General features: G+C 37.9%; 2 protein-coding genes across 2 annotated transcripts; one reads left to right on the top strand and one right to left on the bottom strand.

The window, feature by feature from the left end:
- Nucleotides 1–33,104: 33,104 nt before the first annotated feature.
- Nucleotides 33,105–42,862, top strand: LOC139734182 (ganglioside-induced differentiation-associated protein 1-like). Its single transcript, XM_071644985.1, has 5 exons — nt 33,105–33,158; nt 34,119–34,314; nt 35,791–35,961; nt 37,292–37,495; nt 42,489–42,862. Exons 1-5 carry the CDS (start codon nt 33,105–33,107, stop codon nt 42,860–42,862), a joined length of 999 nt encoding a protein of 332 aa, XP_071501086.1.
- Nucleotides 42,863–47,269: 4,407 nt separating this feature from the next.
- Nucleotides 47,270–100,039, bottom strand: LOC139734149 (transient receptor potential cation channel subfamily A member 1-like). Its single transcript, XM_071644954.1, has 26 exons — nt 99,955–100,039; nt 95,809–95,984; nt 94,167–94,277; nt 92,763–92,871; nt 91,115–91,260; nt 90,256–90,392; nt 89,816–89,864; nt 84,023–84,223; nt 70,119–70,291; nt 66,843–67,007; nt 66,216–66,330; nt 65,322–65,488; nt 64,644–64,728; nt 63,922–63,981; nt 62,954–63,049; nt 62,178–62,248; nt 58,942–59,101; nt 58,130–58,234; nt 57,295–57,464; nt 56,712–56,841; nt 55,696–55,896; nt 54,782–54,961; nt 53,835–53,894; nt 53,136–53,263; nt 50,311–50,436; nt 47,270–47,471 (listed from the first exon to the last, which is right to left on the bottom strand). Exons 1-26 carry the CDS (start codon nt 99,980–99,982, stop codon nt 47,270–47,272), a joined length of 3,351 nt encoding a protein of 1,116 aa, XP_071501055.1. The 5' UTR covers nt 99,983–100,039.
- Between the last annotated feature and the right edge of the window lie 1,056 nt (nt 100,040–101,095).

The raw sequence follows: 101,095 nt of genomic DNA, 5'->3' as shown, positions 1-101,095 counted from the left end.
TAGCTTGATTTTTTTGTCTTCTCATGAAAACAGATGATCTGAAATTCTCGAAGGAAAATTTTCGTCAGTATAATGCCGTATGGAAACGGATGAAGAAAATAAAAACAAAAACAAAATACACCAGCTGAGATTTCTTTTCCGAAAGTTATTTTTGAGAGAGGTTTTGAACTAAATTGAATTTAAAAGTCTTCAATAAGAATCTGAAGATGATTTATGATTATACGGTCACATACAAAGACATATGAGGAACAAGTTTTAATGTGCCAAAATTGAAATATGACAATAGCAATGTTTCATTCAGAAATTACATGCATATAATACAAAATAAGCAATATGATTTTAAAAGGACTAACTGAATATGGGATACTTCAAATCTAACCATATGCAATAACAAAACAAAAACAACATTGAAGGCCTGCACAAAATGTAACAGCAAACAAAATCAGAAAATAAGCAGAATTCCCCAAGATCCATCACAATCAGACGTACTTGGGTAATCCCTTTTCGCCCCCATCGCCTCAGTAGCAACCCAACAAATAGACCAACATCAATGTCCATTGTTACCAAAGCAAACACTCAGCCATAAACATACCACAAATTATTGTAGTTAACTATATGCTCCCTGCGTAACATAAATTCGCTCCTCAACACGAAGTGAACAACAGGAAAATTCAAAGGGAAACCCCGTAGATATTGAACAAAAGGGAGAGGAGTTGGAGAATTGCACTTCGGTACTGGCAGCCTCCATTCAACTAACAACATTGTTTGGTTCTTCAGGTAATATGCCAACATAATTGATCAAGGTAAAATATTCTTCTTTCCACCCTATCTACATGATTTTGTATGTGTGTGTGTGTGTGTGTGTGTGTGTGTGTGTGTGTATGCGTAAATTGACAGACTGTGTGCCTCTTTATCGACAGTAACTTGATAAAATGACTCAAGTTCCCCAAGACAGCAACTATAAAGTTATCAATAAATCAAATACACTGCCAGGGTATCAAACATGCATCTCTAAAGTTTGTGCATGTTTTTATCCACAGGATTATGTAGGACATAAAATGGAAAACGGAGCAATACCAACTTGAGACGGAACGTTCCGCATATTTTTCTTTTATCTTAGGCAAAGTGGGGGATCAGCCGAAGGGGTTTTCAAATGTGGTTTTTTTTTTTTTGTTCTTTTTTAACGATTGCGAAACCTACATGTAGCCACATTGACAATTCAGAAAGGGGATTTCCCACGCAACGAAGTAGGACAATGGAGTGGGGCTGTGCCGTATACGGTATTATGCCAAATAAAAAACGGATGCAATAGGTTACATCGTATTCAACAAGGATCACAATCAGTTACAGTGTACAGATCACCACAAAAATACTCAAAAATCCACAAAATCTGAATGATGTTGTGGGGAAGGGGCCGAATTGATGGACACTTCTGATGTGCACACCTATAAGATACCTCCAAGCCTCGCCTTCCGCCAAATAAAACACTATGCCGTTTTGTTTTGTTTTGTTTTTTATTTACCTCCTTTTCCTTTTTTTTTTTTGGGGGGGGGGGGGAGGGGGTATACTGGATATTAGTGATTTTCCAACATCGGGTCACTTGTAAAGCTAGATATTTACATGGTGTAGGCTATCCTGTTCTTGAGCAGGTCCAGTTCTTGCCTACAAATCATTGCTGCCATCTATTTTCGTTTGATCTCTCGCTGTTAAAGTAAAAAAAAGTGCTTGTTTTAGGGAGAGCAAGGGGTGGGGGGGGGGGGGTATGGCTTCTGAAATAGAAATCGTTTCCGTGCAGGCAGGTTTTACAAATTTTTTATAATCATGATTAGAAACAAAAAAGCACGCCACCAAGCAGCAATTTTTACTCTCTGTCTGTCATAAGCATTGTTTTAATCTCTTTATTGTCTTATTAAAAAAAGCCCTGCAATCTCAGCAGATATATGCGTTCAGACTCGTATCCGGGCAATTACCCCCAGAGGGCAATTACCCCCTGGCTAAATACTGGTTAGTGGTAAGGTTAGAGTAAAGATTAGGGTTAGGGTTAGGTTTAGGGTTAAGAGTTTGCGTTAGGGTTAGGATTAGGTTCAGGATTAGGATTAGGACTAGGGCCAGGGGAAGTGTCCGGGGTAACTGCCCAGGGGGTAATTGCCCTAGGCCCGTTTAGACTACATGTTGATTTTACAACCCGGCAGAAAGAGTGGCTCCAAATAAATACTGCGGGGGGTCACACTTTTTGTTTCCAACAGTGGCATTTGCCTTGAATGAACGGACTTTCGGTAAGACCTATTTGCTTTCAAATGAGGACAAGGTCGCGAAAGTAAAAAAAAAAAGCAATTGAGTGTGGTTGTGCGCACAGAGTAGTGATACATGTACTAGTATTCTTTTTTAATGTCTCTGTATTTGTGTGCATGCTGGTGCATGTACAAGAGTATCTGTGCATGTGCAAAAAATGGGTCTTCTGTATGTGTGCACTCATGCATGTGCGTCGTTGCGTTTACCTTCCTCTCCTTATGGGAGGGACATAGAAAGAGAGAAAGAAAATCGAGGCACCATACTAATCTAAGAAGGCTTTATTTTCTGTGTTTTCTTTTTCTTTTTTTACTTTTTTTTTGACGAATGCGTATTTGCGTGAAAGACTGAACGAACGTGCAGTGTGTGTATCGAATAGTACGCAGTCGACACGCTCATTATTTCATGTCTAGCGAGTTTAGAATTGCGGAACTAAAGTCGTAAAAATAAATTTCTGACTAGAAATCTACAGGGAAGTGGCCCCACATATAGAGGTACATTGCAGAAACAGACCCACATGAAACAGTTTATCCTGGCTGAAACCATGGAGACTCCGTTTATGTGCATGCTTCTTCTGCCCTTCGTGTTTAGCACAGTTTCACCCGGTCGTATTGGTAAGTTTGTTTTCAATTTTATAGTGACGCCATCATTTTGATTTATGAGACGTCAACGGAATACTCAACAGAACATAACTTTTTATACGAGTGAATCTCACAGTTGGTGAAGTCAGATAGGAGCTCCCACTTCCCTGACATAATAAAGATCAAAGTGGTTCCACGGACAATTTGTCACTGAAAAACACTATATTTCACATTGTAAACTGTACATATTATATGCTGTATAATTATGCTTGTACATCAATCGTCTGTATTTCACATTTTCTCTTGGTGCTGATGAAGATTTGAAGCTTCCTAAAAAAAAAAAAGTTTGTTCTTCTGTGTAAAGTTAGTTCTGTGTTACCCGGCAGATGGTAACGTTTAATTTGATATCTGTCACAGAGGACACTAAAGACAAGATATTGAATACCATCATGTCTGTTATCTTGCTAATTGGACGTTATTTTCAAATCTATTTGTTTTTAGCATGAAAAAATATTGCGTGCACAATGTATTCTGTATTAACATTCCTCCATAATCAAAAGAAAATGCAGGGATGTAGATGTCACGTTGTGACTGAGAGTGTGAGTGTGGAATGTGTGAGACTTCAATCTTTGTTCAGTCAAGCCATGAGGTGGGAAATGGGGAAGTAAACAGCAATTAAAAATCGGGCAAGCCAGGTGGAGAGAAGTGGTTAGGGAGAAAGGACAGTGTAGAAGAAAGAGGGGGGCTCAGTGGAGCCAGGGTAGACTAGCTAAAGCAACGTTTACACTTTGGCGAGTTGGAGTCGCGAGTCGTGCGCGAGCTGTGCGAGCTCCAACTCGCGTTAACTCGCACAAACTCGCGCGAAATGTAATTTTTTTTTTCCTGGAATTTGCATGGGTGATATAAAACTCAACGCCGAGTTTACTACGCTCGCTGTACGAGTGAACCGAGCTCGAAACGAGACATACCGAGCTTAGTATGAGTTGCAGTGACCTTTATACGACTTAAAGAGAGCTTTAAACGAGTTGTCAAGATTTTATTACGAGTAATAGGAGTTTTATACGATCGAAGGGCGGGAAATGCACATTTTTGGCGCTCAAAGATGGATGCCAGAAGCATTTTCGCTCTGCTTGAAGAAGAAGAGACCCTGATCTTCTGCACGATTGATGCGACCCTGTTGTCAAGGAGGCGCCGCAGAAAGAGAGATGCTCAAGAGAGGACCAAAATGCTTCAAAGGAGGTTTTGGACAAGACCCTGGTTGTTGAGGAGGCCAAAGTACGGACATTATGAGACGCTGATGGCGGAGTTAGCTGGTGAAGACCTGGACGGTCTTGCGGGGGGAGATGACAAGGCGAAAGAAGACCATCGTAGATCTCTGACCTCATCTGCTCGCTGGAGGAGCTACAACATAATAAAAGGATACCAGTCCCTTCAATACTCATAAGGGTGCATCGTTTATATTTCACCATGTTACACAAAACGAGTAAGTTATTGAGCAGTTAACCAGGAATTATACGGTATCACGAAATTATCACGAGAGTACAAAAACAAAACAAAAAAATCACAGTTAACAAAAATGTTCTGCACACGTAATAAAACATATTTTGAGATCTTGAGATTTATGACAGTAATGTAACACTTCACTGTTCCTTTTCTTTAATACAGAACAATGTTCATTATCACAATGTTTAATCACCTATTAATGTATCCCAGAAAAACCCCAAGAACTGAATAATTTTAGTAATACTTTTGTGCGTTATTCTAATTCATGTTAGTGTATGGGACAATGCCTGATCAAATTTTTTGTTCACTGCAACACTTAGTGTTCAAAGCTTGTTTTGATATCGAGTGTTAAAATGTACTTGCGAACCTTTATTCTTTAACATCTGCCATATTAATTCAAACATAATTATGTAGGTGAATATATACAAAACTACAATATCAGCGAAATTGAGAACAGTTTGAAATTCACATGTTAAAAGTAAGTAATTCCTTAATAACATTGAGATTAAATATTTTCAATTACTCGGATACAACTGGTTGACGAAAATGTAAATTTAAAGAAATGCCTATCGTGAAAGCATGCATATAATTTTATTTTGACGGAGTTTACTCAAACAAATAAGGTTTCTGTATGGTCGAGATGAAATGTCCAAAATCGCAATTTACGTGTTTAATCTCTTGTTTGGATGTTAGAGGTAATACATGTATTTAACATTATGTTCAGTTAAAAAAAAATGAGCTGCATGTCAAAGTGCTTTCAGAATATATGTTTGGATGTAAAAGTTAACATTAAACATAATTATGCTTCACAGTAAGCATTCTGTCCTTCCAGAGTGAAAACCTAAAACTTCACCTCATGGACAACTATACTGGAATTATTATTCTAGCAGATGATAATTACAATTTTCATTAAGAAAATCTGGGCTGCATGTCCTTACATGTTTTCAGAATATATGTTGGGATGTAAAAGTTAACCTTTGAAAAAAAATTATGCTTCACAGGAATCATTTGGTGCTTCAAAAGTTGAAAACCTAAAACTTCACTCCACTGTTCTGGAATTATTATTGTAGCAGATAACAAAAAAAAAATATAAACATCTTGGTAGTGAATGTGTGTCGTTCGTTATTTTCATATTCTTGGTTATTTTAATCAATCTGAACATAATTAGACAGGCCATGCAGCTCAATTTAAGAATATTTTTAAAGATCGATCAACCACAATGTTGCAGTGGCCTTAATGTACGTGTTGAGTATCCTTTTCACCGGCTTTATATCATGGCGTTATCATGATAAACACATGAACGGTGTTTTACCCTCTAACAATATGGTGGATTAGTCATTTTCATTTTTCATTTTCCTCCCCAACCAGTTCGACAGGCGAGGCCTGATGCTCAGTAGTTTGAGCTTGGACCTGGTCTAGTTTGGTGTCTTGTTCCTTTACCTGTCTCTGCTCGTCATTGATCTCCTCTTCCGTCTCCATTCTCTCTTCCTGCACTTCTTCTACTTTTACCCTTGTTTGAATGACATATTCTTTCGGTGTTTAACTACCTGAATGGCCACAACTCTTGGATCTCTTGGGTCGGGGCATATTCCTCTCCTATTTTTGCTAGTTGTAATAATACAGTGACAATGGCCGTTTTAAAAGTACGTGTACATGCGTGGGTCGATTAAAATGTGCTCTCATTTTAAAATATATATGGAAAAATATAGAACACTGGATATTCATTATTCAGCTGGCATGTCCATGTGCACTTGCAACGCAATCTGACTAAACTCATACGAAACTCGCTGTAACTCGGGGTGCTCGATCTGAGATCGCGCTAATCTCGCGGGCACCTCTCCTTCACTCGTAATACGATCGCAGTGCTCGTATCTCGCTCTAGTAAACTCGGATGCACTCGCGTATACTCAAATATGGCGAGTTATTACGAGTTATTACGAGTTTATCTCGAGCTTCTTTCGAGTTATTGCGAGTACCGCGAGTATATAACGAGTCTAGCTGAGTTCAGCACGAGTTACAGCGAGTAAGCAAAAATTTTGAACATGTTCAAAAATTTTGGGACTGCTCGCGACTTCAAGGAGAGTTGTCCCGAGCTTGAACGAGCTCCGCCGAGCCATGCCGAGTTGTCGCGAGTTATCCCGAGTTACATGGTGAGCTTCACGCTAGTTATCGCGAGTGCCTCATTTTGGCAACTCGCCTTAACTCGCCATAGCTCGCCATGTCAACTCGCCAAAGTGTAAACGCTGCTTTAAGAAAGGGAGAGCAAGCAGGAAAGAATGCGTTTTCAAACGGGGGAAGAGAGGTGGGAAAGATACACTGTAGGTTTAAAGCAAGAAGGGAGAATTAATGGAAAGATAGAATTGGAACATGTACTGATTCCCACTGATCAGTTACTAGCCATCCCCTTTAAGCGTATTATTGACAGTGTATCTCATAGCAGAACTTGACTATTGTTAGTCATGAATAATCCAGATCTTAGAGCTGACAGTATAATTTTAATAAGATCGAGAGAAAGGATATACAGATATATGCGCACGTCTGTGTGCATTCAATGCGTTTCCTTTCTTCTTATTTTTCTATTATTTTTTTCTGCCATCTTCAATTATGGTGTTTGATTTTGTGACTTTATATCCGCATGATATACATGTGTATTGTATGAATCACTTTCTGGTTGAACGTAGCTTGATGTGGGTATCTCAATTACATAATTATGTTCCATGTGGTTTCATAATGAATAATCTAAGTCCATTAAAAATGCAAGGCTCCTTTGGAAAGCAGGATTTTGTTGTTGTCTTTTTTTTTACAATTGAAAAGAACACTATTGAAGCATACTATATCAGAAAAACAACAAATACATAGAAATAAATAAATAAAAAGGAAATTAGTTTTCATATCAATATTGGAATTTTCGTGATGCTATTATGCAAATCCATTGGCTACGCAAGAGGTGATGACAGCATCACCTTAGAATGCGATGCCATTTTGTTAGCTTGAATTTATTCAAGCCATGCATGTGTTTAACATGTTGGCTGAGCGTACTGTTATGCCCGTTGTTTTTGTAACTATTGTATTTCTATCATCTCACATTCACTCATGACAAAGAACATGAAGAATGGCATTGCAACTTTGATGATGGGGACGACTGTGATATGATTCAGAGCGACAATGACGACAGAGACTGGGCGATCTTGAAGGGTAAATTGTTGTATAAGTATGGACTTATCGGTTTTTTTAAACAAACTCTTTATATATAATAAATAAATAAATAAATATATATATATATATATATATATACATATTTAATATAAACAATTATATTTATATATAGTATATATACATGTTCTGCAAATAACCTTTGCTATATATAAATTAAAGTAAATTGCTGTCTTTTCTGTGGCTCCTCCATGTTGCACGGGCCTTCACAATTAACATACGTAGTATTGGTTGATGAGAAGATAACTATTTCATTCTAACAAAATGACTAGAAAAACCGTTTTTGAAAGATTTACCTGCACCAAAACAAACAACAAAATATTAGGGGGTGGGAGGGAGGAATCCCAAATGGCCTGGTATTATTTTACTGTCAAAAAGGCATAATTATGCTTATAATATAGGGAAACTTTATAAATGAACATAATTCTACATTTTTGTTGTAATTGTCAATACTGCAGTATGTCACGGTTATAGTGGTGCGCCCCTGGATCCACCACTGTAACCATGATATCACTGTAACCATGATGTTACATTAATGTTGACCCTTTGTTAGAACGGAAGAAATAAACAGGACAAACTTCCCTCTCCACTTGAATTTTATGAACCCCCCCCCCCCCATCAAGGGATGATTTCTGGATCCCCCTGTGTTCTTACGAGAAATCAAATCAAAGCAAATCGAGTCAAATCAATCCATCATAGTTTATTCGATGTCGTTAATTTCCCTTTCCATGATTTTATAGAAAGAACATACTACTCTCCACGCTTTGGTGGTGGCAATCGCGATCCTGGAACTTCTGCTGTTGTGACTGTTCCCTACAGTAGCCCGATACGGAGGGGACTGCTACATTTTAGATACTGGTCGAGCAGTTCGACTCCGGATCCATCAACCTTGCAGGTGGTCACTTGCGAGGAAGGAGATGCCGTCTTCACTCAGGGACATACAGGCAGGATGTGGCATATGGCCTCACTAATGTTTGAGTGCGACAGTCCATCAGAAGTTAATGTAGGTCAGAATTCTTGATGAGAAGATTTTATTTTTATTTTTTTTTACTGTTGATGTCTTGTTACTTTTGAAAGGAGAATGTACAGACCGCAAAAAAAAAATAAAAATAACACTAGTAGTATGTCATCATGAAAGCGACACTATGTGAGACACTACTAATTTGACAAAACACACATGCCCACACATACCCACACACCCACTTCACATCCCTCTCTGCATGGGTTAGTTATGCTGTTTAGAAAATTATACAAACTACAATTAAAGTCATGTAATTCTACGAATGAATTAATGAATAAATTCAGTTGATTAATGTATGTATTCATACCCTGGTGTGATGGACAAAAAAAAAACACATACAACAAACTACTAATTAAGTTGGACTAATCTTGAACTCTCTCATCCATCTAATATGAAATTACGGGGTCAAACAGACCTATGATTTCATTTTGTACATCTGTATTAACCTGTGTATGCCTCTGTAGTATGGAGTATGATAAACTATAACCTTCTGCGTACTGCTTCTGAGAAATCTCAGTAAATAAAGTCTTCAGGCTTAATCGTTCCCAGAAGACCAGGTTCCTTGACGTCAACTGATATACGGGAACCTGGAAAACCAAGCCTGTATACGTGATCTAAATTCATGTTTGTCTGTGTTACTCCCCCCCCCCCAAAAAAAAAAGGCCTTGAGTGAACGATAAGAATAAATAAAAGTTATAATCCCAATGTGTTTTCATTTTTGGAATCTAATATCGAAGGTATACTGTACTCACTGAATCTCCTGATTTCTTGTTTGTTTGTTTGTTTTTTAATTCAGTTTCGTTTTTATTATTTTCATTTAATCCGATCTGTATTGGTTAGATATCCTTCAAAGGCACAAGAGGGAAAGATAGTGCCAATATTCGATTGGACAACATCACTATATTTTCCGTCCCAGGTAAAATGCATAAAAATTATATTGCGAATACAGCGAATACAGGAAAATACAGTATTATATATATATATATATATATATATATAAATATATATATATATATATATATATATATATATATATATATATATATATTGTTATAGGTAAATGTGCATTGTACTATCATTTCTGGGCACTTTGTTGTTCCGCGGAGGAATATGTAAATAAAGAGTTCGACAAGATGACAGAGATCGACCAAACACCTTGTTTGAGAGTCTGGGTATTTTTGGTGGTTATGATGGTTCGTTAGGCCAAGTTAACTTCCGTTCGATCTCGGTCATCTTGTCGAGCTCTTTATTTACATATTCCTCCGCGGAACAACAAAGTGCCCAGAAATGATAGTACAATGCACATGTACCTATAACAATATATATATATATATATATAATACTACTTCCGGGTTTGGTCAGCTTACAGAGAAAAAGAAAGAACATGATTAAAGGGGACCTCATTTTAGAACTATTTTGAAGCACTAAAGATATATTTTTTCTTCATTTGCAAATATTACAACGGTGCTTTAAGCTATCGAAAACAAAAGGTAGTAAAGACAGGTACGGGCATTTGTGCTTTTCTTATTTTTGTTTTCGATCCTTAAGAGCCTATGCATAATACTAGCTATCGAGTATGTTACTAGGAAACGTTTCTTTAAAGTAAAGAGAAAAAACTCGAATAAACTCTTAATGTCCCATCCTTCTCTCCGCTACCTATTACTTGACACTGATTGGCACTTACCTTCAAAATGTATTCAATACACAATATTTATGTCTTCCCATCGACTGTAGTGGATATTATGTGGGCCTACTGGCAAATGTTATCATCTTGTGTGTATCGCATTTATATCAACATCTCAAGTAAGATTTAAAAAAAAAAAACAAGATGCATGTGTTCTTATGCTTCATTTATAATGAGATTTGTGGAAATATAGATGTATGATTCAAAAAGTGAGATGGGACATGAAATGTTTTTGTAATTGTTAATATTTTTGGTCGTTTTTCATTCCTAGATTGGATTTGCACATTTAAGGATGACTGTAAAATACAACAAGCTGACATAACGAACGGTAGATACTGGAAGCACATTCACTCTTGGGACCAAGGATCAGGTACAACTTATTGTATGATATTGTAATATACATTTCGTGGTTTTTTTTTATATTTGGGTTTATTAACCTATATTCTTCAAAAAATCTCAGACCTGAGAGTAAAAACAAATGATTCATATGTAGCCTATACAGCAGAGGTCATATGTGAGAAAATCTTTATTGACACACCTTCTTCTTCCAATATATAATGAAAATCAAGAGAAATGGAACACATGAATATCTGCCTATAAAACGTGATGATTGACCACTATCAGTGACTATTGTGAACTAACAGCAGGGGTTGTTCTAAAACTGTACTCAGTATTTGTGATATCTAATATTCTCTATGACTTCAGTACCTTAGATGAAAAATACATCTCTTTTAAACCACTAAGTCTACAAGGTTTGCAGTCAATAAAAAAATAAAGAATTAAATTACTCGCGTGACTCTTAATCATTGTTCTTCAGGCTTTGTCTACGCAATCTTTGGCTTAGAGTTCGATGCCGTATCACGCTTGGAAGACTATATTAATGATGACTTGTCGGAAGGTGGTGAATCGTCGGAAAGTGGTGAAATCACTGCAGACCTAGCATGCCCAATGATGTTATCGGTGTACCCTCAACGCCTAGACCTACTCTCAGTCAATTTCACCGTGCCCTTTCCAACTTCAGGGAAAGGATACCTTGTATTCGACTATTTGATATGGCCCAGCCTTAACAGCTATGGCACCGCCTTAAACGTGTCCATATTATGCAATGGACATAGAAATAAACAATACTCGTTTACGTGCGAGGGGTATTCAGAAGAATCAGCTCTGCTAAAGTATAATTGCAGAAGTCCAGGCACAGTACAGGTAAGACATAATATAATCAAAACATGCACACACAAAAACCCACTTATAAATGTTGAAACAAATTAAAAGAATAAATAAATATATATATATATATATATATATATATATATATATCTTTTATATATATAATATATAATATATATATATAAATATATATATATATAATTATATATATATATATATATATATATATATATATGTATATATGTATATATACATTTGCAAGTCGAGTTTTACCGCTCCGACATATTTGTAGCATTATTACATAGACTAAACATTTTTGCGAACGTTCATACTAGAATTATCATTATTCCCATGCTTAAATAAAAAGGTCAATTTGTTTTTTGTGCGCAACAGAAACGCGTTATTAGGCACCTACATGACGATATTTAAAATCCTACCAAAGTGCTCCGAAATTTATTTTTTGATTTGTTTGTTTATGTCACCAATCTCATTATGCGAAGGGTCCAATCTGACAAAAGAAGAAAGAAATAAACACGAGAAAACCAATTTTCGAAAAAAATCGTTTCTTTTTAGCTCTGGACAATGTACATGCTCAATATCCCGGGCCATCACTAGTAAAAAATCATTAATTGATAATACATCTCGAATACTTCCAACCTTATTATAACGGTCAAGTTTTATTATCATCCCTTTTTCATCTTTTCCCCACTTTTAAGTCACTTGGGGGTATTCTGCCAGTGTTATGCAAATTATTACCTGTTCTTGCAGATATTTTTGTTTTGTGTTACGGTATCACAGAATTGCATTTAGCACTGAAACATCGTTTCTCTTCATAAATGACAAGAATTAATGAGTTTCCTTGACGTCTAAAATCTACACAATGGTTCCATGAACATTCGTAGAGCTTTCTTTCAATGCTTCAAAGTACTGTTCATGATAATTTCTAGCTCTTATGAAAATAAACACTTTAAGAAGTCAAAACTGACCCTTTGCTACTCATGAATGATCAAGTAACTTTTCCCCCTTTGGGAGTTATGCACGTAACTTTAAACGAATGGTTTAGTATTGGTGGAAATAGGGATTGAGCTTTTGCGCTTTTTGAGAGATACTAAGAAACCACTTAGAATTGTTACAGAGCATTCAAAGAAGTTTATTTGATGAAAATCGGTTTTGAAATGGCTGAGATATTAAAAAAACAATGTAAAACAAAGTAACTTATATAAAAGATGGGTTTTACCTTTTATTAGTATTGCTTTGTTTTTGAATATATAAGCTACTTCAAAAGCGATTTCTATCAAATTAACGTATGGTGTCCTTTTGGAATTACATGCTTTTTCATATTTCATAAGAGGTTTTTCATTATCTAAAAAAACTTGAAGCCAGGTCTCGACAAAAGCTATGCCATCCCTTTAAAGGAGATGGCTAGTAACTGATCAGTGGGAATTAGTGGAAATGCTGGGGGATGATTGTTCCAATCCTTGTGGGATAAATTTAAGAGTACATTATATATATATTGTTGTGTGAAAATTGTTTGCTTCAGAATGGTCTCATATTCAAGTAATGTGCAGTTTAATGTTTCCAGGTTAGCATGCCTGTACAGTGACGGGAATGTATTGAGTTATACACTGTATATCAATTTGAATCAAGCACTCTGCTCCCGCAATATCTGACCTTGTATAACTAAATATCTATAACTGTTGATGTTTTGTTGGTATTGTGATGTCGGGTCACATACGCAGTATGTCTGTTTATGTCTTGTCAACACTTCAGCAATAATTTTTGTAGCTATGTCCACTTAAATGTCTTACTGTAATTATGAATAAATTGAATGAAATAGCGCGAAATGTTTTTTCCCCTTATCAAAATATTTCATTCTCACACCATTGGTTTACTCTGTCACCAGTTTAACAGTGAGTTTCATCTGATGTATGGTAAAAGAACACGCATTCCTTTCAAACTGAGTTACGATATGCGGTGTTTTGTAGTCAGTGCTAGTAATTCCATGTACATTATTAAGATGCGTCGATCATTGTTTTTTTCATTACTTTTCAAAAGATCGTTTTCACCGCGGTGAGTGCAAACCTTCATGACCTTGTAGCAATCGACAACATCGCAATATTTGAAGAGAATATCCAACCAAGTGAGTTCTTTTTATGTGTGTGTATGTGAAAACAAGGAAACTTTGTACAGTCTTTGCCTAAAAAATGCTTTTACTTTGGGATCTCATCTTCAGGTGTGACACAGTATATCAATTTACCTTTTGATGATCGCAAACGTAATTATTGACATAATTTTATCTGTGGTTAGCATTATCTAGGTATAAACATAAAGACGAAGAAATAGAGAAAGACAAACTTTTATAAAAGTTCAATTTACTCAATATTTTACCTGATTCCCTCTTGGTACATGTACCTCAGCCGTAAAGCTTTCAGCTTTCGAATATGTAGTATAAATGTATATACGACATATATCATAAACACTCGCATTTTCTTCATAATATATAAATATATTATTTATATATGTATATATATATAATTATATGTGACCGTGCACCTCAAAACGAACATAAAGTGGCACATACTGATTTTGCGTGAGGACTGAAAATAAGTCAAATGGGTCAACCTAGCCGAACTTGACTTTTTCATGTTTTCTGAAAGAGCGGGTCTTCTTTTACATTATGCTAAAATTTGGTATCATAAAACGGGCAGGAAAGTGTGTTTTTTAGCAGTTTATCTCGAACATTTTTGGTAGAATAGTGTGATTAGGTGTGTCTTTAGAATCCATTTTTCATTTCTGAAAAACCTTGTCCACACTCTTCACTTTCAACTCTAATAACTTTTGAAAGGATAGTGCTACTGCTTTGAGAGTTGGCATTAATTATGGACAGAATGTGTTAATGAGGCATGCTCAATTTCAGTTTAATTTGATAATTTCTTCATTGTTATTACTCTGGTGGTTTACTTCCTGTTTTTTGTCCCATTCATCGCACAGCTAGCACGGTTTGGTAAGGATTAAGCGCTTGAATAGACACTGTGCTTCAGAGCCTCTTTTCTCAGTTCACACTTTTCCTGAGTTTGTGCTTTCTTTCCAATATTTAGATAGGTAAGGAGAGTCCATTTGATTTGAGTTATATATCATTTTAAAGCTTAAAGTCTGCTCTTTCAGAACATGGTCTTAACTAAAAATTCATGTCTGGCGACTTTTTGTTTGTTTTGAGGTGCAGGGTCACATATACATTAGGTATGTGTTTATTTATATAAACGGTTATCAAATATATAAATACATTGGAATTTTATCTTAATACACAAAGAATGAGTAACAAAAACCAAACAAACAGTTACTACCAATTATATTTGGAGTTTGTGTTTTGTTTTTAATCTGCAGCAGCTTCAATCACCGACAATTCAGTTCGAACAACCTTCGCACCAACATCTTCTCAAGATGTAGGAGGTAGGTTTCGTGATTGCTAATTTACTCAGCACATCAAATAAAACTTCATTCCATTCGTGGTTAAAAATATATATATATAAATACAGGTATACTTATTAACCGTTGAGAGAAGTGATTCAATTCAAATGAACTCGTTTAACCTATCTAAATATTAAAACAGTTAGCACACATTTTTAGAAAAGTGTGAACTGATAAAAGAGGCCCTGAAGTATTAGTGTCTATACAAGCGCTTAATCTTTACCAAGCCGTGATAGCTGTGCAATAAATGGGACTAGAACAGGATGTAAAACCACTAGAGTAACAAAAATGAAAAGATTATCAGATTATCAAACAAAGATTATTCATGCTTGATAAACACTTTCTATACAGGATCAATGTCAACTTTCATAGTAACAGCATTATCCTGTCTAAAGTAAATAGAGTTGAAAGTGAAGAGTGTGTACATGGTTTGTGTGAAATGAGGGAGGAACTCTCAGACGCACCTGATAACACCATTTCATAACAAAAGCGTTGAAGGAAAATTGCTTAAAAACATTTTTTCCCGTTCGTTTTATGATCCCACACTAGCATGCTTTTTCTGAAAACAGGAAAAACTCAAAATTAACTTGTTTGACTCGTTTCATGTTTTTTCAATCCTCACGGACTTTTTGCTTTGTTTTGCGATGAAAAACATTTGTGACCGTGCACCACAAAACGAACAAAAAGTCGCATACAGTGATTTTGTGTGAGGTCTGAAAATAGGTGGAATGGGTCAATCTAACCAACCTTGAGTTTTTCATATTTTCTAAAAGAGCAAGTCTTTTTCTATATTATATTAAAGTTTGAGATCATGAAACAAACGGGAACTTGTGTTTTCAGCAGTTTTTCTCGAACACTTTTTGGTGGAATAGTGTGATTAGTTGTTTCTCATAGAACCCTCTTTCCATTTCTCAAAAACCCTGTCCACACACTTCACTTTTAACTATAATAAATTTGGAGAGAATAATGCTACTGCGTTGAAAGATAGTATTTATCATGTGCAGAATGTGCTAATGAAGCATGGTCAATTTCAGCTTAATCTGATGATCCCTTCATTGTTGTTGCTCCGGTGGTCCACTTCCTGTTTTTGTTCAATTCATCCCACAGATAGCGTAGCTTGGTAAACATTAAAGGACAAGTTCACCTTCATAAACATAAGGATTGAGAGAATGTAGCAATATTAGTAGAACACATCATTGAAAGTTTGAGGAAAATCAGACAATCCGTTCAAAAGTTATGAATTTTTGAAGTTTTTGTGCAGTAGTCGCTGGATGAGAAGACTACTGCAGTGTGTGAATAACTTAGATGTCACATGCGTACAACAATATAAGGAAAATATAAAGAGAATTTCACAAAATTCCATCTTTTGAAAAAAGTACACATTCCCCTGACTCGTTACCGATAAATGTTATGGGTAATATTATTCCCCCTGCCTTTAGAAAGAGGCAAGTCAATTGCTCTTTTATTATGCGAAAAAAGTGAAAATATGTTGAATTTTCTTTTGTATTTTCTTTATACTGTTGTACGCATATGACTCACAAGCTGTAGTAGTCTCCTCATCCAGCAGTTCCAACACAAAAATTTAAAAAATTAATAACTTTTGCATCGATTGTCCAATTTTCCTCAATTTTTCACTGATGTGTTCTACTAATATTGTTGCGTTTTCTCAATCCTTATGTTTATGAAGGTGAACTTGTCCTTTAAGCGCTTGAATACATCTTGTACTTCAGAGCCTGTTTTCTCAGTTCACACTTTCCAGAGTGTGTCCTTTCTTTCCAATATTTAGATAGGTTAGGAGTGTCCATTTGAATTGAGTTATACATCGTGTTAAAGCTTAGAGTCTGCTCTTTCAGAATCTACTCTTAACTAAAAATTCATGTCTGGCGACTTTTTTGTTTGTTTTGTGATGCAGGGTCACATAAAAAAAAGGATTTCGATAAAGCCCGAAATATAGGAGATATTACTATTTCCCCCTGTAAACCATCGATACAGACGGTTTATCTTAGAAACTATAGTATAATAATCATTGTGTATAATATTCTGTACATCTTGCGTATTGTGTACATTATGTATAGCAATATTTTATCTTGAAGCTCTAAAGTTTGTTGGTTTTGTTTCATCTACAATGGCAAATGATGTTTTTAACCAATTCCATACTTAACTCTTTATGTGCCACGTTCGCACGTCCGACTCAGTCGACGGCGTGCCAACTTCGCATTTTCTGCTCAACAAACAAAGCCGCCAAAACCGATCGATAAATCGTTAATCACTGCTAATCCCGCGGCACATTGAAAGCGTTTCTCGTGCTTTTGTTCCTCTCTTATACGGCTTGCATTCTATGTGGTGATTGACTATCAAGCGGTGTTCCCAACTAGATTTGCTCGTACATTCTAAGTTTCTGTCACGGTTTTAGGTGCAAAGTCATGCATTTAGAGTAATGTAGCAACTGGTCATTCAAAAGAAACATTGACAATAGATTCGTCATATAATTTATATCGAAACAAAGTTTGGCATTCCTCTTTAACTTTGCCTACTATTATGCCCAACTTAACAGAAATTTGTAGAAGTTATACAAATTTGAAAAACAGAATTCTTTCTCAAAGCATGACTACCTTCGTGTCTCAGAATAACGTGGCACACAGGGGGTTTCCACCACGGCACATAAAGAGTTAATATCATTTTAAAATGTCCATAGACTTAATACCGGTTTCTTTACGGAACAGGTTAAAACTTCATCAGTTCCTTATGATTATTACATTACCACCCATTCTCACAAACACCTCATGTTATCAAGAATATGGATTCATAGACCTGAAACAAGAGAAAGTCAAAACTTTCCAAGCGAAAACGAAACGCAGAATTATACTGCGTTTTCACACAAAAAAAGAGGAAAAATATAAAGAAAGAGTCGTTTTTTATATTTCTTTTCTTTTGTTTGACCCCCCCCCAAAAAAAAAAAAAATCCCACATTTCAAACTAATGAAAGATTAAATGTCATACCTAGAGCCCACCAGATACCAAGCCACTTCCTTCGCTGGGCATCTTGGTGATGGATCATCTTCTCCAAATTCAGCTAAAACAGCAACTCACCAGACAGAGTTCCCATCAACTACTGGGGTGTTTGGCAACGCTGGAGGTATGATGCGTTCCTGACATGGAATGTTTGTCGTCACTATAAGTTAAACATACTCTCACTTAATCTTTAATCCTTTCAAAACAGGGTACCGGGAAAGGAAATTAATGTCAATCTTTCAGGTCAAGCTTACAAAGAGGTATGTAATTTTTTTAGTTCAGTTGAAAAAAAGAAGAAGAAGAAATCCCGCTTTTCAGAACATCGGAGCAGTTCATTTGTATTGGTAATAGATAATAGAAAGGGAAAGTCTACCCTTAAAATCAGTTGTTGTTATTTTTAATACTAGGAGAGAAAGAGAGAAAAAAAGAGAAAAACAGGACATCGTTCATTTTAACAAATTCTGATCAAGAAAGGTCTGACTTATCTAAGTTGTCATTATTCAAAACAGATTGGCAATGCCGTAATTTGCTCTGTACTATAAAGAGAGAAGAAAAGCTCGTTATCCCGACATGTACACTTGTAATCCAACATGCCTTTTTAATTCAGTTACTATTTGTCTGTATATTTCCTGCTGACAATAGACCTATATATATTCCGTCAAATGCAAAAAAAAAACAAACAAAAACAAAACAAAACAAAGCAAAAAAAAAAAACACCCCCTGATTTTGGGGAACTCCATTCACACAGGACAAATGGAATATTACACCGTCAATGAAAAGTCATGACTTTGTTATTTTGCAGTCATTCATTTATTGCCATTTTTTTAAGACTGCAAGTTACCCGTACCCGGTTATTGTATTCATTAGATTTAGGGATGAGTTCCAGATTTAATACCAGCCATTTGCTGTTCTAACAAGACTTAGATGATGGTTACGCCACTAACTTTTGGGAAGGTAGTGTTCGTGACATAGAAGATTTTCTGATGGGGAGACAACAATGACTCCACTTTAGTGTATATGCAGAGGTATCACGTTCACACGAAAGCAGAAAACCCAAGTTTCAGTAGCTGATTAACCCTCAACGTCAGTGTCCCCAACTCTCACTTTCCATCTGTAGGTGCAGCAACCCTGTCGTCAGGTGCGATAGCTGCAGGCCCAAAACCACTATTTCGGCGCAATTGGTCAAAAATCGTGTCGCTTATGTTCCTACTCACCTAGGAGAGATAAAAAGCTCTTTCAAAATGCCCCTGTGATTTTATGTGATGCCAAGGGACATATAAACAAAAACTGAAATCATTTCGAAGGCGAAATTATACCACTAATCCATTGGTGGAGGGTTAAGTTCGGCCAACAGGCTTAAAAGTGCATGTCGCCAACGATGATTTTTAATGTTTTCTCAACTTTGTGGGAAAATATGAGCATAAAGAGGAAGCTTATTCACGGTTTCAGAAAAGTGGCTTTAGGTTCTATGAAAACCTAACACAACTTTTTAAACTAACCATTCTTTATCAACAAAATAACTGATGGAAATGTGTCGCCAGATCCGCTGAAACATACGTTACCATCTTTGTACTGCCAACTTGGTTATGCTATTACAGTGAGTACTACACAATTGTATTGTTTTTCTGACCAAAAGGGGTGTAAGTTTATGTTAAAAGATATTTCATCACTCAGCTTCAAAAGACATGCGACTGCTAATCTCGCAAATATAGATTTTAAAAAGGTAGATTTAAGAGAAGTAACATACGTTACCATCTTTGTAAAAAGTATGAAGGTGCATGGCTCTGAATGATTGTTCTAGAGTTGAGACTAATGGAGTAGATTGTCGTCATACCCATGTGTGGCAAAAGATTCATTATTATGTTGCTAACTTATACGATTTAATCCACAAGTGTAACATACGTGATGTAACTTACGTTACCACCAAATGACAGAAAGCTTAATTACACCAATAATTACCACCTAAATGTACATTTCTCGAATCTGTGCCGTCGATTTGAGGTCATGGGATAGCTCAGCAACTTCTTTCAATGGCATCTTGAGCATTGGCAGCGCGCAAAATACCTTTACATGATGTGTTGAAAAACTGAGTAAGTATTTGATTGTTGGAAATGTGTTGTTGTTTTTCATAGAATCATGCTTTACTTCTGTTTATTGTGTCTTTATTAAGTCAGTAGATTCCACCGTAAAAATCCAGTTATTGCTTTGCTGTACAGGTTTATTCTTTTGAAATAAATCACTCAATTTATTACGTAACGTATGTTTCAAATTTTGGTAACGTAAGTTTCAAGATGTTGTCATGTTGATAACAGACAATCCACAGAAAAGCCCATTTAATTTGAGACAATTTAATTGTTGCAGTTATGATGTTGATGAGTTTCTCCGCCAAAACATATCAAATTCATTTACAGCCGTATGTTCTTGTTTGTTAGGAGGATGCAGTAAAAGGGGACATAATCATAGTATCTTTGAAAAAAATCGTTTGGTGGGGTTGATGTTCAACTTGGCTTTAATGATGTCATATTCCAGGTATAAACAATGAATTTAACATTGTTTTAAGAAAATTCAATGAATAGCTAATAAACTTAGGGATTACGTAGATCTCTACTTCAAAACTATTGGATCAGGTCCCTGCATTAATATAGTAACGTAAGTTTCTAGTTTTGGTAACGTAAGTTTCATCATTTCATGTCATTGAAAAAGGATATTTTAAGGAATGTGCGTGGATAAAAATAACATTTAATTGTTCTAGAACTATAGTTGAAGGAATTCCATAGGGAAATAAGTCTTTTCAATTATATCTATCTTCGGTTATCATAAATCAATATGGTGACTAACTACTACCTGACTATTTTTAACGGAGAAAATTAACTCAAATTTGTGTCATTATATCGTTGATGATCTCAAAGTGAAGAAAAACACACTTTGAATGAAGAAAAGGTAACAAAAATACATGTGCATTAAAGAAATGTAATTTTAACTATTACTGAGTATACCATCATAGATTAGGCCTACATGATAATAATGCTAATAATAATTATAGTGATGTATGTTTCAGTAAGATATATGTTTAAGACATCAACATTTTTTGTTCTTCCTTCTCGTTGAAGTTAATGCAGTTGCAATGGGAAAGAGCAGTGCTGAGATTAAAACCCCATATATAGGGAACGTATAAGCTGCAATCAGATTGGCGAAAAATCATATCTCTATCAAGCAAAGATTCAAGAAAAAAAAACATATACCCGTCGCGTAGTTGACAAAAAAAAAAAGAAGCAAAGTCACGCATCTTTTTTTTTTTAATTTACCCTACCAGGGTAACTATAGGGGAGGGGTTCGAGGTCCCCCGCCCCTTTGCCAGCAGTAAAAATATAAACAAAAGGAAATAAAAAGAAAAAAATGAATCGCAGAATCCTCCTCCCAAGTTTGAAATAAACAAATAAAAAAAAACATGAAATTGGGCTCGTACTGGCAGCATAGAATTAAGCTGAAGCCTTTCTTTATATTTCTTCAATTTTCTTTTCTTTCTGTTTTTTTTTTCTTGCTTGTCAGTCGATGAAACCCGGTAAAAGAAATGAAACAAAAGAAAAAATAGCACGGGAGCTTTTATTTTTCTCCCTGTCAGGTGATTATAACTGGAAGTAGTCGACTTTTTCTAACTCTCACCCCATCCCCCACCCCATGAAAATCCTACTTACGGGCCTGCCTGTAATCATTATCAGTACCTTTGTTGTGCATGTATAGCAACTTGTCCTCTCACTTTTCTTTTGAAAGATTCAAAAACATTTTCCATGCAGGAGACAATTTCTAGATACGGCAAGAATTATTAATGCAAGACTTGTTATTCTTGTTATCGTTGTGGATTATACTGTCTTATGCATACAAAACAAGGACAATCGAGTACATCATTTCACTAATGACAATTTCATTCATCCTACCCAGTATTGTGCTAATGCAACTATGTAATTTGACGTTATTTCATCGACCTCATTTGCCATAGTCAACTTAGTAAAGTGGTCATTTATTTAATTAACAAAGAGCATTTCTTGGTCCCTTCTGTCCCTATCTCTTGTTTACCGAGTTCAGAAATTTCAAATACAAGCAATACGGCGTTATTGTTCATTATGAAGCACTTTAATAGAGTAACCATCTCGTTTCTGCCGTTTCTTGTTTCATACAAGTGTTACAAATTTTGTGAATACTATTGTATTGCAACTGCTATTTTCAAACTGTTCCTGCATAGAATAACTGTTGCGACAGCAAAGTTATGGAGTCTGTAAAGTTATGGATTCGAAACATATCTTTCAAGAGCATGAAGTGACAGCTGAAGATAACAAGTTACAAAACATCAATATGAAGATAACACGTTACAAGACGTCAAGCATACGAAAACTTCCATTATGATAAAATTGAAGTGAAACCTACGTTACCCACCACTCGTTTTATATTACACGTACATCATGACAATATTTTCGTCCGTGCAGGCACGTGAAAGCATGTTCCCAACTCTTATCATTTCAATGCCATAAATTCATAAGTATGAAGCCAAATGTCTTCAAAATATCAGCAGTAACGGATTAATGTTCTACTCCAGAGTTTATACGCGGACATGTTATAAAGTCTTGCAGTTTTACAACTATTTCAATTGTAATTTTTGAGAATTGTATCACCATGATATTGCGACATCTTGTTATAATATACGTTCACTTAGAGTTGACGAGAAATTAATGTAAGAATATATACCAAAACCAAAAAGAAAAAGTACCAACATCAGTTGCACATGTAGTAGTATTATCTTTGTAACTTACGTTACATTAACGTGAAACATACGTTACGTGGAATCTGACGAATATATTTTTGCGCACATAGATTCACATGTTTCATCAATGATACTCAAGAATTGGTTGGCAATTTGGGACTGATAAATGTTGAAAATATTTTCTGAAGAAAGTCTGACATCAAATTATCGAGAAAACAAATGAACATTACATGAAATAAGATTTAACACAATAGGACATGCTGTGTTCAGTATAGCATACAGGTCATTTGCCATCCTTCCCATCTGCAGGCAGCATTTACAAACATGGCAGCCGATGGTATACTTCACATCTGACGCATAATTATCTCAATCATAGACTGTAGTCACCAATTTTAAAGCATTTGAAATAGAATGACATGGGTAACGTATGTTACATGATGAAATCTACGCCCTATGAAAGAAATTATCACACCACAAAAATAAAGCAAGATTGTGTGTTCATATTTTTCAACTACAAACTTGAATATTTGTGTCATGGATTGGTATAAAAATGAAACCTATTCTAAAAACTTTAATTTTCGCGTTTTGCGATTGTCCAATTGTGCCGAAATAGTGGTTTTGGGCCTGCAGTGTGTATAATTCTACTACTGATGCTTTCTGCTGTTATTATAGCAGTCATATTGTACATCTGCCGACGAAAAAGGTATGCTATAGAGAATACGTAGACGCTATTATTATAGACCAAATCAAATAAATTTAACACACCACCTCCGCTAGCACCAGCGGTCTATAAGCTCAATCTTAGTGGCACTGTTTTGCTTTTGAAAAAGAAATTGCTTTCCATTGCCATTTCCTGTTTCAGTACAGAAAGGATAGAGCTGCTTATAAGCCCTTTGGCAAGTATGATGTATATGATATATTATATATATATATATAAACGTACATATATATCATTGAATCTATTAATTTCAAGCCAGACTTAAGTATTCTAAATTCTATATCTATGTATCGCTGACGAAATTCGTAACAGTAAAAACCAAGGTCTTCTCCTGTCAATGCCTATAACCTTTATAGACCAGCAATTTCTTAACGCGTACTCTCTATATCATTGCTTTTTACTCTCCTCTCTCTCTCTCCCTCTCTCTTTCTCTCTTTCTCTCTCTCTCTCTCCCATAATAATTAATCGCATACATAATGTGTGTATATTATGTCTCTTCGTTGCGTAGAACAAAAACTAAAGAATCTGAAGCTGCTCGCGATGACAATGAGGTCAACGTTTACATGCATACCAACAGCGCTTACTTGTCCAAGGAACTGATTCCCTCTCGGCCGGATATCCTATCAGGCGTCCTGCCAACTCAGAAGGTCCTCGCTGAAAACTCGTATGCTACTCTCGGTGAAATGGACAGGCAGAATGGAGTCTCCACGTTGGTCAGACCTGACAACACAGTTCCTTCGGCGGGCGGAAATGGCGCACTGGAAAATCATGCCTATGACAGCCTTGAGGGTCCATACCAGGGAATGGTATCTCAGGAAACAAGCAGAGAGAAAGCCGACACCCAGATGTATCAAGAACTCGATGACGGTAGGCCCATGTCTGAGAGTCATGAGTACTTCACCCTAGAGAATCATTCACAAGACCGCACGCTGATGTCTAATCCGCCTCTGGAGTTCACGAGTGTAGATGCAGTAAAAGGCGAGAGACCAGATAGCCACAATTACTATACCCTAGAGGGCCCGCCTGGGCAACATCCTCCCGACAAAGAGCTTCAGAGTAGGGATGGATACCAGACACTACAGATCAATGAACGGGACCATAGAAGCGGAGGTCAGCAAGTTCCTGAAGAATATGTCGAGATATTGCCATTGGGTGAAGGGGAATATACTGCTCTCACCCCCAACAAAATACTCAGCAAGACCAACGGTGTGTTTGAATTCCAGACACAAGGGCAAATCAATGACGTGGAATTGAGTTCTGAGCACGGGACCAGCACGGCAAATCCTGCCACGGGTAACTATCAGTCATTGTTGACGTCCGCTGCGAGCGATAAGGACTTTCCCCAAGGTGTTGACACGAATAGTGACAATGGCGGTTACACCAGTCTTCAAGATAACAGGAATGGCCAAGACAAGGAGGCTGACTCTGTTAAACACGCCGAGAAGGCAGCATCATCTCACCACAAGACCAAGTCAAATGGCAACGAATCAGACAATCACAACTACTACACACTCGAAGCTCCTCATGAGCTGCACTCCCCCGACAAAGAGATTCCTTGCCAAGGTGAATACCAGGCACTGGAGATCAACGAACGGGACCGCAGTAGCGGAGATTACCAAGTACCGGAAGAGTATGTCGGGATATTGCCATCGGGGGAAGGGGGATACACTTCGCTAACCCCCGACAAAACACTTGGCAAAACTGCTCCCTATGACCAGAAGAATGATTCTGTTGCAGCTGCCATTCGAGAGGCAACATCGCTCCATACTACAACTGACGAACAACAGAAAGATCCAGAATGTTCAGGCGTTTATCAACCTCTTCAACACGTGCAAAGTGAAATCCAAGGGACAGAACCTAACAGCTGCCACGACACTGCGAGTCAGAAGAACAACTCGGAAGGGACTGGCTACCAGAGTCTCCGTCGACAGCCCGACTCTTCAAGGACATCCTCCGGTCCCAACGAGCCAGAATATCACGATTACCAGGTCCCGAAAGACGTGGCTGAGGGTTCCGCAAATCCTCTACCCGATGGATTCGAAAGTGACGACGAATATAACGTTTTGGATTCCGGGAAGGAGTGCGGAACCTACCACATCTACCAAGCAGCAGACCCAAACAAATTCTAGACCAGAGCAGGATTGGCCGGTCACTTCGAGAGATGAAGACGTTTACTCTTCTAACATGTCTAAAGCTCAGTAGGTTTAAGCAAGGGTCGCCTGCTGGGTAGTCTTTTCGTCAAGGCCCTTTCCGCTGTATGGTACCTGGTGAACGAATTGGGGCGAACGAAATGAGCTCAGCTGAGTTGGACAGCGCGAGGGTATTTAAAATTTGATTCGCATCCTTATGTTAGCAATTTGAATTACCGACTTTGCTCCCCGAATTTGGAAGAAAAATCGACCAATCTACGTGTCTGTCTGCCCGATCCTGATTTGCATCCGGCGAATGCATGTCACTGACCACAATGGGTGGTCAGTGATGCATACAGGCCGGACAACGCCAACACGGAGGATGTGGGGAGCGCGCCACTACTTTCTTCAACCGGAGCCCGTTAATATGAACTTGAATATGACTATTCAGTAGGGTCCATGATGTGCCATGAATGATACTGCGTGAAGCAAATCTCAAAAGGCCCTCGCGCTGTCGCTTTCGGCTGGGCTTGCTTCGCTCGCCTGTTATAGCCATCATACAGGGCCTTGACAAAATCCTGCCTACTGTAGGCTTAATAGTCGGTGTTTATTTTTTTTCTCTGATGTAACGGAAATAAAGCAGAAATATGGTTTAAAAAATAATAGGGAAATCTGCTGAATGAGGAACATTATTATTATTGTCTTTCCCGGACAAAGACTATTGTCATGGGGTTTCACTTGAAAAAAAAAAAGAAGGAAAAATGGCTGGTATTGAGTGGGTGAGAAGAAAAACCACAATTCAGGTGAATTGTCTGAATGTACTTCAGCATTGTGTATAGCCATATTTGGAGATCGTTTCAATTTTCCCGTATGTAACTAGACCATTACAGGCGTGTGGAAGTAAAAGCCAGCCCTCTTTGTGAGAGGTCAGTTCTTTTCGTGATTTCGTACGAGGCACTGTTAATGCTGGTATCTTTATAGTGGTTCTTTACCTCTATTTAGGAATGAAACAGAAGAAAGAAGCAAGAAGCAAATGAGGATGATGGACACCATCATACGAAAGATTACAAACCACGTGAAAATTACACAAAATACATGTATTCAAGAGTTTGCATTCGTCGGTGCTTCACACCCACTCCTCTTGATTTGATTTGATTTGATTGATTTGATTTATTCACAAAATGCATATACATACATTATTCACAAATATGCACATAGTTTGTACATGAAACATATTACACATTTTGTCTGGATAAGCATGAAAAGCTTGACTGCGACGTCCAGTATGGATAACGTACACATATTATGTACATAAACATAATTTAAAAAAATGTGTTATGCGCGTTCAATTTGTTCATAGATAGGAAGATGAGAGAAAGAGAGAAAAAGAAAGAAAAGTGAGAGGAAAAGATAAGGAGAGGGATACTCTACATCATGGTAGTTAAAGGTATACAAGATTGACAATTCTGGTAACAACTAACATAGAAAGACTCGCTGCTATTATGTACGTAGTGTACGTATGACAAAATAAACCTGTGAACCTGGGGTAAGACAGCAGGCAAGAACCATGCAGATAGTATACAAATGATGCACAGGATAGAGTGCGTTAGTGTAGGCGTATAGTGCACTCGAGGGTATTTACAATTGTGAAACATGCACGAGGCGAAGCCAAGTGCATGTTGCACTACATTGTAAATACCCGAGAGTGAGCTACGCCTCCACTAACGCCACGAAATAATCCTGTGCATCATTTGTTTTATAAAATGGGTCGAAAATTCGAAAACTAACAGCATTTGTCAGCGTTTTTCACGTACCTTTGTGGGTCAAGACGTCCGAGGATGTTCGTCCCAAACATTTACGCACGTCGCACTCGGAAATCCCGCACATGTAAGTATTGCACGTATAAGCGTATACGTACGCCACATGATTGTTGTGCACAAGAAAGGCCGGCTAGCAGCCCGAACGAGAAGTTGTTTACAGGATTGACAGCGCGTATGGTAGCGCGCGACGCACTTGTAACAACTGATTAAGTGCGCACTGCTAGTGTAAATATTGTGACGTCAGTGACTTTACGCTTTTTTGCAAGGCCGTGCATGATAGTAAAAATTAATGCACGCACACGTGACTCATTTCAGCGCTTCCAATTGGCTACATTCTTGAACCCATTTTATAATATTGTTTAAACGTATTTGCAAAGAAGGGTATTCTTTACTAGTCTTCTAATAGTATGCTTTGATTGGCACCGTCGCACTTCACGAGAAAGAGAATTCCAGATGTCAGGACCGGCATGTCGTATGGATCGATGGGCAAGGGCAGTTTTTGGATTTTCTAGGTGCACGTTTGTCGAGGTTCTGGTTGAATAACTATGAATAGCTGAATTAAAACGAAACATGTTTAACAGGTTGGTGGGAAGTTCTTGCGAATGGAATCTATACATAAAGACAGCACTTTGGAGGTAATGAATGTCGTAAATGGAGAGTGTACGCAATTGGAAAAACAATGGGTTTGCATGAGACCTGTAATCCGAGTTCGTGCAAATACGAACAGCTTTTTTTCTGAAGGAGAAACAGTGAGTTGAGTTTAGTCTTCTGACAAGCCCAAACGATATTGCAGTAAGAAATATAAGGCAGGATAATGGAATTATAAATGATCATAAATTATAAATGGAATTATGTAATAATGGAGGTGAGTGTTTATGAAGCCACGTTTCAGTAATGGCAATAATTGAAAAAGAGTGTGATAAGGTGGTAAGTAACATATTCAACATTTCAAAATTTTTTGAAAGACTACGTATGTTCAGATGTAATATACTGAAATTACAATTATTTCTGAAACATTCAGAAAATTCATTACGTAAATAGTATTTACAGGTGTTTGCATGGTTAGCACCTTCGTTTAGATTGTCATCCATATCCATTTGTGTTCATACACAAGGTAGGCAAGTACCTATAAGCAGCGAGTCTATGGAGTACAAAAGGGTGAATTGTGTCATGATACATTGTTTCAGGTAAGTGATGTAGAGTAAATAAGATAGAAAAAAAACCGTACAAATTACTGGTAACTTAGAACCGACTACGAACTAAATAGAGTAGTCGGGTGTATGACAGAGGTTGGTTACAAGGCAAGATAAACATCGACTCTCCGTGGATTGATTAGAACAGAGACAAATGAATACCACTGGATTTCACAATAGTGGTATGCACAGTTATGTACTACATAATAGCACATAGCAGGCGAGAGGATTTGATGATAGTGATGCAAGAGGAGAATGAGGAGAGAGAGGGAGGGAGAGAGAGAGAAAGGAGCAAGGCATTTAAAGGCAGTTTCAAATAATTGACATAAATCGCAGAACTTTCATAATAATCGGTCATCGTTATATACTTGTACATACATTTCAATGCTCTTTAGTTTGATGACTGGAAGGTGTAGGGGACTCCAGTACGGCTTCGCCATTTACCTGCGAAGAAGCGGAGCTTAACGTTGTTCCTGTACAGATCCTGCACAGCTTTGGACCACTTCCTCTTCTCGATGAGGTCGTCCGGTGTCAGATCGTCCGTCATGTAGTACGGCTCGTCTGCTAACTTTTCACGCTGGTTCTTCATCAGGTGGGTCTTGTGACGGTACGACAGGGTCTTGAATAATATGTGCCTGGGATTACCTTGTGCCGACTTTCCGTCGCGATGAGCTCTTTCAACTTTTACGTCGCATGCGAATTTCTCCTTGAGAATGCCTTCCACGAGGGCGATGCAGTCTTCATCGCTGGATTCCGGTATTCCCACGATCCGCATGTTGTTGCGGCGAGAGAATCTCTCACTTTTGTTGATGGCCGAGTTGTGCTTGGCGACTTCATACCGGAGATCTTTCACTTCCTTCTCAAGCTCTCCTACTCGTTTCTCCAGGTGTGAATTTTTCTCCTCCATCTCTGTGACTCTCCTGCTTTCAAACTCAATCGCTGACCCGAGCTTTGATTCCACCAGCTGTATGCTTTCAATAAGAGATTCCACGGCTTTTCTGATCATTGACTCAAAGTTCTTTGTCGCTTCCTGAAAGTAGCGAGCAATCCCTTCATGTGTGACCTCAATCTCTTTGTACTCTGTGCTGGCTGGAATGTCAGGGATGGGTATTGGCGTTGGTGTTGGATCGGTCTTCGGGCGAACACCTCCCCCGGTAGGGCTGGCGGGTCGAGCTCCGTCTGTCCCGTTGGTTCTACCTGGTGTTGTTGTCTTGGGAGGCGACGAGGCTGTTTTGGGCCTCAAAGTACACTTAACGTCCTGCTTTACCTTTCTTGGTAAGCTATCTCTCTGATAGTTGTTCATAATGACGCCAAAGGTGCCCGAAGTATGTATCCAAAGGTATCCAAATGGTAATAATATTAAGTAAGCTTCGGAGAGTCGATGAGTTGCGTGTTACTCAGTAGCAGCCATGTATAGTATTGCTCTGTCTTCTCCCTATGCTATGTATAATCATTGAATATTGATTGAAATATCGTGCTAGGTTCCTTCTGCCGGGCAGGTTAGTCAGTGATACTACCCAATATTCGGATTTATTTGAATTAACATAATAATTGCATATACAATAGTCTGAGGAGAGTAATATTTCTGTCGTTGTAAGCTGTGGTTGTGTTCACTGATTACATCTACTTTATCAAAGTTGAAGTTGTATTTGCTTTTTTACGTGGTTCACGTACTTCACATTTAAGAAGTAATGCCACCTTCACTTTTACGGCACACTGGCTATGAATATTGGTATTATTTTGCATGATTATACAGTAAGATTGTTGGCATTATTACATATATATATATCTTTCTTGTAATTTATATCGTAACTAATGATCATCATAGTTTTTATTACATTTGTATATTGTGAAGCTGTATATAGAGCATGAGATGATAGCAATACAATAGCAATAATGAAATAACAGATTTTATTAACCCAGCGAAGTTTAACTTTAAATAAACTTCTAAGCTATTCTGTAATGTTGCATGTGGCTGTCTGGTATGATTTGGTTAACAGATAATACAGTAAAGATATCATATATATATATATATATATATATATATATTAAAAAAGTATGTGCGTGTATATATATATATATATATATATATATACATATGTGTGTATGTATATATATATATATATATATATATATATACCATATATATACCATAATATGAAATGCACTAGACACGATGGTGACACACAACGCGTCTTTCGCCTGTTCTTGTGGAGTTAATGCTGAAAGTGTTCTATAGTTCTGTACCTTTGTCATTATTCCTCCGTGAGACATGGACATGAAATGGACACCAATACACGTCGGGGGAACATACAAAATAACAACAAAAATATTGTTTACTTTACCGTAGAAAAATGATTCAATTACAACAACGGCAACAACAAAAAGGAACAGAAAATGCCATGTCAAAGCCAATTTCACGAAAATGTTTTGTGTGTTCGTGTGTGTGTCTTTTTTATTCTCCAGGCGCTTCGATAGATAAGGTGTGTGATTGTATTATTTTGTATATGTTTATGTTTGTATGGGTGTGTGAAACTTTATGATTTATCTAACATAAATCTGGTGAGTCAGGTTGTTCAAGTCTGTGTTTATTTGCACATCTACTTCCATGTCATCTAATTCTATAAATTTGATGAAATTTCTTCACCTCAGTTGTTTTATTAGACTCTGCAAACATGGCAAGGCTGGGAATTTGTGTTGTCTGATAAACACGTACAATACCGGTCAGCGAATGGTAACACGACATTCAGCAAGACAATTGCTGGTGTCTTATATTCTCCATATTTAATTCTCCAAAGACTCAGGGTTAGGGTTACGATTGAGACAGGTGTTAGGTTTAGTTTGATGTGGTGATTCAGGTTTGGGTTATGCTTGTGGGTAGAATATATGTTTGGCTTTAACGTGCAAATATTTCCTGGGAACAATTGTCCCGGGAGCAAAATGTCACGGAGTCTAGTGAATGATAAGTATTGAATAGAATATGCTCGTGGATAACGGTTAAGTTCAGTGGATATTCTATACGGCTGCGTGTGTTTATACTTACACAGAGACAGTGATACGGCTGTCAACAAATTGTTACGGGTTTCTCGAATATATTTGAAGAGACTGAGACATCCTTCCCACTCCATGAATCTCCACGCTACAGAATCTTTAACACTGAGAGAACAGAAATAATGACCTCAGTAACTTCCTTTAATATGTCATATCAAAATTACATTATTACGTTATTACTTCAATATATTAATGATAAGACAATAGTAACTACTGACCGTGTCAAATCACATCCTTGATTTTGATGCATGAGCATGTTATGCCTGCCATCGCTTCGTTGTTTATGAAGTCGCTGTTGGATTCTGAAATTCTGACCAGAGGTAGATAACTTTAAAAAAAGAAGAAAGTTATGAAGTCAGTATCTTGAAGCATTATGCGAATTCCTAGGCCTTCTGATCAGAGGAATAACCCACGTTTGTGTTCGTCATGATATTAACCTATTTGACTTTTATCTTTCTGATGTCTCCCTATCAATTTATATATATATATATATATATATCTATCTATCTATCCAACCATTTTTCTTTCTTTCTTTCTATTTCTCTCTCCCCTTTCATTATAGTATATTGTATTATGATTTTACAGAATATCCTTATGTTATTATATCATATTTTATTTTAGTATATTATATGATATACAATATATGCTGTGCGCATAAGTGTACATTCATTCATGGACATGCAGTAAACACGCTACAACTCATGTAAATAACCAATATATTAACAAAACTTGTAGTAATGTAGGAACCTTTTTCACATCGTCTAAATATCAATTGTCGTAGTTGTAAAAACAAAACCGAATAAAATGAAAAAAGTGCTTCACAGTTCTGGGCAGTCTGGATTGGGAGGGGGGATAAATGGGCTTACCTGCTCGATATCGAGTCAGCAGCAGTTCATGTAAATCTACGTGTCTCAGCATACATTGCGGGCTTTCTAAATTCTATCCAGCCGCTGAAAGAAGAGGCAAAGTCCAACCAATATCTCCGGTGTACATAGGGATTACCATTGATTATAATCAAAGAGGCATTTACTTCACAAGAAGTGCAATGCCCAATCAAAAAGGATTCCATTTTCTTTTCATCTTCTTCTTTTTATTTTCAGACACGACACATTTCGCAACGTGTAGGCCTATATCGCTTCAGTAAACCGTCAGAATAGAAGGGCACATGTGAAATCTCTGCTTGCACAATGCACTGCATGCTTTGGTATTATGGGATTCCATGTCGCGCTGACGCCCACACAACTAGGTACAAATTAAACTATACGGAAGACTTGTAAGTACGTTGTATTGGTATTGGACTCGCAATGTTTACAAAACGCGTTGAACGTACGGTCTACCGGTCACTTTACACAAGAACAACTGTTCACCGCATTTGAGAAACACAGTTGGGGTGTCGTGAAAGACACTCTGATAGTCATTACAGCGTATTGACCATTTTAGACCATCACAAAACATTGGAGTCATTGCAGTCTACTATAAATATCTGTGACACACCAGCCATGTCAACTATACCGGTATTATACCATGCGGAGAGCTCGTTCTACTCACAAAAGGTACGTTTCCATTACCATCATCTGAGTGATAATACAATTTGAGAAGCAGCAAGCACATTACAACTGGATGAAACGATCGTATGAGTCCATACAAAAATACGCTTGCTTTTGTTACCCTTACAAATCTTTATTTCGTGTGGACCATTTACGATTGTATCAAACAGTCCTGCATGAGTAATGTCATGTCAGCTCAATAAACAGTATAGAAGTGCCAATTCAATACCATCCAGTTTCCCTAGATTAGTTACCCCTTGGTTATATCGTAGAATGCCACAACAAATTCCTTCTAGGGTACTATCTCGTAGTGCCAGGAAATTAAACTACGTCATGAGAAGGAAAAGGATTTGATTTCCCAAGTCCAATGGCATTACCATCGCTTCCCGTGCGTTCCTCATTAAATAATGTTGTTTGCTTGTTTGTTTTTATTTTTGTAACTTAGGGAACGGAGGAAAACAAAGGCCAGTACCTCTGCAATTTCTCAAACTTTCATGTGCATGGATTTTTTTTTTTTTTTTAACAGAACACCTGCAAAATAGTAGGCCTACTTATCATCCCAACTATGTTGGATACCCATTAATTTTACATGAAGTATTCCCCAAGATAAAAATGTATGCCAAGGGCTTGACCGACAAAGCAACAAAACAACCGTTTCGTGCAAGATACACTGTTATAATATATATATATATATATATATATGTATATATATATACATATATATATCATTTTATCTGTCAAAGGCAGATTTTTATCAACTCTTTATCGTTTGTTCATTTGCGAGCCATCAATGCTTGCATTAGGTCAATAATATGCTGCCTCGTTTGCTCTCTATACCCAACAATGTACTAATCTCTTTGTTCGTGCCTGCGTTTTAATACTTGTGTGCGCGTTTGTATGTATGTATGTGTGTGTATCTGCCTGCCTGTCTGTATGTCTGTCTATTCTGGCCCATGGGGTATGCAGGCTCGACTGGCCTTGGCGGAGAAGGGTGTGGCGTACAAGAGTCGTCTGGTGAATTTGATCATGGGCGAGGTCCACGAACTGTGGTACTTGAGGACCGTCAACCCCCATGGAACCGTGCCCGCCATGGAGCACAAGGGAACTTTATACACAGACTCTGCCGACATCATCGACTACGTCGACACATTACCGTCGTCGAGTACGTAAGGATTTCTATTTGTTTTCACTGTTGAGGAATTATGCAGTAAATTACCAATGTGTAATGTTTAATATATAAGTTGTAATAAAACTACTCTCTCTCTCTCTCTCTCTCTGTATAATACGAATCATAAAAATGGCAGGATATCGCGTGTGCCTTTGAATGTCTTATCTTGGAGTTAAAATATGAGTCTGCGGCTGTGTATAATAATAAGGAATATAAAGAAATTAACGGTTTCAAGGCCATTGATTCCTTCATACATGCACTATAAACTTTCTGTTTTGATAAATAAGGCGAGTATTAGAGATCGGTGCTTGTTGTGCTCCGATTTTAGTTCCTTTACGGTTTTAGAAAATCCCCAATGTCACAGTAATCATGGATTGCGTCGCTATAAATATGAAACGAAATTGTCCTTCTGCCCTTCAAGACCTTCAGTGGAAATTACAAGGTGACTGTACTTGAACGTTATATACATGTATCAAAGAGTCTAAAGGTAAGGTCCTCATAAAACAGCAGAGAAAAACAATATGTTCAATGTTAACAAGACAACTAAATGTTTTTTATGAAAAAATTATACATATCTAAACACAAATATATTTTAACTGTTTTCATTGTTTTTAATTTGCGTGTTTATTTCAATTTGCTAAACATGGATATAGCTGCTTTTGCATTTAACCTTCGCTCAGCAGTGATAAACTTGTATCAGCACTCATCCCAAACAGCCTGTTGACTGTTTATACTGGGAGCAGTGATTTACAAAAAGTTCGTGATATCACATTGATACATATGTGTAGCTCATTTGTATTATAAAACATCCTAGCATATAAGAATTTCCCGATAAAGCCTAGAATATGAGGAGATATTAAAGGGACCGTATAGTTTTGGTTGAGACCTATAATTTCAGGTTTGTAACATTAATTTTGTTGGTGGGATAGTGAGAAACCTCTTATGAAATATGAAAGAGCATGTAATTCTATGAGGAATTCAACGTTTATTTGATGAAAATTGGTTTTGAAATGGCTGAGATATCCAAAAAAGAGCGATTCTAATAAAGTGTGGGACCCACACTTTATTTATACGATCGTTTTATTTTACTTTGTTTGTGGATGTTTCAGTCACTCCAAACCCGATTTTCAGCAAATAAACTTTGAATTCCTCTTTAAATGGTATGTTCTGTACTATATCATAAGTGTTTTCTTGGCATCTATAGCAAAAAGTTAAAAGCCCAATTCTCATTTGCACCAATACTGTTCCATCCCTTTAATAGTTTTCGGTTTTGTAAAAAAAAAAATACAACCATTGTTCACATTTTGTCTACTTGACAAAGCTTACCTTTGTTTATACTGATGTAACTGTTTACATTGGGTTTTTTCTTTCCCTAACTCCATTGTAGAACTATTTTGAAGCATTTAAGCTGGATTTTATTTTATAAGCAAATGGTGAATAATGTCTTTAAATTTTATGCATTTTTTAAAGGACCCAAGCTATGCCCTCCCGGGGATTCAGACGAAGCCGTTCGCGCACGCCACTTCCGACAACTCTTAGATCCGATCGAAATTGACATCATCTCCTACGGCGCCATATTCAATCGCCACCTGACCAAGAACAGTCGTGTTCCAAACTTTATGTCAGTGGACCAGATGAAAGGTTAGTGAGGCAGCGAGCTGGACCACAGGTCTGTTATAAGTAACACGTATTTCCCTTGCAAACAACCATTTGAGAGGTTTCGAAGTTCGATACCAAAGTCAAACCAAAAGTACAGTGTTTTTAGAATACCTGGTAGGGAGCAGATTCATGGGAGGCCCTATTCATTCCCTACCAACCGGGGTATGTAGGCCTATTACTCGAAGGACACAAATAGCACCGGTAAGCGAATGACCACGTGCATAATTCTTCGCCTGTGTGTGTACTAATACAAAGAGGATTGAATACCGGAATCTCGAATCTATCAAAGCCGGGTCAGCCTTCCTAATGCGCTAACGAAATCAGCCCAGTTATTTCGAAGATTCGATGATTCGAATATGAAAAATCAATAAAGTTCGTTGTTCCGAATGCTCGTTAATCCGAAAATTAAATAAAGATTCGTTAATCTGACAATATTCGAAAAGTTGGTTTAAGTTATGGAACCTTATGAATTATGAACCTTATTTCGTTCTGGGAATTACGAACTTTGGGAATAGCGAAACCCCCTTTCTCATTTTATAATTAACCAACCTTCCGAATAACAAACTTAATTGCATTTTTGGAGTCACCAACAGCTGCTTGAAAGGACAGCATAATATGCAACTCTAAAATGTCTCTCCCACTAAGAATAGTTCCGTAAAAAAAAAACAGCAACACCAAGCAAAACAGACCTTGAGGGACGTAAGGACAATCATATTTGTCTGACTTATAAGGCCATTTGAGAACAGGGCCGGAGCAACCGTGGAGAATACCCTACTCCACAGGGGCACTGCGGTAAGTGAGTAGTACTCATGACATTAGTTGAGGGTCCAGAGTTCAAATCCCGCCAAATGCCTTCATACGTCTGGACAAGATGTTTTACCTACCGTGTCCCTCTCGAGCCAGCTGTAAAAAAAAAAAAAAAAATGGTACCTAGGTCCCGTTTAATAAAGCTTGTTATCAGTGACAACTGTCACATTTCTATTACAAATTTGCTCTCAGCCGATCAGATGCAAGGGTTTCAGTATATAGCTTACAACAACTATGACAACTTGTCACTGAAAACAAGTTTTATGAAACGGGTCCCAGGAATAGTGGAAGGACCTTTAGAGTAGAGTCAATAACGAATACTAATGGACCTGACTACTACGACTTTGTTATTATTTTTAAGTAAAGCAGTGTCACTCCTTCGTTGAACTGCGCTGCAGGTGCGATAGGAAAGTTACGTGGATTCTTCGAATCGTCTGTAATTCCGGCTGTGTATAACAATTATACCAAATTGATGTGTCTCGTTGTCATGTTCATGATTCTGCAGCAAAAATGGCCAAGAGTGCACAGGATCTTGAAGAGATCAAGCAGAAACATCCCGATCTGGCCCTACCCCTGACAAATCGTCGCAACTTGGTTTCCTTCACTGACACAGCGAGTAACGAAGTGGCCTTCTTGAAAATTCTGGACGTGTGCGACAAGGCCCTGGCAGAGGTCGAGACAGCACTCGAAGACAGGAAAGCTGAGTTTGGTAAGTTTTTTTTTTTTTTTTTTTTTTTCATGCGGTATGGTTTTATGTTCCATGATGATACTCCGTTATTGGATAATGAAATGTACCTCTGAGAAATGTACATGAGTCTATTATATATAAATCTATTTATTTATGTATGTATGTATTTATCTATTATTTATCTATCTATCCATTTATTACCTCCGCCAAGGGAGGAGGTTATGTTTTCGTTTGTTGGTTTGTTCGTTCGTTCGTTCGTTTGTCCGTGTGCAAAATAACTCAAAGTAGTGGGGTGGCTTAGTGAAATTATCGTGACACGGCGGACAAAAGCATGATTTTTTCACCAAAGGTACTTCATGATGTACCTTCTCAAAAAATAGGGTGCTCCAAGAAAATTGATGCTGGGAAGGAGGTCAGAGGTCAAAGGTCAATGACCTTTATTTGTGAAATAGGTTTTTTGGATATTTCTCAGGTCAGGAATATCCAATCTGGATAAAACTTGGCAGGAAGAATATTGAGAACAAGTAAAATATTTTGATCGAATTTGGAGTGAATTTTCCAAAGGTCAAAGGTCAAAGGTCGATGAACTTTTCCTAAAAATCATGTTTTTGTTTATTTCTCCAGGTAGGAAGATTCAATTTTCACAAAATTTGATATGAACGTTGTATAGAAGGTACCAAGAGTATAAACCAGGGGTCAAATATAATTGTTGATTTGTGCGTTGCCATGGCAACCCAAAACTAGGGTTTTTAATTGAAGTTAGTTACAGGAGGCTATTTTCCAGTTTGGAAGAGATTCCATTTGAATAGGTACAACTGATCGACGGGATGTATAGAGGTTTGAAATACTTTTCATTAGTGTTGATGTTGCCATGGCAACTACATATATAGATTTTGGTTACACTTAAAGGAGACTTCAGAACTTATGAATTTGAAGAGATTTCCATCAGGGTTGGTATAATTGATCAACAAAAAAGTCGCCAAAGATTTGTCACCTTTATAGCATGTGGGTTGAGTGAATGCAGCAACAATAATAGAACACATCAGTGAGAGTTTGAGGAAAATTGGACAATCCGTTCTAAAGTTATGAATTTTTGAAGTTTCTGCTCATGCAGTCGAGGCTGGATGAGAAGACTACTATACCTTGTAATGTCACATGTGTACAACGATATAAAGAATGAATAAAAAAAATTCAACATAAATTATTTTCGCTTACAAAAGGATACTCGACTTCTCTTTCAGAAGGCAGGGGGAATAATATTACCCTTGACATACGTCAGTAGCAAGTCAAAGAAACTATGTGAACTTCATTCAAAAAGTAGGGTTTTGTGAAATTCTCATTTTATTTTCCTTAGAATGTGCGCATGTGACATCATACACTGTGGTAGTCTTTTCATCCAGCCGCGACTGTGCAGATACCTTAAAAAATCATAACTTTTGAACGGATTGTACGATTTTTTCCAAGCTTTCTGTGATGTGTCCTACTGATATTGTTGTATTCACTGAATCCATGTGTGCATGAAGGTTGACTTGTCCTTTAAGGACAGATTCTGAAAGAGCAGACTGTAAGCTTTAAAATGATGTATCACACAATTCAAAGGGATTCCCCTAACCTATCTAAATAATAATACCGGTACTGGAAAGAAAGCACACACTCTGGATAAGTATGAACTGAGAAAAGAGGCTGCATTGTCTATTTTTAATCTTTACCAAGCTGTCTCATGTCAATATGTTCGTCTTTTCTCCCCCCCCCCCTCCAATTTTCATTTGAGTTTGTCATTATTAATTTTTGACGATAAGAACGATGCCACAAGGCATTGTTTCTTAAAAATGCTTCAACTGCTCCTTCAGGTCCAAAATCTACATCAATATATATAATTTTCCCGATCTCCTCAACATTTTCCAAAAATAAAGCATACACCTTTTATGCATTGAGTCCTCCTTTTTGTGGATAATTAAAGGCAAAAACCCAAAATTAGTGCTTGAAAATTATTCTTAAGTGTGAGTTACGGATAGAAAGAACCTCTGTAAAAATGAATCTGTATAATCAATGTTAAGTATTGTTAATAACACAAAATGTGAACAATATTTCTATGATAACATGTTTCCAGACTAAACCGTCCGCATTTATGCTTTAATGAGAAAAATACTGATATCTCTTTATATGTTTGCTTTGATTGCAAAAACTGTATATGGTAGGATGTCTTGTGATACAACAGGGGGGGGGGGGGGGGCATTTCATGAAGCAGTTTGGTCAGATATTTTTCTGACAAACTGTTACAAACTACAGAAATCCTTGCATCTGATTGGCAGAGAGCAAATTTGTCCGACAACTTGTCGGACAAAATGCTTCATGAAATGCCCCCAGACCTACACATATTATGCATAAAATGTGATATCCTGAACATTTTTTTCAAGTCACTCTCCCAAAAGTGTATATATAGGACCTTTAAGTTTTTCTTGTGTTTGTTCCTGGCAGATTACTAGTACAGAAATGCTCCAATCCATGATGACCTAACGGAAATTAAGGAAATTAAAATGAATATACTGAAAACCAAAACTACAGATACTAATAACTTACTTCATTCTTCTCTCCCCACCCCACCCTACCCCTTCTTTTTGGTTTCTTGATATACTAGTAGATCTAGCTGACTTTGATAATTGTCATTATGTAACATCATCTTCAATTGACAAGGCGATAAAACTTAACAATAATTTCATTATGCTGCTGGACTAATGGGGTTAGTTGAACTATATTGTTTTTAATATACTATACTTTTTCCTCCTATCAATCACATGTATTTTGGGTGGAATGTATTTTGACATAAAGCATCATAGAATCAACCGCCTTTGGGGTCGGGAATTTTGTCATATTATATTGTGATTTAGATTCTGCTCTATGCCAATTTTGTTTTATTTCTATCAACTTTTTAAACTCTCCCATAGACTTTGTTCACTAGCCAACTACATCCCACCCTCTTTGGATAATGTGAACCAATCTAACATTGCTTTTACTTTTTAATAACATATTTTAATAACTTTTTAATATACATAGCTATCAGACCAAAAATATTCAAACCGCTTTAAGTCTTTATGAGTGAAATTACAAATATCAATATATTTTTAAAAATATTCAAATTGTCTAAATTCAACTTCATCTATGAAAACAAACTTTTAACCTTTTTAAACATTTGAATAACCCCCATAAAGAAATAAGAAACATATAGAGAGGGGAAGTGCGGACAATAAAAATTGCTAACGGGAATCAGGTAATCCCTGCGCTAAACCTATGGAATTCACACAATCTTGGAGGAAACGGGTTAAATTTGTTAGGAAATATGTAGGGCAATACCCAAAACCTTAAGTTCTCAATGGAATATGCAGCTCTTCTACTGGTAAACTAGTAGTTCTGGGAGAAAAAATGAGCTGTGACATAGTCCTACACCTGGCTAAGTCATTGCCCAAGATTTAAAGTATCTGAGCCAGAGTCACATGTCACTCTTTGCCATTTCTCAACAGGAGGTAGACAGTACTAAAAAAAATCCTTTACCAGAAATTATATCAAATTATTTAATGAAAAGGTGCTTAAGAAAACTGGACTATTCCAACACACCTCCCTCAGGTCTGCAACACAGACTAACCACCTGTTACCATAGGAAAACCAGTAAAAATGGTGTATTACTGTAAACATGCACATAATATGTCGTATTATGGGTCTGAATTTTAAGACTAGCAACCATGTACATTACATTGCATTGTACAGAAACCTGGCGAATGCCCTGTGTATAGTCTTTGAATTCAGACATTATTGTTATGTACAAATTAAGGGCATTTTCTCATTTTTTCTGTTAGCGGATTTCTTGGAGCACCCCCTAATTTTGATCCTCATATATATACAAATGTCTGAGGAAAATATGACACTTTTGTCCGGCGTGTCACGATTGTCAGTATATTTGTCACTAAGCCACCCCACTAAAGTAGTTAACGGATCGGGATGAAACTTGCAGGAAAGGTTGAGAATGACACAAGTAACAAACGATTAACTTTTGGTGGTGATCTGAGACTTTTTGGGGAACTTATGAAGGATTTTTGATATTTTGGCAGGTAGGGTCAATGAACTTGGGAGTTCAGGCTGCGCGTATTTGAAGTTTGCATGCGCGCACTAAAGTGCGTGCTTTAGTTTCTGCTAGGGCGAGGCGCGCCGTGCAGCTGAGGGTTTATGACGTAACAAAGGCTTCTATATTGGGAAATCGGCGACTTTCAGCACAGCATAGGTGGAAAATTAGAACAAGATCAGTGGTGAAAATGATTTGCATGCTTGGCGGAGGTCTGCGCTACCAGAGTGCTTCTCTAGTTTAGTCATTTATTCATTTACGTTCATAAAATTCACATGTTCTGAAATTTGTGGATTTGGAACAAAGATTTTCGCATGTCACTGTGAAACGAGTAGGTAGCCTGCCTGTTCTAATATTTCTTTCTGTGACTTCCCTGGGATGACTTCTCATCTCTACAAATTCTCATTCTGTTACCTCCATCACTCCAAAGAATTTGCATGCATGAAATGAAACATTTCACAGCCAGTAATCGAGTAATATGTGCATCAGCCACCTGGAAAGCTGCACAGGCAGGAAAGCCTGCCAGCCTGTCTTTTACTCATAGGTCAAAGTACGGTCAAGCATGCACACACACACACACACACACACACACACACACACACAAACCCTCAATTGTCACTGCCTAAGTTTTCCATTTCCCACACGAATTCCAATATGTTTAGGACTTTGCTGCATGGAACTGCTAAAAAAAAATAGTACACTCTGATTATGATGTCTTCTTTCAAGAATTCGAATCTGATGAAATCACCACCTTTAACCACCTTTTGAAAAGAAGTGTTATTTCTATCTCCTGTTTAGGTTGCAAAGGAGTTTGTTTTGTTTTGTTTTGTTTTAGATATTGACCAGCAGTTACATAATTATGTACTATGATTTTTTTTTCGTTTGTTTATGCATTTTCAGACAATGAAGAGTACTGGCTCTGTGGACGGAATTTCACAGCTGCTGACATTCAGTTGGCGTGTATCTTGCATCGTCTGGTATTCGTTGGTCTGGCGGAGCGCGTGTTCATCTCGAAGCGCCCTCACATGTCTGCATACTACCAGCGTGTCCTCTGCAGGACAACGTTCAGGCGGGAATGTGTCTACGCGAACAGTCTCTTTTGGAGTATGGCCATGCCAATGGCTCGCGGAATGTTGAAAAAGGCACGCCCGTTTATATTCACATTATCTCTCTTCGCCGCGGTCGGAGCGTATGCGTATCACTTCCACCGTGCCACCCTTCGCGAATACGCTATTGCGTTTCTCGACAAGTTCACGTACATACCAACTTCATAAGACAATCATGCCTAAAACACCACCTCTCCATGTGCCAATCTCCTTTTTTTAAACATTCCTGATAAACTTTAATTGGAATATTATCAATATTCTTGTGATATATGTTGATTTTCGTTGTTTTAATTAGTTATATTTGTTTTTGTATTTTATCACATCAATGAAGCCAAAAACAACAACAACAAAACAAAACACACACACACACACACACACACACACATACACTATGGATTGCATGTTTAGTGGCTAACATTTTTTTTTTCCACTGACGTACGAGTGTTAAAAAAAGGCAGGTAGACTTGTATAGAAACCCCGGCCCCAACACGGCTATGAACGGATGCATCTCTTGAAGTTTTTTTTTTTCTTCCCCGCAAATAAACAAGGCGGTCACACACACACATACACACATATATTATACGCACGCATACACATACGCACATACATACATAATCATAGGCATCTAAAAATGTGCTTCGTTGCTCTGGGCATGGCCACCGACAGTGACAAAGATTGACAATAACCTTGATAACTATCCGATGTATAAATCCAAACTACATGTTTCCATGTCAGTCTTGATACTCTGTTTCTCATCTGCTACAACTGTTGATAGAACTTTTGCAGCTACTCTTAAATTGTAATGAAGGAATGTGTTAATCTATTCTTCCAAAACCAACAATCGCTGGCGCCAATTGCAGAAGTAACAGAAAAATGACCTTGTCCTGTTTTGTGTGGCAATTGTTAAAAAAAAAAGAAATGTTTTCCCAATCAGATTATGTAGCAGTTTTTCTTAATGTAGCAACTCTCGCATGTGAATGGAAACTCTTGTCAAATCTAAGTGGAAATTCGAACACGTGAATACGTCAATAAATCTTATCATAAATTGTTATAATCTAGCTGTACTGAATGTCATTGTGTCCTTCTTGTTGCCATGTCATATAATATTTATACCTTTTATGCATAGATAATATATTTGAAGAGTTTGTTCGCAAAGACCGATAAGTCCATTTTTGAAGATTTTGAAGTACGGTCTCTGTCATAAAGTACAAAATAACACATTTTAAATGATATATTGGTCACTTCATATAAAGGTACATTTTTGAAGTTATGGTCAAACGAAGCAAAAACATTTTTATTATTCTATTCATTTTCCTTGACCTTCAATCGTAAATGTCTCCATTTGGCAAATATGGACTTATCGGTTTTTGCAAACAAACTCTTCATTTACTCACTTATGATTTAGCTCACTTTCATAGTAAAGGTATAAACCTGTACATACAGAGAAGGGTCTTGGCGTCCAACCGCAAGTCTCCTGGACGTGGGACCATGCACTCTATGAAAAGCGCTGCTATATCATAATAAACAATTTATTTCCCTGTAACAGACTTTCCGAGATAAGTCGGATGCAACAGCTCACTGTTTGAGATTATTCTTCTGCTTCGATGGTAATGCAACAGTTGATGTGAAAAAAAAAAAAGAAATCAGCCAGACCATGCTCTTAGTTCTGGGGTTCAGGGACCTATTTGACCGCTTAAACAATGACTTTTACATGCACTTGTACAAAAATACACACTTCAACACGTGATATTCATAGAAGAGACAATCACACACACACACACACACACACACACACACACACACACACACACACACACACACACACACACATACACATCCATGCACAAGTATACAATCAACTCGCACGCACAAGTTGATATTTTGGCTATTATTCGAGGAAAATTCTACCCTGAACGGATATGAATACTTGCATACTATAGTGTCATTGTGTCTCTTTCATTGTGCAAAATCGAAATTCACGTTCAGGTGTAAATCAAGCTAGGCGAAGATCTTGAGCAATGATAACGATATTAATATATTTATTTCATTCTCTACATTTTCCAACAATTCAACACATATACACGAGGGTCATGATATAAGTACATTTTGTGCATTTACATGTGCTACATCCTGCCTAGAAATGTCCTAAAAATAATTAATAACAACAAGTGATTGTAGGATGTAGAGTAGTTCTTATGTACTCTTATGTACCATTCAGCAGCAGAAAAAAAAATAATGTCCGCGTGAATTTATTATATCAGACATATTCAACATTAACCCCTAGCCTAAATGTGCACCGGGCGGGTCCTTAACAAGCCAAACGTAACTGGGAACCTCGTTCTGAGCGAACTTACACCATTCCAACGAAGACAGTTTTCATGGATGTGGAGCAATGATAGCCGAAAAGAAAACAACCCCCAAAATCCCCAAACATTCACTTTCCGATTTCTGCGAACTATGCTACAGTTATCTAACAATATAATGTAATGACTTTAACGTCAGCATATCAGCATTCCATAACTGAAATGATTGTCTACATTCCATAATGACCACTGACAATCAAATTTGTTCAGGCGAAGCGATGGTCCAAAATTTCGAATCTCTCCTCAACCTAATCAGCGCAACATATACAGTTGATTGAGATATTATGATATCACAGGATCATAATTATACTCCTAGTGCATCTTTACTGACAATACCACTACTCCTTTGTTACCGTGCCACAACAGACCGAGTGATCTACAAAATGATGTCTCGAAAGAAACTCTTGAAGGAGTGCTGCCCCGTCACAATATATCTGTTTCCATAATTATGATATAAACCTTTCGATCATAACAATTCTTTGCTTCCTTTCATATTGAATTATTGCGTTGTTTCAGCGTTCAGTTCAGTTCGCTCTCATCGTTCCATAACATTCCATGTTCGTCAGAAAAGGCACTTGCAAAGTTGCAAGTGATATCCATTGTGCAATTTTGTCTAGAATAACGGGAATATCCCGTCATAAATAATTGCTTCAAGATAGACCTTTACCAAACTTCATCAATGTTTTCATATACGTTCAGCACGGCGTACAATTCAACAAAACTATACCATAGGGTTATCGTGTTGATATTTTGATTTCCGAGTGTCCGACCGCAGCATTTGGGCTATCAAAGATATTTTGGTTAATAACCAGAATCCTTAAAGCTGAATTCCGGAAATATTGCACAGTGCATCTCGTGCAACACTGTGAAAGAATAAAGCGTTCAGCAAGTATCAGTCAGCCCTCCGTGAATTCCCTGCTTTTATGTTTGTTTCTTTTTCCTCTGCAAAACTCCAGTCACATTGGTGTGTTTGCATGTGCAAAAGTGACCTGATATCGCAAACAATTATTGTGGCCTATGAAATAAAAAAGAAAGAAAGAAAGAAATGTTCCATAAGGCATTATTCCATTGAAGAAATGACCAATGCAAAATCGGATGATTCACATATCTGTTTGCATAACATGACAACTACACTCCTACCCAGAGCGTTATAAGTATAAGCTGTATGAATGAAGATGTTATACTTGCTCTGCGATAGTTTGTATTAACTATAAAGTACCAGATTCCTTACATGCTGTTGACATTGCACAAACACATGTAGCCGATGGGTGTTTGGATCAGTATTTCGATTTTGAACTCTTACAGCGTATGCGAACACCATTGATCTGTCAGCCCTTTTCGGTAGTCTGTCTTCCAGATCATCTGCCTGCACTGTAATGCTTCAAAGAATATTAAAGCCCTATAATAAAGACATAAGTGACAGCATGAACTGGCTGGTCCTGCATTTGACAAAGACGGCGACTTCATCGCTGCAGAGGGTGCATTTTGTGAAGGGGAACCACGGTTGACAAAGCGTCTGGAAACCAGACTACCCTTTCGGGATGAATGGAAGATGATTGCTCATTACCATGCTAGCTACGTCATAATAATCTGTTTTTATTTTCATTATGGTGTTCTCTTTTCGGTTGATCAAACTTATACCACTATGATGTGAATCTTTATCATCGATATGATACAAGGTACAACGGTACAGTGTAGACAGAGGATTCGGTTTCAACTGCTGCCCTACCAGCTCATAGTCTCTGAGAGTATGAATATGACAGTTGGCCTGGCCGTCACAAGTCTGTCGTCCATAGAAATTTCTGTTAACCAGATTTCAGGGTAAAACATCTCGCTTGGGTAATCTAGGAGACGTTATAAGGGGCTGGGAGATGGAAAATGGTTAAGATTCAAGACAACATGGAATGTTCTCCTAACCTTCTCACACTTTCTTTACCAATCGTCATGATCGTTGACGAACAATTATTGTCGACTCATAATACGCGAATGTAAAAAAAAAATAAGTGAGTGCGCTGTGATTACTATTAATTCCAGATAATTTCACAAATTTTTGATTTTGTTTCTATCATTTCTAACTTTCTGGCTAACCATTCTTGGTGCAAAACAGATTACGAAAAATTATCTATCTTACATGCACAGCGAGAGATTGAGAGGGAGAGAAAGGACTTTTTTGAAGTTAAGTTTTAGTGAGTCACTGGTCAGCTTCCCAGTGTCAGATCGTGGATTCGGACGAAGAGAGAAGTCGTGTCCTCGGCAGGCTCCATGTCGACGACGCCCGCGTTGTCGATGGCGATGACCGAGAAGCGACGGTGGGGGCGCTGTCCTGTCGACTCACGGCCACGCTGGCGACACTTGAACTCCGCGAGGTGACGTAGGACTGCGAGTCCGTGCAGTAATTAGGCGAGCCGAACCATCTGGTTTCACGTTGTGTTTGGCGGATCATTTTGCAGGGCATGGTTGCGTGTGTGTGTTGGGGGGGGGGGGGGGGAGGGGCAGGGGGCAGGGGGCGATTGTGACGTGAGGGGAGTTCAGCCATTTGGCGACGAATATCAATTTAAGAGCAATTCCAAGGCATGATAAAATCCATGCAGGGTTTAAGAAGGTATGGAAACAGGATAAGCGTGGGATTGGCCAGTTCATAGCGAGCAAGGTTCAATGAGACAAGTTGATCGATCACATGTCGAAAAGGGGAAATTTGTCAACAATGAAGAAATTGATAAGGGCGCGTGGTTTGAAAAAAAAAAGTAGAAATGGACCACAGATATTGGAGAGTAAAGCGTGTTTTCAGAGGGACAAGAAAAGAGAAGTATAGGATATAGGTGAATAGACAGAGGAACATGGCAGTTATGGAAATGACGTTAAACGATTCGAGCATTACAATATAAAGTGTTTCCGTGCGAGAGAACCAGAAAGATACCGTTGATATACGATATTACCGTTGTGATAGAAGGAGAAAAGATAGTTGAACATGATTCGTGTTATGAAGACATGATTAGTGCGATGGAGAGGAGTGCAAACAGTATTCGTGCAACGTAACGGAATAAGGTGGTAAGAATAGAAATGAGTATTAGTCAGCATGGGCATGACAAACCAAAGTATTGTGGTAGTTTCGAGAATTGCGAAGAGATGACGTTAGTTTACACTAAACGAAACGGAGGAATCAACATAATAAAATACGGAGCGAAAATCATAGGAAAATACTCAGAAAGACAATGATCTGTTGGCGATATTAAATAAGACGCATGAAATCAAAAGGGATTTTTTGAAGGTTTAGATATGGCCGTGAGAGAAGGGGACTCGGAGTGTTAATAATAGTTATGAGGACATAGAGACATTCGTTGTCATAATATCAGGAAGAAAGCAAACAGAAAAAGGAGAAAGAGTATATCAATTTACCCAAATTTATCATCATTTACATTATTCACCGTATGTTATCCTTTTCGTACGGTCATGTTCCATCTCTCTTTGCTCCAAGTGAACTTACTGATATTGTAAAATATGATATACATCAATTATCTCTTCAACAAGGTGCAAAATGCAAGTTCGACCATCTGAAATGCTACTAGGTATGTAGCTGCAGCACTCATTAATTAACCCACAGACGTATGTAGCATTCTTGCAAAACTTGTGCAGTGATTTTCTTCTTTAACTTAATCATGTAACCGTGACTATCAAGCACTGACAATGGGCTGTGAGATACTTTATATTACTGTTCAATATAAGATGCTTATGACAAATGGCACACAAATGCAGAATGGATCATTATTCTTATTTTCTTTAAAGTATCTTAGACTTAACAATCGACGATCTTAACACAATAATTATACTCAAACTCATATACAGTACAGTGTACCACATTATCATGCTATTAAATATGATGATAATTTTCTTATCAACTATACCGCATAGGCACACAGTGCAATAGTGATGTGGGATGTGTGTATAGTGTCATGGAGTGAAGTGAAAATATCACAGAAAAGCATGCTGCAACCACTGTTATATCAACTATAGAAAAAAACTAAACTAAATGAGTTGCAATAAGATATAACATCACATATTCATCATGTCCATATGTATTTTGCGACAGTTTCATCCATGATATGACATTATCTATTATACATGCGCTACTTGCAACACAGGATTTGCACAGAGCATTCAACTATTAGCATTTCACATGTCTTATTAAGTATAATGTTCTTTAAACCTGTAGTATACAATCGTGAAATCAGCCATGCATTTGGACAACGAGGAACACAGATGGGATGTCATGTTGACTGCTCGTATTAAAATGAAACCTTGCCTTGATCTTTATCAATGACACGCCCACCCCCAGCTCTGAATTAAAATGTGAACCAATTGTGCCTCGAGTTCGTTTTGAGTATTCATGCGAGGTGTACTTATTTTCTTCATTTGTTTACTTTATGTTGCTTTATATATTTTGTTCTACATGATGTCAGGCACCTAAAAAAAAGAGTTTCACCAATTGCTAGGCAAACGACAAACAAACATTCAAGAAAACCCGAATGAGAAAATTTACAGCGAACTATATAAAAAAAAACATAGTAATGAAAGAATTATGTGCTCGAGTATGCAAGGACGAGATATTGAACTCTTGGAACACCGCTCTAGATGAAAATGAATAATAAAAAGAAATAATAAGTAGGGACCCTTCACCACGGTACCCTGATAAAGCCGACGACGAATCTTAGGGGGAAAAAAAGGGAAGTAAGGTGATTTAGATGAAAAGGGGGACATTTTTCATGTTCTTGTTTAAGAGGCAAAGGCTTGAATAAAAAAACTAAACAAACGAGAGAAACGTCATCTCAGGATCTCAACATCTTTAGAGACTCTTTCCTTCCGTTTTTTTTTTTCGGATAGAAAGCATGTTTTCATGGCGCTTCTGATCACAACATCAAACCATCCCATAAATGTATGGTGGATCGGCTTTTTACAGTTTCTTTGGTAGATATAAATAAAGTAAGACAAAAGTGAAATATTCACTGAACAGCTGGGAGTCTGCGAGATGGTCAAAGGAGATCAATGAAATTTAGAAAGAAAAAAGTTAGGCTGGGTTTTCAGTGATGACGAGCCACATTATCATGATAATGATATGATACGGACAAACAAAGAAGGAAAAAAAAACTATGCAAGATGACAAAACAGAAACAAGAAACAAGAATGAAGTATTTATGATGAGGTGAGGGCAGTGCTTACTAGAACTCTGCTAGCCAGTCTAACTCAATCGACCCTGACCTGCCGTGCTCCCCGGGACCTTCCCCCTCGTCGCGGTCCTCCGCCTCGCTGCGTATCTCCATCTTCTGCACGATGAGGCGCAGGAGATCGTACTGGCGGTCGAGCTGCTCCTTGACCTCCTTCAGTCTGCGGGAGATTAAGGTCAACCTGAAAATGAACTCATGACGTCACTGGCGAACCGGACAGAGAGACAGATAGAGGCGGGGTATATATACACAGCTGCAAGGGCGTTAGAAAGAGATAAAAGAGGCTAGATCGCTACTTGTCCCAAGACTACTAGGACGATGGGACCTTCTCCGTATAGTGGGATTCAGAGAGCTACATTAAACGTGAGTGTCATATGATGCTTTTTCGTTTGCAATGTTTAGCATGGACTTTATGCTACTATGTCCTTTACTTTATATTATCACAATTGGTAATGTACTTGTAACTTGATATTAGCATAATAGACTATATTATGGTGTTTTTAACGTAAATTAATGCAAACTCTACACTACCATAATTTGGTACAGAGAAAAAAAAAAAATAAAAGATGAAAATATTCATCACTTTTTTTTTTTGTTCCGAAGGGGAGGGGGTCGCCAGAAAGAACATTACCACCTAATACTTTCTTAGCTTTTTGAAACATGATGTTCCGCTTAATTTCCGACTGAAGAAACTGATTTAACGAAGACTGTTTTCCAAGCCCTCAATCCACAACACGACATGCCAATCACTATTAAGCAATCCAAAGCTATATAGTGGATATAAGGTATCACCATCTATCTTCAGAACAGGCCAATCAGTGATCAAAGTGAATAGCAGTGAGAGAATTTGGTGGGCAGATGATGCGGTTCTTGCACTCTAAGAGAAATAGATTCAACTGTCCACATTTATGGGTGCAACTTTGTGCCTTTCTGGTCTGAAAGGTGCAAAATTGCACCCGTCAGAAGGTACGCAGTTGTACCCATAAAGGTGCTACAATTATGTTACACGTAAAGGTGCCAAGATGAACATGTTTTTCCTAGTGTAAACACTGTTACGGAAAATAAAAGTCTTCCCGTATCTTGTTTTGAGTCAACCACACCAGAGTGCACATTGGCATGCTTTTAAAATCATATAGCGGAAAGAAGAGCACTATCTCATTCTGTTTTTATTCAATTCTATCATCAGTAAACATTCTGTACAAACTAAGTCAAAAGCAATCAATTGCAGGTACCAAGGACGGGGGAAATGCAAAACAGCAAATAGAAAATAGTTCCTATGTCTAATAAAATCACAACGATAAACTCAAAGGTAAAGACAATGAGAGAGACAGAAATAAAAAAGAAAGAGAATGAGAGAGGGAGATAGAGAAGGAAAAAAGGAGGGAAAGAGGGAGATTGCATGAGATAAATAGATAGATAGGCAGTTAGAAAGATAAATAAAGATAGAAAGAAAGACAGAAATAGGGTGTGTGAATTTTGTTTTATTGATAGCACTGTACTTGCGAGGAAACAGACGGAGGCGTTTTGTAGTATCTTCGACAGGGTGTGGGATTCGCTAAAGAGGGTAAAGCCACTTCCGCCATATTCCATGCTGCTATAATCATTTCCTCCGCCAAGAGAGCTACAATTTGCTGGCGTTGGTTTGTTTGTTTGTATATCTGTTTCCAAAAATAACTCAAAGAATTATCAAACGGATCTACACGACACATTAAAGGGTGTGTACAGTTCTGGTCAAGGTGAAGATTTAGCTTTTAACGTTTTGTGAGATATTCAGAAACCACTCTATGAGATGTCAAAGAGCATGCAATTCTAAGGGGTATTACAAGTTTATTCGATGAAAATCGGTTTTGAAATGGCTGAGATATCAAAAAACAAGGTGAAACAAAGATATACTAATAAAGTTGGGGCATGTCGCCTTTTATTATTAGCACTTTTTTGGATATCTCAGCCATTTGAAAACCAATTTTCATCAAATAAACGCTGAATTCTTCTTAAAATTACATGCTCTTTCATATTTCATAAGATGCTTTTCATTATCTCACTTAGGAATGTTCAAAACATGAATCCCTACCTCAGCCAGTACTGTACAGTCCCTTGAAGCAACAGTTGATAGTGACACAGTGAACAAATGATTATGTTTTGGCAGTGATCTGGATCACCGTCTTGATACAGGATTTTGTGTTTTTGTTTTTGTTTTTGTTTCAGATTTTTAAAGGATTCTTTATCATCGGAAACTCTTCGGCCATTTTCAGCATGTTTGCTTGGCGGAGGTCTGCTCTCTCCAAGTGCGTTTCTAGTTGGTTTATCAATTTTATCTAATGACTTGTCAAAATGTTCTAGGTCGTGGAATACCTCACCCATCGGTAAGAGAGGATGCAGAATTTGTAATGAGTCTGGATCAAAGACGTCAGTGCAAGCCGTGAGTAAAGAAATGGAGGAAGAAATCGAGAAAGTGGATGAAACGACAAGCACTATGATTCTGAATGGGGGATGCCACTTTTTTGTTTTCGAAACAAGATAATTATCAGAATATTCTAATGATCGGCTTCTTTTGAGAATTGATCACACTACGCGTTTTTGTATATAAAATCATGAACGTGGAGAGTTCATTTTTTTGGTTGATTTATTTTTTCAAAATATTTTCCCGAATAATTTCAAATCTTACGTTTGTCCGAACCCGCCGTGAAGCATACTCGGCTTGTGTAACAGGCTTTTTTTGTTCTATACTTTTTCAAAAAAAAAAAAAAAATCCGTCTAACCCTTAAACATGAGGAGACGTCTGTCAGCAGTGGCTACAGTGATTTACATAGGTATACAGATAAACCACGAAAAACTCTCGAAAATTTACTTCAAGCTCACCTTCTCTTTTGACTTATCATCTCATTTTGTAAGATGACGAGTTGTGGGTCGTTCGCTGCGTCCCCGCCAATTTTAGAACCGTACGGGTTGCTCTCCATGCCCGCGGTCTCGCGTATTTTGTTCCATATCTGAATCAGCGAAATCGAAAAGAAAAGAAAGAACGCACCTAAAGTATGGTGAGTTGCATTCGTGTCAAGGGTCTCGTGTGCTCTTTCAGTACAGTTTTACATGTATTGCCATCGTAAGTCGATAATGAACGATAGTTCATTTTGAGGATTCGTATCTTTGACGGTATGAAATATACGTAATCTTTTCCTTGACGAGATCTTGTCCTGTCCCAGCTGAACCAGCATCTCATATTTCGACAAGAAATCTAAAACTGACTAAGGTCTTATGACTTCTTAGATGTTGCTTGAAAAACAAAACAAAAAAAGTCGAGAGATAAGAAAGCTTCGTGATTACATTCATTTCTCATCTGTATTTCCAACCTGCATTTTGATTAAAAGCACCATTACTGTCATTCGAAGAATCGAGACATTTTCTCTCTACACATTAATGACTTGACACGGGTGATAAATATAGTGGGATAAAATGAAAGAAAAGGACAAGGGAAATGATAAGTTCAAATGTAGCATGCATTATATACAAAAATATAACATCATAGTGATAATCGCTCGACGTAATCTCGCCTTTTCTCACCCTGTATATGAAGTACTGCGCCATCTTTATATAGAAGAAGTATTTTCCCTTGTCTTGGGCCTGTGGCATTGCGGTAGTTCAGCAACAAAATAAAAATCACAAACAAACAAAAGAGGAAGGGGTTAACGAAATAGAACGAAAATTGGGTGGTGGAAGAACTTACATAAACGAGCAAAAGCATGGAAATTAAACCGAATAAAATGATTGGAAGCTTGCAGTTGTCTGAGATTGTACGCTGCTTGCACGTTTACTTACCTTTGTCCGTCTAGCTGTCAAACTATCAAAACCGTCTTATCCACGTCACCATAACAACGCCATGAACATTGGTGTTAACGCTCTCATTCATGGAACAAAGCAAAACATGATTTTTCCCCTGACTTTTTGGTACAAAATGAAGTGACACTGTTTTCTGTTTCATCCATTTCTTCATAGAGTATGAAGTATTTTGCCGTGTGTGTGTATAGACGTTTACACTGTGCACTCATTACTCATTAAAAGTATTCTTAGTGTTTGTTACATTGTCTATTTATCTATTTCCTTGTCTCAGTTTTCCTTCCTGCGATAGATACTCCAAACATACTTGGCCCTGTGAGTGTAAGCGAGTACATCTTGCTTAGAGGTTAGCTTTTACTGTATGGTGTTTATCTATTGGTTGCTTGCTTTAATATTCGTTAGTCTCTGTGCTATTCCTTTCGGCACAACGCACAATTTCCTGTATGGGTGTGTACACATATGTATATTTGCCTACTGGTTATTCACCGAACTATATTCAGTGTGTGTTTTTTTTTTCTTGATTCCTTCTAAGTGCGTAATGTGCACTGAGTTTCAAGTACACTTTGTATTGGACTGTGTGTCAGTTGAAGTAGGCATACACATTTTGGTGTACTGCTTAATCATTAGAAATGTTTCAAGTGTGCTTTCTTTGTTTCTTCCTTCTTGCTACCTACACTGAGTATGAAGTATTTTGCTGTGTGGGTGTAGACGGTGTACTTGTCCCGCTCCCCTGCCTTGAGGATCCGCGAAGGCAGCTTCTGCTCCAGGTCCGTGTGTAGCTCCACCTGCATGGCCAGTCTCTTGAGATGAGCGTTGTGCTGCATAGAGGCGATATCACCGACGGCGAGACCAATCTGTAGGAGGAGGGGTGAGTCATTTTGAAGCGTTTTCAATTTCGCTTGTTTGTGTGTGTCTGTGTGTTGTTTTTTATCTCTGTATAATACACAGTATCTATTATCTGTTCATGCCTCTTTTTTGATTACTATTATTTCGTACCAATACAATCGAAAATTTACCGAAACTGTTCACATTTGGAGTATAATTTCGTTTTATTACCCTGTATTGGTTGTTTTCGGTAGGGGACTTTGTTAACGAGTCATAAAAAAACCTCCTTGCAGTAATATGTTATCTCATAATAGCGTGCCTAATTTTGTCACTTTGGGATTATAATCATTGATAATTGACAAATTTCTGGCTATCGACAAAAAAGCGCAGATTAATAACAACGCTAAGATGAAATATCAACATCAATAATATTATAACAGCTTTTTATGAGAGTTTAAAACTCGTCTCTATACGCTTGAAAAAAAAACATGAATAGTAAAGAATAAAGAAACTGATAAGAATGTTTCCAACGCAATTGTTGCCATGTTAACATTTGACCTATAGATAGAGCTAACCCGCAGTACTTTTTAGTCAAAGGTATTAGGAGTCTACACGAAATGTGCGTCTGATGCGCTTTACGCTATTCAGAACGACTGTGATGAAATATTGTTGGCACGTTGGCATCATATTGTACAGTTGCCGGCAGTCATGGGAATTGGGTTATTCACTAATGCGACTTTAGGGTCGGATGATGATGTCGTACCAAGAGATTCATGAGCAGAATCGGCATGAGGAGAACGAGCCCGATGAGGAAGAAGTAGGTGAGCTCGGGATAAGGCATGGTGTAGTCGAACTCGTCGTTGGCTGGGTCGACGAACGAGTTGATGAAGTCGAGCTCGCCCAGGAGCAGCGCAGTGGAAACGCGGAGGAGCGACATGGCCGGGGAGGTGTGAGCGTGATTTAACTGTCGTGAACAAAAAAGGGAAAAACAAATCTTTGCCATGAACCAAACTTCGTATGGATGATTTGCTTAACTGTATTTCTGATTATTTTCCTGAACATAGCCACAAATGAAGAATTTTATCGTAAAACGAACTAAGTCTATTCTTGTTAAGTTGAGATATTTGTGACTAAAGCTGTTAAAGACAAAGATAATAACAATAAAATACAGAAATTTGAAAATCATAACTTCTAGAATATTCCTTGTTATGTCACAAGTGAGTTATTACTGGAAAGGTTTAATTTTGCTCTATCAGATGATGGACTTACTTTGAAATGTTTAAAAATATCCCTTAGCTCATTTTACAATTAAACTCTTCAAATATATCAATGAAATTGAGTATGAATTGGCCCGACCTTGTGCTTAGACTTAACTATAAAGGAATAACCGTCTCAAATGAATGGTAACATTAGCGCATTAGTTCTTAGATATGCGTTTGTACCTTCAGTTTGTACTAAAACATTTGTCTTCCGTCTTAAGATCAAAAGATATGGTGAAAATATATATATGTCACAGAGTTATGGCTGATGCTTACTTTTGCATCCATGACCACGTATAGGATACTTTTACACAATCAAATCGCTATATTTTCCCTATGAGTAAAATACGTCTCAAAACGTAGAGTCGGTTAGACAGTACTTACTTCTCGCGGTACTAAGATGTGAAATATCAAACCGAACGCCACGATGAGGATAGAGAACACGAATAAGCATCAATATCCCAAACGAAAATACAGAGTTATGGTTTATGATTACTTATATATCCAAGACGGTACTTACTTCTCGCGGTAATAAGATGTGAAATGTGAGACCGAACGCCACGATGAGGATAGAGAACACGAGAAGGACTTGGACTAGCGTGCGCAGAATCTCTAGGAACATCACCACGTAGATACCAAATATATCAAATCTGAAAGAGCGCAAAGTGATTAATACAAGAGTATGTACATTGTGACAAAGAGGGGCACCATGGTCTACAGTTGAGTGAAATCTATACACGTGATGTGAAAAAAAGAATGACAGCGGTTTTGCTCAAATTTTAGCTGCAAGTTCGGAAGAGAAATACGCATTTTCTAAAAGATACGAAATACGTACCAATATTGAAATTAGCAGTGGTTTAGGAAAAAACCCCCACAAACATTCAATTCCTGTTATCACCAACTCCAAACAACGCCAAACGCCAAACAGTCAGTGGCAGTTCGAGTGATACATTGTAAGAAATCACATCGTCTTGAATATCCCAATTACGACTAGCATTGAGATGATTTTTTTTTTAAATGACTATACATAATTATTATGCTGGCATTTCGTCTGGGAAAGACATTTTCTGTCCAATGGCTTGCTGCTTGAAAGCTATAAGTACCTTTGTAGGTATAGCAGAAAGTTGAACCACGCGAGGAAAACAGCCACCGCCCCACATTGCCACTGAAAGTCCTCGTTCTGCCCCGCCAGATAAGGCGCCACGAAGGCCAGCGAGGTGGCGTAGAGGGTCCACTCCAAGAAATTCGTGAATTCGTAGAAGTATTTTCCTTTCTGGGATTTGACAACAAAGAAAAAAACAAGAGCAAAGGAAAAAGAAAACAGGTGGGTAGTTTTCCTTGTGAACAATTTCTGATTTGTCATAACACTGATGACGTCAGCATTCCCGCCATACTATGGTATTAAAGGATAAAACTCCAAGAGCGACTGCATTCAGCAAGACAGATTATTTGAATTCTTCGTGCATGTCGTGTTATCATAATATGCAATCGATCCATGTTTTCCGCCTCCTCAAACAGCAAATGCCCGAAAACGTTTTGTATGTCATTCTACAATATCGGCCAGTGATGACTATTTATGTTGCTATCAAAATAAAGCAATAAGTATCAGACATGCAATTTAAGCGTGTGGCTCTCTGCTAAGTAGTATGAAATATTAACAAGTTTATCATCCAGTATTACTAGAACTTAGCATGCACATATATTGCAATGAACACGGCTCATTAACATTTCCATCATTATTGCCAAAGACAAAACGCAGGTATTTATGGCTTCTAGATTGCTAAGTGAGAGGGTTTTTTTTTTTCTTTAAATGCATCCATCCACACCAAAACAGTCAAGCAATCTATTCTACCACGCCCAAGACAAAATGATGTCTAGTCTAGTTGAATGATTAAAAGAACTAGCCTTTGTTTGTGGCGGCATAGCTGGGAAACTTACACCTGTTATACTTGCCTGTTGCAAGAGTTGGACGATTTCTTTCAGAATGTTCATGGAGGCAAAGCCACATATCACCCACACAGACACTTTTGTTGACATCGTGAACTACGAGAAATACAAGGAAAGGAGAGCAGTTTCTGAATCGGTTATCATCTTCTTATCGTATTCATCAGAATTACTGGCGATACTTCAAGCCAACTCATTTAGACAAACAAAAAGACGCAGCTTTTTGGAAATGGGTAAATATTCAATTATGCTTTTTCTGACAAAAAGGCGTTTTCTTAGTGGTCACACAGTACCGAGAATCCACTCTCTCTATACTAATGATTCTCAGTCTTACTTAGCCTTTAAAGATGTTTGTTTTCTTGTTCCTTACGAAAGGATTTCCCAAATTTGCATTATTTAAGACCTCGGCACACCAAGCAAGGTAACTGCAACGGTCCGTTTTGTTTGTTTGTTTGTTTATTTATTTTTGGCTATCATGGCTATGGTGCGCCAAAAGTTACAATACACTTCCCCGCGAACAATTGAGTTAAAAAATTAATCTTCAGCTGGTGATTTTGTTGCTCTTGCTTTTGACATAGGAATAAGATGTTAGGTGATTGTTACCGAGGCCTTTATTTTTAGTAGGTAAAAAATAGAAAGCTTCGTAATTCTGTGACAATAAGACATTTCACAATTTTGAAACATTTTTCTATTTATATTAATTTGATTAATCCGTAGCCAGGAGTTCATCCCATTTGTATCAAAACAAGAGGGAGATGGTGTTGCCTAAGTTCCCATCCCGTAAGGGATCCAAGTGGTGCTCAGACCTCGGTCACAGGGAGATGGAGATCGACCACGGAGTCGGTGGCGTTCTCGGGCAGCATGCTGTCCGGCACGTCGGTCACACACACGAAGTAGGTGAGAAAGAAGACGAAGACGAGGTATATCGTGATGTTGGTCACGTGACAGGCTCGTCCGTAGGCATTCCTGTCAAAAAAGGCAAGACTTTGATTAATCATCTGCTCAATGTCTTGAAATGTCCGTAATACGTACATAATTATGTATATGTGACCCTGCACCACAAAACAAACAAAAAGTCGCCAGATATGAAATTTTAGTTAAGAGCATATTCTGAAAGAGCAGATTTTAAGCTTTAAAAATGATGTATAACTCAAGTCAAATGGACTCTCCTAACCTATGTAAATATTGGAAAGAAAGCACAAACTCAGGAAAAGTGTGAACTGAGAAAAGAGGCTCTGAAGTACAGTGTCTATTCAAGCGCTTTCTTTACCAAGCCGTGCTGGCTGTGCGATGAATGGGACAAAAAACAGGAAGTAAACCACCGGAGTAACAACAATGAAGGGATTATCAAATTAAACTAAAATTGAGCATACCTCATTAACACATTCTGTTCATAATTAATGCCAACTTTCAAAGCAGTAGCATTATCCTTTCAAAAGTTATTGGAGTTGAAAATTGAAGAGTGTGTACAAGGTTTTTCAGAAATGAAAAGGGGACTCTAAAGACACACCTAATCACACTATTCTACCAAAAACGTTCAAGATAAACTGCTAAAAAAGACACTTTCCTGCCTGTTTTGTGATCCCAAATTTTAGCATAATGCAAAAGAAGACCCGCTCTTTCAGATAATATGAAAAAGTCATGATCGGCCAGGTTGACCAATTTCACTTATTTTCAGTCCTCACGCAAAATCAGTGTGTGCGACTTTTTGTTCGTTTTGTGATGCACGGTCACATGTGTCATATCTACTGGACGTCCCAGTCAATACTTTAATAGCACAAGACGACCCCCACAAAATGTGTGTGACATATTCCATGTACGTATGTTTGTATAATGTATTTATATGCATTTTGTGAATAAATCAATCAAATCAAATACACACAAAACTAGAAATGTCGCTTTGGCGACTGGTATGCCTCCGCCATAATGCATGATTTTCCCAATAGGTCTAGATAGTACATGTGGACACTGTGTGATTACATTTTCACAAAATTGGCAAAATATTTGAATGACAAGTTTGTCACAAATGTGTTGAATGTTCACCTTCCTTGACGTAGGTTTAATTGGATGAATAGGAGAGCATTTATCTAGGGATTTAAGGACTTTAACTTGACTTTGACCCATTCATACATTTAGGCATTGAGTGATTTTCAAGGTACAGGTGTGGAGAAAAAGTGCAATTTCTGAATTGAATAGTAAATTGTTACCATTTTCATCTGGCCCTTGACCCTAAAATTCATAAGATAATTACTTTCAGGTAGAACATGCATAATATGTACTAAGTTTCAAGGTAACTTGAGCCACTTCCGAGATATGGAGGAAAAAGTTAGTTCAGCACTTTCACTTGATCTTTGACCTTTTGACCTTTGAGGCAAAAAGAGAAAAAAAAAAACTTTCCAGAGAATTTCTATTACAAGTGTAGGTTACACACGCATACACCAAGTGTAAAAAAATAACCCTGCTGGCATTGCATAAATATGAGGGTAATAGTAAAATTTTGAAGTCTTGCACTTGACCTTTGACCCCTGACCTTTGACCCCATGAACCCTACATTCTCTAGATAATCACTTCCAGTCAGTACATGTATATACTATGTTCCATGAAGATACCTTGAACAATTTTCCAAGGTACGGAGAAAAAAAAGAAGTTTTAATATTTTTACTTGACCTTTTGACCTTTGACCTTTGACCTCATGACCCGAACTTTCACCAGAGAATCTTAATTGGGTAATACATGTATACACTAAGTTTCAAGAAAATCTCTTCAGGCATTCCATAGATATGGTGGAAATAGTGAAATTTTATGTATTTGACCCTGACCTTTTGACCTTTGACCTTTGACCTCATGACCCAAACTTTCACCAGAGAATCTTAATTGGGTAAAACATGTATACACTAAGTTTCAAGAAAATATCTTCAGGCATTCAATAGATATGGTGGAAATAGTGAAATTTTATGTATTTGACCTTGACCTTTTGACCTTTGACCTTGAGCATGTGCACCTAAAAGTTGATAGGCACAACTTCACCCCCTAATACACATACATGCCAAGTAATAGGATACCTCAACAGGTTTCGATAGTTACCTTGTCCACAAAATTCATTACGGACGGACGGAAGGACGGACGGACGGAAGGACGGACGGACGGACGGACGGACGGACGGAAGGACGGACGGACGGACGGACGGACGGACGGACGGACAACCCGAAAACATAATGCCTCCGGCACCACTTCGTGGCGGAGGCATAAAAAAAGATTAACTTCTTTCTAACAAACTGATGATGCATACGTGTATCACAGGCACACAAAAGACAATAGGCCGATAAACTATTTCCAGGAAATTCACATTACCTCGGGAAAACAACTGAAAATAAAATCATGTGAAAGATATAGGCATAATGTGACATAATTATAAACAGAACTTCATTCAATATCACAGTTATTCTCCGTCATTGATACATGACTTTCATAATCACTTATACACGTTTGGACGTGCGCAAAATGTATAAAAGAAATTATTTGCAGTGATTTTTTTTTTTCACAATACAATAAATATACACATCCAATCATATTAGGTGCGGTCAGACTGGCAAAAGATCGAGAAGTTTAAGATCGCGATCTTTAAGATCTCGAAGTTTTGCCAGTGTGACCGCAAACTTCGCGCAAAACTTCCCGCGAAACTTCTCGATCTGTTTATGGGCGGCGTCTCCGAAGCGCGAGGCCATTGCCATGCACAGGTGTGCATTGTTACGTAATAATCACTAGCCATCGAACGGCGTACTCTTGCTTGCGCGCGTACGAATGGCCCAAACTTCGCGATCTTAAACTTCTCGATCTTTTGCCAGTCTGACCGCGCCTATTATCTCATTCTCTTACATCCTCTTGTGATGTGTAATAACGAAAGTTTCAAATGACAAACTAAAATGTAAAGATGAGAATGTGAATTTTTTAAAATGTTTGCTTTACAGGAATTTATTCATGATACGCGCAGAGCATTATCGAGAAGAGACATATTGTAAGTTTGTAACATCTCCGTCCTTACCATTTCATTGCAAGGTAGTTAACACACACTGGGTGGGATAGGAGATTGATCCTGTTGAACTTCACCATAGTCTGAGGGAGAGGCAGAATAAGTGGGTTTTAAAACAGAAACATGAAGCAAAATGTACACGTTTGCGACAGAAGATTAGCTGTAAATCATGAGCATGATTGATTCATATTGATAAAGTAAAGTAAGCCTACATGATAAGATTGATAATGTCAAAATTGAGCTGAGCAGCAGATCAGAATCTAAACCGCTAGAAAAGAAGAAGAGTGGATATCTTATTTACATTGAATACTATTTCTATTTCGTATGTACAATGATACACCTGGTGTACGTGCTCAATTTAAATCATTTGTATCATGATCCTTGTATGTGTGTATCAACTATTCCCACCTTAAGTTGGTTGGAGAGGCCAAAGGGCCATAGTGATTTAGATTGCTTTTTTCCAACCCGGCAACTTAAGGAAGCGTAGCAGGGAAAGCCTGGCATCTTGTATGCTTGTATTTCGCCTGTTTTGTATGTCTATCTTTTATCACCTGTTTTGTCTTGCAAATGCCGAATAAATAACGATAATTATGATAAGAATGACAAGCCAGTACATGCAATCATTAGTCAAACTGCACGTTTGAAACAATTTGAAACATACAATATACCGTCCAGTCACTCATTATATTTCTATGATGTTCCTTGTCCGAGTATTTACTACTATTTTCAAACTGTTAAACTTTATGGGAATGAGCTCAAATTTCTAAGGCTAAAGCTTTGATACTTACATTGAGAACTAAAAGAGGTACGAATCCCTCTTCGCTATTCAAAAACCTCGATTGTTTCTCCTTTGTACATCTCAGATACGTGAAATCGTAGTTTCTCTGGAGAAGGGTAGAGGAAACGACAAAAGCAGATGAGGATGAAGAGTATCACTGACAACGTCCCCCAACTGTAAGGCACACTTTCCGGGTCAGAAATGACAAGGAATGGGGTCAGATATGACCCATTCAGAGTCATGAATTGGGTCAGGGTGACCCCATTCGGAGTCTTCATGACCAAATTCCAAGTCATTTTTGACGCGGAACGGTGTGTGACCCCAACGGACCCAGTTCCGGGTCAGTTCTGACTCGGGATTTTTTAGAGTGCATTTCAGAGGTTTTTGACTGTGAGTTTCTGTGTGTTTGTCTGTGGAGTTCGTGCCTTAGAGAGTATTGATAAGAGCATAAACTGCGCAGCACTGAAACATCGGTCATCTTACAGCCAAACACTGTGTGGGAATTTCAAGGGTTTGTTGAGCAGAATACGAGAAGAAAATGAAAATAAAGAAATAAAACAAAGGGGAAGGGGGGAAGACCCCACCCCCCCCCCCCAAAAAAGAAAAACAAACAAAAACAAGAACAACAACAAAAAACAAACAAACAAAAAACAAAACACACAAACACAAACAAACAAACAAACAAACAAAACTAGATGTGTTCGTGAGAGAGTACATTATATGCAAATAGAAACAATTTGTGAACAAAGAAACCGGCCTCTTCACTGATTAAACATTGTTTTTGATAAATGACAGTAGATGAAACAGTGGCTATTGTTTACTAGCAACCACCTATTGATGCAACAAAGAATGGATCTGGTTCTAGCAAAACAGTCATCTCATCTGAATGAGGGCTTACAATGTGATGGCCTCAAACAAAATAATTTATGTCATATTTTTCGCAAAGGCGTTAAGTGGATTTGAGGACAGAGTACTCACCCTACTTCTTGGATCTTCTTCATCCGCCTTCTTCTCCGTCTGACATCTCTCTAAGACGGTCTAAACGGGGGCGGGTGGGGGGGGGGGGTGGCGGCGGCAAAATAACACAAATAAAGAGATTCTTCACACAACGTATATTTGAGAGAAGTTGATGAAGCTGCGACATGGTATTCTTGCTGCAAGCCCATCGGCTGATGCACATTTCATGTTTATTACTGGCAAAGCGTTTGTGCTGTTGAAGTTAGAGGAACGCTAATCATTACATACCAACATGACCAATTATTATAATACCAATTGTGCTCATGCTTTTTTTTTTCAAAGGTAGAAGTCAAATGCGATCACTATAATAGTTTCCTCTCTTCTGAATTAGGAAAACATAGGTCATGTATTAAATGCTCTTCGAGATGTTTTGGCTTCAATTGAAAAAGCTCATCAGCTGCTTAAAACATCAAGATTGTTTTCAATCGAAAGAAGAGATAATTATTAAATTTGTCTCACAAAGAACGAGGTGATATTCTAATAGCTACCATATATATTTTCCCCTTAACATGTTACCATACTTCTGTGAAAGGGGTCAGTTTTCCAAAGATTGTATCATATCATGATTCATGGCTTGTTGGTCACCGCCTGTCATGATAATAACTACAATTATTATCCTATAAAGTCATAGTTTGGGATTCACAGGAGATGTGGACTGTTGAGTGACATCGTGAAGCTCTTACATAGGCAACTTCCGGAAGCTGCTCGATGAGTCCTAGCATGTGGGGCGCCGTCCTGTCCCCGCAGTCATCCATGGCTTCATGCCACCTTGGATACAGAGAGGATGAAAAAAGCAACGACTGTCGGAAACAATGATAATCAGTAAAAGAAGAGTTTTATGTAAAGTCAAAATTATATAGATTTAACGATAAAACAAAAGCTTTCGAGTTGGTTGTTGGGCAGTGATATACAAGAGGTGCAATTATTTTTTATGTTTTTATTCTCTGCTGAATATAGTCACATCTGTTATTTGAACAAAATCAAACATTTCTCATCACGTCATCTTTATTATCTGCTGTACAAGGTTCACTACGAACCGCTATTATACACAAATACATTCAATCCAATGTTGTTTGACGTGGAAAGGATCAAAGACTAACAGTCTTGCATTAATATTTGTCTTTAATTTTTTTTTTCATTATTATTAATAATTTTGTGGCACTCTGTAAAAATTTGCTAAAATCGTAAACATTGAATCATCATCATGTAATGATACCAGTGACCCTGATTACCATTTTATAAGTAATCATACTACGGTCGTAATAAAATGCTTGTTTGTGTGCACATTCATTTGATGGTGATGATGATGATTATAACCTTCAAAGGCGCCGGGTTTTTACAAGCATTTCTTGGGATTTTACCTTTCGTTCATGACAATCGCCATGGCGACATCCTTGTTCCGACATTCGATGGCGACCTCCATGCAACTCTGGTCGTTGTTGTTACGTAAGAGATTGGCTTCGCTGTCGAGGAGGAATGTGACGACGGCCGCCTGGCCGGCGCGAGCGGCGAGATGCAAGGCAGTGTTCTGTTCGTAACAAGTGAAGTTGCAAGAGAGAAATATAACAATAAAGGATGAGTTTATTACAAAAAGTCGCCTATTTTGTACTGATAAAAAAAAAAACAAAATACTTTCATGTTTCTTTAATTATGATTTAGTCTTGGTTCAATGATTCTTTATAGGCAAATTAATGAAAAACCACCAAAATGCATCAATGTCACACATCCTTTTTCGTCGATAAGCTCAGTGAAATGCCATGATTTACGTTCCGTGACGTATGAATGTTTGCGTATGTATTATTGACGTCAGGTAAGTTCAGTTTAATTTTTGCATATTAATGCCATAAAACATTATATTTGTATGTTCCGATCTTTCTATAGATATCCAAATTGCAATATTTGAGGTTTCCTTATAAAAGGAATTGAAAACTTACATTGTGCAGTTGGAGAATAAACACTTTTAGTAAAGGACTGAGAAAACTTGCATGAGACCCCTCTTCACAAGTGGAGGTTCACAAAGGAATATGATGCCTTTCATCAACAGTTGTTGTCTTCCCCAAATCATAGAATTGGTTCCCCCGCTAGACGGTGGGTTGCTTTCTCTTTCTCTGTCACGCTGTCCCTATAACCTTTCTTTCCCTTTCCAACACACACCAATCACAAACACACACGCACGTTCTTCCTGTGCCTGTAACACCCCCCCCCCCCCTCCCCCTTCCCTGTCTTTCTTCTCTTTCTCTCTCATCCTGACTCACCCCCTCATCGTCGGTCTGGTTCATCAAGTGAGGATGTGTAGCCAGAAGACCCTTCATGGTGTTGATGTAGCCCTCTACGGCGGCTAGGTGTAGAGGCGTCCTACCTTCGTGGTCACTAGATGTAGGATTCAACGGTTTATAGGTAAATAGTAGAGGCACACATGCACAATAGGATAAAACGAGTCTCTTTGATTTTGTGTAACTGTATTTAGCAAATATCATGCTGTTTTCATACTTTGTTGGAAATGAAATAGATGAAAAGGTATGAAAACAATGAATCAGTATACATCACAGGCAATCATATTGAAGCAATAACGGTAAGCATAGTTTTGCCATTGGTAGTTGATGGGTTTTGTAGTTAATCATTCTCCAATATTCTTCAAAGTATCAGCTATAAAAGGCCTCATGAATCATTGTTTTCTGGGGTCTATTTGAAATGCTGAGAGCAATCGTTATTCCTGTAAAAAACTTGATAGATCTGTACAGGCACTTTGAGTGATATTTTGCCAGCAATTGGCACCTGCGATGATGATTGTATTGAATAGTTCAACAGAAAATGCGATATGACATCCCTTGTGCTTAAGTTATTATATTGTTCAGATTGTTGATCTAAAGTGTACAAATTACCGATGTAAGAGGGCTCCCTTGCTGAGAAGCAACTGCACCAGTTTGACGTGTCCGCTCCACGACGCAATGTGAAGGGCAGTCCGTCCCGCACCGTCGCTCTCGTTTAGTATGTGGGGACCGATTGCGCTGTCCAGGAGCCGTTTGCATGAATTCAGCCGCCCGTACCTTTTCGTTACAGGGACAGAGTTCAAATATAAAACGAGAATCAGCCGTCGCAGGCACTGGTTGTCCAAATGGACGTTTGCAAGAGAATAAAACCACGCAATGCAGTCACTGCATAATTATTGATGCACCCATGCACTGTAAGAACTGATTAATGCAAGTAACAATCATAATTCCCACATTGTAACATGAGTAGGATAGTATGTTAAGTTACTAAATGTTACGGCATATTTGATATAACCATAAGAATTATTAAGCATTAATAGATTCTAAGAATCTTAAATCATCTAACCCACGACCCCCCCCCCCCCCCCCCACCAAAAAAAAAAAAAAAAGGAAAACAAGAATGTTGGTCTGCATAGATGTGAAAGACTGATCTAAACAATGTCGTTGACTGGTAGTGATATACTAGCAAGGTATATCAATAAGCCTTTTTTTAGCCATTTACACGACTTGTATAAAAGCAACAACAGCAAGGCTTTGACACGCTGGTTGACTGCCTGAACATATTCATATCTGATACATAATCTATTCTGTGAGTTGACAGGTATACATGAATTAATTCATGAATCATGCGTAATCAGCGGTTAAAATTATTTTGAAGCACGTGTCAACGTTTGCCACCACCATGCACGGGCTGCATTCATTTTCATTATATGAAAATATCTCCCTATGATTATACAAAACTAGAAAACTTTGTCACATCAGCCGGTCAGCCAACACACTTTTCGGGTCAAGCATTGGTTTCTCATAGTATACAGGGAGCTGCCGCTATGGTTAGGTTTTGCCCTCACAAGCCATGCAGATTATGATGTATAGGTCTACGTCAGGTGGGTGGTTTCGACTAATCACTCAAGTCAAATTGTATGGCAGCAGGCTTACTGGCAATTTGGTTGGAAACGGTTGTGGAAGTTGCAAAATAGTTCATGCTAAAAAGCACTAGATACTTAAATCTTAACGCTTTGACTCGTCCTTCATTCAAGAGTAAAATTCCTTGGACACTTGTTAATTGCTTTATGGGGCATTAGATGTTGGGAGTGTTAGAAGATAGAACGTTATGTTGTTTACTACATAATCGTAAAAAGAATGAATCCATGAACCAGGATTAAAGAACACCATATGTACGTAATGTAGATTATTACACAGACTGAGAAAAATACATCGGACTGAGTTTACATTGATTGTCACTTGTGCTGCCATTGGGCTATAATTACATTAATACCTTGTATACTCTTGTATCATTGCATTGGGGGGCGGCTTGAATTTGGGAACGAGCAATCATCTCAAACATCTTGATCTCTCATCTATGGGAAGGGTGGGGGCCGGGACTCTACGACGAGTGGTAGGGAACTTCTCTGCTGGAATGGACGATAACATTCATTACTTGTTGTATATAACTCCCCCCTTTAATTACAGCCTCTTTCTCTTTCTCTGGTTTGCCGGCGTCGGATCTTACTCTGCCAAGAGAGGTCTACCTTGTTACGTCACGGCTCTACGTCAGCCACTGAAGTGCCGCCTTGGTGTCTCATGCGGGCTCGAAGACAGGTCCCATTATTATGACATAAATGTGTCGTGTGCAGGCATCAGCTGCAGCCCTAGTGAGTTGATTTGAAGTGTCTCTGAAGCGTTTGGTGTGCAGGCGAACGGGTGAGGGAAAGGGTAGAGGTTAATGCACTGCCGTCAGAGGTATACTACGCATGGTAAAGTCAGCTATTAATATTCGAAATATAAAAAAAAATACTCCAAGTCTTGTCCTTGGAGAAAGGTACTGCAGCCAATTGGTGCTCTTTTTTTGTCAAAGGCGGTATGCTATTCATTTGTTTCATTTATTTAATTCTTTTTCTGAAAAAATAAAGGGCTGTAAATTGAATTTAATTCAAAACAGTCCAACGCAAGCGTGTGCAAATACCCTTAGAAGACCAGCCGCGTTTCCACATTACCGCATGCATTTTGTCCATTATATCATTTTTTTTTTTGTTATGCAATTGCCACCAAATTGTGTTGTGCATGCAAACACCTCCTCCACTGGGTTCCACCTCATAGATTAGAGGGCGCTGTTATGGTAGGACGCCCGGCAATTTCTACCCTCAGTTGTCCTCTTTCTTCAGAGTTTGGTTTATTCATATCAACGTGGACACGAGATTATGATGTATCAAAAAATGAATGCAGTTCACCCAAGGGGTTTTGCCACGAAGGCACCATATGAATTTGTCAAATCTGTAAGGAAGTTGAAAAGAGGATATGCCTATTTGAGTCCCCGCTGTCTCTGCACCACCAGTTCTTAAGTTTTCGCTTTACTTTCGCAGACTGCCTACAACATTTTGTTCTCTTATTTGGAAACATTTGCAATATCATTTAAAGATACCGTTTAACAGTAGGCCCTATACAGGCTCAATGTCAACAATTGCCGAATTAATTAGCAGGCTATGTTGCAAAATGGTGTTCAAATGTAAGAACACTCAAACATTTTCACAAACTTTTTGAAAGTTATTTCATCACCACAACAAGATATTCGTGAATGTACGTACATCATGTTATTCAGTAGTAATGAATAATCCACGAACTGCTAATGGTACCAAAGTTTTCACTTCTTTGGGCCGTATTAACCGGTTCTAGTTACAGATTCATATGTGTTATTACAGGTGTCAATGTTCTTGTCCATGTTGTAGCGTCACATTTTAGTAATACCATGCCCGGTTTTTTCTTTTTATCTGTGTTTCCGTGGTGACCCGATCTACAGAAGTAATCTTCAAACGCTGTCGTTACTCTGTAAAAGTGCTACCGACGACGCAATAAATTTACAGTCAAAACCAATGCATGACTCATCATCGTCATCAAATAACGCTAAGACAGCTGTAAGACGAAGTAGCCTATCATCTTAAACAATGGGAGCAGCTGCGTCGCGCATGTGTAGAACACCATTTTTATACTAATGGCGTCGTCTTTACGTTCGCTCCGCAGATCTAAAGCTCGCTATATATACCTCTGGCGACGGTGCATTGAGTGAAAGAGCGAGCTAGTGAGAGATGGTAAGGGCCAGGGAAAGGTTGGGAAGCGGAGGTTGGGAGGGGGAGAAAGAGGAAAGGACAGTGTGTGCCTTACGTCATGCAATACCTGGCGGCAAAGTGGAGCGGCGACTGCTTCTCCTTATTTTTCAGGTTCACCGTGGCGCCGAGATCAATGAGTCCCTGCACGGACTTGATGTTGCCCTGCTGCGTGGCGTAGTGCATCGGGGTGCAACCCGAGCAGTCCCGCTGGTTCAGAAGCTCCAGCGCGCCGTCCTTCTGCTCCAAGACGAAAGCAGAGAATGATGTAGGAAGGAAGCATGTTAGACGAACACCAAAAGGAGAAGCAAAAGATTGATCATAATAACGATTGCTAAAAAAAAAAAAAAAAAATGATGGTCAAATTAAGGTAAAAGGGATGTATAAAAAGATACTCAGTATTACTCTACATGATTTAAAAAGCTTTAAAAAGATCATTAAAGCTGATAGTTGTTAGGCAACTACCGGTTGCCAAACAGGTTGCCAAACAATCAAGCGTTGTGCTTTAAATATTCTTGACAACCGTTCTGTATGCAAATTGAGATGTACCTCATGAAATCATATTACAGATGTATTGTATAATGATGGAAATGATGGTAATTGTAAAAATAGTCATATTACTGTCATTTTGCATAATTTCAATGAAATTGCAGAAAATTGATATACTTGAAAAATTGGCATACAGACAATAAACCAAATCAAATTAAATCATGATCGTTTTGACGAGGCATCATCGACGTGTAATAGTATCTAATAAATAAAAGGAAATGTTGATCATCGCCCCTCTCTGCTCAAGAGACACATCTTCAATGACCACAATGACATCAGATCACTGATCTCTATAGGAAATATCTAGAAGTCTCATTGGCCAATCGCTTTGAAGCCACCGTGCCGCCATCTTTATACTATGCACACCCATTCGCCATACGTCTGTGTACGGAGCGCACCACGTCACGTGATCTTGGTGACAATCTCTGCTGGAAAATGCGCGCATAATATCTGCATGGGTGTGTGTGTTTGCGGTACTTGACATGGCGGCGCGGCGTCTTCAATTGTTTGTAAGGGCAATGAGAATGATATCCAGCTACTTTGCCATAGAAATCAGTGGGTCAGATTAATAAACTTCGCCAATCTACATCGGGAATGACGTCGTGACAGTTTCCCTAGGTCTGTGTGACGTCATTTTAATTTCGGACTGACCTCGGTCGAGACCCCACCAAACAACCAAATCGCCTCACTCAATCAGTGTACAATCTATTGTACTGTGGTATGACGTAACCAAGCCGTGTACTCGCATTTAGCGTGTTGTCATGCACTTAAAAAGAAATGTTATCATATTCATTATATGGTATGCGTGGACGTTAGATTTATTGTAATACATAATCAAAGTAAGAAGATGATATTAATGTATCATTCTTATTGCATTGAGATCATGACCGAAATCACTGTTTATAGAAAATTTGACTCTTTGCTGGCAGATAAAACGTCAAAATATGCCCTTTTTATGAAAGTAACTTTGTAGGGCCTTCTATGATATTTGTATTAAAGGCTACTTAAGAGTGAGGGGTTGAGTTCTTTCAATACCATACATGATGCGTTACCTCATACCCAAGGTTGATTTCGTAAAAAAACAACAACAAACAAACAAGCTGGTTCATACTAATGTTCGGTAGCTTAACGCGTGCTACCAAAATAGAATTTAAAGAAATAAATACTTTGTTTAGATGTTTTGGTCCATTATCTCAGACCACTGTTATTTCGTACTGTTTCATTCTAGCATTATTTGACTGGTTAAAATGCAATGTTCGTGCGAGAGTAGATCACTGTTTGCGAGAAGCAAACGGTCGCTGAAATCGAGATTTGTTAAAGGATGATCCGCAAATGGCGGTATCATTTCGAAGGTCATCCGCACTACATTCCCCCTTATGTAGTCAGTCACATCTCGCTGCTCGGACATGTCTCTTTAATGGGGAGTCAGCGTGAGGATAATTTGCGTCATTAACCCCCTTAGGAGAGCCATGTTTACCGAATGAATGAATGGATGAGTGCAGGGGGCGCTATAAAAGGGTCTACTCCCTGCGCTATAATACGCTGCTTGCAGGGTCTATCATATCTCCAAAGAGGGATATAACAGGACCATGAGCCAGCATTATCACGTTACATCAGGGTTGTGCCTATACGTGCTTGAGAATTAAATTTTGCCGGTTTGTTGGTTTGTTGGTTGATTTGTTGGTTTCGTTGGTTGGTTTCGTTGGTTTGTTCGCTTAATGGTATGTTTGTTTGTTTGTTTGTTTGTTTTTTGCTCTGTTGTTCTTATTCATAACAACGCATTCATAATTTCGCTTTGTCTCATTTTTTTGGTCAATCTTTCCCCAGAAAATGGCACTGGGTACACCACGTGTACGCTAAACATCCACTGATATTTGGTAATCTTCTGATAGTTTTTAATCTCTGCGTGATAGTTGGTTTGACAACCATTAATCTTCGCAGCGTTTTCACTCCAGGATAGCTATTGTAATGTACAGTAATAATATATAACAAATTCGCCTTTGAATTCAGAGAAAGGAATATGTATGTAATGTTGAGCATTAATGATCAATGTATCAGCACTTACACGCTATAATCATTTCCTTTTTCATCACCTTCTTCCTTTCTTTTCGTTTTGTTCTTTTACTTCTTCTTCTTCATCATCATCTCTTCTTTTTCTTGTTTTCCTTACTCTTGATCTTCTACCGTACTGTTTATGTAAAGGCCCCGTCACACTACAGCGTATAAATCAGCGAATACCTAGCGGATGGGCAAAATTTGGCAAAGTCCAGATACGCTCAAATCCGCTCGAATTCGCAAGCAAAATGTGGTTTTCGAACGTTCGCCTAACGAATGATGAGCATATGCTAACAGTGTTACGAGCGGATAAAGTAACGAATGAAAGCGAATGCGTACAGTCCATCCAACGGATGCTGAGCGGACAAAGCGAATGAGCAGCGAATGCCCAATATATGAAGAACGATCACGTGACGGATCTCGGCTGACGCACACTTCACAAAATCATTTTGAGCAGTGACAGTGTCAAGTAAAGTTGTGACTGTGAAAATGGCCCCAAAAAGAAGGAAGCAGAAGTCACCACCAAGTACTCCTGATGTCACTACCCTCGACAGTCCTCAAGATTCCCCTATTAAAGTGCACTTTCTTCTGATGATCACGTTGACGCATGATGTTGGTAGTCCAACATCCTCCATTGCGTCTGGTGCCTCCAACTGGAGTCAAACTTTCACAATTCCAAATTTCCATGCAGAGATTCCCATTTACTACAGGTTGACTTTTAAAGCAGCGGTGTAGAATAATGTTCTCGATGCAAGCTCTGCAAGTGCGGTTATTATCTACCATTTATTACTTAATGCCAGAAGACGTATAATGAAATGTCATGTAGGGGGTTGTGGCATAGTGGATAAGACTCCCGAACCGAGGACCCGGGTTCGAATACCGCCCAGCGATGGGCAAGATTTTTTTTTATCCACGATATCCTACTCGACCCAGGTGTATAATGGGTACCTGGCAACGCTAGGGTAATAATAATAGCAGGGTCCTCTGGTAGAGCAGTGGCAACACTGAAGAGGCTACCCTGGGTAAATAAGACCTTTTTCTTCTTCTTCTTCTTCTTCTTCTTCTTCTTCTTCTTCTTTTATTTATTTATTTATTTATTCGTTTGTTTTGTTTCAGTAGGGTAGCTCTGTCAGTGGCTAAACACTGTTATTCTCAGAGGCCCTACACATACATACATACTACATACATTCTTCTTCTTCTTCTTCTTCTTCTTCTTCTTCTTCTTATTATTATTATTATTATTATTATTATTATTATTATTATTATTATTATTATCATTATCATTATTGTTCCGCGTGCTATGAATTGAATATCTATTTTTTCCTACTACGTTCAATTGACGAACGGCAGACGAATGAGAAACGAACGCAGAGCGATCAAAACTTTCGATCAGCGGATGCTAAGCGAACACAGAGCGGATTGTCATTCCGTTCGTCATCCGCTCAAGATTTTGGACATGTCCAAAATCAAAATTTGGCTCCGGCGGATCTCTGCGAATCTCTGCGAATCTCTGCGAACAACTAGCGGATACAGCGAATGTCAAGCGGGTCACGAACGATGAGCAACGGATGTGAGCGTATCTCCAAATTTTCGGATCCGCTGGGCATTCGTTGGCTCGATCCGCTCTAGTGTGACGGGGGCTTAAGAATGTTTTCTATTGCCTACGGATGCTTTATTTTGTGTAGAATGTGTTTGGTTTTATTCAAAGCATCACTACAAATTTTAGCTCGTGTGTTCAAAACCTCCAATACATCGGAATGACCCATGGTGTTTTTATACCTATCCATTGAGTCTATGCCACCGAGCCACTGTCTCATACCTACACAAGAATCAATGTGCTTCTAGGTATGGGCCTTCAGTAGGTCTATGTTCTAGGCTAGTAATGCAGCTGTTTACGCCCCTCAGTTCAGCACAAACATTAATCTTCCATTTCCGCATGCCAAACGTCAGACTCTCCCTGGCTCCCCACGAAATGTGAAATTCATACAATAACAGCGCCCCGGGCGGCGACAAGTTGACAGGCCGGGACAGCTTTCAAACAGAGGGCGATCATTACCGTGCCATTATCATAGATTGCACAAGCTTACACCCTACACAAACCACATCGGCAGACATTGGACATGTTTGAAATGACCTTGTCAAGTTGCAATGCTTCTGTACAATCGTAGTGCGTCAAACGCATACGCCATGGTTACGATAATTAGGTGATCCGAGTATCCTCTCGGATCACCTTCTGTATCTGTACTGATTCTTTGTTTTCCTTCTTCTTCTTCTTCTTTATTTCTGGACAAAATTTGTGTATCGGTTAGCTCAGAAAGTCCTCTTCCTATCAATGCCAAAATTATACCATATATGTATCATGTCCCAAAGACGACGGGTCAAGTAAAATCGTAGTGATCAGTCGACCGTGACGTCACTATGACGTCATTATATGAAAACACATTTTCAATCATATCTCATTAATGGAATGGAATATTTCAATGAAATTTACGTCACATATATTTCAAGTCAAGCGCATTCTACTCATATTCTCAAAATTCATATTTATCTCAAAACGCGCGCGTACGCGCGCGTTGAAATATTTGTATGCTCAAATCCAGCTCAAATTTTTTTTGCACACGTTTCAGACCATTTGGAGCATTTTTTGAAAAATTGAAAAAAATTGGACGGACGCGTACGCGCGCGCACATATACGCACGCACAGCTAATATGAAATAGAAATTTTCAATTTTTTCACACGGATCGGATGTCCGAAATTTCAAGGAATATTTCTACCAAGTTTCAAGTCGATCCGACTCAATATGACGTCATACGGGCCCGTCAAATTCAAAATTCCGCGCGTGCGTCAATGGGGATACACAGTGCAACTATGCCAAAAAACCGCCAATTTTAAATCGGATTTTACTCGTCAGGATGGACGGTGACCCCCCATTTTCTTTACATATTCTGAAAGGTGATGAGTTGTACATGTCATTTCATGGGCTGGCTATGCTGATAAAATGATTAAAAGATATCAAATTTCTTAATAAAGTAAAAAAAGTAAATTTTCAAAATGACGTCATCAAATTTCAAGTTTACTCGAGCGTATCTCACTAATCCTTTGCCAATTTTCACCCAAATTTCAATATATTGTAGCTTATGAAATGTTCTTTCATAAATGTAATTAAACAATTTTGATTTGATGACGACATCACCTCAAAAAAATGGATTGAAGGTAACCTTGTCAAATTTGACCAGTTTACGTGTAATCTCTATGGGAGTGCAATTTTTATGGAAATGAAAATTGACATGACTATTTTTATCGAGCACTAGCTCACTTATGCTTCGGTGAATTTCTCTAAGATTTTAATATGTTGTAGCTGAGATGTAGGGCTATCGTAAGTGTGCCCTTCGTTTTTTCATACGTTGTCGGGATCACGTAAAAAAAATTGGTTGAAATTAAAGTTTATCTTCGATGTATTGAAATATTTCTTTCTTTTTGCAACTTTCTTTGCAATAACTCAAGAAAAACAGCCCCTATCACCTTCATATTTTGCACATGTTTAGTTCATGTCACGAAAATTATTTCATAAAATCACAACTACTTGATCAGACGCCATCTTGGGTATGTAAATTAGGGTCAAAGGTCATAGATGTTTCATCCTGTATCTTGGTGAATACATGTCCTATCTTTCCCATATTTTGCACACGTAAAGACCATGTTACAGGAATCATTTCATAAAATAACCACTTTTTGCTCAGATGCCATCTTGTCTGTGCAAAGTGGGGTCAAAAGTCATATGTACTTCTTTTTCTATCTTTGCTATGACGTGTTATCTCTATGGGAGGGAATTTTTTAGATGTGAAAATTGACATGACTCTCTTTATCGAGCACTATCTTACTTATGCTTCGGTGAATTTCTCTCAGATTTTGATATGTTGTAGCTGAGACTTTGCAGTATCAGGACTCGAATCATTGATTAAAAAAAAAGATCGGATCACCTTAATTTGTCAGTGATGACAAATTACAATCTCTAGTTAGGTGATCCGAGTATTTCTTTGTTAGGTGATCCGAGTATCCTCTCGGATCACCTATTGTATCTGTACTGAATCTTTCTTCTTTATTTCTTTCTCCTCAAATGTTGTGCAGCGATTAACTCAAAAAGTCATTCACCTATCACTTTTAAACTTATACCATATATGTATCACGTCATAAGAACGACAGATCTAATGTATCATTGTGATCAGTCAACCATGACGTCACTATGACGTCATTATCTGAAATCACGTTCACATTCGTATCTCATTGATGAAATGGAATTTCTCAATGAAATTTACATATCATATAGTTCAAGTCAAGTTCTATCGATATATTTAATAAAATTTCATCGCGACCCTGGTAAACGAGCGCGTACGCGCGCGTTGAAATTTTAACGTGCTCCAATCGAGCTCAAAATTGTTTTGCATACGTTTCAGGTCATTTGGAGTATTTCAGAAAAAATCGACGGACGCGTACGCGCGCGCGCATATACGCGCGCAAAGCTCATATGCGACGAAAATATCCCGTTTTTTCACACGGATCGGATGTCTGAAGTGTCAAGGAATATTTCTACCAAGTTTCAAGTCAATCCGTCTCAATATGACATCATACGGGCTCGTCAAAGTTGAAATTCCGCGCGCGCGTTAATGGTGATATACAGTGCAACTATGCCCAAAAACCGCCATTTTTAAATCCGATTTTACTCGTCAGGATGGACGGTGACCCCCCATTTTCTTTACATATTTTGAAAGCTGATGAGTTGTACATGTCATTTAATGGGGTGGCAATGCTGGCAAAATGATTAAAAGATATCAAATTTCTTAATAAAGTAAAAAAAGTAAATTTTCAAAATGACGTCATCAAATTTCAAGTTTATTCAAGCGTATCTCATTAATACTTTGTCAATTTTCACCCAAATTTCAGTATGTTGTAGCTTATTTAATGTTCTTTCAAACATAAATTTACAAAAAATTAATTGGATGACAGCATCACCTCGTAAAAATGGATTGAATGTAATCTTGTAAAATTTGACCAGTTTACGTGTTATCTCTATGGGAGTGCAGTTTTTCTGGAAATGAAATTTGACACGACTATCTTTCTCGAGCACTAGCTCACTTACCCTTCAGTGAATTTCTCCCAGATTTTAATATCTTGTAGCTGAGACTTTACGCTATCGTAAGTGTGCCCTTCATTTCTTCATACGATGTCGGGATCACGTCAAAACGTTTGGTTGAAATTCAAGCTTACTTTCGATGTATTGAGATATTTCTTTCTTTCTGCAACTTTCTTTGCAATAACTCAAGAAAAACAGGCCCTATCACCCCCATCTTTGGCACACGTTTAGTTCATGTCACGTTAATTATTTCATAAAATAACAACTACTTCAGCAGACACCATCTTTGGTATGTAAATTAGGGTCAAAGGTCATAAATGTTTCATCCTGTATCTTGGTGAATACATGTCCTATCTTTCCCATATTTTGCACACGCAAAAACCATGTTACAAGGATCATTTCACAAAATAACCACTTTTTGCTCAGATGCCATCTTGTCTGTGCAAAGTGGGGGCAAAGGTCATATGTACATCTTTCTGTATCTTCGCTATGACGTGTTATATCTATGGGAGAGAATTTTTCTAGATGTGAAAATTGACGTGATTGTCTTTATCGAGCCCTAGCTCACTTAACCTTCGGTGAATTTCTCCCAGATTTTAATATGTTGTAGCTGAGATTTTAGGTTATCGTTATGTGCCCTGCAGTTTTTCATACAATGTCGGCATCATGTAAAAAACTTGGTGGAAATGAAAGCTTATCTTCGATGTATTTTCATATTTCTTTCTTTCTGCAACTTTCTTTGCAATAACTCAAGAAAAACAGGTCCTATCACCCCCATCTTTGGCACACGTTTAATTCATGTCACGTACATTATTTCATAAAATAACAACTACTTGATCGGACACCATCTTGGGTATGTAAATTAGGGTCAAAGGTCATAAATGTTTCATCCTGTATCTTGGTGAATACCTGTCCTATCTTTCCCATATTTTGCACACGCAAAGACCATATTACAAGGATCATTTCACAAAATAACCACTTTTTGCTCAGATGCCATCTTGTCTGTGCAAAGTGGGGGCAAAGGTCATATGTACATCTTTCTGTATCTTCGCTATGACGTGCTATCTCTATGGGAGAGAATTTTTCTAGATGTGAAAATTGACGTGATTGTCTTTATCGAGCCCTAGCTCACTTAACCTTCGGTGAATTTCTCCCAGATTTTGATATGTTGTAGCTGAGACTTTGGGCTATCGTCATGTGCCCTCCACTTTTTCATATGACGTCGGCATCACGTCAAAAAACTTGGTGGAAATGAAAGCTTATCTTCGATGTATTTTCATATTTCTTTCTTTCTGCAACTGTCTTTGCAATAACTCAAGAAAAAACAGGCCCTATCACCCCTATCTTTGGCACATGTTTAGTTCATGTCACGTACATTATTTCATAAAATAACGATTTGATCTGACAATATCTTGGGTATGCAAATTAGGGTCAGAGGTCATACATTTTTTATCTAGTATCTTGGTGAATACCTGTCCTATCTTTCCCATATTTTGCACACGTATAGACAATGTCGCAAGAATCATTTCACAAAATAACCACTTTTTCCTCAGATGCCATCTTGGGAGTGTAAAGGTGGGTCAAAGGTCATGTGTATTTGTTGCTGTATCTTCGTTATCTAGTGTATACAGAATTTGGTACCAAAGATGGCAGATATGACTTCCTTTTCTAAATGAGAATCCAAACATCACACGGCCAATGTCTCTAAACACAGATGAAACCTGTATGGTCATCAGGATTCGAATCATTGATTAAAAAAAAAATCGGATCACCTTAATTTGTCAGTAATGACAAATTACAATCTCTAGTTAGGTGATCCGAGTATCCTCTCGGATCACCTATTGTATCTGTACGGAATCTTTCTTCTTTATTTCTTTCTCCTCAAATGTTGTGCAGCGATTAACTCAAAAAGTCATTCACCTATCACTTTTAAACTTATACCATATATGTATCACGTTATAAGAACGACAGATCTAATGTATCATTGTGATCAGTCAACCATGACGTCACTATGACGTCATTATCTGAAATCACGTTCACATTCGTATCTCATTAATGAAATGGAATTTGTCAATGAAATTTACATATCATATAGTTCAAGTCAAGTTCTATCGATATATTTAATAAAATTTCATCGCGACCCTGGTAAACGAGCGCGTACGCGCGCGTTGAAATTTTAATATGCTCCAATCGAGCTCAAAATTGTTTTGCACACGTTTCAGGTCATTTGGAGTATTTCAGAAAAAATCGACGGACGCGTACGCGCGCGCGCATATACGCACGCAAAGCCCATATGCGATGAAAATATCCCGTTTTTTTACACGGATCGGATGTCTAAAATGTCAAGGAATATTTCTACCAAGTTTCAAGTCAATCCGACTCAATATGACATCATACGGGCTCGTCAAAGTTGAAATTCCGCGCGCGCGTCAATGGTGATATACAGTGCAACTATGCCAAAAAACTGCCAATTTTAAATCCGATTTTACTCGTCAGGATGGACGGTGACCCCCCATTTTCTTTACATATTTTGAAAGCTGATGAGTTGTACATGTCATTTAATGGGATGGCAATGATGGCAAAATGATTAAAAGATATCAAATTTCTTAATATAGTAAAAAAAGTAAATTTTCAAAATGACGTCATCAAATTTCAAGTTTATTCAAATGTATCTCATTAATCCTTTGTCAAATTTCACCTAAATTTCAGTATGTTGTAGCTTATTAAATGTTCTTTCAAACATAAAATTACACAAATTTAATTGGATGACAGCATCACCTCGTAAAAATGGATTGAAAGTAATCTTGTCAAATTTGACCAGTTTACGTGTTATCTCTATGGGAGTGCAGTTTTTCTGGAAATGAAATTTGACACGACTATATTTCTCGAGCAATAGCTCACTTACCCTTCGGTGAATTTCTCCCAGATTTTAATATGTTCTAGCTGAGGCTTTAGGCTACCGTAAGTGTGCCCTTCATTTTTTCATACGATGTCGGGATCACGTCAAAAATTATGGTTGAAATTCAAGCTTATTTTCGATGTATTGAGATATTTCTTTCTTTCTGCAACTTTCTTTGCAATAACTCAAGAGAAACAGCCTTTAGCACTTCCATATTTTGCACATGTTTAGTTCATGTCACGTAAATTATTTCATAAAATAACAACTACTTGAGCAGACACCATCTTCGGTATGTAAATTAGGGTCAAAGGTCATAAATGTTTCATCCTGTGTCTTGGTGAATACATGTCCTATCTTTCCCATATTTTGCACACGCAAAGACCATGTTCCATGAATCATTTCACAAAATAACCACTTTTTGCTCAGATGCCATCTTGTCTGTGCAAAGTGGGGGCAAAGGTCATATGTACATGTTTCTGTATCTTCGCTATGACGTGTTATCTCTATGGGAGAGAATTTTTCTAGATGTGAAAATTGACGTGATTGTCTTTATCGAGCCCTAGCTCACTTAACCTTCAGTGAATTTCTCCCAGATTTTAATATGTTGTAGCTGAGACTTTAGGTTATCGTTATGTGCCCTCCAGTTTTTCATACAACGTCGGCATCATGTAAAAAACTTGGTGGAAATGAAAGCTTATCTTCGATGTATTTTCATATTTCTTTCTTTCTGCAACTTTCTTTGCAATAACTCAAGAAAAACAGGCCCTATCACCCCCATCTTTGGCACACGTTTAGTTCATGTCACGTACGTTATTTCATAAAATAACAACTACTTGATCGGACACCATCTTGGGTATGTAAATTAGGGTCAAAGGTCATAAATGTTTCATCCTGTATCTTGGTGAATACCTGTCCTATCTTTCCCATATTTTGCACACGCAAAGACCATATTACAAGGATCATTTCACAAAATAACCACCTTTTGCTCAGATGCCATCTTGTCTGTGCAAAGTGGGGGCAAAGGTCATATGTACATGTTTCTGTATCTTCGCTATGACGTGTTATCTCTATGGGAGAGAATTTTTCTAGATGTGAAAATTGACGTGATTGTCTTTATCGAGCCCTAGCTCACTTAACCTTCAGTGAATTTCTCCCAGATTTTAATATGTTGTAGCTGAGACTTTGGGCTATCGTCATGTGCCCCCACTTTTTCATATGACGTCGGCATCACGTCAAAAAAACTTGGTGGAAATGAAAGCTTATCTTCGATGTATTTTCATATTTCTTTCTTTCTGCAACTTTCTTTGAATAACTCAAGAAAAAACAGGCCCTATCACCCCCATCTTTGGCACATGTGTAGTTCATGTCACGTACCTTATTTCATAAAATAACAACTATTTGATCTGACAACATCTTGGGTATGCAAATTAGGGTCAAAGGTCATACATTTTTTTATCTAGTATCTTGGTGAATACCTGTCCTATCTTTCCTATATTTTGCACACGTATGGACGATGTCGCAAGAATCATTTCAGAAAATAACCACTTTTTCCTTAGATGCCATCTTGGGAGTGTAAAGGTGGGTCAAAGGTCATGTGTATTTGTTGCAGTATCTTCGTTATCTAGTGTATACAGAATTTGGTACCAAAGATGGCAGATATGACTTCCTTTTCTAAATGAGAATCCAAACATCACACGGCCAATGTCTCTGAACACAGATGAAACCTGTCATGGTCATGCCTATTGCGATCAGGACTTGAATCATTGATTAAAAAAAAAATCGGATCACCTTAATTTGTCAGTGATGACAAATTACAATCTCTAGTTTTAGTTACTCCCGTGAGGTAGAAGAGAGAAGAGAGGATAGTCGCTTTGGTCCTCCACTGTTTCGCCTTCTCCTCCTCCTCCTCCTCCTCTTCCTCCTCCTCCTACTCCTCCTCCTCCTTCTCTTCCTCCACCTCTTTCTCATTTTGTTGTTTCTTCTAGTGATGCGTTTCTCCCCTTACCCCTGCCCATGCCTTTTACTCTAAATTGTACCTCATATTATTATGGCGTTTGTCGCTTGTGTAATTCTGACAAAAATCGTGCCACACGATCATTTTACATAAAGGTTTTACGTTTCTGTTGTGCGTTTGTGTTCTTTATGTACAAAACACTTTTTTTCCTCTTCCTTTTCCCATTTTTCTGTTTGTCTGCCTATCCCATTTTCTTTCTTACCGTTTGACTGTGGCTGTTAAAAAATAACTTTTTTGTTTAAATTTTCTTTGACACCATTACCAACGTTTAAGGTTCCTTTTACTACGGACAAGTAACTGATATAGCGACTCATTCGAGTAGGAACATGACTGTGTGTTCTGTCACCAAATCACACTGCAAATGTTTGGTGGGCCGCGAAAATTGCAAAATGAAGTTATAATGTAGCCGAAAATACAAATTTTCATATCTGTTCAAAGACTGAAAGTTCAAAAGTATAGTAGCTACAGCTGTCAGAGTTTCACATTCAATGTACGATACACTTGAATACGGTACGATCAAGGTAAAAATAATGATACCGAACAAGCTTCCATTGATCATGTGGACTTCACACAGAAGGTTCATGTATAAATTAGTCATATACTTGTACAGAGCCACAGATTTTCTTAAATAGAGTTTATAACTACACATGGTTTAATAATCAAGCAGAGACTATTTTCCAGCTTAATGCAGCTACTCTGAAGGTGCTATCACTCGCCAGATTTCGGATTACCGGGTTGTTGGGTTTTTACAGTGGATTTTAAAATTGAAACCTTTCGGTAGTCATGAAGAGCGGAATGCTGCCATGGTGTTTTGATTGAACTAATTGTTCCAAAATACGTAATTTCAGGTAACCCTTAATCACATGTAAACGGAATAGCCGATCTTCTCGAATCTGTCTTAATCTGGTGGCCGGCATTTCCTAATTTCACATAGCACGTTTTCGGAATTTGGTGGGATAAAATACATCCAATTATCATCATGGTATAGCGAAGCGCGTGGGAATTTGATTTTACGAATATCAAAAATGTTCCAGTTCCAGTTCAAGTTCAAATTTAGTTTGTTTTTCCACAATAGAAAAATATATAAATGTAAATCTCACTTCTTCCAGTGACAGAAACAGTTCATGTAAATTTGTACAGAGAAAACAATACTTGAAAAATAAAATACGGTAGTAATTCATTGCAATAGGTGCTGGGGTAACGAGAGTGAAATATTTATCAATGTGCACTGTGTGAAAAAAAAATGATCAGCCACTTGAAAAGGCCTTCGTAGTGACGGCTAACATCAATAATAATATGCCGTGTCTTTAAGGAACTGAACAAACCTTGAAAAATTCCCTCCCGAAGAAGTCGAGGTTGCCCCCGTGGAGCAGTGCCAGGTGCAAGACGTTACGTTTGTCGCAGTCCGTCTGCGTGAAGTCGGCATCACGCTTCAGTAGCGTGCGCACGGCCCTCCATGCCCCGCGCGCCGTAGCCAGCAGCAGGGGTGTTCGACACTGACGGTCCTTGGCGTCTATCTCGCTACCCTGTAAAGACAAGAAAACAATTATCTAAGCAAACTATAAACCAAAAAGAAATGTCGAGCAAACGAAGCATGTGACCTTCTTTATTATAAAGTCTGCCGCCCTATAGATATTACATTTCTCGATGTTACCATCGCTGTGTGTGTGTGTGTGTGTGTGGTGTTTGTGTGTGTGTGTTTATAGTTATTAGTGTGTTTACATGGCCGGCGGAATGTTTTCAAAAATGGGGGCCCACTTTCGGATTTCATGAGCTAATTAAAAAAAAAAAACGGTCTTCAGCTCATCTTGTGATGCCACTTCCGGGTCATTTCAGCTGACAAGCAAAAAAAAAAAAAAAAAAAAAAAAAAAATCTTCAGCGCAAAAACACTCACACTTCATGGTTTCCGGGGTAAAAAAGAGTGGGGGCCCAAAGTGGTGACACCCTGTGTATTCCTATGTATGGGGCAAAAAAAAAAGGGGGGGGGGAATGGCCCGAGCTCCTCCGGCCCTGTTTTAAGAGGTAGCTCACTGAGTGGAAGATATTTGTCAATGTTTGAGAACGTAGACATAGTAGAAAGGTTTTCGATTTCTTCAGGGTTTTTGAACAGTTGCAAAAATATTTTCATACAGTTTTCATCGTCGCAAATATAAATATCTTTTTCTGTCGCAAATATATTTTGAGCATGTTCACAATAAAATATACATTTCTTTTTTTCGGCAAGAAAAAAACAATATTGTTGGAAGAGTGAAAGCTGTTTCCGAAAAATTGATTGCAACTGTTAACAAACCCTGACCGAACTGTAGATTATCTTCTATACGGGGATCTTTTTATCACGTCTTCCTCCTTAGATACTACATTTCTTGATGTGACCATCGCTCTTTTTCCACATTCATTGGCATTAAGGGGTTGCAGGGGAGGCATGATGGATACGATGTTGACAGCTTGGACTGCTATAATGAGCTAAGTGAAGTGAAGGTGTGAATGACGGCTGCCATTCAAACATCACCTGGAATTTGTGCTCAGCATCAGGTGCCACAGTTGGCATGACCCATCAAAAGTGACATTCTCAATAGAAGAAGAATGGAGGAATATGAAGAGGAAGAGGAGGAGGAGGAGGAAAACGGCAAAGTAGAGATAGAAAGAGATAGAAATGAAAAATAAGGCAGAAGTAAAAGAAGTAGAAGCTTATTGGCGATGGAATATCTATTGCCATTTTGAAGGTCTCGAGATCAAAATGTAAGAAAACGATTGAAGACTTTACTGTTTAAATGAGTGAGTGAGATTGTGTTTGTGCTTGTGTGTGTGTGTGTGTGTGCGTGTGTGTATGTGCGTGTGTGTGTATGTATGTGTGTGTGTGTTTGTTTTTAAGTGTAACGAGCTTAGAAGGCACGCTTTTGTTTAGAGATGAGAAAGTCTGCATTTCGTGTGATCATGGTGATGGGCACATTTTCTTATGAATCGGATTGCGGGCGGTTACGCATTGCATGACATATCTACCTTCAACATCATCATCAAGAAACATGAAGATATTCTAAAATTAGGTGAGAAGGATTCATGAAGGTACCATATCAACGCCATAGCCAAATGACAGTACTGAAATGAACATCAACTTGACTTAACAATATTCATACAAGAACTATGTTCTTTTTAGTGAAATAAATCGCGAGTGACGATGGGATTTTTTCTTCCATTTTCTGAACGGTTTCACTACGATTCGGTCTAACAGTGAGGTACATTTTCATGTTCAGAAGTTTTGGATATCAGTTTTGGATATGTGTATGCGCAGTAACAAGTACGTCCTCCTCCCTGCCCCCCTTTTTTTATTGAAACTTTGTCACCTGACGAGGCTGATGGGAATTGTTAGAGTTCTAAAAAGAAGAACAATGCTACTTTGCACATAGTCATGTAGTCACAGATCATTCCTTTAACCATGTTTGTTTTTTCATCCTCTTACCATGTAAATCTCTCCTTGTTTGAGATGCAATCCTCCTCAACGCAATTGTATATATTTCCCAGCCGGGCATCCCGGCCTATGACGTTAGATCGAGTGGATACGAAGGAAATACTGTTTGGGAATTTGTCATGCGTGCCTTTCGCATTGATCTCAACTGTGTTCATATCAGCTAGGTATTTGTGCACCTGTAGGGGAAAATCTATGCAAACAGCGCCTCTCTCGTTCGTAAATGGAAGACCAGTGTCTACAAAAACCCTCGCCAAGAACTAGCAAGAGGAGGAAGATTCTCATTATTGTTAAAGAGTATGTTACAAGAGTGAATATGACTCTCTCGTAGATATATCCTGAGAGAGATAGAGACGGACAAAGAAAGGGGGGGGGGGATAAATCCTTGTATTTTTTTTTTGAGTTATTATTCATGCAATTGATTTCTTTGTAGGCATTATCCATCACGTCCGTTGCAATTGAAATTATTCCAATAAGATATGTATTTAAAAATTATACCGGGTTAATGTGATATTTTGTTGCGATATGTATCGCTATAAATGGTGAAATTGATAATGTATTAAAAGGAAGTCCAAGACTGAAAGTTACGATATGACTTTAGTATTTACTATTTTTTTCTAAGACTTTTTTTTTGTATTTGGCATTCAAGAACATTACAGTAACATTGTAAGACAAAGAAAAAGGCTTATACTGTCTTTACCAGGAAGCGTTCATTCTTATTCACATCCTTGTTGGCACGGCTGAGCATGTGCCATCACATACATTATCTGCGGTATTTTCCAAGAGCTGTCGAGTAAAGCCGTGCGTGATATACAGTCTATGATGTGTGTGTGTGTATACTTGTAGGTGACTATTTATTGCAACCGAGAAGTGCAGAATACAGAGGAGAATAGCCCTAACGAGATTTGCTGAGATGCTTAACATAAATGAAACATTCAATCTTGTTAGTGACAGTCTCGTTTCTTGGAGACACGCTAGGACAGCATGCTGCGTTTTGCAGGCGGAAGGGACATTCAAACGGATCTTGAAAAACGCAAGACATATTTCCTGTATAATTATGTTCCGACACTGAAGACGAGAGAGGTAATAGCCAATACCCTTCAAATTAGAAACAAACTGTGTTGACTATTTGTCACGTGTGAATTAAAAAGGAATCTCATGATTTTGCGAAGCCGAGCCAACGTGAGCAGAATCGAATTGAAAAGCTGTTTATAGAATGATAATTGCGTTGTATTGTTCATGCTGTTGTTGTTGTGCTATGAAATAAGACATGACTCAGAGAGAAGGTGAGAGAGCTTGATAAGACATGCAAGATGTGAGATCCCACAGGAAAACTTATTCTTGGGAGACATACTTACACCACATTTGTGTTTATTTTTCCAACCTGAATACCATGCGACAAAAACGCACAATATCTTTGTAGAATTTCAGTGCATCCATCCATTTGCAAAAGTTATAAAATCGTTTTGTTTTTTTGAGCTCTAACGATAAAGTTCAGAAGTCGACACTACTCATTACGAATGTGCGTACTTAAAGAGCCAAATGACAGATGAAAGTACTACAACTACTCTTGCGCTGGAAAGGTATCCATTATGTAACTGGAACTGGGTTAACGGCTAATTGATTGCTTTTGTCTCTTTTCGAACCACAGCTTTCGTTCGATGGGCTCTTCCGTCAGACATAGAAAAGGCAAAGTTGACGGGTTTCTTGTGTGTGTGTGTGTGTGTGTGTGTGTGTGTGTGGTCGTCGTCGTAGTTAAACACATTATGTCGTTGCTACAGATGCGTACGTCTGTAGAATTAGCTGCAAGCGTCTTTGTGAAATTATCATGTAAAAAAAGCATTCACGCACATACAGGCACTCCCTCACACAAACACACACATACTTAAACACACACACACACATACACACACACACACACACACACACACACACACACACGCACACACACACACACAAAGAAAAAAAAATCCCACAAATCCAATTTGCGAGAATGTCGAGTGTGGCAAGAAGTTATTAGATCAATTTGAGGTGCATGGCTAATCCGCTGTCGTCCAATTATGCAACCGGAGGAGAGTTTTAGTCGAGGAATGGGCGACATGTATACTATTCTAAAGGTGTTCTCTCTACATTAAGGAACATGGACACGTAAAGCAAATCCGCACGCAAGGGACATCACCGCAGCACCGCACTGTGCTAACCGCACTAAGTGCACTCGTCACGCACACCTCAATCAGTATGTTACACGTAGAAAAAGCATTAAGTGTGTAATGCAAATACCAAAAGAGAGACATGCATATTCCCGTTCAGTAATAATGGTAATCATGTTCATCTCCCTTCCCCCTTCTCCTCTCTCTCCTTCTCTCTGTTCTCCCCCCCCCCCCCTCTCTCTCTCTCTTTCCCCTCTTTCTGTTGAAAAACGCAGTGTAATGAAACTCTGAGAAAATGTATAACACAATATTTGAAATATTAGATGCTCTCGATATTTTTGAAAATTTCCATCGCAAAACGGGTTGTGATTCATATTAAACAATATTCAAAGTAAGTCCATCGTCAAATAGAGCATGATGAAACCGTTCTAGTGATACCTCACTTGTTACAAAGTAAGTAGGAGTGTTCTTGAAATTATAAACAAAAATTTTCCAGAAAAAACATCCCGCATTTTCTTATCATTATATTTGTCTTTAAACAGCTTTAATCGCAATTTTCTAAAATTGATAAGAACGGCGTTAACTCGCTTTACGATTGAAATATTCATTTTCATCTTGCACTGTTGAAGAGATGTTAGCATCACCCCTAAAAAAGCAATAATAACAGGCACAACAACCATGGCATTGAGGAGAGTATCACATTAAAAATGCTTGTGAAGATTAGGTGAGTTGAACAGTTGCTTGAGGACATTTTCTGCTCAAGCTTAGATGATTCGAACATCCACTTGCAGACGACAAATTGATAATGTGATAAAAGTGATGCTGTTTTTGGCTTCGCGGTCTTCTTGCTCTTTTATCAAATTGGTGTGCGTCTCTACACCCCTTTTGAATGTGATCATAATGCGCGAAACACGCCAAAATGCGACTGCCATGCGTGCGCTTGTGTAGGCGTGTGTGTGCGTATGTGTGTGAGTGTGAGTGTATGTGCGCGGGCGCACCCATGTGCATCTGTGTGTGATGAAATGAGCGAGGCCAGCAGCAGGGTACTAATTTGGATCTAGCTTTGATTTTCAAAGCATTTACGGAGGGTACAGAAAAATGCACTACACCCATTGAATCCGGTCTGCTATTACATCTACTATACTAATAGTGATAAAGAGGCATAGGACATTACATCATGGAATACGAAACTGCGAGAAGTTTTAAAGTTGTATGGAGGATAAAGGATTATTTGGTTCTTCTCCTTCCCCCTAATACTGACACAGTAGATTCTCTTGTTATATGGCCCTGTTTGCGTGTGTATGTGTACTCACGCAGACACTCATGGTGAACAGCGTGCGTGTTTTTGTGGCAAATACATCTCTTTCCGAATAGTGTATGATTAGGTTCCTTTAATAAGCTGTTTGACAAAGTGTATAGCACACTAAAATAGTTCAGTTAGTCCATTTGTCCTTTTGAACAAAGGAAATACGAAAAGGAAATCAAGAAAGGGTAACGAGCTTACCTCATTCAGTAGATATGATGCAACCTCGCTGTGGTCAAACATTGCAGCTCTGGAAATAATGAAACAAAAGTGATAATGCGTAAACACGGGCACTCAAAATGACAAACGCACACACACACACAAACACACACACACACACACACACACGCTCACTCCGACAATAAGTGATAATTGACAAGTTTGTTTTCACGTCCTTTGCAGGGACACGTGATATCTAAAGTAGATATAAACAAATTTCCATAAAGTGTTAAACAAAATTGCGTTAAATTGGAAATAACATCAGCAAAACTCGAAATTGTCTATGTTTAATTCCAATTCTGCTATCTTGTCATATTTCTCCTACATGTTTAATTGAACGTCTGCCTATATAGGGCTTTCATCAAATGGTAATACTAAGAATAATATAATCAATGAACGACGATTTCATCCATGAGGCTTACTTGTGCAACGGCGTCTGATTCTGGATGTCTTTTATCCTGAGTGACTTCCTGCTCTCGTCTTGAGAGGAAAACATGAGCTGTACCATGTCGAGAGCGCCTTGAGATGAGGCTAAATGGACCGGTGTCGATTTGTCAGCCTTATTGAAAGCAACAAAAATTTGGTCATTTTCTGGTGTTTATCCTTTTTTAGTAATCTGGGTGAATAAACATGTAGTTATCTCTTTTAATATCAGCAAAATTTGGAAGCCACATTCTTTCGGGATTTGTTAAAAATTTTGTAATCTTTTGATCAAAGAAATATGATTTTCTTCATGCACAGTCACTCTTTACAAATTACGATATCAGAATGGACGAGTATCCTCTTTTTTACCATGAAAGAATCAGAACTCGCCTGTGCTCTGTCAAAGTGTAATATTGTAAAGTTTGTTCCATACCTATTTTTTCAGGGGTTTTTTTGTGATCAATTGATGTGAAGATGAAGTTTTTCAGTCATTTATTTAATTTTCATTCGTAAAAAAAAAATGATCCTGTCAGCATCCTTCTTGCTTTAAATAAAAAAGTGAAATTTCTTCTTTGCGTTACAAGATTACCATAACAGGAATATTTTATTAGTATTATTATTATCATTATTATTACTATTATTATTATTATTATTATTATTATTATTATTATTATTATCATTATTATTATCATTTTCATCATTATTATTATCATCATTATTATCATTTTAGCACTGTATTCAGCCTTTGTGGGGATTTTGACATCATAGAATTTTTGCATTTTGATATTTAGACCTAATATTAAATGCAGGAGATGGCAAAGTTATAAGAATTTGGCCTCAAGGGTTTGTTGTGTGTACCTGCTGTTTGTCTATGCGCGCGCCGTATTGCAGACAGAGCTTGACGGCGGCGAAGTCCCCGCTGTTCACCGCCGAGTGGAGGGCGGAGTTCCCTTCTTTGTCGACCACAGTAAGAAGCTGCGATCTGTCCGTTCCATTTTTTCCACCTGCTGATATATGGAGTGCGGGAACCCATTAAAGGGAACAAACCACAGGTAACCTAGTCCTGATTAACGCGCTCCAGTTGGGACAAATGCATTATCATTCATTGAGCAATTATCATACGTTAGGCTTTTACCGGCCCTGATGGACAGAACATAATTATATGTGTCGAATAGACAATGAAGTAATGGATGTTTACTTGTTAATTTGCGCAAGTCATCTGCTGCTTCGTTAATTGTCATTACTCGCGAAAATCCATGACAGGGCCAGCGTGGTGGTACCAGGGTATTTTGACCGTAATTGCCATGTATAGCCATAGCAACAAAATTGTAATGAAGGCAAATTAACTTCAGCCAAATCCGTTCTGTTCAGTGGTTTGATTTTCCGTTTCATTAACGTCGATCACTAACGTTCGTTTGGTTTTAGTGGGAGTACTGGGTATCCAATAAGTTTTCAGGGTTAAATCCACTTAATGGACATGTAAAAGTGCAACCACCACTACCTCCGCAATTGTCATTCAAGCCTTGCAGCGTAGGTAAACAGAGCAAGATCAAACGAAGAACTAAAATGATAGAAGTTTCATTAAAATTAGTTTAAATCTATAGTAAAACTGTGATTTTTTTTGTTTGCTTTGATGAAAGAGGATAATCGGTAGCAAACCACAAGATGTAAATTTGATACAATAATGATGATGCCATAATAGCCTCATGAGTCCGTTGAAGTACACAACTCCTGAACGAAGTTCCTTGAAAGGGGTTAAACACATCCAAAAGAATAAGTTTTTTGCATCAAGTTATCTCATTGTAACCAAAAATTGCAACATGAAAGGGACAAAATCTATACAGCTGCTATAGCCATTCGACATAGGGCCTACAACTCAAATTTAAATTGCATTTTATTTGTAAAAGCTTCTGAAACAGCAGCGAGATGAAAGAGCTATTGTCCGTTATAATTCATAAAAAGCTTGCAATTGACGTTTGTATCCATTGAAGACATTGGGAATCTGAGATTTAAATGGATCTACAAACTTTGCTATTCTAAGGACTTTTTCATTGTCCCAAACTTGGTACAACTTATCACTGGAGTTCTCCTGTGGGGGGGGGGGGGGGGGGGGGGGGGGGGGGGAGGGGGAGCATCGCCCCTTGACCTCAGCATAAGAACTATTTCTGACACTCCACATCCTCCCCTCACCCCCCCCCCATCCTCCCCTCCACCTCCACACTCACTCATGGGCATGAGATTCCACACACTATACAGTATAATTATAAAAAAAACGATATGCAGTCTAAGTATGCAATGTGATGCACTGTTAATGGATTTGGACACATAGACAATAATGTACTAGCAAACAACTGACATATTTTGGGCGTCTAGCCACGTTTCCAATTGGTCTTCAAGGAATAGAATGCGTGCGAGCATTGCGTGAAGTGAAACACACTATAGGACTGGAATGTGAAACACACTGACAGATATAATCGATGATGAGGAATTGTTGCAATCGACTCACACTCTGCGAAAAGAAGATCCAGCACTTTGGCAGAGGCGTGCGTGGCTGCCGCGTGGATTGGATAGACGCCATTTTGATCCGGTCTCGATAAAGCCGGTTGGAATTCAAGCTGAAATGCGAAACACGAGCGTCAATCACTTAATGTCGCCAGATATGACAGTAGTACGTGTGTCTTGATAGTGACATGGTTCACTGAAGCCATTTCTTATTTGGCCCTGTTTTTGTTTAGGAGCTTAAACTTTCCGGTCACTTTATCTCATCATGCTTACCGAGTGAACTTAATTACGAATGTCTATCTGTTTTTGGTTGCGTTGCTACATTAAACACGTTACAAAACGGGGTGTGAAGAACGGGCATACTGTCAACCTGTTTCAATATAATGTGGCCCAATTTCAAGAGCGACAATCCTCGATCCTAATCCACTCTGAACTGCAATACAGCTAGTGCAGAATGTTAAGGCATCCACATGACTTACGTCATTATAAAACCCCCAAACATTTGTGGTAAAATAATCAAGAAAAAAAAGAAGAAAATCCTAAATTCCGCGGCAGTAACGATGTCACTGACGTACATTAAAGGAACGGTAGTGTTATTCTGCTCAAAGAATACATACTGTTTCAGTGGTTGAGGTAATGCAATCGACCTCATCATGTAATTTTGGTATCAAAGTTCAGATGTTTTGCGGATAGTGTTAGCTTCAAATTGCGACCTTCATGCACCAAGTTTTATAAAAGGACAGTACACCACTACGCAAATTTTATCAAACTGAAGCGCACTGACGTTGTGGAAAGAGAAAGGGGTTTAGATTGGGATTACTTATTGGTGAGAGTATTTTACTGAGGCAATACGTGGTGAAGTATGAGGAAGCAATAGACGCATAGCATCACAAACGTTGCCTCTTGACATGCTTGAATTCGTTTCTGTGGCACGATGCTGTCGTTTTTCATCATTATTTTTATCATAAGTTTAACAATTTGCTGCGACAGTATTTCATCACACTGAATGCAAACTTCTCTTTCATTCGAGTCTCATGGCCATAGTCAACTTTTACCTTTTCAGTAAATAAAAACAACTCTTTCTCACAGTCATTAATTTGTTACAGTGACCCATCAAATCGCCGCACAGCTGGAAAAATCTAAGTCAGTATTTCTTGTGTTAACCCCATTTGACGCTTTCTTGTGCGTCTGTACAGATTGATTAGATTTATTCTGTTCATCTATATTTTTCTTCAATGCAGGATACGCAGTAAAATTCAGAGTTGTCAATTTGGAGAGTATAATCGAGGATGATTTATTCAGAAAAATTACGCCAGGATACGATGGGTTAGGGGGGGGGGGGGGAAGAGAGAGAAAACAAAAGCAAAAAAAAAAAAAGAAACGAAAATGGCACTCTGCCACAACTGACCAACTTTCTAGCAGCATTCACGCTGTCCCTCACGGCACAGTAATGCAGCGGTGTCTGACCCAGCTCTCCCGGGCAGTTGATATCAACCTGGGGTCTGTGTTTGCACAGTGCCTGGAACGTTGTCAGGGAATTCAGAAAAAAAAAATCACAACAATAAAAATCCTCATTGCACTCATTCTACATTGGATACTCGGAAATCAAGTCTGTGAGGCTACTCTTTTCTTTTGAATCTGACAAAAAATCCTTTATTCATATTTTTATCCATATCTAAGGAGACAGTTATAATCCATCTCCATGAAAATGATACCATTTCTATCTTGTTGATTTATGTATGAAAGTGATGCTGTGTCACCTTATCAGATAATACACTATGTACGTCATAATATGACATACATCGTGTATAACCGATAATATATTATTATTTCATATTATGAAACGTGTAATTTATTCCTTTTTATTCCTTTGAAATATATACAAATTGACAAGGAGTAAAAAGATTAATCATCCTTTTGGATGTCATATTTTTCAATGATATCGACAGACTATATCATGTGATGCTATTGTACTTCTGATGACCCTGCAATCAATGAGAGTCAAATCTCCATTCTTCGGTCCATCATGACTCTTAACATTGACCAATAAATGACCAATGAAAATAGTCCATATTTCCTCCATGACAATAAGGATGGTTGACACGCATGTTGTCATCCCCCCCCCCATTCCCTTCCTTCAGATGATAATCATAATTAGTCACAACTTGTGGCTGTTTTTATAGCATTGTATTCACACGTTGTCTTGTTTGTTTGATTTTTTATGTTTGAATGAAAAGAAAAATACGATTTTTTTTAATTACCCTATAGGGAAAATTGAGAGAGCATCACTCTACATACAAAATTCAGAGAGCATGAATATGTGTGTCTATATCTATCTATCTATCTATATAATAATGTGTGTGTGTGTGTGTGTGTGTGTGTGTGTGTGTGTGTGACCGTGCATCACAAAACAAACAAAAAGTCGCACCCCTTGATTTTACGTGAGGACTCAAAAAAGGTGAAAAGGGTTCAACTAAGTCAATAATGAGTTTTTTTTTTAATATATTTTCAGAATGAACTACCCTTCTTCTACATTATTCTTCAGTTTGTGATCATAAACTGAATGGGAGAGTGCATTTTCAGCAGTATTTCTACAACTCTTTTTTTGTAGAGAAGTGAAATACATGTATGGCTACTTTGTGTTTGTTTTGTGATGCAGGGTCACATAGATTATATTTTTCTGCACAGTTATGATCAACATTAGATTAGAGAATATAATTCACATACTTAAATAAACCTGACTTGAAAAACACACAAAACGTTTGTTTTTGTATTAAACAAGTTTTATTGATACCAGCAATTAAGATATCATTGCTGTCAATGGCGTTATATCCTAAACCATTAGTCAAGACTTATGTTATCACGTTCACTTACACCATCTTTGTTCAACACGTGGGAGATCTGGGGAATGGTACAATGTACCTGCTGCTGAAATTTGAAGTAAAGAATACGGCTGTACTTTTTTTCACCTTTTGCTTCATTTTAGGAGGTAATGCACTTATCCCTATGTCAAGTTGCTTTTTCAAAATTGATGTGAATTTGCATCATACCTCTGTTGAGTCTGCAACGTCCAGATCACACGCGGTGTGCAAGGGGGACATGCACTGATGATTAAGACGATTCGGGGTGATGCCCTTCAGGATGAGAAAATCAATGGCGGCAGCCTGGCCTTTCTCGGCTGCCCAGTGGAGGGCGCTGTTTCCCTGGCCATCGATAGCTTCAAGGTCTAGAAATTCAAAACAACAACAACACCAACAACAACAACAAAATAAACATCAACACGTACAGACATTGAAAATGTTGATAGTTAATTGGTAATGAGTCATAGCGCGAAATGTATCTTGCCATTTAATCATTGTTGTGACAGAAAACAAGAGCATTAATCTTATAGTTCTTGCTGAATGGAACAAAACAATGGGACATAGCAACTATGGGACACACACATGATGAATACTTGGTGCATGAACTACCGACCCATGTTGTACCACGCTGAGGTACCTCGTGGAGATCTTATCATTTTTGTTATGTCAGGATTAAAATGAGGACAAGAAAATGCAAAGATTGTTCTATATCAGCTCACATGTGTTTTGATTTCGTGGGCTTGTCTGGAAGATCTTATTCCTCATTACGGACAGAGTGATGTGTATATATACAGCTACTGTATTGTTCACTTGTTGAACTCATCCTGTCAAATTATCTTTATATTTCTTTAAATGCATTCTTGTTGTATCAAATTTACATCTTATTTTGTATATTTGAATGTATTCAAATTCATGCAATTGCATTTACTGATTGGAGGTCCATAATTGGTCTTTTGTTTTTGGGGGAAAACAATCCAAATTGAATAATCAGATAACAATTATACAGTCCTGAAGTTACTGATTGTTTTATAGAAAATGACTTCCTTGCGACAGTCTCCTTTTTGAGGGCCTCCCTTAGTGCACACAAAAATGCAAACGATTGCTACTTATGTCTAGAACAAACGTGCAATGTATGTGGAGGCTGCTCTATACTGCTACCCGATCACTTGTTAAGGAGGAAAAAGACAAACATGACGGGAATGAGAATGACACTTATCACGTTACTCAATTGCTTTAGGAAGAGGGAATTTTTGGATGTGAAAACATTGGCCGCCGTATAATAATTATCCCTCTGCGGTACGCTGCATCGCTTAAGGCCAGTAAAGGGCGCGGAATAAGCACTGACGCAAATTCATCGATATAATATTTCAACCGAGTAAACATCCATCTGACAATCGCGTCAGAGCTCAGAACGAGATGCATGACTAAATAACATGTCATCGTGGAATCGCTCAAAAGTCTGGACCGGAATTAATCAAGAATAAATTCAAGAACACCGTATACTATTATGGTTGAACCAAATCAATTGCCCTGACATAGAGGCCGTGATATCGTACAAGAACATTTTTTATAATATGCAAGAAGAGATACGTACAACTTTGTATGTGTGTACGTATCATTAATTTATTCATATTTATACATAATTATATTAAATTTACATCGTTAATATGTGTACTGCAAATCACTTTGTTAAAGATGTAGAGGTAGGTGTTACTATGATTGTGTAAACATGATATGCCAGATTACAGGTAGGGGTTATTTATTATTGTCGGCATAAGTGAGCAGGGAGGTTTTTTGTAGGTTTCCTTTTGCATAATTGATTCTGAAAAATCATGATTTCAATTTGTTTTATTATTCGTTCTCAGCTGCTCATGACAATTTATTTACTTACACGGTTGTATGAAATCAGTTCGGCATTTTTCTATTCGTACTTATCATATTATTTTCGCTACAAAAATCATTAATAGTTTGGTTCAATTTGTTAACACATTCAAAGTGATTGTGTAAATTTCAATTTGCATTAAATGTGATCATTGATAGAATTGATGGAAAGAATAAGGAAGAATGTGTCAATCTTTTTTATATCTGGGCACCAAATGTGTGTATTGAAATAATGAACTGTCTCCGTGCTCTCATTTTTGTGGATGTAAAACACTTCAGAGGTACTACTGCGCACTACATGAAGATTACGCTCTTATCCTATACGTTGCTTTGATGTAGAAAATACTTGGGGGAATTATGTGTTTTCTCATTTTGATGTATAGGTAACTCTTCCTATGAATACAAACGGTAGAACAAACAAAATTCGGAGCACTAAGACTATACCGTTAAGCTATCTAAACAGATGGACTAATTGATTTCTTTTTTTCCCCGAAGACTAAGAGAAATAATTCCCAGTTCATCGTAGATTGTAACAGTTATTGTGAATTCTAACAATGAAAAAAAAAAGAAGAACTGGTGGTATTTTTGAAATTTTCATGAGATTGATATTCAGAGGTTTCCTCACAAATAAAGCTACACTCATTCTGGTTCATGCATTTGTCACCAGCCGGATAGACTCCTGCAACAGTTTGCTGTATGGCCTTCCTTCTACCGACATTCACCGCATGCAGATGCTGCAGAACATCGCAGCCAGGCTTGTCTCACGAACTCCTCGTCAACAAAGTATAACACATACCCTCAAAAAATTACACTGGCTACTTGTTGACAAAACGCATAATGTTCAAACTCATATTGCTGACCTACAAGGCACAACATAGTTCTTCCCCAACATATCTAGCAGATTTGCTCAAGCAATACCACCCTCCTCGCAACCTTCGCTCAAGCACCCAAGCGCTTCTTCACACACCCTGAACCAACACGTCATATTACGGGGGCAGATCTTTTGCAGTTGCAGGACCTAATCTTTGGAACGATCTCCCACAAAACATTCGACGGGCACCCAGTTCTGCAAATTTCAAATCCAGTCTGAAAACTCACCTTTTTCGTCTTCCTCGATTAAGATAAACATTCATTTACCCCTTTCCTTATTTATTGTACTTATTATGTTGATTGTTATATTTGTTAGTCATTTGTTTGTATGTTGTATCTTTGCCTTTATTGTACAGCGCATAGAGAAGCGTGTGCTTATTATGCGGTTTATAAATGTATTATTATTATTATTATTATTATTGTTATTATTATCATTATTATTATTATTATTATTGTAATTCTCATACGCTGCCTGTGTTTAGATACCCACACACAGGCGATATAATGTCGTTGCTTCTTTTCTTCTCATATTCAAATAGAAAGAATAAGAGAATCGTACATACGAAATAAACATCCTCATAATAAGTAGGTTAAGTGCACTACATTATTATGTCGATGCCATAGTATAATTACCGCACACGCGACTCATTTTGTCATCTTGAGAGTCATTAAAACTGTCGGACAGATAATGGACTCTGCTTGTCCGAACTCCAATATCTATCTACTCTTCGTCTCAGTCAGCTCAAAAACGAGACATCCAATATCACTGCAAGAGTGCTTTATTCGTGCATGGTCACACTATCAAGTAGCACTTCACGTACAGTGACTGAAGTGGGGGAAGATTGTACGCATCTCCTAGCATAATATCAATTCGAATACACATTTTGTCCAGTGTACAATTCACTCTCTCCCTCTCTTTTGATTTCCATTAACATGATTGTTTCACACATGATATGTGGATATATTTACATGTATATATATATATATATATATATATATATATATATACAAGTGTGTGTGTGTGAGTGCGTGTGTGTGTGTGTGTGTGTGTGTGTGAAACAGCGTTCTAAAACGTAACTCCATTCTTTGTGGATATATGTATATAAAACACGTATGTATATATATATATATATATATATATATATATATATTTATATTTATATATATATTAGTGTGTGTGTGTGTGAAACGGCGTTCTAAAACGTTTTAACTCCATTCTTTCTATTAAGTTGATGTATACATGAGAATCAAATTTGATAAACAAAGAAAAGAATAAGAGAATAAAGGATATATTCAATCAAAACCTTTAGAACATGCCTAGCTATGAAGTCGAGTAAGGTATCACCGGAAAGGTTTTATTTTGCTCCATCTGATAATGTAATAACTTTGAAATTCTTAAAATTGGCGCTTGGTCCATTTTGAGATAAACTCTTCGTAGATGTAATTTACTCATTTTTAAAGTTTGTGCATCAATCTGTGAAATATCGAGACGAAATTAAATCCATCTACTACCGGAAGGGTTCATACACGCCGTAGACCTATACAATTGTCCCTGCGGGAATTGGCAGTGTGTATTTTACGTACCTCCGCCCTTCTGGAGTATGAACTCCATGATATCCAGTTTACCCGCCCCGCAGGCATGGTGGAAGGGTACCGCGTTACTGCTGTCTCGGAGATGCAGGCGAGATGTGTCCTTCTTGTACACCCTTTCAAAGTCCTTGACGTTACCTCGGACTGCTACCTATAGTTACAGAAAACAATAATAAACACAAACACAAATCGATTTACTTCATATTACTTGTTCGTGCACCAAATCTTTAAGTCAAAAGGTCACGACAATTCACAGCAGCGATATTGTTTTTGCCGAGCGTGTAAGTTATTGAGAAAAACAAAATTATTTTTGTTAACACTTGAATTGAACACACGTTGAAGGAATGTATGTTGGTCTGACATGGCTCTTTAAACTAAAATGATAACAGGCACATCAACTACAAAAGAAATAACAGTGAAATTGATACTAAACATCAAAACGAAAATAATCCGAGCTTTAAATCGATCCGATATATTTCATGTATTGCTTAAGAAAACATGTTATAGAATTACAAAGAATTACCAAGCATAATGTTGAACACATTATTATAATAAAACACATTTCCCACCAAAAAAAAGTATCACGATAACATAAAACAAACTCCTTACCCAACATATTACATGTATATTTCCTTCAATTAATGATATATATATATATATATATATATATATATATATATATATATAATGTAAAATATTACTTACGTTTATCAATGATCAAATCTAAATAATATAGACATAACGAGTCACTTGACGAAGGTGACAAAAGAGGTAAACAGGAAAAAAGAGCAACAATATTTTCCTTCTTCATGTTCTTGTTGTTGTTTTTTTTCTCCGGTCCAGGCTGGTCAAGCATTCATGTCGTGGTTCAGCAAATCTTTGTATGTTTTCCTTCATGTGTTTTGCTGTCCTCAAGCTCTATACAAGAACTAAAATGCTGTAATACTCTTTTCATCGGAGGTATCTATTTTGCTTTCTTCTCCGTAAAGATATGACATGAATATCAAGAACGTGTCTACTGCGTATGAAGATTGAAAAATTATTGTATAAACAAGATGATAATGATTTGTAGTGTGGCACGTTATAGCAGTGTTGGTTTACCCTACTTCGCGGGGCAATACATGCAATATATGCG

This window comes from Diadema antillarum, unplaced genomic scaffold (assembly GCF_040938485.1).
Source record: "Diadema antillarum isolate AM-2024a unplaced genomic scaffold, OU_Dant_1.0 seq00000512_RagTag, whole genome shotgun sequence".
Lineage (NCBI taxonomy): Eukaryota > Metazoa > Echinodermata > Echinoidea > Diadematoida > Diadematidae > Diadema > Diadema antillarum.
This window is presented reverse-complemented; position numbering and strand designations above follow the sequence as displayed.

Excerpts from the sequence above, each read along its gene's own strand:
- LOC139734182 (XM_071644985.1), top strand. The coding sequence starts at position 33,105 with ATGTCAACTATACCGGTATTATACCATGCGGAGAGCTCGTTCTACTCA. Across the intron at positions 34,315-35,790 it reads CGACACATTACCGTCGTCGA|GACCCAAGCTATGCCCTCCC; the intron begins GTACGTAAGGAT and ends CATTTTTTAAAG. Across the intron at positions 35,962-37,291 it reads GTCAGTGGACCAGATGAAAG|CAAAAATGGCCAAGAGTGCA; the intron begins GTTAGTGAGGCA and ends ATGATTCTGCAG.
- LOC139734149 (XM_071644954.1), bottom strand. The coding sequence starts at position 99,982 with ATGGAGTTCATACTCCAGAAGGGCGGAG. Across the intron at positions 90,393-91,114 it reads CGCGCATAGACAAACAGCAG|GCTGACAAATCGACACCGGT; the intron begins GTACACACAACA and ends GCTTTCAATAAG. Across the intron at positions 84,224-89,815 it reads CATCATATCTACTGAATGAG|GGTAGCGAGATAGACGCCAA; the intron begins GTAAGCTCGTTA and ends TTGTCTTTACAG.